Here is a 144,179-nt window from a genome sequence, read left to right as displayed (position 1 = left end):
TGGCAAACTTAATAGATAAATGTGTGTATTCTGACTGCTCCACCAATGGGCTCTTCCGCAATCTCCCTTTCTTAGAGCCTCCCTACTCCCACAGATGCAACAATATTGAAATTAGGTGAATTAATAAACCTACAAGTGTCCAAATGAAAGCAAATGTTGTTCATCTCTAACTTATAATCAAAAGCTAGAAATCATTAAGCTTAGTGAGGAAGCCATGTTGAGACACGTCAAAAGCTTTCACTTTTGCACAAAAGAGTTGGCCAAGGTGTGAACCCAAAGGTAAAGTAAAACAGCCTTATTGCTGGTATAGAGAAAGTCTCAGTGGTCTGGATATAAGATCTAAGCAGCCACAATATACCCTTAAGCAAAAGCCAAATCCAGAGGAAGGTCTTAACTCACTTCAATTCTCTGAAGGTCTAGAGTGGTAAGGAAATTGCAGAAGCAAAGTCAGAAGCTATTAGAGGTTGGTTCATGATATTTAAGGAAAGAAGCCATCTCCATAACAGAAAAGTGTAAGATGAAGTAGAAAGTGCTGATGTAGGAGCTGAAGCAAGTTATACAGAAGATAGAACTAAGATAATTGGTAAAGGTGGTAACATTAAACAATAAATTTTCAATATAGTCTTCTAAGGTAAGAATATGCCACCTAGGATTTTCATAGCTAGAGAGGAGATGTCAATGCCTGATGTAATTTTCAAAGGACAGGCTGCCTGTCTTGTCAAAGGCTAATATAGCTGGTGATTTTTAAGTGGCAGCCAGTCTTCATTTATCATTCCAAAAATCCAAGGGCACTTAAGAATTATGCTCAATCTACTCTCCCTGTGTTCTTTCAAAGTAACAAGAAAGCCTGGATGACAGTACATCTGTTGATGGCATAATTTACTGAATCCTTTAAGCCCACTGTTTTGACCTACTCTTCAAAAAAAGATTCCTTTCAAAATATTACTGCTCAGTGACAATGTATCTGATCACCCAAAAACTCTGGTGGAGATGTATAATGAGATAAATGTTGCTTTCATGCCTGTTAACACATATATCCATACTGTTGCCCATGGATTGATGGAACCATTCAACTTTCAATTTTTATTATTTGAAAAATAAATTTTGTGTGGCTATACCTACCTTAGATAGTGATTCCTCTGATGGATCTAGACAAAGTCAATTTAAAACCTTCTGGAAACTATTCACCATTTTAGATGCCATTAAGAGCATTTGGGATTCATGGGAGGAGTCAAAATATCAATATGAACCAGTATTTGGAAGAAGTTGATTCCACCCTTCATATATGACTTCGAGGAGTTCAAGACTTCTGTGGAGGTAGTAACTGCAGATATGGTGGAAATAACAAGAGAACTAGAATTAGAAGTGGAACCTGAAAATATGACTGAATTGCTGTAATCTCATAATAAAACTTGAATAGATGAGGAATTGCTTCTTGTGGAGGAGCAAAAATAAGTGGTTTCTTATGATGAAATCTACTCCTGGTGAAGATGCTATGAACGTTTTTTGAAATGACAACAAAGGATTTAGAATATTACATAAACTTAGTTGATAAACTCATAACAGGGTTTGAGGGGATTGACTCCAATTTTGACAGAAGATCTATATGTAAAATGTTATCAATCAGGATTGTGTGGTAAAGAGAAATCTTTCATGAAAGAGTAAATTGAAGAGGTAAACCTCATTGTTGTCTTATTTTAAGACATTGCCAAAGTCCCAGCCTTCAACAACCACCACCCTGATAAGTAAGCAGCCACCAACATTGAGGCAAGACCCTCCACCATCAAAAATAACTGGCTGAAAACTCATATGATGGTTAGCAAATTTTTTTAGCAATAAAGTGTTGGGTTTTTTTTTAAGATTTATTTATTTAATCCCCCCCCCCCCCCAGTTGTCTGTTCTCTGTGTCTATTTGCTGCGTCTTGTTTCTTTGTCCGCTTCTGTTGTCATCAGCGGCATGGAAAGTATGGGCGGGGCCATTCCTGAGCAGGCTGCACTTTCTTTCACGCTGGGCAGCTCTCCTTACGGGGGCACTCCTTGTGCGCAGGGCTTCCCTACGCGGGGGACACCCCTGTGGCAGGGCACTCCTCGCGCGCATCAGCACTGCGCATGGGCCAGCTCCACACGGGTCAAGGAGGCCCCGGGTTTGAACCGCGGACCTCCCATGTGGTAGACGGACGCCCTAACCACTGGGCCAAGTCCATTTCCCAATAAAGTGTTTTTAAATTAAGACATGTATATTTTTAGGCATAAGGCTATTGCACACTTAATTTACTACATTATAGTATAAACAACTTCTATATGCACTGGGAAATGAAAAAAATTCTTGTGCCTCACTTCATTGTGATGTTTGTTTTATTTCAGTGGTCTGGAACTGAACCCACAATATCTCCAAGATATGCCTGTATATATCTATATAAACAGATCCCAAAATACATTGTGTATTATTGTTTTATACAGTTGTTTTTTAAATAAGAAAAGTAATAAGAAATAAACAATTATACTGTACTTTATATTTATCCACAAAATTATCATTAACAGCACTCTCTGCTTAGTAATGTAGCTTTGAATTATCTTCTGGTATCACTTGTCTTTAGCCTGAAGGGCTTCCTTTAATATTTCATATGGGGATATGGGAGTGGGTAGTACCTGATGGGAACAAATTTTATTTATCTGGGAATGTCTTTATATTGCCTACATTTTTTAAAGATATCTTTGCTGACTATAAGATCCTTGACTGACATTTTTTTATGTTCAGTCCTTTGAATATGCCTTCTAGCTTCCATTGTTTCTGATAAGAATCAGCTCTCAATCATACAGCTGTTTCCTGTAAGTGACAAGTATTTTTTCTATTAATCCTCTCAGGATTTGCTCTTTGTCTTAGGTTTTCAACCTTTGACTATGATGTATCTTGGTTGGACTGTTGAGATTCATCCTACTTGGAGCTCACTGTATTTTGGGTGTGTAAAATAATGTTCCCTATCAAATTTGAGATGTTCACAGCTATGATTTATCTGAATAATTTTTCTGGCTCTATCTCATTCTCCTTTCTGGTACTACCATTATGTGTATGTTGGTATGCTTGATAGTGTCCCACAGGTCTCTGACACTCTCCTAATTTTTCTTAATTCTTTTTTCTTTCTGTTTTTCAGATAATATGAAATGCATCAATCTTTCTACAACTTTGCTTACTTTTTTCGTCTGCCTCTTCAAATGTTCTCTTATGCCCCTCTAGAGAGTTCTTCATTTCAGTTATTGTACATTTCAACTTCACTATTTTAAGTTGGTTCTTTTTTTCTAATTTCTCTTTATTTATCTTCTATATTTGATAAGACTTTGCTATCATACCTCTTTTTTTACTTTTTAATGCATGGTTTTCTATAGCTCTTTGAACATATTTATAATACCTGTTTTGAAGTCTTTGTCTCCTAAATCCAACATGTATGCCTACTCAAAGGCTGTGTCTGCTGCCTACTTTTTACCCCTATGATCATTTGCATTTTCCTGTCTCTTTGCATGTTTGAATCACATGCAGCTTTAAATTCTGAAGAAACAATGTACTTGTTTTCCAGGAAATTATAACAACTTGTATGTACACAAAGTTTAAGATATCATTTTAGAAGGGCTTTGGTCACCTAATGCACATTTGTGTATCTCTTAGGGATCCATGGATCTGAAGGTATTATAATAATCCAAGATTCAAAAACAATTTAGAAATGTTGCAAACATGAGGGACAGACACAGTGTTAAAATTTTCTTCAACATATGGGCGTGGCTCAGGTGGTGGGGCTTCTACCTGCCATAGTGGAGGACCTGGGTTCAATCCTTGGGACCTCCTGGTGAAAGGGAATAAGACCTTTGTGGTGAGTCTGTGCCCACATGGTAAGCCAGGTGCCTGTACGGTGAGCCGAGTGCCCATACGAGTGCCTTGTGGCAAACAGAGTGCCCATGAGGCAAGCTGAGTGCCCATGTGGTGAGCCAGGAGCCTGGGTGAGTGTCTGCACAGTGAGCCAGTGCCCACACAGGTGAGTCACACACAAGATGATGACTCAACAAGAGAGACAAAGGGGAGAGTCAAGGTGAAGTTCTGCAGAAACCAGGAACTGAGGTGGAACTGCTGACAGGGAACTTCTCTCCATATCAGAGGTCCCCAGGATTGAATCCCAGTGAATCCTAGAGGAGAAAAAATGAGAAGACAAAAAAAGAGAAATAGATACAGATCACACAGTGAATGGACAGACAGCAAAAACAAGCAGGGAGGGGGAAGAGGAGGGCATAGGGGAGGGGAAAGGAGGAAATAAATAGATAAGTAAAACGTTAAAGAAAAATGTTCTTCAGCATATAACACACATTTCAATGCTCCATCATGAATCTAGTTTGATGTAATAGTAAATAAAACATTTTTATTACATAACATAAAGCATTTCTAAGGATTCACATTTTTTTAAATCATTATTGTAAGAGAACCTTGGATTGTGGCACTGGATACTACATCTAAGATCATTTGATTTGAACTGAAATTCTGAATCAGGAAGCATGACCTTGGGTAAAAGTTTTAACAAAGCTAAGCCTCAGCTCTCTCATCTGCAAAATGTGAATAATAATTATTCCAATCTATTCAGTAGCCTTAGGGATTAGGTGACATAATCCATAAACATCACTTAGCCCAAATTTGGCACATATACAGCTCTTAATACATATTTATTATTAATGTCTGGTTGTGTGAAATATGATTTGAAGAATCAAATTCTTGTTTAAATCTCAAGCATAATCTTCCAAAAAAGCTGAATTTCCATAATTTTATTATTTTTTTCTAAGTTGTTGCTTTCTATGACTACCTTCACATTTATGTAACAATGTAATACTATTTTTACTCTGGACTCTAGTATTTGATATTACACACATTCTTTTCCTTACATTATAGAACAAGAGAACTCTGATGATGCACTACCCATACAAAGCTGCCTTGTCTAATATTAAGATAGATCATTTGCCAAAAGAATAACCTCACTTAGAGGCCAAAAGCATGGGACAACAAAAAGTCTTTGTGCAATGATTGGTTCACAGGCATCCTAAGCCTTGAGGCATGATTCAAATTTCCTCATTGGATTAATTCTGCACATCTCTCACGCATATCTATGTCCCTCACAAATCAAGTTCCTTAGTTTCTAGAATTCATTAGGCATCTCATCTTCATTGGATTAATTCTGCACATTTCTCACACATATCCACATCCCTCTCAAATCAAATTCCCTAGTTTCTAAAATTCATTAGGAATCTCATCTTCTTTTTAAATAACTAGAACTCTAACTTATCTCCAGTTTGTTTTCAAAACTAGAGCAAAAAGGCATTGAATAGTTAAGTTCCTAGTTAACAGTAGAAAGGTTAATAAAAAAAAATAGATAAAAGATAAATAGAACAGGAAATTTGGACACTCTTTGCAATAAAGTCATTCGAGTTGTGAATTTAAGTGATTCAAATTCTAAAAAGAATAATAATTAAGATTAAAAAATTAGAATTAGAAAGGGAAACCTGGAAATTATTCCATCAGAGCTTAGATATTAAGTTTTAATTATATTCAGTATTTGAGCTTGAAATGAAAAACACCTTCTTTTAACAATAGTTTGGAGGTTTAAATCAAGCTCAAGAATTTTAGCAGCTCCCCAGTAGCTCTTAATGCCACTTTCTTTCTTCATGTTCTTTCCTATTACCATTGCTTTGCCTTTATTGATTTCCTTCTTTTCATAACAGACAAAGATAAGAGTGATGGTGATTAGAGTTCACAGAAAGTATAGCAGATTAGGTTAATTATTGAAGACTTGAATTGTTCAGAAACAATATTCATGACTTAGTATATAGATTTTACACTTAAAAGTTAAAACATATTCATATACTGGAAAATAAATAACATATATAACTTCTTGTGTCTCAAATAATAAAAAATATATAGTTTACATTGAAATTCCTAAAAGATGAATGTTTTATCTCTATTTATTATATTCGTTGTTGTTGTTTGTGAGTCACTGACTACAATCATTACTTTATTACTTTATTATATGATAGCCACTTTAAAGGAAGTTGGGCCACCGAAATAAACATTTATTAAGGGTATATAAATGTAAAATTGTTTGGTACTAGCCCTTTATTTCAGGAATTTATCTAGAACACCTATTTTTCAACATTCCAAAGAATTCACCTTGCTTTTTATATATTCTAATTCTGTTAATCTTGTCTATATTTTCCCACTGACTCAACTTCCATGTTCAGCCCTCAACAAGTATTATCAATTCTATTCCTTAAATATAGAGATATTTAAGTGCAACTTTCTCCTTTCATTTGAGATTTTACTGTTTCTTGCTTGAATTCTGCTTACCTTATCAGTATTGGCTGACACCACTTCTGACTATCCTAAATTACTGTAGCTCTCAGAATGTGCTATGTTCTTGTTAGCTTATATATCTTTGGCACACTGCTTGATATGATTGAAAACTCTTTTCTATAATTGTTTTATTGGAATAACACTTAATTGTCTTCCAAAATTCTGCTTCTGCTCTTTCAAAATTCTGCCTCTACTATAATTAAAAACAGATATGCAACTTCCAATATTGGTTTAAGTATCACTCACAGGAGACTGAAAACAACTGAAGATCAAAAATTATGCCTTAACAGTCTTTGTATGTGCAGCACTGTATTAGTCAGCCAAAGAGGTACGGATGCAAAATACCAGAAATTGGTTTCTTTTATAAAGGATATTTATTTGGGGTAGGAGCTTACAGATACCAGGCCATACTTCCCTCACTAAGTCTATTTTCACGTGTTGGAGCAAGATGGCTGCCAATGGCTGTGTGGGTTCAGGCTTCCTGGGTTCCTCTATTCCCAGGACTTGCTTCTTTCTGGGCTCAGGGTTCCTCTCTTCCTGGGACTTGCTTCTCTTTCCTCTATGTGGTTACTTCCTGGGGCTCTAGCTTAAGGCTTCAGCATCAAACTCCAACATCAAAACTCCAATATCAAAAACTCTTAACTCTGTCCTTTGCCATGCCTTTTATCTGTGAGTCCCCACCTACCAAGGGGTGGGGACTCAGTTCCTTAATGATGTTACCCAATCAAAGCCCTAATCATAACTTAATCATGTCCAGGTACAGACCAGATTACAAACATAATACAATATCTATTTTTGGAATTCATAACCATACCAAACTGCTACAAGCACCTAGTGCATACTAATTGCTTAATAAATATGTACTAATGAATGAAAGAGAGAAGAGATGCCGTCTTGCTTCTCTTTCTAAATTTTCATTCTCTTCTTAGACCATTGCACCAGCCCCTTCATTTTGGATAGCTCTACCTAGATCTATCTTGCTATTCTTTATCAGACACATTTATCATAGTGCATTCAAGCTGGGGAATGATTTTTGTGTAGTAGTGTAGCAAAAGATGAGTTTAGATTTCATCCTTTAGGTGGCAGGAAACAAATTAAAAATTTTAAGTAGTGTTCAGACTTGCATAGTGTAATCATCACCCTGATAACAATGTGAGCAATAGTGGTGGCAGGATGATCAATTCAGAGGCTATTTTAATGGATGGGAGAGAGATGATGAACACATAGACGATAAAGGAGCAGGAAAGAAAGAAGCATACTGGAAATACTGAGAAGGTAGAATCAACATATTTTTCATTAGTGATGCAGAAAGAGTTAGAGTCAAAGTTCCTAGGTTTCAGACTTTTCCAAATGAGAAAAAGAGAAAGAGATTTTGGCATCAGTACATGTGACAGTGGGGGAAGGAGGGACAAAGGAGATAATCAGTTCATTTCTGAACATATTAAGTTTGAGATGTTTATGGTAAATCCAGCAGTAGGTTTAGAGTAGGTATTTAAATATATGATTCTTTAACTCTGGAAATGACCAGGCCTAAAGAAAAATATTTGAAAATAAGCAGCCTACAATGATATCATAAGTAAATAATGTTTTCAAGGGAGTAAAGAGTTTCCTTTAGGAAGTCCAGTCCACATTTTCTCTGGAGTGTGTAACTTATGTAATAATTCAAATAAAAGTTAGCAAGGTTACTATTTTAAAAATTAAGCAGACTCATTGCATCATTTTATTGGACCGTTAGTTTCATTTTCTGAACTAGTGGTATCACTTCTGTCCAGTGTCCCCTAATAAGTTGCATTATTTTGTATCACATGTTACAAACCATATTTATATAACAATCAAAATAATTCCTTCATCTTTGTCTTTAATACAGAATAATTTCTCATGGTTGGTGCTTCTTTATTTTATCCAAATGCCCTCTGTTGGAATTAGTGTAAAAATTGATAAGGGTCAAATGATGTGTGGGTTGACAGTGGTTTCACGATTCTTGAGAGCTATTAAACTAGGCAAAATTATCACATGCCACAATGAGTTTCTTATGAAAGACTCCTAAATGCAAAAAGGAGAATGGAACATTCCATGGATTTTCCATCTCAAAAAAAAATGCTAAGCAGTACATGGAAAATAGTCACATTACAGTTTCCAAATAATGGCTATAAAACTCTGTTAACATGCCAACATTTTTTCCACTGTTGCCTAGATGCAAGTGCTATATGTTAACTGGTACTCTTGTAATTCTCGTAATCTACTGCCTGACTCCAGTTTATCCCAATATGATTTGATTTTTAAAGTTATTGTTCAATTTTGAATAATTGGAATACTATCTTGACTATTTCTACAGGGCTTTACTATTTAAAAATTTCTTTCATATAGATTATCCCATTAAACATACATACCATAGAACATCCAGTGGCAAAAACTTTTAAATTATGTTTTCATTATTAATTCTTTTGTCCAAAAAAACACACATTTATTTTAAGTGATAATTTTATATAAATTGAATTAATATTTACAGAGTGCTTAAAATGATTTTATCAGATAATAAACACTTATTGAATCAGTTAAATGAATAAAATTAAAATAAAGGTCTTCAACATTTTATTAACCTGTTCATTTTCCTGATCCTCAATTTAAATGCTATATCAAAGGGTCTCAACTCATCTACCAGGTTTATTTTAACCTCTCTTTCATAGTCCCCTTTTTATAATCTACCTAAACTATTGCCCTAAATTCATAACATACTTTCCAATCCTGCAAATTTTCTCTAAAATGTGTATAATTTCCTAACTTTCCAAATCCTTACCATGGATTTCACACTTAGTCACACTTCTACCTAATTATCTATTACCTTTCCCTGAGCAATATATTCTGCTCTCTTGATATGGAATATATAAGAGGTGGAGAAAAAGCATGCTAGTCTGCCCTTTTTTGTGACAAGCCTGTCAGATCTAACTTAAATGCCAACTTTTCCATCGAAAACTTATCTGTTATAGTCAGAAAGCAGATGTTCTTCCTTTCCACTCTTATGAAACTTAGTGATTAAGATTCAAAAGACCTTCATCAACCAATGCAGAGTATAACTGATATGTTGGTGTGATCTGCCCTGCAAGTGAAGTGGTGGCTGATTAAGGACCAGCTAAGATGAAGACCGTAATTTACTCATGCTAAGTTTTCCTGAATGCCTTGAATCGGTAGTATCTGGGTTGGTTTATTGTTTTGTTTTATTTTAACTCTGACCAGCACTGACTTCACCCATCCTTCTGGGGGAGTTTCAAGCTTCTGTCCACTCACCTAACTGTAGCCAGATTTTCTCATAAGCACTGAATTTTGTAGTGATTTTCTCTCTTTTCTGTCTTTCTTCCAACATACACACATTTTGGAATACGGATTATAAAATATTTGCTGAAATAAAAATGAGAGACTAGTCTAAAGACATACAGGGAAAACCTATTTACTAGTTTCCTAAGGATTCAAAAATAAACATGACCTTCAAACATTCTAAGTCATTGCGTAAGTAGTCAAAAGCTAAAATTAGGCAAGAAAAGGTAAAGGGAAATAGTGAAATGATGTTTCCTCTTAAGCAATAATGCAGGCAATTCATATATAAATGATATCTAACCAACGAAAAAGTAGGAGAAGCAATATTATGAAATGGCTTTACATGTTTTCTTTATACATATTGAATTTGGGATCTTCTTAACTATTTGATAAAAATAATGTTCAGGGAGGAGAGAAGGATGATGAAAATACCTGAGAAACAACTCCATTGTATACTTGAATTTGATGATATAATTAATAAATTGGACTCTTCAGGAACCAGCCTGGCATCAAATTGGTACCATTGGTTTCCATATTGAGAATATATTATCATACTGAAATTATTAACATATGTCATAACAATTAAACATTGTTGAAACTTGACTCTAAATATAAGGGTGATATGCAACTAACCAATTTTAATATCTGCTCACCACAAATTCCCCCATTAAGTACAGGTACCACTCATAAATATTCTGATATAGTTGAAAACTATATATTGCTATAACTTTAGCACTATATAGCTATAGTTATGTATTTGTGGCTTTTCCAGAGGCAAAAAATAAAGACAACCAAACAAAATAACCCAAAAATTCCTTTTAGGAATTTTAATTTTGATCTTCATTGAAGTTAATCCCAGGCAACCAGGCAAGGACAATATTTAGAAATCAACAAGTATATGTCAAATGAATGGTTGGGTGGTTAAAAATAAATAGGAAAATGAGCCTCCTGTTTCAAATCACTAATATTGTCCTAATTGATACAAAATGAATCTTACAGTTACTTCTTCAATTATTAACCCCTGCTGCTAATTATTGTTAATGAAAACAGCCACACACAGTTAAGCTTCACACAAAAGTATCCCAGAGGCCCTTTTAGATTCATGAAGCTAACCACAAACATCTATTTCTTCAAATTTGAGGCTATGCTAACTTATCCCCACAGTTGTTTTAGTTTGCTGAAAGCAATACAGAAATGGGTTGGCTTTTACAATGGGGGTTTATTGGCTTGCAAGCTTACAGTTATGGGGCTGAGAAAAGTGTCCCATCAAAGCATGATCAGGCAACACTCTTTCACCAAAGACAGGCTGCCAACGATAAGGCACATGGCAGGATCTGCCAGTCTCTGCCTTGTCCTCTGAACTCTGTTGCTTTCAGATCCTGGCTGCTCAGTCTGTGGTTTTCTCTCTCAGTTTCCTTGGTTTCCTCTCTGAGATTTTGTGTTTCTTTTTCTTTGTCTCTAGGGCTCTGCTTTTTCCATATTCACCCTGTTTATAAAGGACTCCATTAAGAGGAGTAAGACCCACCCTGGGAAATGCCTTACTGAAGTAATCTAATGAAAGGTTCTTAATTGAAGTAATCTAATCAAAAGGTCCCACCTACAATAGATTCAACCCTCAGGAATGGATTAACTCTAAGGACATGATCTTTTCTGGGGCCCATAAAATCCTCAAACTACCACAACAGTCATATAATGAACTTAAACAGAGGTAACAGAGTTAAATATTTCAATTTACTATATTGTATAGCACCACATAATGCCTACTTTTTAGTTCCATCTGTGCAATTTCAAATATAACTTTTCTGATTATGTAATTAAACCAACCTATACATATCTGTGTTGTATATATATATTTAGATTTAGATCCATATTGACAAAGTCTTCAATCCTTAAAAATTTATAGTAATATTCCTACCAATTTTAAAATCACAGAAGACGTAATCACATCGGTTATCTCCAAATTTAGGAAGTGAACCAGAGAAACTTTTGTGCTAGTAGTACAAATAAAAGTATAAATTAGCCAAATTAGTAAAAATGATTCCAATCAAATGGGCTATGTTTATAATTCAAGCAATATAATGAAAAATGTTGGACTGATAGTCAATTGTGTGTGTGCATGCATGTTTAACAATTACGGAGCATTTATATTGTAACAACCATAAAGATGAAAAAGACTGATTATTAATCCTCAAGGAGATCACAAACTTTCAGGATAAACAGTTACATTAATAGATAATTAAGAAACTGTATGATATGTACTTATATAAAATTTTGAGCATTTTATATTAAAAATTCAAGGAGGGTATGATTAACACTTCTTAGAGAGTTAGAAAAGCCCTCGCAGAGTAAGTGATACTTGAGTTAAAACTGACAACCTGGGGAAGGATTCCAGGACAAAGAATAGTGCAATGATCATTGCAGGGTATAGCATAATTATTAAATACTATAAGGCATGCTTACATATGTGCAATTTGTTGGGATGGTAAATAGATGTACAGAGTAAAAAAGGGACCATATCATGAAAAGCCTATATTTTTCTTAGTAGTCAACAGGGTGTTATGAATAGAGGTATAGAATTATTTGCATTTTCATTGATTCAACAATCATCTGTTGGCTGTCTTCTGAATGGCAGACACTGTCCAGAGTCTGATGATACTAGAATGAATTTGACAAGGCTTCATTCCACAAGTGTGGGAAAGTTGGTGGAAGAAACATTCAACAGATCATTCTAATTATCTATTATTCACTTTGTTCAGCTCCTCAGTTTTTAAAATAATATTTAAGATAAGCTGTGAGATTATATGATAACCATATATTTTAAGATTGTGGAAATATACAAAAGAATCTCAAGTGAGGAAAAAGCAACTGGTAATGAAGCTAAAAGTACATGGTATCAAGACACACACCCCTAGAACTTGGCTATAAGTAATGGCTCTAAGCTTTTTAGCAACCAACATGAAAAGGTAAGACTTGGTGGTTACACAGTTCAAAATGTTTTATAAGATTTTTTTCCTAAGGTGCGAAACTACCACTCTGGTACTAAGTTCAAACAGGAATTTCTCATCAGTGACCTCATAAAGAGCACATTGTATGATGTAATATATAATACCTAAAACTATATGAAGTATATAATAAGAAATTTCATAAGACTATTTCATATAAAATCAATCACTCAATATAAGCATATAGCTTGTACCAAAATGTAACTAAACAAAATCACAGGAACCAAGAATTTAATATGTGCCTAGATTAAAATGGCTTCTGTGCATACCTCAAACAAAAGTTTATTTTGTTGACATTGTCATAATCAACAGAAGAAACAGTCTGAGAAGCAAGACAAGCATTTGAAAAATAAAATAAAATCTGTTGTACTATATAGTTAATGAAACTATGCAACTATTATAAAACAAAATAGAGAAATCATTTGAGAGCTGAGGCAGACAGGTGTTGTTACCCATATTATCCAATTTTACATTTCTTTGCTCAGTGAAAAACACCCTCATTGACTTCCAAGACATCAGTTTTATTCACTTTATATATTAAGGTTCTAATCGAGAACTCATGGAAGAAAGTTTATTGTTGTTGATTAAAAAAAATTGCTTAGAAATCACTGCTATAACTCTGCTCTTGGAGTCATCTCAGTAGAACATTGCCAGAGATTTCCTTTCCTTGAACATTCATTCCCACTTCAGCCAGAGATTTCCTTTCCTTGAGTATTCCATCCTTCTTGCTCTGGGGTCAACTATGTTGTCTGTCCTTAAGTGTCTGTTCAGCAGAGTCAAATTAACTGAATTAACATGACATCAACATTACTCATATCTAATTAGGGATCCTGAGGAGTGGGAAGAGACCTGCTCAAAGAGTAGGCGATGGAAGTTTTGGGGAACACATAAAAGGTGAATGTGATGCCAGGAAGAATGCAATTTTAGTTTCTGCATTGTAGACAGACAATATTAGGACAAAGCTCTAATATTAGAAATTTCCCCTCTATGATTTTATATAAGCATTGTTTTAACCTACTCTTAACTGTTGTGGAATCTCATAATGTCAAGAGACAAGACCAGTTTACATATCATGCTAATCATATCACATCAGTCCTTTATTGGATGATGTCATGTTTCTGGTAACTCTTGAACCACACTATGACAGTTTGAATTTGTGAATCAAAAAACACAAAACAAACAAAAAAAAGGTTATGTTTTTTAACTAATCCAGTCCTTTTGGTGTGAGACCATTTGATTGCATTAGATTCACTTCAGGGACAGGGGACCTTGATCAGATCACTTGATTAGATCACTTTTGATTGGACTACTTCAGTGAGGCATTACTCATATTGGTTCTCTGCCCCCTTACTGGAGCCTTTACATAAACGGAGACACAAAGAAAAAAAGACACACAGAAAGGGAGCTTACCATTTTGACTTAGTCATGTGAAAGGAGGACTGCAGGAAAACAGAGAAACTCTGAGAGGCTGAAAAAATCTGGAATCAACAAAGCACAGAGGCACAGAAAGAGGCCTCCAAGTGGCTGGGTCCATGAAGGGTGAAGAAATGAGTCATTTGCCTGATAGCACACAGTTGAGCTCCAGGGAAAAGTAGAGAGAGATTGGAGGGCCTGCCATCTTGTCTTGCCTCATGGCATGACAACAGAATCACCAGCAGCTCTGATGATGCCTTGATTTGGAAATTTCATGGCCTCAGAACTGTAAGATTTTCTGCTACTAAAATTCCAGTATAAAAGCCAACCCATTTCTGATACATTGCATTGGCAGCCCTGTGGCAAACTAAGACACATGTTATAAGAGAAGCCTCTGCAGTTGAACTGTAAGAGTTCTCCTCAGTCATATTCAGCAAGGATATTTTTTAAACCTAGTCTGGGAACACTGTAATAAAACCTGGAAAACAAAGCATGTAATCTCTGATGAAGTTTATCTTCCTTTTCTTCATCACTAAACCTCAAGTAGGAAAGATGAAAAATTATGATTCCACGATGGACCCATTCAATAAAGGAACATCAATTTCAAAATTTTTCTTTAAAGGCAAACTGTGTTCCTTTTATATTATCTTAGAACTTTTCAGAGATGAATTCCATTTTAGATATTAAACGACAATAGCTGGTTAATTCAGGGTTAGGAAAAAGACTTGGAGTAGAATTATTTCATCTATGGCACAAAATTAAATAACTAGATTTTAAATTGACCTTAGTAGAAGACAAAAAAGCTGACAACAAAACAGAAAAAAAAAAGCAAACTGAACAATTAATAATTCATGCATAATTGTCAGAATTCATTGAGCAAAATATGTTCAATAACCCTTATGGCATAGGTACTGTTATTTATAAAGATGATTATGCCTATAGAAGAATATTCCTCTAAAAAAAATCATCATTTTTGTTTAGAACATAACATTTAATAGGTTAAAACAAACTCACCTTTCAACAAGGACAGCTGGATATATTTTGACAGCACCAAGAAATTGGTGAGTCCTCCTGAGTAAAGAATATTTCTCATGTAGCCTTTCCTCCAAATAAATTATTTTTAAAATGATCAAACTGTGCCATATTATTTGTAATGCTATTAAGAATAATATATAAAGTACTTAAACTAATTATGCCTATTTTGTAAGATTAATTATCATTAATAATTTAACATATTTTATCATTTAAGTTAGTATCCGTTCTGATCTTTAACTTTAGAGAGCTCACTGTATATGTACCACATAATTAGGGCTTATGTATCACATAATTAAGGCTAAATACTAGGAAATCAGGCTAATGAGACCAAATCAAACTGAATTATTTAAGCTTTTTTTCTTTAATTTTAGAGGTGGAATATTTAGTAATTAAACACTGATTTCATTTTCTTGAACTTGCATATTTCTCATTTGTTTTTGAGGTTCTTACTACAGAAGCCTTCAAAAATGTTTCCCTGAGATGTAAAGGGGGAGAAAAAAATCTCTTGCTTGTTATAACTGGAGACATAGTAATGAACAGAAGCATTTGGTTTGTAGTGTGCTTGTTCTCCCTCCTCTTTTCTACACTCTTTAGGTGCCTGAGGTCTTCCTTGTTTTTTCCAGGGTTTCACAGACCTGCCCTCAAGCTGGAGCCTACATATCTTCCTGTCATTTTATATCCCATTCTCCCAGGTCTGGCTGCTGGGAAGAGACATTAATGCAATTACAGGAACAATTTCATTTGGGATTTCAAGTTTTGTGAAGAGAGATTTTAGACAAAGGGACTCTTCTTTTTTTTTTTTTCACCACTTCATTCATCCTTTTCACATTTAATCATTCCTTTACAAAATATTTTTAAATTAAAATTTTATAAATATATGTTATTATACAGAAGACCTAGTGAATATTTAGTTCTATGGCCCTCTGAACAATAAAAAATCACATTTTTTATGTTATTCTACAAATAGTCACTGAGTGTCTCCAGTGTTTCTAAGGGCTTGGCTAGGTGCTAAGGACAGAGCAGTGAGCAAAAGTGACAAGAGTTTTGTCCTCTCTGAGCCCATGGTCTCACTGGGAAGATATAAATGCGTAATTATAATAAGATGCATTTGATAGAAGAAGTATAGAGTCAAATGGGAGTCAATGGTTGGAGCACTTAATTTACATTAAGGGTCAAAGAGGGCTACTTGTAGGGGGTGTCATTGAAGCTGAGACCTGAAGGATGATGAGGATTAGCTCTAAGTGTGTATATGTATTTGGCACTATGGGGGAATGTTTCAGCAGAGAAAACAACACATGAAGAATGGAGAGAAGAGAACAACATTACCTGATCCAGAAACAGCAACAAGTTCAGTGTACCTGGAGTATGGCATTAAATGAGGCTGGACAGGTAAGTAAAGAAAGAGATAAATTAGTGATTGGTAGTATTCCCTCAGTGCCAGGGAGGCTCATCCCTAGGAGTCACGTCCAGTGCTAGGGGGAAGGTAATGCATTTACATGCTGAGTTTGGCTTAGAAAGTGGCCACATTTGAACAACATGGAAGTTCTCAGGAGGTAACTCGTAGGCACCCTGCAGCTCTAGACCTAGTTGAAATTTCAGGCACACAAGCATATAAGCATAGTCATCAGCATCAATGGTCATCATTGGACCATCCTTCTTCACTGGTCTTTGCCTTTGTACTTGGGGGATTGTTGCTGTTCCATTGGGGAGTGTGACAGAGCTGCCCTGGCTAGGAATTCAGTACTCCCTCAGTTGTCATTTTTAACTGTAACTACTATGAAAATACCCAACGAATATCCAAACATTTTTATACCCTATATGCATGCCCTAGAGAACCATGTTTAGCCCATCAATAATACCTCACACCAGTGTTCCTCCCCGACATAGTTGAACCCCTCTGTGGTCCAAAACTTCTTCAAAAATGAAGCCTAATATATTGCCAAATTCAATAAGTAGGAACATGAAATAGTAATGATAGGTTTAAAGATTAGAAATAGAATACATACTAATTTAGAAAAATTAAAATAAAGTAAAAAATGAATTGGGGTATTAATATCATAAAGCTTTGTTTTTGATGCTTTGCCTTTCATCATTGTAATATGTGTTGCCCTGTATGTACAGTGGCAAGAAAATTCCTTTCATTCCTTCCCTAATGTCTACACCCTTTTTTTTTAATTTTTAATTTTATCTTCAAAAAAATTTTAGATCACAGTAAAGTCAAATATAAAATATAGGGGACTCCCATATTTCCAATATCAAACCCTTTTCCCTCTTCCCCAGCAATGATCTTTTTACATGTTCATGTTATTTGCTGTAGCTGATGCACAGATATTGAAACATAGCTACCAAACATGGTTTCATTTTGGTTTACATTATGGTTTATATTTTAGACTGTACAATTTTCTAAATTTTTAGTTACATATGGTTTGCATTATGGTTTACATTTTAGTCTATAGACAGTTATACATTTTTGGTGAAACTTAACGTGTCCTACATCCATCATTGCACGATCCTGTGGTGCACTTCCATTGTCCCCCAATTACCCTCCTTTCATCTATTCTATTCCTCTCTCCCCCTCCCCTCGTGGTCCACAGTGACAACCCAGCTTTCACTGCTTGAAGGACTAGATTTACAGATACTTTCAGCAATGCTGAGCACTTGACACATTAGACTGTCCTCCCGCATTAGGAGCCACCTTGAATAAAAGGGGGAAATGGTAAAGACAATGAGTTTATATAGCTAAGAGTCTTCAAAAAAGAGTTAAGAGGTCATCAGAGGAGTCAAATGCACGCCTCAGCAGGATTCCAGAGATAGCCAAAGTAGATACAATCTCAGGTACTGGTGCTCCTAAGGGCTATGGAGACACACAGGTTCTATGGTCATGGCAGATGGCTCTGGAGTTCAGTACCTTGTCAGTGGATCCTACTTTGGAATTTGTTTTCCTGAGTGTGATGGAGTTGGACTCAGATGTGACCTTTCTACACATGTCTTTTCTGTCACTTTTACTGAACCTATGGTTGGTGCTGGGGTTGTTATATACTCAGGAGACTTCAATCTCTGGACGAGTCATGTGCCAGCAGAGCCCTGAGCCTCAAGTGAATTGCAACTCCTACTCTCCAGTTCATTAGACTTACCCAGGTCAGCTAACAGGGAGGTGAAGATGGTCAACCACCACACCACCAGGGAATCGGGAGTGCCTACAACTGCAAGACAGGAGAATCGCCTCCTTCAACCATGTGGGATCTAAGCCCCCTGTCAATTCAGAGGTGGAGTGGATATCACCATCCAATGTCCTCAGGATAGAGGAATAAAATATGGATTAGAGTGGACTTACTGGTATTCTGTTATAGAACTATTGTGACTAGTAAAGGGAGAAATTATAGCATTGATGTGGAGAAAGTGGCCACAGTAGTTGCTGAGCACAGGGAGAGGGAAGAAGAGATGTGATGTGGGGACATTTTCAGGACTTGGAGTTATTCTAAATGATATTGCAGGAATAGGTGCTGGACATTATATATTCTGCCTTAATCCACTGAACTACGGGGGGAGAGTGTAAACTACAATGTAAACTATTATCCATGTGGTTCAGCAGTGCTCCAAAATATATTCACCAAATGCAATGAATGTGCCACAATGATGAAAGAAGTTGTTGTGGGAGGAGTGGGGTTGGTGGGTATGGGGTATATGGGAACCTCTTATATTTTTTAATGTAACATTTTTTGTGATCTATGCATCTTCCAAAAAATACAATAAAAAAAAAAAAGAAAGAGATAAGAATATTTTCTGTGAGCTTGACACAGCAGAAAAGGAACTGAGTTCCTGTAGCTAAATAAGTGCCATAAGTGGACAAGTCTTAAACTCAACTTTTGATTCTGAAGTCTCCATTATACATGCTAATCCTCTGCGCCAAGAAAACATAAAGTAGGTACTTGATTGGGGGGGGAGGGTAGGCATCAAAAGATTCACTTTAAAAAAATGATTTCTACAAAAATTTTTTCCGTGTGTAACAGCACTGAAATATTTATCTGAATGTGATTAAAAGGGAAAATGTTACATTGTATGCATGGGAGCTGAATAAAAAGCCATGGAACTACACTACACAGTGAACCCTAAATTAAACCATGGACACTAGTTAAAATATTCCAATTATAAAAGTGTGCTATCATCAATTGTAACAAATGTTCCACTCCAATGCAAAGGGTTAATAATAGGGTGGTATATGGGAATCCTGAATTTTATGCATGATTCTCCTGTAAATTCACAACTTCTCTGATAAAGAAAAATAAATAAGAAAGATTTCTTAGAAGTCATCTACTCTTTTCAATGTATAAAAAAATGTGTATTCTCAGAAAAGCAATTGATATAGCTTCACACTTTCTAAGCTCTGATTACAGGAGGGGATATAATTTTAAAACATCCAAGGAAACATGAACAGCTCTGAGAGGCTGTACCAAAATTACCTTAAGGCCCTTCGGTGGTTTCTCTGCCATTCTTCCAGGGCGGTGTACACCAGGGGCCTGTGTGCAGAAAATTCCCTACGGTCACAACTGTGCACTGGCTCTTTGTGCACATTTGTGGTACAGATAGTGAAGCGCAAAACAAGCACTTACTAGAAAGACAAATTAGCATCTTTGGCACTTTCCCCTTTCGCTTTATCTCTGACCTTAAACTGGACTCCTCCCTAACAACCTATTTTTTCTAACTGCAAAGCCCAGAGTTCTGGGCCCCCACTTTCCTCTTCCTCCTTCTTATCTGGACCCCAAAGAGCTGTGTCCATGCAACAGGGGCACCCATGCCCAAGGGCTCTGCAGGCAAGACAAGGTGCAATGTGAAGGGTGCCTTTCAGATGGGAATGGAAGCAGCAAGGCATGCTAACAGGCTATTCCTGAAGCAAGTTGCTAAGATTCTGAACTAAGACCGGAGGTATGGGAATAGAAAGAAGGAACTAGGTTTGGGAGATACTTCTGAAGTAGAAGTAATGCATGTGGTAACCCAGCTGGGGAAAAGGCTTGTACCAGAAGAAGGAGTCAACGAAGATTATGATTTTATCACAATTTTATCAATGAATAATGACTTAAGTGCAGGTTTGAGGAACATAGTGATATCAATATTTTAAATTCATTTTATTTTTTTAATTTATTGTACTTTCCCTAATAGCAGGAGCATACACATTTACTGTGCTTTAAAGGTGTGTTAATACATCTATTGTTTTAAATGACCATTTTTATTTTCACACAATTAAATAGTGCTAATAGGTCGATTCTCATGTGCACCAACTACCTGCAAACAAGTAGTTTTTATACTAGATCTTGAAACCTCAACAGGTAGACCTATTAGCTGATGCCTGACATATGTCCTGTGGTTGTCTGGCATTATTCCCTGCTGAGAGAGAATGATTGGCAGCAGCTGCCCTAATCCCCCGTCTACTGAGGTAGCTCTGTCAGCAGTCCAACCCCCTCTGAGACTCTCTGCCTCCCTACTGCTCTTCTCCACCCACTCAGTGATAGTTTTGAGGAAATTAAAAAGTAACCTCTTTTCCCAGAAGAGTTAGAAGCTTTTCTATGGAACAAGACACATATACCACTCTATTGGTAAGTCCTTAGTTAGATACGCTACTGGTTGAAATAGAAAATATTGGAAAGAGTAAAAAAGGTGTCATGTCTCTTTGGTGTCAAGAATGACCTGAATCCAAATTGGCATGCTGCTTTTATTCTATCCATTCATCACAGAAGAAAATTTTAATTAATTTTTGAAAATATATTTTGACATGGTACTTTGGCTATTTCTGGTAGTCCCAATACTGGCCATTACCTGGAATTGTTTTTCTTTTGAACGAGGGAGAGAAAACAAGACAATCATTACCACCATATTCATCTTGGGTAGCACAAAATGACACACACACAATTTGTACCAGGAGACAAATATAATAATGCTTTATAAATGAATCTCTTTTTTTTCCCAAAATAGATTTGGAAGAAATTATAAATAGAAAAGATCTTAAGCCTGAGTCAAGGAAATAGTGTTCTTCATTCATCATGAAACAAATAGTACAATAATAACATAATTTCCCATAATGTTTCTTGATCAAGTCAACCTATCTCACTCATTATATTATATAGGCCCTTCAAATGTTTGAAATCCATCCTATCACCTGTCAATTCATGCTTCATTATCCTGCTTTTCAGTGTCATTCAAGGTTGACTTCCTCTTCAATAGTTATTCTTAACCATACAGTAATCACACATGCCATTTCCATCTAAAATTTTAAACCAAAGTATGGTTTCCCATTATTGTATATTTCAGAAGTCATGGTGGGCTCAATTATCTCATCTAAGGAGTGGAAAGAACTCTAAACCATCTAGGAAAAATGAAGCTTCTGGTAATTTACATTTGCTGGGAGATCATTAAGATATAATGTCTGCCACACCTCATAATTCCAGAGTGCTACCACAAATGTCCCTTATACAATAAGCAACCTTGTCATGCAGTCCTATTAGAGAGCATTGTGGGCAGAACAAGCAAAACAAAAATGTCCATGAATTTCCCAGAGTAGAGCCATTGTTTCAGCTTTTTGCAGTTTCCTCAAAGACTCTCAAGTTTGTTTGTCACTTGAGACAGGCTTCCAAATTTAGCATTTAAATTTTGGATTGCACAATTTGCTATGTTACATGTGGGTCAAAGGTTCCTGTAACAGTCCTCACAAGTAGCTACTACAAGGCCATACATATTTTGCCAGTCACATCATCATTAGCTAGTGACTCAAGTTTTGTCCCTTCTGCCACATCCATGATCAAGTAAAGAAATGGTCATAAAAAATATAACAAACATTTGAGTGCCCGCTATGAACCAAGGACCCTTACCCTTTAATCCTGACCTCAGCTCTGTCTGATGAGTTTATCTCAAATTTATTCTAAATAACAGTGAGAGTGGGAGAGGTTGGATTTTTGCATTGAGTCATGTAGATAATAAAAGGTAGAGTCTAAATATTAACCCACATCTTGTGGTCTCCAAAGCTTGTATTTTGTCTCCTACACAGCACAGTGTCTAATACAGAAGTTTTATTTTCAGAGACAAACAGGTTTAGCGTCCACATTTTACAGATGAAGAAATTTTAGCACATGTTGGTTAAAATGACTTAATCAAGGTTCACACATGTCTGTGTTACAGTGAACACCAAAACCTAGACTCATGATTCCCAGGTCAACATTCTTCTGTATCATATTCAACAAAAAAGACTAATTGCTATTGCAATAACAAGTCATCAGTATTATTATTGCTATTGCTAATTAAAACCATACTTCCAGTTAGCATCCGAACTTCTGTGTGACTACCACATTATTCCCTGTAGCCGCATTACGGCAAGCTTCTTTGAATAACAGCACGTGCTGCATGGACTATACACTGGTTCAGTGAGAGAGTGGTATCATTAGAATCAGAGCTCTGGAAGCCTTTACTTTCAGCATCTTGACTTAACATTTTCCAGATATAATTGTGTGACTAAGGATGACATTATGACCTATGAGATCTTTTCATTTCTTTGAGCTTTGCTAGAACTAGGTTCATTTCTAAGCAAAATAAAATAGAATATTCCATTTGACTGTCTTGATAAAACACTGGTGACTTTGTGCATTTTTTCCCTTTTTTTGTGAGAGAAGGAGAGGATCCATACATCATTCAGTAGATTTTCGAAAGATTAGACCTTACTGTTTGGAGCTATGAATTAGTTTGTTATGTTATGATGTCATCAGCATAAAATGTATGGAACATATAGAAACTATATGGAAACAGGGGCATTCTGCATATGTTTGCTCACTTGGTGCAGTAGGTGTACTGCATATTCACCTAACCTGCTGCACATAGTGCTATGCAAACATTTCATTGAATTGATTTTTTTTAAAAAAAAACAGGCCCTATTCCAACATTGAAATTCCATATGAAAATCAAAATGGCAGCGCAAATTTTCTATTTTTAATTTAACTAACCCCTAATCCAAGTTTGAACTGAAAAAAAAAAAAAAAGGAAACCAGTATATCATCATGTATGTCCTTTCTCACCATAATTGTTGCCTCATAACATCATTTGCAGATCAAGCACAAAGATTAATTTAGGACCCATTAATTGAGAATTTTCAGAGGAACTTGAGCTCAAATTATACCAATCTGTTACTGTTCCAAAATAAACGCATCAGGTGGCATTTAAATGCAGGTGGTTAACCGTTTCATCTGTGCAGATAGTTACACTATTAGAAATATAATTAGAAAAATTAAATTAAACACACTTAATGTAGATTCTAATTCTAGCAACACTGTCCTTAGCATTATACTATTTCTATTGTAAATTATAAAACGTGCCTCAATTTCACAGGTTTGTTTCTGAGTGATAGCTGAACTTAGATAATTAAGTTGTTAAACATGAACTTCAGTGGTCAACATGGTTATATATCTTTGTCTTATGCCTACTCCTCCTTCTTGTTTCCACAAATCTCAAGGGAGGCAGATGAATGGCACTTGACTCTACCCAGCTACACAGTCGACTGATTAGACATAGCCCTATACCACAGGTACACTCAATTATATGCCTTTCAGAGAGTCAAGCCTTTCCTGAAGCTAAAAGTGTTGAATCTGTTGATTTCACACATTTTGTACTAGGAGAAAACTGTGATCAAACATATTTAAACCTTCAATTTTATTTCATAACATGCTTCGTCTGCTTAACGCAGGAGGTACGGAGTTTATTAAGATAAAAGGGATAAATCAATTTTCTTACAAATAGTCATTAAGAAATGGACAATTGCTTCATTTTTAGTAATTAAGTAATCTCTGTTGGAAGATGTGACATGAGATTTAAGGCACAACTTTGTTTCTGTCATCAGACGACCCTATAATTTTAATTTTAAGATGTCAAATAGAACCAATTCTGTAAAAGGGTAATGCCAAAAACAATCATATTTGCTGTCATTATCTCATAATATAAAATCACTTAGTAAGCATTGTTTCTAATGCTGCTTGGATAATAAAATTGCTCAGTGCTTAAAATAAGCCTATAAGCATTAAATGTTAACAACATAAAATAGCCCCTTGTATGGCTCAAGACCCAAATTATGCTTATTTCTAAAATCTTTCTTTTGTGATTGTACCATGAGCTGATATCCCGTTTATTTCTTTAACTACTCTTTTTCTAAATGATCAAGGGCAAAATTTTCATATTAAAACTAAATTACATCTTCTACAATTAGAAATCCAGTAAATTCCCCCACCCCACTCCAATCTTAATACCTTTGTTTTACCCAAAGTTAAAAGAACTCTTGAATATGTTGAACTTTCCAATTTGGAAACATTCTAGAAATGGCAAAATAATAGCTTTCGACCAGATATAACAAGAGGCCTGCAAGAATCAATAAATGTTAAGAAGTCAAAGGATCTGGGCCATAGCTATTTCCTGACCAACTCAATTGGCAATTCCTTTGAATCCTGAACTTTATCATAAGGTAACCACTAAACGTTTTATGCCTATTTTGGCTTTAATGAAGGTAAATGTGATTTCTGAACAGGTTCAGAAAAGTACTTATTTCAAGCAAGGGAACTGCTTGAATTAATTAAGCTAATTAGGTTAATGAATAATTAAGGTAATTCTTTTACTTTTTCTACATAATTCAATATCTTAGTCATAAGCCTGGTGGTATTAGAACTCCTAAATACAATCACAAACAATGCTTTTGTTTAATATTCTATGTCACAACTGAGAACACATTTTTATTTCTCTCTTATTGTATAACTTAAATAAGAAAGGACCATCTCTTAAATATTGGCTATCTTTCTAATTAGTAAATGTTAATACCATACATCAAACATTAATATAGACAAGAGAAGATATTTATATATAAATAATAAATACTTTTAATAATCACTTGCTCCAAATATAATAATAAGTTACTGAGCACCTGGCATTCATTTAAAAATCTCTGAAAAATAGTATTTCATGTGATCCTCCAGCTACCCAAGCAGGTGTATACTAGTCTCATCTCTTCATAGCTGAGAAACTGAAGATTCAAAGATGCTAAGGACTTGCCCAAGGTCATACATCTAGAACACAGTGGAGCTAAATGCTGCCAGATTTTAAAAGAATGATTAAATCATTTTATTGCTTGGCTTACTTTTGCAATGCAAATATGCTAAACATGTATAGCATGTTTCTATAATCCTCATATTTTGAATGAGTTAGTCGAATGGTAAGAAATGGAAATCTGAGCAAATACTTCCGCAAAGAAAGATTCAACTGACGCAGTCAAGTGGTAATTTGTGTCTTTTGTCTCCCAGTCTCCTATCCGCCTGAACACATTGTCAGTAGTCATCCAAGAATGCATTTTAATTTAGAGGTACAGTCATAACAATTGGGTTTTAGAGAACAGAGATATTTTGCTCTTTACTTCTATGATCACAGACATAATCCTGTCTGTCAGTTATCTAACTTCAGCTAACCTCTGTCCTCCCCCTCACCACTAAGGGGCAATACAGCAGCACACATGTCACTATAATTAGCATGCAGCAGCAATTTTCATTAGACCAATGATCTCCAATAAGATTTTCCCAAGGGCTGAATTCAGTTATATGTAATAGTTAGGTGGGCCACACATGTATTAGCATATAATTTGCACCTTATTTGCATATGCATTTAATGATTGCATCATTTTTCTCCGAATGTTTCAAGTAAAAATGTAATTGCTACAACATGAAAAGCTATGATTTTCACCTCATCTGACTCAGGTGGCTTATGGCAAAATAGCTCAGTAAAAAACTAACAAAAGCCAGTAGGGAGGAAACAGTCAGTAGACATGGTTAGGGTCAAGAGAAATCTTTCTGGGGGCACTAATGATGGCTGCTGAAAGCACATTGCATTAGACTATCTGTCCCCTTTATAAGGATAAAGGAATAAATGTATATTGGGCGGACCTTCTAAGAACTGCCCTTCTAGTTACTGCTGGTATTTTGTTGAGCACTTTTTTTTTCAAACCTCATTACAGGCTAAATGGTAAATTATCTGTTATCGCTTGGGAAATCTCAGTTACTTCTTAATTTTAATGGTGTAGTCACATAGCAACTTTAACTGAGTTTTCCTCTAAGTCTAATTACTCCCTGTTTTGAACACTAATTTTAGGTGGAGAGTTCCTTTCTCCCTCTAGTTTTTTATTTATATGGACCAGTCCTATGCAAGTGGAGATCATACCCTCTCCCACTTAAAGAGCTTCCTGTTATGTTAATGTTTGGTTAGGTACAGGAAAAAATTATAAGAAAGTGGATAAGACTTATACAGGATTAAATCTGGAAAAATTAGGAATGGGAGCACATACAAACTTAGAGAAAATTGTTCTTCTTCACGTCTTTTAATGCGTATTTGTCATACTAATTTATGAAAAGGATAATTCTCTCCCTTTCACTCTGAAGCTCTTTCTTTCTGTCTCCCTCTCTCTCACTCATTCCAATCTATTCAAACTCTAGATCCCTTTATCTGGAGAAGATAAACAGGTGATTGAGAGAAAGAAAGATATATAGAGATAGATAATTATTTTAAAAATTGTAGCCAGCGTTGATTGACCTATTACTACATTATGTAATAGTGATAAACTCTATTATGTTTACCAGCAATCTGTTTAGATTTTCCAGCTTCAGCTTGTCAGAATCAAGTATGCACAGAAACGCAGAGTTTTCCCTAACTACCCAGGAGTCCTGTGAAAATTTAGGACCCGACCAGGAATCAGTGGAATATCTCCACCCAATTCTTAGTAATTGACTTGTCCGAGTTGATTCAACTTTTAGCTCATGGGGCCAGGACTTGAACCTATAACTGTATAATTCCCTATTTTATAATTCCCTATTTTGCCTTTATAATTTCTTTTTCATAATCTCATCTATATCTGTGATGAAGAGACATTTTCTGTTTTGTAAACAGAACAAACAAGTAGTTCTTACTTCCTTGGTCTTGCAGTTCAATGATAAAAAAACAGCTCATCCAACACATTTATTGTCTAATTGTTCAGTTAATATCCTCAGCAAGAACTAAATACAGAGGATTTGAAAAGATATATTTTTCCCTGTCTCCTTGTGTTCAGCTAGTTCTTTTGCCCAAATCTTGAAAGTATTCGGTATCATCTTCCATATTTATCATCAACTCCCTGGACAATGAATTGGCCTAAAATACAGTGAATTCTCAGTAGGTATTTTTATTTGATTAATAAGAATTGATTTAATGTAAGAATGTTTATGGGTTCATTTATTAACATAAAAGAACTTCTGCATTAAGTTAAAATGTAGGTTACAAAAGAGTTTGTTCAGAATAATCCCGTCTGAGGTAAAATTTACACACTGTACTGGACTTACATGGAGGGACTCACATTAATGTATTTACAGTTATGCATAGACAGGATTCTTTTCTCTTAAGTTGGTTATTTTATTTTTGAAAAATCCATCTTAGTAACAAAAATGGAATGTTTTTGTCTGGTTTTCTTTTTTTAAATTATTTAGAGAATATTACTCTTTTATTTTAAGAGTGGCTCCTGTCACTAGATCTCAGTAGGGCTTTCTGAAACAAAGTTGGAAAGCACACATTACAACCAATGTTCCAGGTTCCGGTTTGAAACTTGAGCTTAACTTTCTTACTCAACAGGCCCATCTCCTTCCTTTATTTGTCTTTTGTTATCTCTGGACAAAGTCATCTCTCCTTATAAATCAAAGGGTTTTAAAGACAAGGAGTCATATTTTGTTTACCTCTGTGGTCATCCCATCCTTCCACCATTTCAAGTAATAAACTCTGTTAAGTAACAGGTGCCAAAAGGTATTTAATAAATATTTGATGAATCACTTAATTAAAACAAGTGCCACAAAAATATATAACTGTACTAATGAGTATATATGACAAACACCTTTTTTGAAAATGAATTTAAAATTAAAAGGAAATGGGTGGCCTAATTTCTCAATGAACTCTATTACGATTGGTCATGCTGTTTCATAAATGTAAGTCCTTGATCACAAGGGAAACCAGACTAGGGCACCATCAATCATGTCTATGGGGGAAAACAAAACACCTCAGGTAATATGTTTGTGGTTCATTCTGTCCCCAATCACAAATAAATCATTAATTTAGGACTCATGAAAGTAGTAATTATCCTAAATACTAAGATTAGTAAAAATTTATACTGTGAGAAAGTATATGAATAAACCTGAAATTGTGTATGTTGTGTAAGAAGGAAGAAATCTCAAGTTGAAAAAACATGTATGTGTTTAACATTAGGTTGAGAAATATCCCTATTGATTTTGTTTTTCATAAAGAATGCTTCCTTGGGCTCCACTGAAAGAAAATTAGAGTCATACTAACTTTTCACATCATAGCTAATCTCGACATTATTTTATCCTGCCTAAAATTACCCTTTCCACAATTATCCATGGACTCAGATATTCCTATTGCAATTTGTGTTTTTTCCTTCTTTCAGAGTACTTTCTGTCTAACCTATATAAGACAGTAGGCATTCCTAGGCTGATGTGCAGTAACAGTTTAACCTTCCAGGCAACAATTCTGATAATGCCTGAACCCAGAGGAATATCTCTAATTATAGAGATTTCAGGCACCATAGCAGGGAGTGGAAAAAATATTCTAAGTCAGTTGGATCTTAAGTACTGTGGACTATATCTGCTGAATAGATGCTTTTAAGTAGCAAAGGCTCAGTTAATAGTCTTTATGATTCATTCTATGTTTGCTTTAGCCTGTGGGGTTTAGCACCCTGGCACTAAACAAATGTATAATCATAGCAGTAAGTCCAAAATTTTCCTTTAGAGGTGGAGCCTGTTTAATATTCTAAATTCTTAAAATTATAGAGTAGCATAAAAGTGAGTTAGAAGGCTACTTAAACTGGAACTACAGAATAACTATTTCTTAGACAAGGCCAAAAGAAATCGCCATTATTCCTTTTCAGTCAATTTTTATGTGGTATTTGTTATTGTACTTACCTTACCAAGAATAAATAACATGTTAAACAGTTTAGTAAAATAAAGGACATTAGATTATCAGTGAAATTTTTTTAAGGAACAGATTTTTCAATAAATCTATTTAAAAAATTAAGTACAAACTCCAGAGTTCCTATTCTACCTTCAGTAGACTCTGTTTCAATTATCTATATACCTAAGTAATTCACATAAATTTCTCCTCCTTCATTAATGTTGAGTACCTGAGAAAAATCATATAAGGCTCGCAGAATCTGGATTTTCACTAGATAAATAGCAAAGTGAAATGATTATTATTCATGATATCAGTTGGCCTCTTTAGACATATACATATGACTGTGGGTATGTAAATCCACCCATAACCTCCGTACATCAACACGGTAGGTTATCCACAACCCAGAGATAGAAATAATTATGTTAGAGCTCATTTCAGACCATGAAGTTCTGTATTAGTAATTGTATTGGGTTATTGAGACACAATCGTTGGAGAAATAAAAGGGTCATTTTGTATATTAGCAGTGAAAGAAAAAATCATAAACCTTTAAGACTTCATAAAATATGCACCTTTTTACTCACAGTTAAAACATTATTTAAATTGCATACTATGAAAGAGAGCACTAAAAAGTAGGAGGCATCACCAAGGAGTTTGGCTACCAACAACCACCTAAACTTTTCAGAAACATCCAGTCACCTATAAAGTAGCATGTACAGGACTTCAAAACACATATTTCACCAATTCACCTAGAAAACCGAAATGTTTTCCATCAAATTGCTGAATGCTTTGTCTAAAGAGCAACCTGACAGCCAAAGAGTAAACCTGAACTCGAAGAGATGGAGAGCATTGCCTCTATTCTGTGCCTCAAATTCTTCTTGTGGAACGACACAGATTTCTAATTAGCAAGACCACATTACAGTACTTTACATCATAAAGACTTTCATTATTATTCTAAGAAAAGCTAATCTAATTTGACAACTATTTAAAAAATGAACCCTTTGCATCGTTTTACTGTAAAAGTCTCTAAACCTTGGATTGTCATTGCATTGTACTACTGGTTCTAAGAAAACCTAGAAACAGGGAGATGCATCACATACATTAACATATTTAATCCTCACAGCAAAGTGTTTTGAGTATTGCAATTACTCCCATTTAAAGTAGAGAAAACTGCAGCACAGAGAGGCATAAGAATTTGCCCAAGTTCACAGAGCTAGGAAGTAGTAGGTCTGGGATTCAAACGCAGATGTTCTGGCTCCAGGACCCATGTTCTAAACACTATATGCTTACTTTCATCAGTTTCAAAGTTTTCTTAGACAGTATTAGGAAAAACTTACCACTTAATACTTCTAATTATGAAAGTATTCATATTTAAATGTTCTCCCTTGTCCTCAAAAGAAAATGAAGGGATAATGCATGAGGGTCATGATTAGTAGCTTTACAGATCACTTCCCAAACCTCCAAACTTTCTTCTACCAACTACTTAAGTGGTGACTATTTTGTGAATTAATAAAATTGGTCATGATTTTAAAGTAAATGAAAAGAAAACAGAATGCATAACTTATTTAGCTAATCTTTTCTTTTTAAAAAAAAATGTTCTTTCCATTTATCTTCAAAGGGTTAAATGGTGATCCCCGTAAAATTCCTGTAGCAATGACACAAAAAGAAAAAAAAGTAAAATTAATTATAGCATAAGCCTTTAGATGAATTGCTCCTCAATAGTAAGGCCTTAAGCACACAAACTATCTCCACAAACTATAGGAGACATATCCTGGATAATGATCCAAGAGTCGTAATTAAACATAGGAACAGAACACATACCTCAGCAATAATCCCTTTGAAAAGTTGAAATCTAAACAATTTGAAGGTAAACATGACACATGACTCCTAGAAAGTCTTGTACAAGAGCTAAGGGCTCCTGACAACATGTCAACTTTCTACAGTGAGTTCCAGGGATTCTCTACTGTGGAAATAAATAGAAAAGGAGAAGCAATAGTAATAATAATAATAAGTATTATTTTTGTAATAATAATAATACTTATTATTATTATTTTACAGAGACTCAGAAAAGAGATTCATGATCATTTTGGCCCTTCTCAAATGAAGTCATTGACATCACCTGCAGGTTGGTTTATTTGATTTCTGTTCCTGTCCTGACCAGATTTAGAATCAATTAACTTTTATTGAACATCTACTATTTTTAATAAATAGCACTGGGTCAGGAGTTAAGCCAAGTTTTTTTTTCATTATTATCCCCTATTTTGCAAATGAGGAAATTGAGGCTTAGAGAAATTGAGAAACACTGCTATGGCCACCCAGTAAGTGGCAGAGCCAGTATTTAAACTCAGATGCATTGACTTCACAATATAAGAGGGTATGACAAAAAAGTACTAGCATTTGGTGGGGTTGGAAATTAACTGTACTTCCAAGAGACCATCAATCTCCAGTCTGCCCCTAACCCCTTCCAAAATGGCCTTAATTTTACAATATGTCTTTGGTCTTAGTTTGTCTGCTGAGAATTCCCTGTCTTGGAATTCTCCTCAGCCTCACTTAAAGCCCTAAAATAGGTCTAGATTCTGCCAGCCTTATCAAGAGGATACAATTCTAATGTCTCTATCCCTAGATATTGCTCAGGTCCTGTTAATTTTCTCCTAACTTCAAGTACAACCTGTCATTTGAACTAATCCTCTCTAACTCCATTCTCAGAAGATGGGGCAATGGGAGAAATCTTCAAAAGAAGGGGAAAGGAAGAATAGATTTTAACCATTTCATAGCCAAAAGAGACTAGATGTAGACAGGGAATAAAAATACCTGCTATTTGGATAGTTTATAGTTTACATAGCACTTCCATATTCCTTGTAAGAGTTTAGTTTTGCAACAAGAGTCCCTATTTGACAGATATGGAAAATAGCCTCAGAGAGAATGAAAGTTTTTATTTAAGACTGTTTGGTTTGTTAAGACAGAAATTCTGAGTCATTCTGAGCCATTGTCACCCAGTGTGGTCCCTTACATTGTAAGCCTGCTTTGTAAATAGGCTATCTAAATTTTAGTTCATTTCTAAATATTCTTGGGGGCTACTTTCAATTGGCTAAATAATTATATTGCACATTTTAAAAATGATACCTAAAAAGGCAACTTTGTGATGTTCTCAAACTACTACCAGAAGACCACTTCAAGTGGAAAATACTCTGATTTGCTTTTTATATGCAAAGAATATGAGACTCTCAAATAGGTCACATTTGCCATTCTGAAGGAAATTTTCAGAGTCAAGTTCTATTGCATTTTAAAAAGCCGATCTTGTGCTCTCTTCTTCATCACTACAGAGGGCAGCAACAGACAGCAGAGCTCCTCAGCATCACAGAGGAACTGTTAAAAGTCCCTAATAAACAAGAGGGTTAAAGACATAGTCATACTTTAATCACACCGTATTTTCTTTTGCCTTTATGCTGTTTAAAATTAATTCACATTTAGAATCTTTCCTCTAAGTTAGCAGGCAAATGGACATAAGTACCAAGGAATGCTTGTTTTTTTTTTCAAAAGTTTAGTCTAAAATATTTTATGCCAATTATGCCAAAGACAGCATTAAATGATAAATAAAGAATATGTATCATGTAATATTGGGACAAGTGAAATTTAGCCTGCTTTTATTCCTGCTGTTTTCCTACTCATAGTTATTGCTTTCTTTAAATCTGTCATAGCAAGTGAAAGTCCTTATATAAAAGCATTTAATACTATATAATAATATTTAAACTGTGTCCAAATCTGTTTTCAGTAGGTAAGAGCTTTAGAGGCTAGAGTTTTACAATAGGTAGGTACACCTGATAAGTGCTTTCTGGACAAAAATGATAGTGAATAGCAGTTTGCAAGGATGAAGCTTGTACTTGTTTTTTAGGTTAGTTGCATAAGCCTAAGTCTGATTGCACATGCAAAGGAGGGCAGCAGAGGTCTTATGATCAAAAGGGAAGAAATGACTGACAACACAAGGCTAGTTCAAAGGAACTAATGGAATAATTAGTCCCAAAAAGACCAAAAAGACTGAAGAATTCATGATGTCATAAAAAGCAGAGCTACTTAAATTGGATTAGAAAATAAAAATGACATGAACATTGTAAATATTCACAGATCACATCATTGACGTGTAATGTGCCGTTAAATGATGTCAAATTAAAGGGGAAATTACATGTGTTAGAACGAGGATGAATAAAAAGAAGACATTTAAAGATACATGGTCCTTCAAGTGAAAATTCTTAACATATATTACATAGATGATCCTCTCTCAGGCAGTGAAACTGGGTGAATGAAATGTAAAATAAAAAATGGGTGAAAAGATACTGACTAAAAACAACTCAATCTCAAATATCAAAAATGGTAGTTAACTTTAGATTTCAGAGGAGCTATTTTGGGAAAATGTTTTATACAAAATAAATCCAAACTTGGCTTTAGTAAATAACTTATATTGCCATTAAAACCATAAAATTTGTCCTGGCATTAGCTCAAAGTGAATCTGCAAGAAAAGGATAATATCTCTAGGTTTATTTTAATTTGCATATGCTCAGCATTCTCTTGTCAATTGGATATATTGTATGAATCATTTCAGTGATTTTTTAACTTGTATTGGAACTTATAAAAGTGGTAAAAAAGAAAAGAAACAAGAACAATATTTAAGGCAAGTGTAACATTTGTCCTCCTCCTGTGGCCTATTAATAAATCTTGCTGAAAATCATATATATTAACACATAACTATTCTCAATTTAACATAAGATTTTAATACTTCCAAAATGATACAGATACTTGTATCACTTCAGGGCAATACACAAATGTTTAGGAAAGTGACATTTTTGTTTGGCAAATCTCGTTGACAAATACATTAAAAATTTTTATGTAAAAATCATTTACCTTTTAACTTACTCTCTTCCCATGTTTCTGTATTTACTCACTATATGTTTAGTCTTAATATGACCTGAATCTTCTGTCATAAGTAGATAGCGAATATCTTTCTTTTACTGGTATGAGTTGTTCATAATGTTTAGCACTATGGAGTCTGGTATCAGATGACATAAAGTTTTTATCTTTACCATCAACTAGCAGTTTGACCTTGAGCACATCATTTATTCTCTCTGTGTCAATATTTCCCTATTTGTAAAAAGGAAACAATGAAAAAAAAAAACAGTAAATCCTGCATATGATTGTCCTAGAATTAAGCTAATTATACATTAAAAAAACTTTAAACTAGCTTTGCATTTAGTGAGTGCTGCATTAAATCAGTGTATGCTATGTCGGCACACAATTGGCAGAATTAGTATTTTCATTAATGCATCTTAGAAATAGAAAGAAAAAATAATCTAAAGTTGCAACAGAGGTTTGGATGGGATATATTCAAAAGAGTCATTGATAAGAAAAGAGGAGAAAATATGGAGTAAAATATGAAAATGCAAGAGAATATAAATCAAATAGATGAATGGAAGAGCTATAACACATTACTTAGAATTAATCACAGATGCTAAAATATGCATTATATTCCCAGTACTGTAAAGGAAGAGAATAATTGAGATTAAGTTTGTATTTATAAAACTAAAAGCAAATCATAATCCCAATATTATTATTTTCAGAACCAGTTTTGGGGCATATTAATTCTTTGATATTTTTTTAAGGAGGAAGGATTGGGTTCTCCATTCACCATTTACCCCTTGCATTGGAAGAGAAAAGAAAGGAGGAGAAATTCACTGTAGCAATGATCAAAATTTTAAATTGGAAGTGTTCTGAACATTTTAGATAATTATTATAGACTATACTAGTATGGAAGCTTTTGAAGGATTAATAAATCTGTTCTGAAGATTCCTACTGCTAATGTGGCAGATGGGAAGGGTATATATGGCCTAAGGTAAAACCCTTGACAAGACAGAGGGTATCTGGATTCTGAATTGGCCTAGAATATGAAATGTGATTGTAAATTTCCTTTTGCAGTCTATAATCTTGTCAGAAACTAATGCAATTCTCTCTGTTGCAATTTTCATTAATATTTAGACTAACTTTAATGTAGAAAATAGACTTAACACTGGGTATAAGCTATTTTATTGACTCAACCAATAGAGAGCTTTGTCAGTTCACAAACATTTCTAAGCTGGGCACAATGATTTCCTTAGTAACCTCATGCAAGTGACTTTATATGCTTTCTTTTATTTGTACTCTCTGAGAGTTATATTCTTAGTTGTATTAATTCTCAAGGAAAAACAATCTATTAAAGTATTACCACATTTTATTATGTAAATCAATAACTAATAAACCTAAATGGCGATCAATAAAGAAAGTTATCTATGAAGAATAAAATTCTTATAATGTTTAAGTTAATTAACTTTTTTCTAGACTTGGCATGATGAGTATAATGTAGTAACTTAATTAAGGTAAACCCTCATAGTAGAGGAAATGGTCTAAAAAAAATAGGCTTACTATTAACATTGGGAAAATCTTTATAAAGACAGAACACCAACTGTAAACAAGTATTTTTCCCACCTTTGGGATCTTCTTGATCTTCTGGAAAAATGCAGAGGGCAAGAATGCCCACTTACGTTCTGAAGTAATTCAACCCTGTCCCAAACGAGAAATTTACGCATAGGTAATTAACAATCTTTTATTTCATCCCAATATCAATATCTATCATCTCTGCTGGGCAACTGCACAATCCACTCATTTTTACTCTCCTGAAATGTGGAATTTCTCCCATCGTTGAGCCAAAATTCCACATATGAATGTGAGCAAGCAAGCACCCAGCCAACAGTGTCGAAGCAAAATAGAATCTCACTCTGTCATTTGCCACTTTCTTCAAACACATTCTCTTCCTGATATCCTGAACCTGTTTACAACACCACCATTTTCACTATCATTTGTAATAACCTTGAATACCTCATTCTCCCTTACTCCTTCTTCCTTTAGCAGTTTCCATGACCAACCTGTAACAAAGATCAGTAGATTCCATCTTTTATCCTTATAGGGTGATGTTGGAGCATGGAAGGTGAGACAAAAAGTCTGAAGGAGGAAACTATAAGAATTATGATGAAATCTAAAACTACCAAGAGGTATTCAGGTTTAACTGAAATTAGATGGCACCACAGATTGAAGATTCAGTTCTTTCTGTTCCGAAGGAAGTTTGCCATACAAGACTTGGAGGATATGGTGAAAAGAACAATAAAGAAGCCAGACATTACATTATGCTTTGAACAATAAATGCTCTCTAGAAAAATGACAGATGGACTCTAAAGTAATGGATTTCTGCACTTGCTTATGCATCACCTTTCTTAAGAAAAACACAGTTTAGGAATAGAGTCTTCACCTCTACTGTTAATGTCAGTCCCCAAAACTCTACACAAATACTACCAATTATGTTGCAAAATACCACAAAACAAAATATTTGGAATAGGAGGTGAACCTCCAAATTAATCTGGATGTGAAAACTACTGATCAGTCTGGTTGCATGATATTGGAAAGGGTTTTTGTGGTTATTTAACTATGTTTTTGATTTTTAGAAAAAATGGTAAATTAAATTTCTAGCATATATTCAGAGTTAAAGTTCAAGATAACTATATCTTAGTTATAAAATAAAGAAGTCTGTTAACATAAACAAAACATTCTTTTAAACATCTAAATACCTTGAATATTAGTGAGCTTGGTTTATCCCTTTCATTAGTCAGAACCCCTACTTTATGTTGTTACTACAATTTCAGTCTTTTTTTGGTACCTAGTCATAAATTCAAAATTTACACATCACTAAATGTTTAGCAAGAGGAATTAAATAAACATTGTTAATAATGTATATATTCTGTTTAATTTCTCCAATTTTTTATTTTACACTAGTGTCAGTCAAAGGGATGCTGACGCAAAGTACAAGAACTCTGTTGGCTTTAATAAAGGGTATTTATTTAGGGTAGAAGCATACAAGGTCCTAAAGAATACTGCTCAAGGTACCATAAGAGGTACTTTCTCACCCAAAATCATTGGCCATGAGTTGAAGCAGATGGTGGGTGATGTCTGCAAGGGTTCAGCCCTCCTTCTTCCTGAACACAGAGCCTTTTCTGATCTCAACTGTAGGCTGGTGTAAGGCTTGTCTCTCTCCCTGGGGGTCAATTCTTTCTGGGTTCAGCTGCTCTGTTCTCTTCATAAGGTCAGCTATAGACTATCAGGCTCGTCTCTCTCCCTGGGGCCTCTGTCCTGTCTAATGAACTATCTCTCTCCCTCTGTGTTCTTCTCTGTGTATTTACTTCCCTGTCTTTGATTGAGCATCTAGTTTATGCAAAAAGGTGGAAGGTTGGGGACTCAAACTGAGTTGCCCTAATGACGTGGTCAAATAAAAGGCCTAATCTTGATATAATAAAGCAAAAGTGAAACCTCTAAATCTGATACAATCTAATGCACCCAGAGAAACAGATCAGTTTACAAACACAATGCAATATCGATTTTTGAAATTCATAAACAATTCCAAACTGCCACATACTAGGTCCTGGGAATACATTCTCTTAGGATTGTATTCTTACAAACTCCTTGAAAAAGAGATATATAAATATTTTTGAAACAGAACTTAATAATGCAAAATAATACAGAACTGAATCGTAGTATTCCCTCAATATGATTCTTCTAAAACCACTGTTTTATCTAGCTCCATGATTAATATATGCTTAAATTTTCTCCTTTTAGTTACTCTTACCAATAATCTTCCTTTTTATACTCTCCTCTAGCCATCTCTCTCCTGTTTGTTCCTTTCAACCTGCAGAACTCCCTTTAGTATTTCTTGAAGGGCAGAAGTCTTGTTGACAAATTCCTTCAATTTCTCTTTAACTGTGAATATTTTGAACTCTCCCTCATTTTTAAATGACAATTTTGCTGGATAGAGAATTCTTTGCTGGAAGTTTTTTCTTTCTTTCACCACCTTCACTATTGCATATCACTGCCTTCTTACCTCCATGGTTTCACATGAGAAATCAGCATTTAATCTTATTGTGCTTCCCTTATATGTGATAAGATCTCTTTTCTCTTGCTTCTTTCAGGATTCTGTCTTTGTCTTGAGCTTTTGATGATTGGAGAAGTATGTGTTTTGGGGTAGATCTTATTGTGCTTGGATTTATTGTGCTTGGAGTACACTGCACTTCCTGGACATGTATATCCATGTCCCTCATAAAAGTTGGAGATTTTTCAGCCATTTTTCTTCAGACACTCCTACTGCCCCCTTTCTCTTTTCTTCCCTTCCTGGGGTTCCGTAATACATACATTTGTGCATTTTGTGTGCCATTCAATTCCCTGAGTCCCTGCTAATTTTTTTCCCATTTTCTTTCTGTTCTAAATTTGTTTTGATTTTGATGTCCTATCTTCAATATCACTAATTCTTTCCTCTGCCTGTTCAAATCTGCTGTTATATGCTTCTGGGGTAGTTTTAACTTCTTTCATTGTGTATTTCATTGCCATGAGATCTTTTATCTTATTATATAAGTTTACAATTTCTTCTGTATGCTCCCATAGTGTCTTCTTGATATCCTTTATCTCTTCCTTCCTTTCATTGAGTTGATTAAGGATATTTGTTTGGACATCCTCAATTAAGTTGTTCTATGTTGTGCATCTCCTGCTTTTTTAGTGTGTTCATTAGACTGGGCTATGACTTACTCTTTCTTAGTATGGCTTGTAGTTTTTTGCTGCTGTCTAACATCTGTTTATCTTGATGAGCTCCTTCATTGGTTAGCTCCTCTTTCTAGTCTGGGGTTTTATTTTTGTTTGGTTTTGTATTGGGAGTCCTCTTTATCACTTGGTTCCACTTATACTATATCCTTGTAGTTACCCATGTTCAATGAAAAAAGTATTAAATCTACAAAAGGAGAAAAAAGAAAGGAAGAAGAAAAAAGAAAAAGAAATGAATATATAAAAAGAAAGAAGAAAAAAGAACAAAAAAGAGAAGAAAAATAAATAATAAGAGGGAAAAGAGTAAACTAAAAAATTAAAGGGTGAAAAAAGAAACAGAAAAATATAAAATTAAATTAGTAAATTAGAAAATAAAATGCCAGCTAAGTGAGGAGAGAATGAAGAAAGACTAAAGAGGGAAAGACAAAAAGAAAAGAAGGAAAAATGAAAGAAAAGAAAGAGAAAAAAGAGACTAAAATAATAATAGTAAATTAAAGATAAAAAGAGGGGAAAAGAAAAAAGGAAAAAATAGAAGACAAAGGACTTAGGAAGAAAAGAAAGAAAAGAAGAAAAAGAGGAGTAGAGAAATGAAAATAAGAGAAGAAAAAACAAACAAACAAAACAAAATAAAATAAAATGGAAAGAAATAAAAATCTGGGTCTCCCACTCAGACTACTAGGACTAGCTAGGCTTCTCTCCTCAGACTGCCTGTTTTGGCCAATCAATTACCCTAAAACCCCTCTCTCTGCAGGTATCCAGGTGAAGAATGAGAGAGAGACACACACACAAAAAAGAAAAGAAAACAGGCCTCCTTCTGAGGCCACCAAGGACTCACAAGTCTACTCTACTTCAGCTGCTTGCATCTGTCAATCATTCATTCCACAGCCAGGAAAAAAATAAAAAACCTCTGACTATGTTCCTTCCACTTTCCCCAGAGCCAGCATGGCTCTCCCTTACCTTAAGCAGGCTGGGCACAGGCCCTCTGTGAGATCACTCCTCATCAACTCTCTTCTCCACTAGAGCTGGCTGCCTAGCTCTCCCCATCTAAGTGATTTTCCTCTCCTCTTGGGACTACTGGGCAGCTGTTCTTTTCCTAGTTTCCCAGCTGGGACCCTTCCCTCAACAGATGCCCTTTCCCAATTCTCCCTGCAATACCCTGGTTTCCCTTATGTCTGGCAAGCCTACACACCTTCCCACAGTTTCTAGAGGAAGAGTGTGACCTGCTATTTCCATATCTCCCCTTCACTAATTTTCTGAGTAATAAAAAGACATTGACTTAATTAGAAATATTTTCATCTGATATAGACATGAAGTGTATTTAGATTGGATATTATTATTTCCAAAACATTTAAAATTTTGACATGTTTTTAATTCATTTTAGAATCTAAACGAAGAAAAGCTTATTTGCAAAAGAAAATAAAAAGTCATAAAAACATAGTTATTTTTAAGAATAAAATGGGTAAAATGAATTTTACTTGTTATGGTTTCCCCATATTAACATACAGAAAACTGAGAGCATTTGATACTTGTCTTTTGAAGTGTTTAGTTCTATGTAGACAGCTCTTTCAAAAAATCAATTTACTTCCTATTCGATAAAGGTTTGTTTATAGCACAAAATAGATAGAAGGTGAACAATAACCTGGAAATTTAATTACCCTTACAACTAAACTGAATAATTTGGAAGACTGTTGATTTTCTTAACTAGAAGAGTTGTCTAAATTTACCACTTAATGATCTCCACTTCACATTATAGTCTTATTAAATGGAAACTGGGTAAGGGATATACTGGAAATTCTTAAATAGAAACATTGTCAGGGACATATTATTATTTCAGACTTTATGATTGCTTTCCGTCTATCTCCAACAGTTACCTTTGCCTCCATTTGAAGTGAAATTTCTCAATTTCTCTCCTTCATCCAACTCTAATTGACCTTCACAAAACTTCCAGAACTGTCTTCCTAAAAATAAGAAAAAAAAGAATGAAAATATATTAGGACAGATGATGTCACTCTGATGCTCAAACGTGGAAGGCACTTTGAGCTTGGCTTTCATTCATTTTTCATCATCTGTCACAGTCCTCTACCATGTCATGATTCAGCCACACTAGCAAGTCCTCTTCCCAGAAAAGACACACACTTTCACAAGCTAAATCTTTTCTTGTACCATTTATTCATCCAGAATGAAACCCCCTGCCCCCAACTCCCTACTTATCTCTTATTCCATCAAGAACATGATCAAATGTGACTTCTTCCATGAAGCTTTTCCTACTACCCGAGCAGCATTTACTGTCCCTTTCAATGTGTGCTCATTGCAGCAGATCATAAACTCACTGAGGACAGGGATCACATCTTGACTGAGAACAATAAATGCATTAAACTTTAGCCCTATCTCAAATAATACTTTCTGTGAGGCATTTTCTGACACTGCTAAATGTGACCTCTTCTTTAAGTGTCTGCTATAGTTTTTACTTCTTTATATGACACTGTCTTCATTCTTTTATTATAATATGCAAAAATATCATACCCAATATAAACTATAAAGTACTTGATGGTAAGAAGGGTGTGTTTCTCAAAATGCCCTTAGAGTGTATGGCATAATATTGATTCTCAAATATTTATTAAATGGATTTTATGTCTTTCAGAGTTCTTCAAACATTTATTTATATACATCCTACTTTCAAGTCCATATGGTCAAATTAAACATCATCTTAGGAACATTATATGATTTCTCAATAGGATCCTGTATAAAAGCATAAAATACATACCAAGAATGTGAGTGGCTATATTTAGATGTCACTATATGAATTATTTCTTTTTATATGCTTATGTTATCTTTAAAATTGAATTTTTGAATTATGTATTACTTCAAGATTAAAAATACAAATATTTTGAAAGTTAGATGTAGAATCTTTACGAGAGTATTGCTATCAGGTCACTTACATCTCATAAAATCTGTCCTCTAAACTTAGCATATTGATATAATTAAAGCCAGAAAACATAGCTAATTTAATGACTAAGAAAGAAAAATTTACTTACCTAAAAGCCATCTGAACAGCCTTTCTTTCTCAATACAATACTATTCTTCTTACTGAAGAATTAAATCTTTCTTGAATATTTTTGAGGCAAAAAAAAAAGTGAACTGTTTCGGTTTTACAGAGAAATAGTCAATGTGTTATTGTAACCTAATTTGTATCCTACTTGTAAAGCAATGGAAATTATTATTTTAAATTATGATGTTAGGTTCGATTTTCTATAATGTACTATAATTGCTAAATGCAAATGAGATGTTGTACAGCTTCTCCATAGAGTTGTTCATGAAAGCCAGGCATTTTACATATTACAGTGAAGTTCATGTTATTATGAAACAAATTATAATGAAGCTTAATTTAGTAAGAAGACAAGATATCGTCGCTTTGTAATGGGCAACAGTGCAGTAGTGTATGTATACAGCAAATCTGCCACAGGCTGAAAAAACTCCACTCTCAAGACCATTAAGTATGTCTAGAATGATAGCACTATACTTTAAAAGGTTTCCACTTGCTCCCATTACTTCGTTTCAGAGTTACATATGAAAGTCATTTTAGCTTCCAAACATTAACCAATATTTTTTGTCAAATAAAGAAAGGAAGTCATTCGGGGAGATGTGAAGGAGGTAAATATTTAGGCTCAACTCTCAGGGCAAGAAGACCCCATTTCCTTTATCTGTAACTAATGTCAATTGCTAGTTTCTTTTTTACCTGTTAATATCTTGTCTTCTCAACTGTATTTTAAGTGTTTGAGGACAAGAGCCATATCTTGGCACTCCCTTTATCCTAGACCAGAATCTTAAAGCAGAGTAGATTTGAAATTGGCCCAGATCTGTCCATAACTTGCTATACAAACATGCGGAATTAATTTAAATCTCTCTGCAGATAATTTTCCTCCTTTAAAAAGTAGATTGCACTAGCTAATCTCTTAAGTCCCTTAAAAAATCAAAGATTCTAAAACATATGATCTAGTTATAGCTCAGAAAAATATCTGTGAACTGATTAAATTGAGTAACAAAATTGATAGAAACCAAGATTCTGTGGGGGGAAGTGTATAAACACGCAAACAATGGAATCATGAAAATGGCACTATTTAAGATTATAGTATTCTGGGAACTCTCAAAACCACACTTAAAATTGATGAGAATAAGTCATGTAATTGTCATCCAATCACATCAAAGCATTGGGCCTTGTATAACTTGTCTTCATACAGATTTGTTGGGAGATGGCCGTTGGGAGAAGAGAAAGGTGAATCAATAGCAATTAGTACTACAGATAGCAAAAGAGTATTTTTGGCAATAAAGTCATCTACAAATTATAAAACAAAGCTCCTCAAAGACATGTTTTCCACTATTTCTAATCATAGCGATCATTAAATAAAGCACTGCTAAAGAAAAGAAAAGAGCAGGGACATCAATGGGTTTGTTGCAGTGCAGAAGAAACCAGCTCAAAAGCAATTCATTATTAATGCCTGAATATTCTTGCTAAACAGTTCTGATTATTTCACAAGAAAGAGGTCAAGGTAGTGGAGAAAGGGATTTAATCAAATAAACTCTCAATCTCTCTCCAAATAGCATTTTCATCCAGCTGCATGTAAATTCATCAGATGACTAGCCTCCAAAAGCACAGGCAAGGTTAATCTGCTATGACTGTTAAAACTTCTCTGATATGCCTATTGAATAAAGATTTAAAATGGGATGAACCATACAAGTTACCCTGAATTCAGTTTTTCCCACAAACAACATGAAATTTCCACTGTCCAAAAAACAAAACAAAAACAGCACACACACACACACACACACACAACAACCGATCAACACAAATTTCCATTTGAGTTTATTATTAAAATCTGAGTTATTTATTAATTTCTTAGAAAAGCATCTTTGGATGTTGGGTGGTTTTCAGTAATTTCGATTTTTTTGGACTACCTGCACTCAGGTTCCAGGAATTCAAAATATATCTATCCTTTTGGAATTAGCTTAAAAATCTTAAGATTTCAGAAATCCTATGAAAGAATGATAATGACAAACAAAAGTAAAGAAGGTAATTAGTAAGTTTTAAAATAAATTTAAAGCATATGGGTTTACTTGGTTTACTTTTACCAGTAAGCAAGATCATAAAATCTATCGTATTTTTATCCAAAAGTAATATTGCTGGCAACATTGACAAGTGTATTGATGATTTATTAATTAAAAAATAAATGTAATCTCAATTTCCAATTTTTTTAAATGGATGGAGAGAATATAATGAGTATTATTAATGTTCACCTTTGCAGGCAAGGAAAAAATATATATAAGAACAAAATAAGTTCACAGACAAGGTTCAACTGATTATTTTTGTCTGCTTCATTCTCCATGAAGCTTTATAATTGTGTATAAAAATATTTTAAAAGTTATAATCATGTTTTAAAATATAGGAAAGTATTCAAAACACTTCACCTTGGGGATAAATAATTCTGAATTAATTTGTTTAAAATATATAAATAATGATTCTACATAGATATGCTTCTAGAATATAAAAAAAATTGAATTCATAAATGACTGTTGGCAAAAATACATAACTTACCGTCAATAATAAATATTTTAAATATAATTTTCAAATGGACCAGTGTCACAATCATGGTATTTATAAAGGTTTTTAAAGCATCTATGATCTCCTCCACATTTAAATGATCATTATCAGATTTTTTTATTTATAATTTAAAAACCCATAGTAAACATACTACACCATGGTAAAATTTAATTCAGTCTATTGCAAATTCAGTACTCTTTAAAATACCTTTTTTTTCCTGCTAAAATCATAAAATTCCTTTTAAGTTACATATTTTATTGTCATATTAAGAATTCCTGCAGCAGTTAATACATCTTATTCAAAAAAATTACAGTGTTTTTCTGCTGGCAGTCTGCCCTCTTAGCTCTAAGCACCTCTCTTGAATCTTAGGCACCACTTTACATGAGGACAATTTCTAAAAAGCAAAATATAACTGTCTAATTAAGGGCTGTATGATTGGCTAGTTCACGGTCTCAGTGACAGTTGTGACAAATACACATATTGGCACAGCCCTAACCTCACTTCACAGTTTGCAACACAAAGATGATATTTTCAGAAATGTGGAGAACACCCTGATACAAAGCTTCACCTTGTCTTGTGCTATTCCATTTAATTTTTTATTAACTGCCTGAACATATGCCATTCTAGAAGAGGGTAATAGTTACAAAATGTCAGCAGAAACATTTAAACTGCTAAAATGTAAATGATTTTATAAATTTGTAATGAAAGGTAATTGTCATGTGGGAAAAGTAACAGAAAAAACAGATATGTGTAAATGTAAAACTGGTAAAAAAAAAAATACATCTTATTGGTTGAAGGTAGGAAAACCCAAGTATATTTTAATGAGTACTCTAAGTAGTATTTAAATAAAATTAGGTTCATAAGCAGAAAATGTGAATTCTATAATATTTTATTTTCTAACATTAGGAAAGTTCATAATAATGACAAGAACTCATAGAACTTTAATGTGTTAAATTCAATAAACAGCAGGATATTAGGATGCTTTACCGCCTTAAAAAAAAAAAACAAATAAATCAAAGTAGGATAATATCAATAAAAAGTGTCTTTGGAATCAGCACAATAGCTTTAAGAGAACAATATTCAAATAGGATTATTTCGTTTCTTTACTTTCCACTACGACGAAAAACAATTTAGTGATTAATCCCTTCAGCAATATAGTGCTGGGTCACTGCTTTCAGATATGTCAAGAAGGAGAAAACTCCGGCAAGGAATTGAGTATTTCCTCAGCTACCACACGGCACAACCACCTTCCGGTTAGGTTTGCGGGCAACCATCTTTAAATGCTTGAGCTGTTCTGCGTGGCCATGACAAGATTTGCAATTCTCTACGTTTGTTTACACACCATCACCCCAACTAGACATCACATGGAAGTGGCATGGTCACAGCTGACCCCAGGGTAGTCCCTGTCTCTGCCGATCCAATTTCATCGTGCTCTGCAATTGAACTGCAGTCATACCGGAGAGGATGTATGCACAGGACTCCGTGCCACAATAAAATTAGCAGAAGCTTGTCAGGGGGCATTTTCCTGTTTTACAGTGACAGACCCTGGACAAATAGGTCTGCTTTCCAGAAATCCATAGAGGTCTGGCTCTCTTGAAATGTATATGAGCCCAGCATGTTTATGTCACAGTGTTCTATACGCTTAAGCCTGTTAAGTGATAGTTTGAGAACAATGTTAAGCCTTAGCAGTATTTTCCGTTTCCTCTTCACAGTTTTCAGGGCCTTAAAATTGCATGTGAATAGAATGCTTTATTTTTGATTTGTAGAAAAACCGTTCTCTGCTTAGCAGTAGTAGTAACTGAGAAAAATTAATTCTTCCTATGAAGAAAACTACAGCACAGATCTACTATATTTTGAAAGCAAAAGTTCAGAGAGAATTTTTATTTGCAGTGTGAAATGAATATGGAAGGTGTCCTTCTTGAACCCTCATTTTACTTGTAAAAAAAGTTATATCACAGTAAAATCTGCTTAAGAAGAGGCATTTAAAATATATTTACAAATAGTTTAAAAGATCCTTAGTTGATGTTAAAATAATAAAAGAATAATAATGTAAATAATAAATTATACCATTTGTGGGTTGAACATTTTAAAGCATAACGTGTTTTGTAATCCAGTCTAAAGTAATTTTATTAGAAATTCTGCAATGTTCTTACATCAAGCATTCTCAGAAGCCCTGGGATCATTTTATATTCACTGGAAGACAGAAAGAAATCCAAAACCTAGTTAAATAAATTGTTCATTTATTCCTTCCCTTTTATGCACCAAGATCTACATGTGGTCATTAATTATAAAGAGACTATTATAGCACCATATTTTCATTCAATACGATGTCCTGGTATATATCAAAGAAGTCCCATAATTAAAACAGAAGGGCCACAATGACAATTAAAATTACAATCTATATGGGGAAAGAAAGTACAGTTCTGCAATTTTTCACCCTGTCACTGTCAGCGGCATACAATATTCTGGTCACGTCTCCTGTAAAGCAGCCTAAATTCTTCTTCACCAATGCAACCTCAAAAGCATTATCAGCACCTAAGCAAAAGCCTATGCAAGTATAATTTAATATGAAGCCACAGTTTGCAAGTAATAATGTATAAAGTGATATTTAAGTGGTGTTTTAAGCACACTTCTGATGGCTACAGCCGCTTTTCCCTGGTAAATGCGTTTTCCTTTGAGTAGTGATTATGAGTCCTAGGTGAAGAGGTCCTGTGTGCAGGTCTGTCTGTAAGCCTTACTTCCAGCTGCCAATCTTGACTTCACAGCGAAGAAAAAGCCACATAGCACCTTGTTCTTACTCTTGTATGCTGTCATCCCCTGAGCCTGATAACTGCAAAATCATTTCCACATAACACTTTTCTGCTTCTGCCTCTTAAACCCTGAGACCTACACATTGTGCATGCACTTGCACCCTTGGCAACCGGCTCCCTGGATGCCCCTTCCTTTGAACCATCAGAGTCTTCCAGCGGACTATTTTGAACACTTATCTTGGTAAATATCTGCATTAATGGAGTACAAAGCTTTTTGGTAGCAATATGTATTTGCTACAATTTATTGTCTATAAAAGTCACGGACAGTGAATTATTACTCTTAAAATTGTGTTTTTCTTTATAATAACTTTAAACCGAGCACTCATATATGAAGCATGCAATGGAGATTGAGAAGGTTTTGTATAATAAAACTGTGACATGGTCATTTTTTCCAGTTTTGCATTACAGAGACACACTCATGCATGGTGCTTTTTAAATTCTTATTATGTTTGAGGTCAGGGGGTCGAATGTCAGAAAGTACTGTTAATTTCACGGGGTTAGGGGAAAGTAAATTCAGAGGGAATACAGATCACTTAGCACAGAAAACCAGCTCCTCTGAAGTTTGGTTTTACATTTGTTAACCATATCCTTCAGCTGACGAACCATTGAGACCACGGTGACATTCTGGTCCCCGATATAATGGCTTGACATGCTGCAGTGAGAGTGTGATTCCGTCGCCCTGCTCCCTGTGCCAGCCTCAGCCTTCCTCTGAATCAATGAAGCACTAAAACTCCACACAACTGGAACTGAACAAAGCATGTTGCCATTTTGGCTGTGATGTTTAAATTATAGAGAAAGCAGTCAGGATGTCTTAAAGTTCAATCTGACAAGAAATGTAAAATATATTTCTGTCTTCATTCTCTAGGAAAGTAGCATCTTACAGTGCCTAGTATCACTACCCAGAGTCCTTTTAAAGTGGTTCATAATAGAATAGCAAGGACCAAATTCTCACATTTAGGGGCTTTTTCCCAAATCAAAAAGACACCCTAGCATTGGGAAATGTTCTGGGAGAAAATAATATCCTAGATAATTTTGCTTTATTCACTGGTGGTATAGGATGTAGTTGCTTTATTTTGCTATTTATTCTGAAAGACAAAATTAACATGCTGGCACATATACTCAGGTTATACAAATAGCTACCAACAATGATGATATAAAAGAACAGTTCATTTAGATGAGTAATAATCAAAATATGTTTTAATTTGAGATTATGAACACACTGACCTCCAATAAAATGTGCAATTTTGCTTAAATATAGTCTACTGGGCCAATATAGACAGATGCTGATAGGTTAGGTTGGGTGACTTTGTTTTATTATATTTTTAAACAAGGTTTTTCAGATTCAAAACTCAAACTGGGCTCAGCTGCCCCCTTATAATTAAATTTTAATGACTCAGGCTGAGTGTTTGTGTTTTGGCAGCCTGCTTAAGAGTGTTAGCATTTAAATGGTTACAACTAGACTTTTGGGGAGCAGTCCCATTGCAAGTCATAGGAAGTTTCTCCAAAGATGCTTGGTTTACTGTGATGCTTGTGTGTTTTAGTGGGACAGCTAACATGGTTCAGCCAGTTGTAGTAAGTCATTAAAAAATAGATCAAAATAAAATAACCAGTTCTCCAAATTTAATAACCTTAGGGCCAGTTCTTTTTGCTTCAAACTCTTTTTCTCAGGTATAATAGTTCTGTACATTTTTATATACCAAAGGGTCTAGTGGTAAATAAAAGCAGTATGTGGTACTGCTCGTGAAATCACCCTGTCTCACAAAATGGCAATAACAATCCAGGGTACACATTTTAATCAGTTCATTTTTTAAAAAGAATCATTATTAACTTTGCAGTGGTGAATTTCACTGGCTTCCTTTTATAATTAAAAACTTTTCTCCCTCAAATCCCTTTTCCAGCAAGTCGCCTGTTGCCTGAAGTTTTAATCCTTCATTACCAGTTAAAACAAAATCACCAATTAGGCACATGAACACGTCTGTATTAATCTCATTAAGGTGATGGCACCAAATAAATTGGAACTATTTTTGTGCTTTTACTGTGTTCCTATGGCTTTATCAGGCCCTGTGGTCATATACAAAGACCTCGCAGCTTAGTCATTTAGAGTCATTCGGTTGTGGACTGAATGTGGCATTACCATCTATGGCTGAAAATTGCTTTCAGCTTTTAAACTGCACTGACTAGTCTGTAGTTAATCTTAGATCATTCACTCGCAAAATTAAATGAGCCAGAACGATGGTCTTTTTTTTTTTTTATAAAATAATACATCACAAAACACTTATTTGCCCTGCCCAAAAGAGAGATCAAATTCATTTAAAATCCCATAAACCAGAGTTGTGAATTTTTAATTTTATTTAGTAGCAGAGAAATAGAGGGTAAGCTATCTTTCTACAGCACATCATTGCTATAAATTTACATATGGAACATGGTTTGATGCTTAACCAACCTTTAATCTACCTTTGATGTATACTTCTACTTCAATGTGGTCATGTGACACCCTTATTAATGCAAATGTAAAAAAGACTGTTTTGGATCTCTGATGTAATTAGCCATAAACCATGTTTTAGAAAAGGTGCATACTTGAGTCACTGGAGTTGCCTGTAAAGTTCACAGTTATCATTGCAGAAGAATAATCTTAAGAAACTAAGTTAAAAATCTTTACTTCATTCCTTCCTTTATTTTCTGCCCAAGTAATCATCGAAGACCATTTTACTATCAAGCGATAGTCAACCAGGATTTGATTGCTAAATATCTAATTATATATGAATAAAATATTTTAATTTTCCTAGGATTTTTGTCCTGCTTCTTGTGAAACTAAAATCATATTGAGAGAAAAATGCTAAGTAAGACAAAGGGAAACAGAGTATTTCTTAAATTGATTATCATATATTAGAATCATTTCAAAGACATCATCTTTTAAATGAAAACATTGGATTTCTTTAGTTGCTGTTGCTTCCTTCTCTCCCCAGTGCCACCCCATAATGGGGACCAGGTGTCAAGGTTTTGATTTTGGCAGTTGTTAATTTTATGCTCCAAAAAAACTTGAACCACCACAGATGAGGTGGGGTCACCTTAAAATGCCATATGGAGAAAAGAAGTTTGGTTTTGAGGGGCTGACCTAGTGAATCCCATGGTGGGTGACAGTATACCAAGGTCATATATTGGAAAATAAGGTTCATGCTACTCTGTCAGTGGGGCCGGCACAAGCTGCCTGTTTGACAGAAAAGGCAGTGTGTGGTCTGGACCTCAAGAAAAAGAAGGCAGCCACCCAGATCAGAAATTACCCGGCCGGCCATCCAAAAATGATTCTGACATCAGCTTAGGGAGACCGAAATATAATGGCAAAAACACCAATTAAGATTGTGTATTACTCTAGGATAGTCTTGAGAAATTCATAGATCCATCTTTATATTGTGAAAGTTCCCAAATTAAAAACACAATTGCCAAAGCCAAATCAGTGAAATCTCTTTATTTTTATTTTTACCTTATGTAAGTTGTCAGTATATGTGACCCAAGGTGTAAAATTCTAGACGTTAATCATTCATCGTTGAAAAAATATATATGGTGGTATAAATGTAAGTACAGGTGACAAAATAAACCAGTCAGAAACCAGCAGGAAATTGCCTGCCTGCAACTTTGAAAAGCTAGTATATACTATAATAAGCCATTTTTTAAATGTAGTGTTATAAGCATAAGTACAGGTGCCAAAATAAAATGTATTGCTATCTCAAAGTTATTTTTTTAATGTAGACAAAGCAAAATTGACCAAAATTAACAGAAGGCACTCATTGGCAATATGTTTTTCCAAACATGGACATGCCTTTCTATTCCATTTGCAATAATTTGGGGAAAAAAGGATGTTGTGATACAAAATATTACACCCATTTTTATTGAGGCCATCATCCTCTTGTCATTAAAACTTTCTTGAGAGTCCTTGACTTAAAACTGTGCTTCTTCAATCTTATCATATTGCTACTTTAAAACAGATATTAGGACGATATTTTCCAATAAAATTTAATAATTTAAGAAGACATAAATCTATTTGTCCCTTTTCTAAGCATTGGATGAAATGGTAGATCATACATATATTAAAAATATATTAAAAATCAACCAACTATAAGGTGACCATTCTAAATACGGCACAGTATTAGATAGTTTTTCCATCTCAAGAAAAAATATCTGCATATTGTTGTTTATTTTATAAAATATTCCCTTTTTAATAGCCTGAACCAAATAATTTCTCATTTTTACAGGCTTCACTTCACTTTTCTCACAGTGAATAAATTGCAACTTATTTCCATGAAATTCACAGATGACACAGATCTTTATTTTGCATAAAGGCATAAAGAAGTGTCTAATATCTTCAATATTCATCTGCTAAGTGGACATTTGCATTGGGTTAGAACGGAAAAAGAGCCCCAACCCTCCCGCAGTGACAGCTGTACAAAGGGATGACATCTGACAGCTGTGACAGTGCTGAAGGGAAACTCAGATGACTCGCAGCATCCATGATCCAATTACAGCACACATCCCTCTGACAGACCCAGCAGCTTGACTCCAGCGTTTGGAAGGACAGTATTGATCTCTTGTCAGAAACCAGTTGCCTGCCTGCAATTGTGCACTGCTGAACTTTGAAAAGCTATAGTACCCTCTTAAATGATAGGGGCAGTCAGGTTATAGTATTCAGGTACAAAGAGAGGTGCAAAGGGTATCTGCTAAATGCTCTAAACTTGAACAAATCATAACAATATGACAGTCCAATCATACTCAAGGAGCCCAGCTGATCTAGCTGGCTACTGTCTGTGCTAATGGAAAGACAGCTCTTTGTGTTTAGTGGGATGATCTTGCTTGATGAAAAGGCCACTGCAATTAGTGCATGCTGGTTGGCTGTGCTGGGTGACAGCAGCATGGATGGTAAAATGGCAGCTGCCAATAACCCTATCTTCAGGAAAACAGACAATTAGGCCTTTGATCCTAGCACTGTTCGTCCCCTACTCCAGACCTCTATTTGGTTTTTACTGTAAACCTCACAAGGGTAATGTAGTACAACCTCACCAAACAGAACAACTTGAGCAAGAGGTCAATTACCTTTCCCCTCTTGCTTCTGGTCCCACCTTCCCTAAGGCTAGAAAAAGAGAGAGATGAAGAGAGACAGAGACTCAAGCAAAATGTAACAAATAAATATTCCATGTAAGGGCATTTAAAGGAAACTAATATATGAGCATAACTGGTTTCAGATGCAAAGCTTTAAGATGAAGTTTTAAAAATAGAGTAGTAATAAAAATTTAAACGTTAAAATATAGTTTAATGGCAAATGATGCACTGTTTCGGGATACATGTAGTACTGAATGTTGAAAAAATATTATAAAACTCTAGAACAATCAAAGCTTGTCTCCAGTTTATCTTTATCCCTCCAGGATTAAATAAAGAAGGTTGAAATAGCATGAAGATTTAGAACTTACCAAAAACTTACAACACAAATTGTTTCAGTGGTTTTTATCAAGCGTAGCTCCAGGAGAGATAAAGCAATTAGTTAAGAGTAAAACAAGTTAAATTAAATACTGAAGCACACACATGTATGCATGTGCACACACACAAACTATGCTAGTATAAACAAATCTATGATCAGAAAAATTAAGTGCAAAGCAGCCTGGATACTTTACAATGGAATGGGCACAGTGACAGACTGGGAATCTGACACGATATGAAGCATAAATATATATTTTAAACAGTCAAAGTGTTGTAGAACAGTTTGTTATTGTTAAAAGACAAAATAGGATTTTGGAAATTTAACAGAGAATTAGAGATCAACAGCATGAAAAAGTAAACTTTTTGAGAGCTTTAGAGCAAAGGGAAACCGTGATATAACAGCATCTGAGATAGAAGTGGACATAGAACCAATGCGCCTCAGAAATACAAATCGCTTAGCACACATGAAAAGATGATGGTGCTCACTCATATGTAAATGAATGCTAATTAAAACAACATATGAGATCACAAAATATAAATTGGATAATACAAAATTAGTGAGGTTATGAAGAAACTGGCATTCTCTTCTGGATGAGAATATAAATTATAGCAATGTTTCTTTAAGGAATTCAGCAATATCTATCCCAAATCCTTAGTACCTAAACCAAAGTATTCTTCACCGAACAAAGATTTATATACAAGAACATTCATTAGCAACAGTAATGAGACAAAAATAAAAAATAACCCACTTATACATTTAAAGAGGATTAGTTAAATATGACATCATACATGTATACAATACAATAATATACAGTTAATAAAAAGAATGACATGGATTTTTATAAACTGATATGAGAATATCTCCAATATATAAGTATAACATTATACAATCTATATAAAATATATGCAAAAACATATACAGTTCTGTTTGCATATTTGTGGTTTGGTGCATATATGAATACCCAAAAGAATGTATATGATTCGTGTGTATTAACAGTTCTAGAAATATATGCAAGAAACTTGTTTTAGTGGTTATCTGTCATGAGTTGAAGAGAGTAAGGAAACCTTAATTTTAATTTATATTCTCTTTCACAATATGTACCTGTATTATTTATCCCCAGGACCAGGGATTGAAACCCACACCTCATATGTGGGAAGCCGGCGTTCACCCACTGAGCCACATCAGCTCCCCTGAGTTGTTTTTTTTGTTTGTTTGTTTGCTTGTTGTTTGGGTTTAGTTTTTAGGAGGCACTGGGGACCAAACCTGGGACCTTCCATGTGTGAAGCAGGTGCTCAACTACTTGAGCCACATCCACTCCCCAGTACCCGTATTATTTTGATAACAAATTTTTACCAAGTTAATTTTAAAAGGGTTTGTATTAATGACCTCTAGATGCTAGACCTGATAGTTGCTCCTGCAGACTGAAACACCCTGAGCAAAAAAAAAGGGCACATGCTCTGAATGTATATGTTTAGAACTATTAAATAATAAAGGAAGAACCCCAGCAATTGGTAATCTTCATTCATTAAGTAAACATTTATTAGGCATCTAATATAAGTGAGATTTCAAGCTAGCCTGGGGATATGAAGTGTGATAGTTAGTGTCCCTACTGCCAAGAATCTTATGGTCCAATTGGGGGTACCTAAACTAAAAGATAAAAGGACAAGGAAGAGTAATGAGTATTAGAATAGACACAAGGTACAGGTGGTTTGAGGTAAAATAGGTGACAACTTATCTCAGGCACAGGAAGTCAGGGAATCATTCCCAGAGGTTTACACTAGATTTGAGACTCAGAAGTAAATGCAGTCAGCTAAGTGAAGAGAATGCACAGGTCACAGAATTTGAAGCACAGAAGAGCATGGTGTAGGAAGGGGAACATTTAGGCAATTCAACATGGTGAGAAACGCATCTAAAGGGGAAAGTGGATATTTCAAGAGGAAACAGGGTGATTAATGATCAAAAATATCTGCAAATATTCCAAGGTTTTGCATTGATGAAGATAGTGTAGAGATGTACTTTTCTAAATGCTGAAAAATAAGAATTATCCAGACCCCATGTTCCAAACAAACAAACAAAAAAAAACAGATTCTTGAGACCCAACCCAAGTCTACTTAATTGAACTGATGATCTTCAGGACACAAGCACCCTGAGTGATTGTTATTATCAAACAAGCTTAAGAAACACAGGTAGAAGGTTATATGTTAATATTCTTGTTCTTTGGCCAAATTGAATCCAACTGCAAACAAACGAGCAACCTAAATCAAAATCTCCATCTTTGAATTTATTTCTGCAGTAACACATATTAAATGAACTCTATGACACAAAATCTTAATTCCACCAAGCACATTTTATGAGTTAATTGTTTAGTTTCTTAGCAAGTAAAAGAAATGACACTTCTTGAAAGCACCTAGTAGAACAAAGTCCATAACCTCCAGTCATCTGACATTTTAGTACAATTTATTACTAGTCAAAATTATGTGTTAATATGATACAAATTTTTAAACTAAATGATTCTACTATGAAACTGTTTGCTGACTTTTAAATACATTACATTTCTTTAACATTAGTTATTCCTTCTGCATTAAATAGGTGAATAAGTTCACCAATAAAAATTGACTATCTTTTTACAACACCTGTTTAATAGCATTTGTTTCTTATAAGTCTGGAAACACAGTTCTCTTAAGGCTGTACCACAGCATATAAAGAGAAAATATATTTCTAGCTTCATTACAGCCCTCAAGATGGTGAGCTTATTGGTTTGAGCATTATGCTTCTATTCTAGGCATTGATCTCCTTGTGGATCATTTAACTTTGTTCTGCTCCATTTCAAAAGACTGTGCCCTTAAACCTGTCCATCTCTCAAATACCTGTCATTGGTCAGATGGAAAATGAGAGAAGAGTATGGATGATTTCATAGAAAAATACACAATTATTCAATTTAATTCAACTAAATTCAATTCAACTAAAGTTTAAGAAATACACCCTATATACCAGGATACATAAACATGAACTGGAATTCAAAGATATTGCAGTTTATTAAGGTAAACAGATGTATAAAGAAAAAGAACACTGTTTAGTGTGGAAAACCTACTACCAGAAATATATCCAAAGCACATAAAGTAAGTGATTATCTGATGGGAAGGTAGCAAAGATTGGTGAGAGACTGAGAGAGTATAATTCTGAGCAAAAAGTATAGCATGTCTAAATAATGCAAGGAAGTATGCATGTCAGGAAATGGTAAAATTTAAGTATTGATGGAATATATGTTTTGAGGAGGAGAGGCATTCAGTTCTATTGAGCCTCCTCTCACCTTTTGAAATACACTATCACTCTGTGTTCATGTTCCCAAGGAAGCTCAGTCCAGAACCCTCATCTGCACATGTCAACTCAAGTTCTCAGAGGGGATTATGCTGAGGAGCCACACTCAGCAAAACTGCATTATTTTAACTCTACCTTTCCCTGATAAATTATGTGGATTAATAAATATTAACTTAAAACTTATTATGAAAGCAAGCCCTGGTGTAACCCTAACCTTGAATTATAAGCTTTCCCCAGTAAAAAAATAAATCAATTAAAGATTAAATAAAGGTATAAAGAAGTGCAAAGTCCAGAGAAAATCACACAGTATATATATTTTTTCCTTAGGCTTTGAACAGCTTGTCTAAGCTGTCTGGCAGAATTTACAGATTAAAAGATGTGATAAATAGTAACAGATGAAGACTTGCCAATGACAAGAAGTCTAGAAACTAATATAGAAAGTATATTTCAGAGAGAACATTGTATGAATGCATATTAAACAGATAAAGTAATTATTCAAAAACTCAAACATTAAGAAATAAAGGAAATAGAAATAAGGAATTGTGAATTGGACTCATATGGAAATAGGCCCCATTTATAATTTTTGATGGTTTTCCAAAATTTGTTATCAATACCATTCTTATAGTCAACCTGAAAATTCAGAAAGGAGTTCACACCGGGTGATGTTTTGTTACTGTTCACATTCTGCTTTATAGCTAATGCATGAAGCTATGCTAATTTAAATGAATATAACAAATAACTTAGTGCTTTGAAAATTGCTGAAATTAGTTTTACACATTTTTATTCTTTTTTTCAATTTATGAACTGCAACCGATGGCCTCAGAGTATGTGTGCATGATAAAATTATCAGAAAACAAATTATAAATAGTAATCGCTGACCTGTTTCTCAGTCACTGAACTTTTAGCAAGGGCCTGACCCAAGATGCCACACCTGAAGGCCAGCCAACACATACTCTGTCAGTTCATAAGGTGAAGAAATTTAAATACAATCTGCTACATGAAAAACTGCTAATGTCTAGCTTGATGAAGCCCAGATTCATTGACAGCTGTCTGTAGGAGCCATACAGCAAATTTTAATTGTGAAAACGTAATAGTAAAAATACTACAGTGATCTTACACATGATCTTGCTTCTCATTTTCTCCTAAATCAATTTATACCTATAAATACAATTTGATAACTTAAAATTTCCATCTTTAAAATAAGTTCATTTCAGGAAATAGAGATTCATTTTAATACAGGTCTTCCTGTTGATTAATAAACCTAATAGCCATTGGCCTATAATGAATTCTGAAATTTCTCAACTATTACAATTTCATTATTTCAGTATAGTGACTAGAATTTTGAGAAAACACAAAACATTTCCTTGAAATTTTGAAATAAAAGAAAATAGTTACATTTACCTGGAATGTTTGATAAATGCAGCTATTTTACTTTCTTCCTACTCTCTTCCACGCATTTAAGATCTTTACAACAATTTAATGTTACTTAAAAAATATGAAAGAGTTATACATCCAGGACCTCATATACAATGAATATTGAGGAAAAAGAGGATAAGATATGAGGGGCTGAAATGGAGAAAGCAAGAAATGAGAGAGAGATTAAGAGAAAAAAAAAATCTTAAAGTCCTTGAAAACTTCATTTAAGTAAAAACATGAATCTCCTAAATTTGTTCAAAACAAAATAGGGAATAGCAAAGAATTATGCAAGAACTGAAGATTTAGATAGAATACTGTCAGTATTTGGAATGCATATTAAAACCAAAAGGAAAATTTGACTTACATGAAAATCAGAATTTTATGGAACAGGTAATGAAAGATAATCTATTCTGATACAAACATGAAAAGTTAGACAATGTAGAGAGACCTACCTACAGTGTATTTAGAAATATGGTATTGAAATGTCCAGAAATATTGCCTATGAAGTGACATCAACACCAGGGAACACTATTAATAGCAAATTCCAACTTCCATTAGAAAATAAAACTTTTACTAAGAATTTAGGACAATTAACCCATCCAGAAGTCCATAAACCATTCATTTCTCACTTGGTTACATTAGCAACTAAATCCTACTCATTTGGAAAGCCATTAATCCCTCTAGTCAATTGCACTATTTCATTTAAATATACCATATCTTCTTGGAGATTTGGTAATGTTTATACCTATTTAAGTTTTTTATTAGTGTAAAATAGTTTACCTTTTTCCAGACTGAAAGTTTTATTTCTTCAGTTTATTTGACAGATTAAAATATGAATGAGATGGACCCCAAATTAAGGCACTTTGAAACTTCCTTAAGCTTGGCCACATTGTATATTAATAAAAGCATCATGCATTAAAAATCTAAAACTGCCAACCTATCTCTTAACAAGAATATTTTTAAAATGCAAAATGGAGATATGCTTGTTTTGCAAATACAGTAAATCAAAGAAAAGAAAGAAATAAAGTCTACTTGTAGAATTCACTAAATCCAAAACATGAGCAAAAGTCAAGATTTTTCTCAAACCACACCTCAAAAATTTGACTTGAACAACTGACATAATTTGATAGTAATGCCCTTAGTGGTAAATTCTAATTGTTGACAATAAAATGAAAAAAAAGTGCTGAAGTGAGAAAAGTGTGCCATTCTTGCTCCAGTATATACTCCTTCTCTTCTCCAAATTCAGCCATAATTGTCAAAGTGTCACAACAGCCTGTCTTAAGAATCATTTTCATTTCCAAGTGCTATTAGAAAGATTATGAATTTAAATCTTGGCAAATGGGAAAACTTGCCAAGTATAGGCTACCTAAGTAATAGATTTAATCCTTAAGTAACGAAATATTTGGTAATGAACCCAACAATTCAGAGAAGATGATTCTAAATATGTTCACTTCTTACAGGAGACTAGTTTCAAAACTGACCAGAGGGCTATTCCTTAAGATGTATACCTATGGCGGCTGACTTGGTTCAGCGGTTAGGGCATCCGCCTACCACATGGGAGGTCCGCAGTTCAAACCCCGGGCCTCCTTGTCCCATGTGGAGCTGGCCTATGCGCAGGGCTGATGTACTCAAGGAGTGCCCTGCCACGTGGAGGGGAGCCCCATGCGTAAGGAGTGACCCTGTAAGGAGAGCCACCCACCATGATAGAAAGTGCAGCCTGCCCAGGAATGGCGCCACACATGGAGAGCTGACACAACAAGATGATGCAACAAAAACAAACACAGATTCCCGTGCTGCTGACGACAACAGAAGTGGACAAAGAAGGCGCAGCAAATAGACAAAGAGAACAGACAACTGGGGTGGGGGGAGGGAGGGGAGAGAAATAAATAAATAAATAAATCTTAAAAAAAAAAAAAAAAGAATTATACCTCGTAATACTATTCTAAGATATTTCTGTTTTTAAAAATATGGACAGATATTTTACTATAATCTTATCTCATTATTCAGTAATAATATTAAAATAATAATAATAATATTAAAATAACAATATTGAACCTAAATATAACAATAATACCAATAAATCTATAAATCCAAATTATTGAGATTAATTTCTAAAGATATTTTCCTGATTTAAAGTATAGGCTTTCCCTACCCCTAAGAGCTTTCATAAACCATAGAAAAATTAGACCACAGTCTAAGAAAGGCTATGATAACTTTGAGAAGTCTTTAAACTGAAGGTAGGACATGATCTCTAATGGGACTAAGACCAGAATACCCCATATAAAGGAGCACAGAGCAAAAATCTTTGCTTGAAAAGCAAAAAAGTCAATATGCCTATATTGACCCTTATTCCTCCTGAAGGGGAAATAGAAATAGTTATTTTATCAGCAGAAAATATATACAAAGAGTTGGACAAGTACTGCTAATTATAATTCAATCATTAATAATTTGCATCACTTAACTGAGAACCAACAATAAAATTAGCACTGTCAGAGTTTTGTTTTAGCATCCAAAAGGTTTTACATTAGTCAGAATGTCATCAAAACTAGAAACAGGGAGGGAAAAATCATTAGGATACCTCTAAGGTGTGGCCTACTCCTTAAAAATCCTATCAGTTTATCTTTTGCTGTGTAATGAAATACTTCAAAAGAGAGTGGCTTGAAACAATAACAATTTACTATTCCTCATGATTCTATGGCTTAGCTAATTCCTCTACTGTTTTTGCTGCCACTGTAGGAAAAACTGGGATAAAATGTTCAAGATAACCTCAGAAACCGATCCGCAAGTTGATTCTGGCTCTGTTTGACTCCTCATGCCTCTCATTTTCCTCTGGAAGGGCTTTCATATTTGGTGGCCATAAGGCAGCTTTTCCAAAGAGCAAAGAAAGAGCAACAAGGCCTCTTGAGAACTAGGTAGGACCTCACACAATGTCTTTTCCAACATAGGAAATTGGTCAAAGGTCAGACCAGACTCCAAATACTAGAGAACTGACCACCTCTTTTGACAGGAGGTGGCAAAATATCATGACCATGTTTTTCAATCTACTACAGAAATGAAAGAAGTCTTTTGATGGGTACATATTGGGTAATGAAACCTTGGTGCACTGAAAAGTTGAGTACGATATGGTCTAGGAGAACAATGTGATTATTACATTTTCAAATTTTTCTTGTTTCTTCTAAAAAATTCATTAATATGTGGTGCCTTTGAAAATTCCTTCATATTCTCATTAGATTGAGAGGAAGGAAAAAAGAGAGAGAGAATAGTATGTTACTTAAAACATAATAAAACTAAAAGCAATGTAAAGGAATTTATAAAAAATGACTATATCTACAAATAAAAATAAAACTTTATATATTGCTTCACAGTTTCTGAAAATTCTCTCAACTATAATACTATCTGATTTTATTTTCACAATAACTCTGTGAGGAAAAGAGAAAAGGTATCGTTATGCCTATTTTACAGATTAGGTCCAAATATTTAAGTGAAAGCACTGAGAACACATTTCTGGTAAATAGCAGTGGCATAGCTAGAATTCAAGTTTCCTAAGTTTAATGATCATTCCATTACTTTTCAGTACTAAGTAAAGTTTATCAGTACTAAGTAAGGTTTAGAATATTATTTGTAATTTTCTAAGTATTTCCTATTTTTTCTTTTTTTAAAATTTTTTAAAAATTTATTGAAATATATCACTCATACATAAGCATACATAAACAATAAATATATAATAGTTGTGAACTTATAAAACAAACATATATAATATCAAACTAACATATATAACATAAAACAAACATATATAACATCTCACTCTACCACCAATAACTTGCATTTTTTAAACCTTTTTAACTAATGATTAAAGAGTATTGTCACAATATTACTACTAAACATAGTATTTTTCCTCTAACCAATTCAATTATTATTATCTTTATATCATGCTGTCTATGAACACACTGTGTTTTGTTTTCAAAATTCTTTTTATGAGGATGCAGATTCTGTTTAATTTTTGTTTAATTAACCATTAGACTAAAGCATAGTGGTGCATTCTGTGTGGCCTGTCATAAATGTTCTATAATTATAATAATGTTGAATACCAGATACCTATGGAAAAAACAAATCCAAATATTTTAATCAATCCCCAAATCTCCTATATCATCCATTTGTTATTTTTTGTTTACTATATTTACAGACTTTTAAAAATATTTGATCCTTATCTAAGTAACAAGTAGAAACAAATACAAAAATCTTAAAATACACTTCATTTATTTTTAAAAATTTGATGTCAGTTTATTAAAATTTATCCAAAAATTTTAAAGAATAGTACCTGTATTAGTCAGCCAAGGGGGTGCTGATGCAAAATACCAGAAATCTGTTGGCTTTTATAAAGGGTATTTATTTGGGGTAGAGCTTACAGTTACCAAGCCATAAAGTATAAGTCACTTTCCTCACCAAAGTCTCTTGCCACATATTGAAGCAAGATGACTGCTGATGTTCGGCCTTCCTCTTAAGGCTCCATGATTGCAGCTTCTTCCAATTTCAGTGGTAGGCTGGGATAAGTCTCATCTCTCTCCTGGGACTCATTTCCTCTGGGCTCAGCTGCTCTCCCCCGTGTGTTTACTTCCCAGGCTCCAGCTCAAATCTCTAACCTCCCTTCTCTGTGATACGGTTTCTCTGTGAGTCCCCACACACCAAGGGAGTAGTGACTCAATATCCTTCTGTTGTGGCCCAAGCAAGCCCTAATTGTATTTTATTCACACACAGGGAAACAGGCAAGTTTACAAACATAATCCAATATCTATATTTGGAATTCAAAAACAATACCAAACTGCTAAAATACCCTAACTAAATATAGAAAATTATGTATTGTGAGTATAAATTTGGTGTTATCTGTTCAATATTTCATAACTTTATAATCTATAATGATTTTAATAATTTGATTTGTCACTGAATATTATGAATTGTTTGGGGAAAATGCATCAAAGAATGTTAAATTATTATATATTTAATGAAGCTATCATAAATTGCATCAGGAACATCTTCTTTACAATTTGTGAATCCAACTTTGAATTCTGTTTTTTAAGTTAACTTGTTTATGTCTAAAATATGTTAAATGAAGTGAAGAAAATCTTTACTCTTGATTTAGAAAATTATTGAGTTAGAAACTGACTTAGAAACAGTCAGAAGCATCTGAATCCCTGCTTGTTGTTTTCCTTAATATCTTATTAAACAAAATGTCCTAGAGAACTAGAATATGTATCAACATATGAAACAAACTAAATAGAATGTGCATCAACATATGAAACAAACTCAATAATTCCTCATATAAAGTGTTTTATTAAAACATGAAGTACTGTAATAGAGTAATTATATTCATGAACTTGTTAGAAGAAGTGTAGAGAAAATATTATAAATTGACTTCACTCAAGCACAATTTAAAATTAAAGACAACTAATTATTTTGACATACTGAAATATTTCAAGCAAATAATTCGCATTACTATCTTTTATGCAAAACTGCTCTCTTGTAGTTAACCAATATATCATCGCAATCATCCGATCCTCATAAGTTTAGAAAATGGGAACTTGTGTACCAAATTGTTACAAAGAAGTTTGTCAAGAGAGAATACATTCTCAAAAATGATAAGTAAAAAGAATGAGCAATAGTAAACCATTAAAAGGCAAATTAAAAGAAGAAATATAGTAGTATAAAAATACAAAAAATGTATAAAAGCAGAAAGAATAGAATTTATGTTACATGTAAACAGTTATAACAACTTATTCACTAAATAATACAGCATTAAATTGTATAAGGTAAAAAGTAAAAGGAGGGAGGAAGAGCAGAAGAAAAAAAATTGAAAATACAAAAGAAGTGTAGAAAAACACAATGAGAATAGAATATATAAAAATCTCTTAATTCATAAGAAAAAGTAGAGGAGATTGTTGGAAGATGGCAAAGTAGGAAGTTCCAGGAATCAGTCCCTCCACCAGAACACTTATTAATCAGTCAGGACTTGTTTGAATCAACTAGTACAAAACTCCAGGGTCCAATAGATAATTGTATAGCACCCAAAGAAGAGTGGGAAGAAGAGGATGGTAAATTACAGTAAATACCAGTAAACTCCTCTCTCCACACAGAAGTTACCCTCTGGGTTCCAAGGCCTTGCACAGCTTACCAGTGCCAGAAACAGACATAAAAACTCCAGTTCCCTAAGATCCATGGGAAGCAAGTTCTGATTGCAGACAACTGCTTTAGTTTAGCTACTTCAGAACACTGGAGGGTTCAGCTCTGAGGACTGTCATTGTTCTGATTTGACTGAGACAAATATGCTAGAGGATACTTAGTGATGGTACATTTCATCAGAGCTACAAAAAAGTTAAATGGCTGCATTTTCTGGGCAGGTATCAAGTCAAGAAAATGCATCTTTGGGGATCCCTAGAAGCTTTGGGTGAGTATCCTGGTCCCTCCATCATCCCTTGCCCAGGACAGTTTAGAGTAAGCCAGTGCTCTCATTATGGATCCCTGATCTCGTTCTGGCTAGGAAAGATTGACTTGGGAAACTCCTCTTGGTGTGCTCCCCTCCCAGAAGTTGCCCTCCAGCCAAAAGCACCTTAAAACAATGAAAGTAGTGAAAGAAACAATTGAGGCAGATAGTTGGGGCAAAGGCTTACCTGCTCTAAGTCAATCAGTGGCACACCCAGGGGAGGAAAAAGGTCTATTTTCTGGGAAGGAGAGGGGGCATTCAAAATCCTGTAATCTTCCAAGTCCACCAGCAAGCACAAGCCTAATACAATACACAGGCCAAGAAAAGACAGGGAGGACCCTGCACTTTGCATTTGCCTTGGACTGACCTTCCTGATAAGAGGGCTGAAATCCGAAAGAAAGCACCAGCCAACATAAGGCCAATTTGAAACAAGGCTAAAGGTGTTCTTTGTTCAGGTTTGCTTGGTTTTGTTAAATCCCAACTCTCAAGAAAATATCTGTCAACTAAATAAAAACTCAGAAACAGACATATGAGGGAGTAAATTCCAGAGTTAACATCTTAAAATATTAAAATGTGTAGTATGCAACGAAAGATTACAAGGTAAAAAATGAAACAGGAAATGATGGCCTAGCCAAAGGAAGATGATAAAAATCCAGAAAATATCAATGAGGAACACCAGATTATAGACATACTGGATAAAGACTTTTTAAAAAATTATCTTCATTATGTGCAAGGAGATTAAGAAATATATGTAGAAAGAGCTAAAGGACATCAGGAAAATAGTATGTTCAAGAATATGAAGGAAATACAAAGAAAAAAATAATGGATATAAGGAAAACAATGAATGAACAATATGGGGGTCTCAATAAAGGATAAATTTTTTATAAAGGAACCAAACAGAACTGCTATAGTTAAAGACCACAATAACTGAAATGAAAAACTCCCAGGTAGGTTTTGGCAACAAATTGGAGCAGGCAAAAGAAAGAATCAAAGAAGTAGAACACACAAAAATTGAAATGTGTCAGGCCTAGGAGCAGAAAAACAAAAGAATCATAAAAAGTGAAAATGCCTAAAAGACCTCTAGGACAACATCAAGCATATCAATATATGCATTATGGGAGTCCCAGAAGAAGAAGAAAGAAAGGCATTAAGAATGTTCAGAGAAATAATGACAGAAAATTTCCCAATCTTAGCAAAAGGTGTAAATATGCGTATCCAAGAAGATGACAGAAAGACAAAAAGGATAAACTTGAAGAAAATACACTCTGCTGAATACTGATGAAATTGCAAAATACAAAAAACAAGAAGAAACTTCTGAAAGCTGAGAGAAGCAACATATTATGCACAAGAGAGTCCCAAGTGGATGAAGTGCCAAATTCTCATCAGAAACCATTTTGTAAAAAGGCATTGTGTTGAAATACTTAAAGTGTTGGGGAAAAAAACACAAAAACTGCCAACCAAGATTTTATATCAAGTGAGAATTTCTTTCAGAAATAAGGAAGGGTAAGATATTCCAAGATAAACAAAAATAGATGGAGTTCATCATCACTAGAAATAATCTACCAGCAATTCTAAAGAGAGTACTTCAGTCTGAAAGGAAAGGACATTAAATAGGGGTTTGTAGTGGCATAAAGAAGACTTCCCATGAAGATAACTATTTGAATAATTTAAAAGGCCAGTATTGAGACTGGGGAGTTGCCGGGCAAGATGGCGGCTGAGTGAACATCCCTGTTAGAGTCTTCTGCAGGGAATCGGCTGGGCGGCGTTGGAGACTCTTTGGGACCGGATTGTTTCGGGATTTTTGCTGGTCTGGAGGTGTCTGGACATCGATTTGGAGGGAAGGTGCTACAGGGAACACCTCACATTTGCTGGGTTTTCCCATCCTCCACTGCCTCATTTCTGTGTGAACTGATTTAGGCTACCTACACTATCCCCCTTCCCCTGCATCTTGGTATCCACTATCATCTACTGTCTCTCCTATATTCCACCCCCCACCTCCCGTTCTTTGATCCACAAAGTGTCTAACTCTTAATTTCTAATACCTTTGTTCTGTTTTCTGTCTATTATCCACTCTTGAAACTATTACCTTTCTTTTCTTTTTCCCTCTCTCATGAAAACAATAGCTGTGTAGTTCATACCATATTCCTCCCAAATTCAGTCATCAACTTCATAAAAGGTACTCTACCTACAGCTATAACTCTATACAATCTACATGAATCTAACCTCCATCCTTCCAGATCTCATATTCCTGCTTTATTAACATACATCACCAATACAACTTTACACTTTTCCCTTGCTTACACAATTGCCTTTCCCCAACACTAATACTTTCCTCTAAAGTGAACTTAACCAACAACAAGTAACTAGAATAAGAAGAAAAAAGTGACAAAGAGAAGATATAACACCTGTGCAAAAATAACAACTAATTAACCTCCAAGAGCAGACAAAGAAGCTAAGGAACTGATTAAATTCGTCAAAATAAAGAGATGACCAGAAAGCAACAAAAATCTACGAACCAAACCAATAATCAGGAAAACATGGCTGAATCCAATCAACAAACCAATAATCACGAAGGGGAGCAAAACTTGGCACAAGCAATGAAAGATCTCAGAACATTTATCACCGACAAATTTGATGCAGTAATGAAAGAGGTTAACAACATGAAGACATCACTTGGAGGGGAAATTGCAGACATACGCAAAAACATAACAGATATGATGGGAATGAACACCACAGTTCAAGAAATCAAAAATACACTTGCAGCAAATATCAGCAGACTAGAAGAGACAGAGCAGAGAATTAGTGATGTGGAAGACAGTACATCAGAAATCAAACAGATAGTAGAAGGGGTCAATAAGAAGATAGAAAAAATCCAATTAGGATTTAGGGACCTGAATGACAATGCAAAACGCTCAAACATACGTATTATAGGCATTCCAGAAGGTGAAGAGAAGGGAAAGGGGTCAGAAAGAGTGTTGCAGGAAATAATGGCTGAAAACTTCCCAAATCTACTGAAAGAGACAGATGTACATATCCAAGAAGCACAGCGCACTCCACAAGTCATAAACCCCAACAGGCCCACCCCAAGACATATACTTGTCAAATTATCCAATGCTCAAGACAAAGAGAAAATCCTAAAAGCAGCAAGAGAAAAGAAAACCATCACATACAAGGGAAGCTCAATTAGATTAAGTGCTGATTTCTCTTCTGAAACCATGGAGGCAAGAAGACAGTGGTATGATATAGTCAAGGTACTAAAGGAAAAAAATTTCCAACCAAGAATACTCTATCCAGCTAAACTAGCATTCAAACATGATGGAGAGTTCAAAATATTCGCAGACAAACAGAAACTGAAAGAGTATACCAACAAGAAACCTCCCCTTCAAGAAATTCTAAAGGGAGTTCTGCAGGAAGAAAGGAAAAAACAGGAAAGGCAAAGTTGGAGGAGAGTATAAGACCAACAACAACAACAAAAAAGACAAAAAAAAAATATACAAACAAAATATGACAAACACAAATCCAATCAAAATATGGCTAACACAAATAAATCCTTGATAGTAATAACACTGAATGTCAATGGATTAAACTCACCTATCAAAAGATTCAGACTGGGACACTGGATAAGGAAATATGACCCATCCATATGCTGTCTACAAGAGACACATCTTAGACCCAGAGACGCATGGAGATTGAAAGTGAAAGGCTGGAAAACAATCATACAAGCTAACAATAACCAAAAAAAGGCAGGAGTAGCTATATTAATATCAGACAAAATAGACTTTAAATGTGAAACAATTGTGAGAGACAAAGAAGGATACTACATTTTAGTCAAAGGGAAAATCTGTCAAGAAGATCGAACAATCATAAATATCTATGCCCCTAACAAGGGTGCCTCTAAATACGTCAGGCAAACGCTGGAAAAACTAAGTGAAAGAATAGATACATCTACAATTATAGTGGGGGATTTTAATACACCACTATCAACTCTGGACAGAACATCTCAAAAGAGAATCACCAAAGAAACAAAACATCTGAATAGTATAATAGAGGAGCTCGATCTAATAGACATATATAGATCGCTACACCCAAACACAGCAGGATATACATTTTTCTCAAGCGCACATGGATCATTCTCCAAGATAGATCATATGCTAGGCCACAAAGAAAGGCTGAACGAATTCAGAAAGATTGAAATCATACAAAACATTATCTCTGACCACAGTGGAGTCAAGCTGGAGATTTGCAAGGGAAAGAAGCCCAGATTTCACACCACGATTTGGAAATTAAACAACACACTCTTAGAAAAACAGTGGGTCAAAGAGGAAATCTCAAAAGAAATCAATGACTACCTTGAAACAAATGATAATGATAACACAACATACCAAAATTTATGGGATGCAGCAAAAGCAGTACTGAGAGGGAAGTTTATAGCCATAAATTCATATATCAAAAAAGAAGAAAGAGCAAAAATTGAAGAACTGCACATTTGAAGGAATTAGAAAAACAACAACAAAGTAACCCAACAGGAAGAAGAAGGAAGGAAATAACAAAGATAAGAGCAGAACTAAATGAAATAGAAAATAAGAAAGCACTTGAACAGATAAACAAGACCAAGAGCTGGTTTTTTGAGAAGATTAACAAAATTGACAAACCTTTAGCAACACTAACAAAGAAAAAAAGAGAGAAGATGCAAATACACAAAATAAGAAATGAGAAAGGCGATATCACCACTGACCCCACAGAAATAAAGACTATCATAAGAGGATATTTTGAAAAACTATATTCCAACAAAAATGACAATCTAGAGGAAATGGACAAATTCCTAGAAACACATAAACAGCCCATATTGACAAAAGAAGAAATTGATGATCTTAACAAACCAATCACAAGCAGAGAGATAGAATCAGTTATTAAAAATCTCCCAACTAAGAAGAGCCCAGGGCCAGATGGCTTCACAGGTGAATTCTATAAAACATTCCGGAAAGAACTGACACCAATCCTGCTGAAACTATTCCAAACCATCGAAACAGAAAGAACATTACCCAACTCCTTCTATGATGCCAACATTACCCTAGTACCAAAGCCAAACAAAGACATCACAAGAAAGGAAAATTACAGACCAATTTCTCTAATGAACCTAGACGCAAAAATACTTAACAAAATACTTGCTAATCGTATTCAACAACACATTAAACGAATTATACACCACGACCAAGTGGGATTCATCCCAGGTATGCAAGGATGGTTCAACATAAGAAAATCAATCAACGTAATACACCATATAAACAGATTGAAGGAAAAAAATCACATGATTATATCTATTGATGCAGAAAAAGCATTTGACAAAATACAGCACCCTTTCTTGATAAAAACACTCCAAATGATTGGAATACAAGGAAATTTTTTGAACATGATAAAGAGTATATATGAAAAACCTAAAGCCAATATTGTTTACAATGGAGAAATCCTAGACTCCTTCCCTCTAAACTCAGGAACAAGACAAGGATGCCCACTGTCGCCGCTCCTATTTAACATTGTCTTAGAAGTACTTGCTCGAGCACTGAGGCAAGAACCAGAAATAAAAGGCATTCAAATTGGAAAGGAAGAAGTCAAAATTTCATTATTTGCAGATGACATGATCCTATACATAGAAAACCCTGAGAGATCTACAACGAAGATTCTAGAACTCATAAATGAGTTTAGTAAAGTTGCAGGTTATAAGATCAATGCGCAAAAATCAGTAGCATTTCTGTACACCAATAATGAGCAAGATCAGGAGGAAATCAAGAAACAAATACCATTCACAATAGTAAATAAAAAAATCAAATACTTAGGAATAAATTTAACTAAAGAGGTAAAGAACTTATACACTGAGAACTATACAAGATTGTTCAAGGAAATCAAAGAAGACCTAAATAAATGGAAGACTATTCCTTGTTCATGGATAGGAAGACTGAACATTATTAAGATGTCTATCCTACCAAAATTGATCTACACATTCAATGCAATCCCAATAAAAATCAATGCAGCCTTCTTTAAGGAACTAGAAAAACTAACTATGAAATTTATTTGGAAAGGAAAGAGACCCCGAATAGCCAAAGACATACTGAAAAAGAAAAACGAAATTGGAGGAATCACACTACCTGACTTCAAAACATACTATAAAGCTACGGTGGTGAAAACAGCATGGTATTGGCATAAGGAGAGACATATAGACCAATGGAATCGAATTGAAAGCTCTGATATAGAACCTCACATATACAACCACATAATATTCGATAAAGCCACCAAACCCTCTCAACTGGGAGAGAGTGGCCTATTCAACAAATGGTGTCTGGAGAACTGGATAGCCATATGTAGAAAAATGAAAGAGGATTACCATCTCACACCTTATACAAAGATCAACTCAAGATGGATCAAAGACCTAAATATAAGAGCCAAGACCATAAAAACCTTAGAAAGCAGTGTAGGGAAACATCTACAGGACCTTGTAATAGGTAATGGATTTATGAATATCTCACCAAAAGCACGAGCAGCAAAAGAACTAATAGATAAATGGGACTTCCTCAAAATTAAAGCCTTCTGCACCTCAAAGGAGTTTGTCAAGAAAGTAAAAAGGGAGCCCACACAGTGGGAGAAAATATTTGGCAATCATATATCTGATAAGAAACTTATAACTTGCATATATAAAGAACTCCTACATCTTGAAAATAAAAAGACAAACAATCCATTTAAAAAATGGGAAAAAGACTTAAACAGACACTTCTCCGAAGAAGAAATACAAATGGCAAGAAAGCACATGAAAAAATGTTCCAAATCTCTAGCTATCAGGGAAATGCAAATCAAAACCACAATGAGATACCATCTTACACCCATAAGATTGGCAGCTATGAAAAAAACAGAAGAATACAAGTGCTGGAGAGGATGTGAAGGAAGGGGAACACTCATCCACTGCTGGTGGGAATGCAGAAGGATCCAACCATTCTGGAGAACAGTATGGCGATTTCTCAAAAAACTAGCCATAGATTTGCCATATGACCCAGCAATACCACTGCTGGGAATATACCCAGCAGAACTGAAAACAAGAACACAAACCAATATATGTACACCAATGTTCATAGCAGCATTGTTCACTATTGCCAAAAGTTGGAATCAACCCAAATGCCCATCAACAGACGAGTGGATCAATAAAATGTGGTATATACACACAATGGAATACTACTCGGCTGTAAGAACAAACACACTACAAACACATGTGATAACATGGATGAATCTTGAGAACCTTATGTTGAGTGAAGCAACCCAGACATTGAAGGACAAATACTACATGACCTCAATGATATGAAATAAACAAGCTGCCCTAGATAGCAAGAGACTGAACGATAGGCTTGCAGGAAATCGGAGGGTGGAGGAAGGATATGAGCCGATGTCTGCAGGGGTGGAATTTAAGACGAGATGGTGGTAAGTATGAACACAAAGAAGAGATAAAAGGGGGGCAAGGGGTTGCCTTTGCTTGGGGCTTTGCGGGTTTGAGGGTGGCTGGGGAGGGACGGGTGGGTAACGTTGCCCAAAAGTGGGGGGAGGGAGGGGTAGCATACGAACCAGGAGAGGGTCAGGTGTTGGTGGAGAGTAAAATGCAGAGAAAATCATATCAAAATATAATAAAGAGGGTTACCTGTTTAGAATGCTCGGAGGGGAGGGTCTGATGCAGGACGGGCTCCTGGGGAATGTCTAAATGCTCATTCTGCCAGAGTGGGTGACACCATGGGGTAGAAACCCAAGTAGTGAGAGTGGGGGTGGACCCACATCCTGGGGAGGACTAATGCCATCCAATAGAGGGAACTGTATCCCTCGAGAGAAAGGGTGGCTCCCAGGGCATTGGGGCAGTTGAGCAAGTTAGGCCCTGAACACTATTCCATCTATCTCTGGAAGTGGCTCCTCAGGAAACGGAGGTTGGCTATCACTGAGGGCACCAAGGTGGAAGGGAAAATGGACGTTAAATGTGTGAAACCAAAGTAAATGGGGGGTAAGAGAGGAGTTTCTTGAGAGTACACAAGGATGGATATAAAACATGTAATATTACACCATAACATATAGGAGATGACAGACTGATAATGTAAACCATAATGTAAAACATAGGATAACTAAAAATGTAAAGAACTGTGTATCCTAAAGTATGCACCATAATGTAAACACAGATGTCACCTTGTTAGAAAGCTAATGTCTCAGACTCTGTACATCACTTTAAGTAAATATGATATGAATAGGGCGTAAGAGTATCACTGTGGAAGGGAAAAGGTTTTCTGGTGGTTGTGTGGGAGTGCTGTATATTATATATATACATTGCTGTGGTCTAGGACTCCTGTGAAGAAAAGCTGAATAATTAGGGGGGGGGGGGAAAGAAAAAAAAAGAAAAAAATAGGATGTGGAATTTTTTCAAGTCAACATTCTTTATCTAAGTTCTTTATCTAACTTTATCCAAGTTCTTTATCTATCCTTTAAACTCATCGCTATATGCCATTCCCTAGTAAGGGACCATGACATTATATTGGGCTTCAAATTTCGGGGAGTTCTGGATCACAGAGTGTTTCAACAATGGCAATGGAGGGATACTGGTATGGGATACCAATGACAGGTGATATATGACTGACAGGGAGCGGTACAGAACATATGTCCAGGGTGCATGGCAATGTTTGGATATACTCATAGTGGCAACAATTAAAAACCACAGTAGGGGGGGTACTGGGTTCCTGGCCAGTGGTGCTCTGTCGTGGTCCCTAGGGGAGCAGCGACAGTCTCCCAGGTACAGTGGTGGGGACCGGGAGGGAGTGAGGGTTCAACAGTGAGCCCCTGATACTAATGACTATGCTTGTGAGCTGATAAACCCAAAATAATAACAAGGCCTAGAGCAACTTTGTGCCTGGGAATTTCCTTCTGTCAGCCTTCATGTTACTCAAATGTGGCCAGTCTCGAAGCCAAACTCAGCATGTAAATGCAATGCCTTCCCCCCAGCGTGGGACATGACACCCGGGGATGAGCCTCCCTGGCAACGAGGGACCACTATCAACTACCAACTGATGATGCAACTGGAAAATGACCTTATACGGAAGGTTCAATGCGGATCAGCAGAATATCCATGTCTACATAAAATACCATGACTTTAAAATGCTGTTTGACCTAAAGTAAGGGGGAAATGGAAAGGAGAAATGAGTTTATATGGCTACGAGTTTCTAAAAAAGAGTCTGGAGGCTGGCAAAAGGTTTGCCCTCATGCACAACTGAGCAGAGTCAGAGAGACAGATAAAGCAGATACAACCCCCAGATATTGGTTCCTTTGAGGGCTAAAGAGACCCATGGGAGTTATGGTCATGGCCGATGGGGTTAACTACCAGGGCAGATGGCCCCTCTTTGGAAATGGTGTTTATGTGTGATGAATCTGGACTCAGATGGGATCTCCCTTCATAAGACTTTCATGCTAATGTGCTGGAGGTGCAGTTAATGTTGGGGTTTAAGATATATTTAGGGGATTTGAATCTCTGGACTGACAATGTGATAGCCAGATCCTGAGCCTCAACAGACTCCAGCACCTACAATCTGATTTATTGGACATACCACACTCAGCTAAGATGGAGGTGAAGAAGGACAACCACCACACCATGGAGCCTAGAGTGATTACAACTGAAAATGGGAGGATTGCATCCAGCATCCAGGTGGAATCTGAGCCTCCTCTTGACATAAAGGTGCAATGGACACAACCAATCCAGTGTCCACATAGAAGAGGTGGCATTGGATTGGGAAAAGTGGACATAATGGACAAAGGGTATGGGGAAAGGCTGGAAGAGATGAGAGGTGGAGGCGTCTTCGGGACATGGAGCTGCCCTGGATGGTGCTTCAGAGATAATCACCGGACATTGTAAATCCTCACAGGGCCTACATGATGGAATAGAGGAGAGTATGGGCCATGATGTGAACCAATGTATATGAGGTGCAGAGGTGCCCAAAGATGTACTTACCAAATCCAATGGATGTGTCATGATGATGGGAACGAGTGTTGTTGGGGGGGGGGGAGAGGGGGGGTGGGGGGGTGGGGTTGAATGGGACCTCACATATATATTTTTAATGTAATATTATTACAAAGTCAATAAAAAATAAAAAAATTAAAAAAAAAAAAAAAAGAATAGACTGGGGCAAGGCAGAAGCAGGGAGATCAACTAGGGGACCTTCAAAGTAATCCAGCCGAGAGGTGGCACGGACAGTCAATTCTGACTGGGGAAATTTTGTTCCTTCTTAGCTTAGGAGATCTCTATTTCCTTTTTCTAATCTGCAATCCATTCCAGGGTTGAAGAGCTCTATTGGGAAATCCTTCCACCTATATCACCATACTCACCTGTTAAGTTGCCAGCCCCCTGTTCTCTTCCTTCTACAATAAAGCTCTTATGTAAATTGGGAAAAATAAATAAATAAATAAAAGGCCAGTATTATTGTAATTGTATTTTTTGGTATGCAACCCCACTACTTACTACAGGTCCTAATATGCAAATGCATAAAATGTAATGATAAATCTATGATCAAATAAAGAACAAAGACATAATTTGTAACAAAAAAGATGGAGGGATGGAGAGATATAGGAACAATGTATGTGAATATTGTTGAAGTCAAGTTGGTGTCAAATCAAACATGATTTTTATATATTTAGGATATCAAATTTTAACTAAATTTTAACCTCAAGGAAAATATATGAAAAATATACCCATATGGAAGTAAGAAAGGACTCAAAATGGAACAATACAAAAAATAACATAAATAAAAATTAGGTATTAACAAAAAAATTGAAGGACACTTATGGCATAAGACTTACGAAGACTAAATAGCAAAATGGCAGAAGAGCATCCTGCATTATTTGTAGTGGCTTCAAATGTAAAAGGATTAAATTCTCCATCAAAAGGCAGAGAATGGCAGAATGAATAAAAAAGCATGACCCTGGTATAGGCAGCTTACAAGAGATTCATCTTACATTTAAAAACATATATAGATTGAACACGAAAGGATGGAAAAACATACCATGCAATTAGTAACCAAAAGGCAGCCATGGAATCTATAGCTAATATCAGATAAAATAGGCTTGAAGTCAAAAACTGTTCCAAGGGACAATGATGGCCATTACATACTGATAAATGGATCAAATCAAAAAGAAGATACAACAATCATAAATATATATGCACATAACAGCAGAGCCCCAAAAATATATGAAAGAAATACTAATAGATTTGAAAGGAGAAATAGACTGTTCTACATTAATACACCATTTTCAATAATAAATAGAACATCTAGGGAGAAGATCAATGAAGATATTTTAATAGAAGACATGAATGATACTCTAAGTCAACTAGACCTAACAGACATAATAGAACATCTCACCCAACAACATAATATATATTCTTCTTGAGTGCACATGGATAATTCTCCAGGATACATCATATCTTAGGTCATGAATCAAGTCTCAATAAATTCAAAAATATTGAAATCACAATATATTTTCTCTGACCCAATGGAATAAGCTAGAAATCAATAACAGCCAGATAAATGAAAAATTCACAAAATTTTGGGAATTAACCAATATACTCAACAACAAATGTTTAAGGAAGAAATCACAAGGAAAATTAGGAAATATCTTAAGATGAATGAGGATGAAAATACAACATAATGAAAGTTATGGGATGCAACAAAGCTGTGCTGAGAGGGAAAATTTTAAAGCCCTAAATGCTTACATTAAAAAAAAAAAGAAAATATTTCAAATCAGGTACCTAACCTCAAAACCAAAGGAACTAGAATGTAAGAACAACTTAAACACAAAACAAGCAAAATGAAGGAAATAAAAAGATTAGAATGAAGACAAATGAAATAGAGAATAAAAGAGAGAATGAACAAAACCACAAGTTGGTTCTTTGATAAGATCAATAAAATTGACAAAACTTTAGCTACACTTTCAAAGAAAAAAAATAGAGAGCAGATAAATAACTAAAATAAGAAATGAAAATGGGTCATTACTACTATTGATCCCATAGAAATAAGAAAAAAAAACTATAAGAGGTACTATGAACAATTATACACCAACAAGCTAGAAAACCTAGATATAATATAAAAAAATCCTAGAAACACACAGTGCCTATATTGACTCAAGAAGCAATAGAACCAGTACAGTGATTGAATCAATAATTAAAAACCTCCCAAAAACAAAATCCAAGACCTGATGGCTTCACATTTTATCAAGCATTCCAAGAAGAATTAATACAATCTTGCTCAAATTCTTACAAAAAATTGAAGAAGAGGAAACATTCTCTAATTCATTCTACAAAGCCAACATCACCCTCATCCTAAAGCCAGGTAAAGATACCACAAGAAAATTACAAATCAATATATCTTATAAATGTGATGCAAAAGCCTCAACAGGCACTAGCAAACTGAATCCATTGGCACATTAAAAGAATTATCCACCATGATCAAGTGATCATGGTATGCAAGGTTGGTTTGAGGTTAAAAAAATTAAGTGATATTTTACACCACATTAACAGAATGAAATTTTTTAAAAAAATGATGAACTCAATTTAGGCAGAAAAAGCAATTGACAAAATCCAGCATGCCTCTTGAAAAAAACACTTAGAAAACTAGAAATAGATGCAAACTTCCTCAGTATGAAAAAGGATATATATGAAAAACCCATAACTAACATATTTAATTATGAAGACTGAAAGTTTTCCCATTAAGATCATGAACAAGAGAAAGATGTCCACTAATACCACTGTTATTCAAGATAATACAGGGAGTTCTAGCCAGAACAATTAAGCAAGAAATAAAAGGCACCCAAACATGAAAAGAATAAATAAAACACCCCTATTTGCAGATGGCATGATCTAATATATATAAAATCCTAAGAAAAATTTTACAACAAAGTTCCTAGAGCTAATAAATGAATTCAGCACACTGGCAGCATGCAGCAGCAATACTCAAAAATCAGTAGTGTTTCTATACAATAATAATGAACTATCAAAAGAATAAATCAAGAAAATAATTCCATTTACAATACCAAGTAAATGAATCAAATATCTAGGAATAAGTCTAACCAAAGATATAAAGGACTTTTACAGAGATAACTATAAAACATTGCAATGGAAATCAAAGAAGACATAAATAAATGGAAGGATATTCCACATTCCTAAATAGTCTTAAGATGTCAGTTCTACCCAAAGCAATTTACAATTCAATGCAGTCCCAATCAAAAACCCAACAAGCATATTTCCAAAAATGGAAAACCCAATTATCAAATTTATATAGAAGGGTAAGTGGACTCAAAGAGCCAGGGCAGTCCTGAAAAAGAAAAATGAAGTTAGAAGACTCACACTTCCTATTTTTAAAGCTTATTAAAAAGCCACAGTAATCAAAATGGCATGGTACTGGCACAAGGACAGACATATTTATTGTTCAGAAATAAGCCCTCACATTTATGGCCCACTAATTTTTCAGAAGGGAGAAAAGAATTAGGGGGAAGAAAATTCTCTTCAACAAATAATGCTGGGAAAACTTGGATATCCAAATGCAAAGGAATGAAGGTGAATTCCTACCTCACACCATACATAAGAATCAAAACAGAATGGACCAAAGACCTAAATGTAAGAGTCAGAACTAAAAATCTCATAGAAGAAAATGTAGGGAAGCATCTTTAAGACCTTGTTGTAGGTAAAGGTTTCTTTACACACAAAGCACAAGTAACAAAATGAAAAATAGATAAATGGGACCTCATCAAAAATAACAGTATTTGTGCCTCATAGGACTTTATCATGACCATTTGCAAAGGGGAGAAAATATTTGGAAACCACATATTCAGTAAAGAAATTCATCAACTCAACAACAAAAGGACAAACAACCCAATTTAAAAATAGCAAAATAAACTGAATAGATATTTCTTCAAAAAAAGATATATAAATGGTCAAAAAATACATGAACAGATGCTCAACATAATTTGCTATTGGGAAAATGCAAATCAAAACCACAATGAGATGGCGGAGGACTTGGCCCAGTGGTTAGGGCGTCCATCTACTACATGGGAGATCCGCGGTTCAAACCCCGGGCCTCCTTGACCTGTGTGCAGCTGGCCCATGCACAGTGATGATGCATGCAAGGAGTGCCCTGCCACGCAGGGTGTCCCCTGCATAGGGGAGCCCCATGCGCAAGGAGTGCATCCTGTAAGGAGAGTCACCCAGTGCAAAAGAAAGTGCAGCCTGCCCAGGAATGAATGGTTCCACACACACACAGAGCTGACACAAGATGACACAACAAAAAGAAACACAGATTCCTGTGCCGCTGACAACAACAGAAGTGGACAAAGAAGAAGACACAGTGAATAGACACAGAGACCAGACAACCGGAGTGGGGGGAGGAGGGAAGGGGAGAGAAATGAATAAATAAATAAATCTTTAAAAAAAAAAAAAAACCACAATGAGATACCATTTCACTACTACAATGACTACAATTAAAAATGGAAAATTACAAGTGTTGGAGAGGATGTGGAGAAATAGGAAAATGCATTCCTTGTCTGTGGCAATGTAAAATGCTGTAACCACTATGGAAGTCACTTCAGTGATTCCTAAGATAACTAAGTATATATTTACCTTATGACTCAGAAATCCTACTTTAGGTATTTACCCAAAAGTATTGAAAGCAGGGACTCAAATACAAATTTGCACACCAATGTTCCCAGTGGCATTATTCACATTTGCCAAAAGGTGGAATCAACCCAGGTTCATCACATGATGAATGGATAAACACAAAGTGGTATATACTGTACTCACAATTGGATATTATTCAGTCATAAAAAGGAATGAAATTATGATACATGCAAAACATGGATTAAGCTTAAAGACATCATGTTGAATGCAATAAGCCAGACATAAGAGAACAAATATTGTATGATCTCACTGATATGAAATAACTAGAATAAGCAGAAAACTCATGGAGTCACAATTTAGAATATAGGTTATCAGGGTATGGGGTGGGGTTAGGGAATAGGGAGTTAAGGGTTAAAACATACAGAGTTTCTATTTGGAATGATGGAAACTTATTGGTAATGGATGAAGGTGATGGTAGCACAACATTGTGAGCATAATTAACAGCACTTAATTATACACTTGAATGTGGTTTAAAGGGGAAATTTTAGGTTGTATATATGTTACCAGAAAAAAATAAAAAAGAAAATCCATGGAACTGCACAATACAAACAGTGAATGCTAAGTTAAACCATGGACTATAGTTGATAGTACAGTTATTAAAAAGTTCTTTCAACAATTATAACAAATGTACCACACCAATTCAAGGGGTTTTGATAAGGTGGTATATAGGAATTCTGCATTTTATTTGTGATTTTTCTTGAAACCCACAACTTCTCTAATTAAAAGAAAACAAAAGAAAAAGGGGCAAAAATTAAAATAAGTCCATAATAAAATTAAGTAGTATGAATATTATTGGATACATTTTTTAAAATCTCTTACTTCACAGTATATATACAATCTCTTCAAATATTCATGGAGTTAGTATTGATCTAGAATGTCAGAGTCTCTGCTTTTACACTAAGCTTTCTCAGAAAACAATTATAAGCTCTGGACATTTAAAGAAATAGTTAAAGATGCTAAAAGAGTGACCAAATGCAGGCAGATATAAAAGAGGAGCCAACCCTTATAAGAAGGGTACTCAGCTGGGTAGGATTCACATTTATACAGTATTTCTGCTAAGGATATTCTCCAGTCCCTGCACCACAGAGCAGCTAAAACCTAAGCAGAAAATTATAGTCCTTGTGTCTTAAGAAACAGAGGACATAACTTAGGGCTTCTTAAATGGAAAGGAAAATGAGGGGAGAAATCTCAGGAGATAGACACAGAAGAAGGATTAAAAGCTGCATTTAAATGCCACCTAAATCCTTGGCTGACCTGTGCATTTTGAGGGGAAATACCATAGCTGGAAAGGTGAAATAACTGCAGAGGTTTCAGGTTCTTCCAAGTAGATAAGTGATGGCTTTATGCCAATAAACACCACAATTTGATGTTTTAGAGTTCAGGCAACTTAACAGCTAACAGATAACAAATCAATACACTTCAAAAAAAGATAACAAACTTCTGAGCTTCTACAACATAGTATCTAAAATACCTGTTAATCACACAAAAATTACTAGACATGGAAATAAACAAGGGAATTTGAACAAAATAAAAGGTCAATAGAAACCAAAAATTGAGATGACCCAGATGTAAAAATTAACAATGATTTTCAAGCAGCTATTATAAATCTGTTCAAGAACATAAATAAAAACATGTAACAAATACAAAGATGACAATATTGCAATAATGAATGAAAATACTTATTTTTAACAACTATGATAACATAGAGAGAAATGATCAAATATGTCTGAAATAAACAATATGCACCTGACTAAACCATGGGTCAAAAAAAAAATCACAAAGAAAAATATTTTGAAATGAATAATATTGAAATACACCACATCAAAATTTGAGGACTGCATAAAGCAGTATTTGTGCAATAACAAAATTAAGAGAACACTTTGAAAGAAAAAATAGTCAAGAAAATTAACTAAGCCAAAAGTTCGTTCTTTGAAAATATTCTAAAAATTAATTAAAAATCTTAGTGATAAGGTTCAATAAAAAAAGAAAACGTATGCATTACCAGATCTGGAATAAAAGTAGGTCTATCAATATATACCTGTGTTGGCTTTGTGGTGTGTCAATTTGACTGTGCTAAACAATATTCACCAGAATTCCCTTTTCAGTGTTGTTTTTTTCTGATTAGTTTGGACTAGGAGAGATATTCTTTAGCAATAGTTAGAGAACAAAAGGGAACCAGCTTCCATCCTGTAGTGTAAACACACATTTTCAAGTTATTCAATGGAACACTAATCTAGGTGCTGCTTTGAAGGACTTTTGCAGATGTAATTAGAGTCTTTAATCTGCTGATTTTAAATTAGGGAGATTATCTTTGGTAGGGCCTGATTTAATCAGTCTGAAGTCTAAAGGCGTATTGGCCTTGCTGGGAAAGAAAAATAGCCCCGTCTGAGCTAACCTTTAGCTCAGGCCTGTGAAGTTCCAGCCAGTTCATGATCTTCCCTTCCTGACTGCTTTTCCTCCAGATTTCAGACTGTCTTATCCAACATCCACAGTTGTCTAAATATATCTCTAAATATTACTGTCTCTAGGGTTGAATCCTAACTCAAACAACATACAATATCCTACAGATATGTGGAAATATAATGACCAATGTTATATCAATAAATCCTTCAACTTACATGACATAGACAAATTTCTAAGGCAAAAAATTACAAAAACCAAAGTAAGATGAAATAGTCTATTAATATATCCAATAGAAATTTTTAATCATAAAAAGAAAACTTTTCACAAAGAAATCTTTAAGTCTGGATATACAATGCTGGCCAAGGTAGAGTAAGCCTATTATAGCCTATTCTCTCACAGATAATCAAAAATTCTGGGTTGAATACAAAATGCAACTACCAGAGGGCTCTGAAAAATTAACAGGACCGAGGTAGAATGGGGAGATCTCTTAGTCTGCCATGGTTGCCATGACAAATACCATACAATGGGTTGGCTTAAACGACAGGAATTTATCCTCTCATGGTTTTGGTGGCTAAAAGCCTAGTATCAGGTATTGGTAGGGCTCACTTTCTCCCAGAGTTTGTAGCGTTCTGGCAAAGCTTCATCATATGGCTCTCTTTCTTTCCTTTTGTCTGCTCCTCTGTTTTCTGTTGGTTTGTGAAGACTGACTGCATTCAAATTCCTCATTTATAAGGACTCAAATCATATGAATTAAGACCCACTCTAATTCAGTTTGGCCATACCTTAACTAATAAAATATCTTCAAAGATCCTATTTACAAATGGTATGGGCAGCAAAACTATGACAAAAACCATGCCTTTCTGAACAAAGAACTGGAAAAATGGACCTCCACATGCTGAAAAGTGTAGGATAATTACCTTTTTTCATATTTTTTTCTCCTACAACCCTGTCCTGAGAGCAGCCTGAGATATAGAGGAGCACAGCAGTATGGCAGTGATAGGTAAGACACACCTAATGTCTTGAGAGGAGGCCCCTCTTTCTGGTCTGAGAAACTAGGAAACAAGGAAAAAGAGGTCTTATGGAATAAGTCCTGGGTGGGGAGGACTGCTGTTAATTTTTTTCTTTTGCTTCTTTTTCCAAAGGGTTTTCACCATTGGGGAAAACTAAACTGCAGTAGGAAACTAAATCTCTAAGAGAAGCCCAATTTTTCTATCCAGAGAATCAAAGAAAGGGGTCCTGGAAGCTTGAATGTTTCTTGAGGAGAGAGTTGGAGAAAGGGAATCTCTAATACTGTGTATAAACTGATAAAAGTTTGGCACATGAACAGGACAAAACCAAAGTAGTACAGAAAATGCTTTGAGAATTAAACTATAATATAAACTATAATGCAAATACCAGATTAATTCCTGAGGGTAACATGGGCAAGATAGAGCTGAGACAGTATGGAAAGCCTTTAAAAGGTGAATAGGTGATAAAACCCTTGCTCACAGAAAGTGATATAGTCTTGAGGTCTAAATCTAACAATTTGATTAATAGAAGAAAGAATTTCAGAACATCATCTTGTTATTGTCCAGAATAAATCTAAAATTATTCAACATACAAAGTAATGGGAAAATGTGACAAATTCCAAAGAGAAAGAGTAAACAATTCATATTAACTTAGAAATTACACAGATTTGGATTAACAGTAAATGACTAAAAACAACTATTATAATCATGCTTTCATAGGCAAAAGTAAACAATTTTGAAATAAATGGAAAGAGCATTATTAAGCATTTTTCTTAAAAGATGGAAATTTTAGAGAAGAAAAATGCAATATCTGAATTTAAAATATACTCACTGGATGGGATCAAAAACAGAGTGAAAATGATGGAGGAAAAGGCCCATGAACTTGCAATAAATTGCCAATGAAATAATGCAATTTAAAAAGAAAAAGAAAAAGAGATTAGGGGGAAAAACAGAGACTTAGGAACTTGTAATAAAACATCAAAAGATGTAGCATTTGTAATTGGAATCTCAGAAGGAAAGGAAAAAGATCAGTGCAGAAACATACTTGATATTTTGACAAAAACTTTCCAAACTTGGTGAAAGATATAAATTTACTGATTTAACAAATACAGTGAATCCCAAAACAGAATAAACTTAAAAAAAAAATCAAGACACATTGCTGAAAAAAATTAAAGAAAAAGTCCTGAAAGTAACAGAGAAAAATGACATCTTAAAGAACTTTAATCTTTTGAATAACTACAGATTTTTTATAAAATGCATAGAGTCCTGAATATATTGAATGCCATTATTAAAGCGCTGAAAGAAAAGAATGGTCAATCCATAATCTTACATTCAGGAAAGTATCCTTCAGTAATGGCAAATGAAATCATTCTATGATAAAGGAAAATTTGTAGAATTTCTTGTCAAATACATTCGTGAAAATAAATAAACATTTTAAGGCTGAAAGAAAATGATACCAGATGGAAATTTAGCACCTCAAGAGTGGAGGAAGGACAATAGAAATGGTAAATACCTGGGTAAATTTTCTTTTTTTAAAGTTTTATCAGAAAATCATGACTGCTCAAGTGAAACATATAATGCTTGTTGTAGGAGTTTTCAGTATTTGTAATGCATATGACAACTGACACATAAAGGGGAAAGACCTATATGACTCTAAGTTTTCTAAACTCTGTGAAGTGGCAAAATATTAAATCTAAATAGACTATGAAAAGTGAGGTAATAACTAGAGCAGCCACTAAGAATGTACAAAGGGATATAACCAATCAGCCAATAACTTTAAGTGCAACACTGAGAAATATTTAGATAATCCAAAATAAAGCAGAAGGGGGAAAACAGAAGAAAAAAATGGAGGTAACAAACTAACAATAAAAAATAAATTGTAGACAAAAAAATACAAACATAATATGTTTTGTGCATAATTACATACACAAAATTAAACACCATTTCAAAGACAGAATTGATTTTAAGAAAAAGATCCAGCTATATGCTGCCTACAAGAAACCCACTTTAAATATAAAGATATAAATAGATTAAATATAAAAGAATGGAAAAAAAGATAAGGCATGCAAGGGCTAACCAAAGAAAGCTGGAGTGCCTATTTTAATACCAGATAAAGTAGAACTCAGAAAAAAGAATATTAACAAGATAAATAGAGACATCACTTAAGGATGAAAAAGTGAATTAACCAAGAAAACAACCATTCTTAATGTGCATGGATTTAACAAAAGAGCTTCAAATCATGAGAAACCAACCAGATATAACTGATAGGAGAAATATATAAATCCACAATTACATTTAGACACTTCAACTCTTCCCTCTTGATAATCAATAGAATGAGTAGACAGAGAATCAGAAAAGAAATAGATAAGTTAAAACATACTATCAACCATACTGACCCATTTGACATTAATAACCTCTCCACTCAACAACAGGAAAATCTACTTATTCAAGTGCACATGGAACAGTCACCAAAATGGAGCACAGATAACCCAGAATATGAACCATAATACATCTAAAGGAATAGAAATCATAGTAAGTATGTTCTCCGGCTATGACAGAACTGAACTAGAAGTCAATATCAGAAAGATAGCTGGAAAATTCCCAAATATTAATAAATTAACATTACAACTTCTAAGTAGCCCATGGGTCAAAATGAAGTATCAAGAAAAATTAGGAAATATTTAGGACTTAATTAAAGGAAAAAATATCATATGGAAATTGGGATATGCAGCTCATCATACTGAGGGGAATTTAAAACATTCAATGCTTATAATAGAAAAGATGTAATCTAAGATTTTGCCTTAAGAAAATAGAAAAATAAATTGAACTTGTACTAAATTTTACTAAAAGTTTAAACTTTTACTGAAGAATTAAAGAAGTAGGCACAGAAATCAATGAATTTAAAGCAATAGAAAATATCAATGAAACCAGAAGCTGGTGTTTTTAAAAGAATAATAAAATTAACATATCTCTAGCTAGACTAACAAAGGAAAAAGATATGAATTACCCTTATCAGAAATGACAAAGAAAGCCTTATTATAAACCCATATAGAAATTAAAAGGTAATAAGTGAATATGATAAAGAATGCCTCAAAATTTAACAATTTATATGAAAGAGACCAATCCCTTGAACAGCATAGATAACCAAATCTCATTTAAAGATATATAAAACTATAATACATCACAACCAAGTGGTTTAGCCCCAGAATGCAAGACTGGTTCCACCTTCAGAAATCACTCACCATATTACAAGGCTAAAGATACATCTGAAAACACACATACACACAAATATGGTCAACTGATTTTTTACAAAGGTGCAAAGACAATTCTATGGATAAGTAATAGCTTTAAAACAAATGGCCTATGCAAAAATATGAACCTCAACACATATCTCTTAACTTAAAAAAATGAACTAAAAATGGGTCTTAGAGGAAAATGTAAAATTCCAAAAATTCTAGAATAAACTTCAGAGAAAACCTTTGTGGTTTTGGGTTAGGCAGAGAGTTCCTATATGTTCCACCATACCAGGAATTATATTCACAAAAGAAAAAAAAAGATAAATTGGACTACATCAAAAAATGAAAACTTTTGCTCTTTAAAAGATATTAAATAGAATTTAGAGACAATCCACAAACTGAAAGAAAATATTTCCAGTCATATACCTGATAAAGAACTTATATTGGGAAGAGAATATGGCTCAAGTGATTGGGCTCCCATCTTCCATATGGGAGGTCCAGTGTTCCATTCCCAGGGCCTCCTGGTGAAGGCAATCTGGCCCAATGGCAAGCTGGCCTGAGTGGAGTGCTAGCCCATATGGCAAGCTGGCCTGAGCAGAGAGCTGGTGCAGAAAGGTGACACAACAAAAAGAGACACAGAGGAGAGACAATAGGAGATGCAGTAGACTAAGGAGCTGAGGTGGTGCAAGAGGTTGAACACCTCTCTCCCACTCTGGAAGGTCACAGGATCTGTTCCCAGTGCTGCCTAAAGAGAAGACAAGTAGACATAGAAGAACACACAGCGAATGGACAGAGAGTGGACAACGAGGAGTGGGGAGGGGGAGAAATAAATAAATAAATCTTCTTAAAAAGAGGAACTTGTACCTAAAATATATGAAGCACTCTCAGAATTTAATAAAAGAAAACAACTGTATTAGGATTGGGCAAATTATTCGAACAGATACCAAAGAAAATAAACAGATGGCAAATAAGCATTTATAAGATATTTTAAATCAATAGTCAATAAGAAAATGAATTTTTAGTTAGAAATAGCCAAGCTAATTCCCATAACTGGAAATCATAGAAACTAAAATAATAAAAACATTATTAATAAAGCTATAATAATCAAGAAAATGTGGTCTTAGCATAAGGATAGAAAAATAGATCAAAATTTCAGAGTGGGGAATCCAGAAATAGTCCCACATTTAAACAGTCAATTGTTTTTTTTATAAAGGTGCCAAAGAATTTCAATGGAGAAAATAAAGAATTTTTACCAAATACTGCTGAAAAAACTGGATACCTATACAGAATCAACTCCTAACTAAATGAATACCTGAAAATTAATTTGAGGTCATTTAAATTTAGCCTAAACAAAAAAGCTTTTGAAAGAAAGCATAGGAGAATTTCTTTTTCACTGAGGTTTAGGAAAAGATTTTTTAGGTAGGACACAGAAATGATATTTATGAAATTAAAAATGCATAAATTAGAATGCATTAAATTTTAAAACTTCTCTTTATTAAAAGATACCATTAAAATATGAGGGAAAATTTATCAAATCTTCTGTCTGATAAAAGATACATTTCCAGAATATATATATTAAATATTTATTAATTTATATTAAAACCCTGTATCTCAATACTAAATTGGTAAACTATTCAATAAAATAAATAAAATACAGTCAAAAGACTTGACTAGACCTTCCTAAAGAAGACATATGACTGGACAGTGAGCACAGGAAAAAGTAATTAGCATAATTAATAAGTCAAAGAAAAAAATTACAAACAAAATGAGATTCCATTTCTTACAACTAGAAGGGGTTAAATTAAAAAGATTGACAAAATCAAATATAGACAAGGATATGGGGTAATTTGAATGTTCACACCTTTCTGATGGGAATGTAAATTGGAAAAAGAGTTTGTCAGTTTCTTTTATAATTAAACATGTACTTATTGCAGAATCCAAATAATTCCTATACATTCTTAGATATTTATGCAAGAGAAATGAAATCATATTCACAAAAAGTTTTCTACAAGAATAGTCATAGCAACTTTGTTCATAATAACCCCAAATTTGAAATCATTAAAATGCTCATTAACAGGAGAATAGATAAACAGATTGCAGTATATTCACATCTAAAGTGAAAACAAAAATCATGAAAGTAGAACAACTGGAAAGGGTATGAAGGAACTTTTTGAAGCAATAAAATCTTCTATACCTTGATATGAGTTACATGAGATTTTGCTTGTGTTCAAAACTCATTGAACTGAATATTTCAGATCTGTGCATTTCTCAGTTTGTAAATTTTACCTAAGGACAAAGAAAGCGAGAACAGTAAGTAAATAGTGAATTTTTTTTTGTAGTCTTAAAACTTAGCAATATTGAAACGACTTTATATGTATTGTTGGTTTGAGCAAATGAGCAAATATATTGAGAAAAATGAGAATCTGGTTTCTCACTTTTAAGAATTGGAAATACCAGTATGAACTCATGGTTTTTAATACACAGAGAGAAAGAGATGCTAAAATAATATTATACATGTCATATTATATTACATTCCTATCTCTGTCCACTAAGAGGCCTTAGAAGCAATGACACAAGTAGCAATGAGTACACCTAACACGTTGATCTTGGTTTTCACATACCATTTTCCACAAAATGTTGTCAGAGCTTTTTGGAGAAAAAAACTGATTCTAGGTTTAGTTATGGTTATTACTAAATAAGCTTGAAACATCTACTGTCTTCAAGTAAGTAAGTATTCAAAGAATAAGAATGAATCAAAAGACACAATAACCAGATTTCAGAGGGTCCCTATGGTCAAATATGATACAAATTGAGCATCAAGAATAAATAATGATAGTAATAGAATACCTTCCATTGCATAGAATTAAAAATTCATGAGCCATCTAAATGAGGAGGGAGGTAAGGAAGGAAGGAAGGAAGGAAAGAAAGAAGGATGGAAGGGAGGGAGGGAGGGAGGAAACTTATTATAATATATCAAGCATTTGTCATTTTTTTAGTGGGGAGTAGCTCTTCCTTCTGTTGAAAATGGAATTTCTTATATGTTATATAATGTCTGTTTCTAGTTGCATGGGAAAACATATATAGTGCAATGGGCTTATGCATGGTATTACACTTAATATTTGTGAAGTCAATGGATGAAATTTAGTAAGAAAAACAACAAGATTAAATTCATTCACTAGACTTATTTTCAACATAACACACTATTATAAATTTTTTAGTAAATATTGAAAGAAAGTATCCAAACTACACATTTTTATCACCTTTTAAGTAAGTTTACCCAGTCAACTACATTAAAAAAAAAACTACCCCTGCAAGCAGCATCCTTTGCTTCCCAATGTTTTTTTTTTCTTCCATGACAGAGTTCACATTTATTTCACAAGGGAATCCCACACAGAGAAAATGAGACACACACACACTGCCAGAAATGGGACACCCGGGAGCTTACTAGGATATTAATACATGTAAGTTACAGTAAATTAAACTAAATGAAGAGCTGTCACATAAGGCATCGTGCCTACTGATTGCATATGAACGATTCTGGACAAAGTGCCAGCTATCACCTAGTCACTTGGCATGAAACCAGGAAACAGTAATGTCTGTTTCTACTTGCAGTGGAAAAGAGAACAATATTTGAGTGTTTCAGGTTTTTAAAATTTGCTCCTCTTTTATTCTCAAACACTAAGTGTGCATTACTTTGTTGTTGAACATGTTCCTTTTAAAGATCAGATCTCCCAAAGATTATCATAGCCTGACAATTTTGTTAACTTGGGGTACTTAATTTTTTTTCTTGTTTGAGTTTGTTAAAATTCTCTTTTCTTTATATTTCTTTTATTTTTTCTGGTTCTCATATGTTTAAAAAGTAATCACACTTTTTCGCTTAGTTAAAATATACTGGATTTTTAATATGGACTTTCAGAAAAATAAATGGCAAGAGGCAGCCATTAAAGCAAGTTTGTTAACTTGATATATTAGTCAGTCAAAGGAGTGCTAATGCAAAGTACCAGAAATCTGTTGGTTTTATAAAGGGTATTTATTTGGGGTAGAAGCATACAGTCACAAGGCCCTAAAGAGTCCAACTCAAGGTACCGTAAGAGGTACTCTCTCACCAAATGTCTGTAGCCACGTGTTGAAGCAAGATGGTTGCAAATATCTGCTAATGTTCAGCCTTCCTCTTTCCTCTTAAGGCTTCGTGGGCCCAGCTTCTTCTGATCTCAGTTGTATGCTGGAAGGCTCACTTCTTTCTGGGCTCATCTGGTCTAGTCTCTTCACAAGGTAGCTGTAAATATCAGCTGAATGACTCATCTCTCTTCCCTGGGGCCACAGAATCAAGCTAATAAGTTTTCTCCTCTTCTATGTCTATGGAATTCTCTCTACTTCTCTGTGTATCTGCTTCTGTCTTCTTGATTAAGTGTCCATTTATATAGCCCACCGAGGGGGCAGGAACTCAACTCTGCATGCCCTGACGTGGTCGAATCAAAGCACTAATCTTAACATAATCAAGTAAACTTAAAACCTTTGAATTTAATACAATCAAAGGGTAACACACCCATAGAAACAAACCAGCTTACAAACATCATCAATATCTCTTTTGGAATTCATAAATAATTTCAAACTGTTACACCTGGTTATCCATTGTCAGATAAAACATAGCTACACTAAATCTAAGCCTCCTCTCTGATAACGGGTGTTTTATAATTCAGTGCAAGAACTGACTGGTTTCATCCACAAACTTTCAATTCAACATCACAGCTTTACCTTTTCCTACCAGACAACTTATTCTGTTCAAGTCCTATTGTATTAGACACCAGACTTGGGAAATAAGACTAAATAGCTTAATTTATGTGCCATGTGAACTCTCAAAGCTTCTCACATCACACACACTGTTATCTTTTATTAATGTATCCTTATAGAACATGAGCATGAAATAATTTGAAGTTCCTTGGAATTTAGGATGAGTTAAGGACCAAATTCTAAGACTAAGCAAGATAGGGTAAATCAAACTCATTTAGCATCAACAAATCAAGTAAGATTTTACCTCTATAACCCTGAGTTTTCCTACCTTCAAAATAAAAGAACAAAAACTAGATAATCCCAAAAGCTCCCCTTACATACTAATATGAAATATTTGAATTTAATTAGAAAGAAAGTGAAGATAAAAGAAATAAAAATAAAGTGTCTATTTATCTGACCTCCAGTTAAGATGGCCCTGTGAGTTCAGCTATTAATTTTCCCCCTCCCCATTTGTATAGGCATCTCTCTTAGACCCCACTTCAGATTCACAATATGACTGATTCACATCCTCTACCACAACGCCATGTCCGGGGACTAAATAGTCTCTTTTCTGGGGAATGATGGCCCATTTTGGTCACCTGCATATTCCAGCCAACCGGGTACACACAATACCTGGAGTTTCTGCTCTTATGACACTTCAAAATTTGAGTGAAATGCCATACAAAGGAATATGGGGTATAATATCCTGAGTGGCTGTCCAAGGGATGATGTAATCTTTAATCTTCAAAGCCTGGTAGGATTGACTTTAACTTACACATCAAAGAAACAGGAAGAGCCTGGAATATAACCACTACTCCCCTTCCTTACTCTCTCTAATAGACTACCCTACAGCATGTTTTCTCCAGAAGAATCCTGTGGTACTGATTGTACTGAGCCGACATACTTATTGGCCATCTGCTGTTTCTCTTTGAGGCTTCTCATGAAGCAGTATCCACCTTGATAACATCAATTAATATTTCTTACCTTAGTTTCCTTTTTCCTCACCCTTTCCCTTTACTCTTCCTCTGAGACTATTACTATATATAAAGAAACCAGGTTAAGAAACCCACCATAGCATTGATAGATAAATTATATATATATATTTCTCAGAATTTCATTATGTTTACATTAAGCAAAAATTAATAAGGCTGTAGCAGATTTGAATAACAAGGTTAACATGAGTTGAACTGAAGGTTAACATGAGTTGAGTTCTTCATAACTAAGAAACAGAAAATAAACAGGCTTCTTAAGGTAATGTAAAACCTTCACAAAAATTGAAAATAAAATAGGTTACAGAGCATTTTTGAATTAAAATTTAAAAATCAAAATCATACAGATCCCACTAATTTTACAAAAATAAAATTGGAAATAAAAAATAAAAATATAAAATAAATTTACCAAAATATAAGCTTCATAAAATCATGGAAGTTTGTCTAAGTTTTTCACTGATATATCCCAAGTGCCTAGAATACATGGCACAAAGTAAGTGCTCAGTATTTTTAAATGTATTAATGAACAATCAGTTATTGTTTAATAACTTATATCTGCAAAATTAACACCTACTCAAAATAGTCATGAGGTAAGTAGAATACAACTATTCAGAACTAAAGAAAATATGATCATTGAATCAAATCTTGTGGGATACAACTAGATGGTTTCTCCAAAAACAAAGCTTGAGGCATAGTTTGCTTGCTCACATTTTTTTGTGGAGGGAGAGGTGGAAAAAATTTGCAATCCCAGGACCATAAGCATAAGGAAAAAAAGAGAGTAATGCAGAGAAAGAGGAAAAGCTAAGCCAAGGTAATACTTTCCCAAGTCAGCCATGGATTTACAAGGAAATAGCCCACTGCTCAGTAGCATGAGATGTCACTGGAATCATTCTGCCTCAGAACAGTTAGTGATGGTTGCTTCTTGTCTCCAATCTCTCGTTGTTCAATATATCCTGCTGTTTTAGGTTGGTTACCCTGTCCTGTTGGGTAGTCCCTAGGAAAGCCATATCCCACAGTACAAGGCTGTGTCAGAGTCCATCACTGGGGAAGGGCTGGACCACACGGTGTGACTGGGTTGGGCCTGTGAGCCAGAGCTGCTGCTCATTTCTCTGTGGCAGGCATAATGCAGGCCTTGTTGGACATCTAGTCTTAAACTACCTTTGGAGAATACTTCCAGAAACCACAGTGTACTTTCTTCTAATAGGATGAAGATTCCACAAATGATTTTTGGAGTGGCAGAAAATATGCATAAAGAGAATTCTGTAACAAGATAACTGGGGGGTGAGGAGAATCAAGAAGTTCTTTTCCTTCCTTCTCTAAGTCATTTATTTTCTTCTGCTTCATTTTTGTTTTTCTTTTCTATTAACACACATTCACATTCACTTCTTCACCTGAATATTTGCTTTTAACCCACTCTTTAAATTTGTAGATTTCTTTATTTAGTGAAAAATGCAATTCATTAAATAACCTCTGGTGAGGAAGATATACATACATGTTTGTTCCATTTGTTCATTTGAGGTTAATTATACTTTTTCCTTCTTCTCATTCCTTTCCTTGGGTAGTATGGAAGACGATCCTCATTTCTGAGAAAACAGCTAAATGTCCTGCATCTTCAGTCACTGCCTATATCTGTGAGGAAGACTAAATCTAGCTGAGTACACACTATGTGTTAGATTCTGGCCTGGGGATTACATTAAACTCATAACTACATAAGATGAGTGTTATTAAGCTCTTGGTACAGATGGGAAGACCATATCTCATAGAGATTAAGTGGCTTGGTGTAGGTCACATCAACAGTTAAGTGGAAGATGGAGTCTTATCTCAGAACTACTACAAACTCAAAACCTTCGATAATCATCATATCTAGTTGTTTATGAGCAGCCACCAAAGTTTAATGGAAACTACAGCAATGAGATCATTAAAAAAAGTTTCCTGGGTCTCGTTGGGGACATGTTGTTAATTTTAAGAGGTTCTCAATAACACATTTGCAGGCTATCATCTGCTCTGAGATGAACTGGCTTAAGCAAAAAAGAGTTGAGTTCTGAAGTTCCTTGGCATTTTACATACAGTGGAAAGGGAGAAACTGGAGTCATAGTTTCCTAGTTCTTTCTACCTCTCTCTCCTCTGAGCAGGACCAGGCCGTAGCATATCCTACAGAGCAACTTGTTTTTGGAATTCAGGTGGCATTGCTACTCCCCAAATTGCTCTAAAATTAAGACACTTTAATGCATTTTCTAAGACTGTGCTATATTTTACAACATTGCTTTTGACGTATTGAGACATTCAGAAACTATACAAACTCTCTGAGACTGAATTTTCTGGTAAAAATGTGCAATGACTATTATTTAAATGATCTAAACTTTTATATGTAAATAAAATTTATTATTAAATTGATCTTTCTCATTATATTTGCCTGCTTTTCTCATGTCATTAGTTTAATACATTGTTTTCTATATTGTAAACTCCTATAAAAAAATTCAAGCTGTTTAGGATAATTAGATTATAAAATGTAATTATTCTTTTGTCATTATTTATTCATTTTCCTTAATTCAGAAGAAGTATTTGCCTAAGAGGAAGAGGAACTGGAACACTGAATCATCAACTTTATAACACGATTTTCTCTAACAGTCCTATTCCAGTGGTAATAAACACTGGTATCTTCTCAAACTGTCTTGAACATTAGCCCATCTCTTTACACATAAATGAAACTTTGTTTTTTCAACTTTTGTTTTACTGTACACCTACTTTACGCAGACCCTCCTTCATATCCATTGCTCCTACTACCTCCTACTCCCTCCTACTCCCTCCTACATCAGAAATGTAGAGTCTATATGCTGAACATTGCCAAATCTGTATCTCCAGCAGACAAAGCAGAGAACTCAGGGGATGAGTTATTTTAAGTGTGATTTCCTTTCATTTTCTTTGGCTTGTTTCAAGATTTCCCTTCCTCTTCATTAATTCTCTCTGCCTGCCTTACCTCTCAGAGGATGCTACACTATAACTTTCATTGGTATTCCTTACACATATTCAGTTGATCCCTTCCTGTCCCAGTTCTCCCAGGGACTTATCTCGTACACTTGTTTCCTTACCTCAGCCTAAAACAAAACAAAATAAAAACAACCAAACAAAATCTCAAGTAATCCCTCTGAATTTGGCACAAGAGTCAAACTTGTTTCCATACTGAGACAAGATCCCATCTTTCAATTTGCATATACTCTTTCCTCAATGGTTGCCTCTTTCTCTAAAACTCCAAATTTTCTTCTCAAAGATCATCCTATCTAAAGGCTTCTTCCCATTCCATGTGACACGTCTTTATGGCATTAGACTCTAACATTCACCTGTGCAAGAGTCCCTTTTGATCTAGGAAGCCTCTCTTCTTCATTGGAGAATCCAGCACTGGGAAGGATGTTAGTCAAACAGTGACATCAGCCTTAGCAACCCAATTCTTGAATCCATTGTGTAGCAATTGTCACCCCTACTTCCTATTTAGTAATTCCTCTTCAGTGACTCTTTCTCTTTTACTTGGTTTGAATAATATTCTAACATATTGGTTTGCCTTGCACCTTTCTAATTGGTCTCTCTTTTTTCACTCACTATATGTTAAGAAATCCTCAAGGTTTTAAATTCCATTACTTCCTTTTCTTGAGCTATATTCTTTCTGGGCAAAATTGTCCACTTATTTAGCTTCTAAAACTCCTCCATCCAACTTTATGTCTCTAAGCCTGACTTTTTCTCTCAGCTTTCACTCTGACTTTTCAAATGCCTGTTGGACATGCTGATATAGACACCTTGATATCTTCCAAATGCTTGCTTTTGCTGGATTCCTCCTTTGCTCCCTACCTCCATCATATCTATAGTCAACTGATTTAGAAATACTTGAGATTTTTCCTCTTGTATCTGTCTCTTATTTTCCATCAATTGATTCCACCTTACCTTGTTCAATTCATCTTTTGAAGTGCCTTAAATTTGTTTTTTTAAAATTATATGAATCATTATACTTAACATCAAATGCTCTTCATTAGCTGAGAAACAATGTCTGGATCCCTTAGCATGATCTTCAAAGTCCTGTATACCATAATCTAATTTTTTTTTTTGGAGGTACCAGGGGCCAGGGATTAAACCTGGGACCTCACATGAATGGGAAGCCCGCGCTCACCCACTGAGCCGCATTGGCAGTCTTGAGGTGGTTTTCATTTGTTTTTCATTCTTTTTTTTCTCTTTTCAGGAGGCACTGGAAACTGAACCTCTTGGGAGGTGGGTGCTCAACCACTTGAGCCATTTCTGCTCCCCTTAATCTGACTTTAACATTCATTTTCACCTCCTTCATCAATCCTCTTCCAGGTACCAGGGATTGCTTATCGTTTCCCATTTCTAGCCTCTCCTCTATGTGCATGATGTTTCCTCATGTCCTTAACTGAAGTTAATCTCATTCTTTCTTTGATACCCAGATCAATTCCTCCCAAGCCCTTTTTATTTAGCATCACAAATAAGAATGAATCATTTCCTCTTCTGTTTATTATGTTTCTCCGCCATTTGTAAAGATAGTTCTTTCAGTGCATATCTTCTTCACCAAATAGCATTCCTTTATTTTCCATTTTATTAAAAAATGTATTTATGCCATCCACTTGACTATAAATCTTTCTTATTACTCATATATAGATATATAAATTCCTCAAACCTATTCCTCCTCTTATATCTGTTTTTCAATTGCATAAGACAAAAACATCTGTAAGTTCTCAATGATTCTCCTCACTTTTTGACTATTTTTCTCACATTGACTCCTTTAGTCAGAAAGACATGCAGATTTTACCTATTCAATGTCTCTTCAATCCATATCATTCCCTCTGTTTCTATTTCCTATATGTAAGTTCAAGCTTTCAACACTTTTCACCTGGTTTGTTTTAATAGCATCTTGACTGGTCTACCAAGTAAGAATTCTCTCTTGCCAAATCCTCCTTTAAAGAGACAAGCCTTGTATTATAATTATTTTTCTTACTTTAAACTTGCATTATACATTACATGTAAATATGTATTTTTTTCAAAATTACCTTCAAATATGTTTCCTTTAGTGCTTTTTAATGTTTAGGTACATGTCATATCAATTTATATTGCCATTTAGATAGTAAATGATGATGATACCCTGCCTATAGTTGGCACAAGAGCAAGTACTCTATCATTATGTCCTAAGTAACATGTCAGATATGTCAAAATCATCTTTTATGATCTGCTTGAACTTTTGCCAAGTAGCTGATACAGTGCAAGTGTATTTCACAGAAAAATGAAGCCCAACGTATTTGCTACACCTCTTATTGAAAAATAATTCTGATTTTTATGGAATTGGTTTGCCAAAGTCAGCATTTACATATCCATATTCAACATATGCATTTGTGTGATTTTTACAATTTTTCTTTAAATAAAAGTGAATTTTGGAAAAATTTAAAATACATCAATTTATGGAGGGATTTTTTTTATCACAAAAGCTCATTTTTCAATTTCCTTTAAGTAATATTGCATTTTTTACTCTCACTCATTTTATAACTCATTTACAAAAATTAAGACTTTATATAGCTATAAGTACAGAAAAAACATCTTAATTTTATAAATCTGAGTGTTCAACCCTTATATATAGGCTATCAGTGGATTAGCCCAAAAGTTTATGATTAACAAATCTCCTAGGTATTTTTCTCCTTAAAAAAAAAAAAAAAAGTCAAAATTGTATTCATAGTCAAGGAATAGCAGGGGAAATAAAAGGTGAATGACTTCCCTAAAATCCTTATCAATTTCATGAAATCTAAGGAAAAACAATGTTCTTATTACAAGCCATATTTTCAAGGAAAATATATTGTCTCTTTCCCTCTTAGTGATTTTGCTCCCCTTAAGCTAGCATGACACTTGCACCATATATATTTAATAATTTAAAAGTTTGTACCTCAGAAATGAGAAGATTAAAGTCTCATATTTATGAAGGTAAATACACTACTTAAAATTAAGATATAACTTTTTATATGCTTGATGATATTTCAGTTTTTGTTGTTATCAAATGCATTTTAAGCTGCAATATATAATGGAGACATATTTAGTTTTTTTATATGCTTTTACTTTTTAATTAATTAACTAACAAATGCCTTATACTGAGAAATCTGCTACTTGAGCTACCCTTTTGCATTTTAAATTGTTTAGATCTTTTCGTATATTAAAATACTACAGTAAATGCTAACATACTATGATGACAGGAGACTGCAAAAGAAAAAGTTACATTTATTTCAGATGCTCTTATTTTTTCCTATGACCTCAATTTGTGTAGTTATATATATCTTAATAAATCTTGTTCTCAAGGGATCTAATTCCTTATTTCATAATCACTTTTAAAAATTTATTTAAAAAAATGTTTAAGTTTAGAAATAATTGTTAATATTTATTTAATACTTATTATTTTATTTTAAAAATTACATTGCTCTTGATATATGTTATATGCATTAACCCATTTTATAGATGAGAAAATTGAACCACAAAAAGTTAAGTAATTTGCACAAGGTCAACAAAATAGAAAGTGCAGAATATGATCGCAGGTTATTTGATTCCTGATTCTGTGCTCTATACTGCTACATTATTCTGCCTTTCTATTGTAAATTTGAAATACATTTTTAAGGACTGTTGTGATTTTTACAATATGCCACAAAAATTAAGTACAGTATTGGGGAAAACGCATGGGTTTTGGAATTGAAAAATATCCTGTACCCAAATACCAGTTTTATTCCATACTAGCAGTGTGCTCTTGAACAATCTCTTAACCTCAGTTTGGGAGATGTGGAAGCAAACAGTGAGGATAGTAGGGTAGCAATACTGTCCCCAAGATGTGAAAATTGCATATGAAGTGTTTTATTTGAAATTTCTTAGGCTACTAATGGCAAGTAGGTGGTAGATATTCCATTAATGTCGATTATTTCCTTCCCTTTCCTCTCTTCCTTCTCTCTTTCTTCCCTTCCTTCCCTTCTTTTCTCTCTTTTATTATTTTCCTTAATTCTTTATCTTTCTAGTTTTTTCAATTTTTTTTAAGTAGCTTTGAGGAAAAGCAAAAAAATTGAGATAATTTGTCTTTACTTCAATTCTCAATTAACAAACATTTATAGGTTTTGTGTTTCACTTGTGACTTTTTCCTTTTATATCTAGATTTCTAGAAACTGTTGTAAAAAATTACTAAGAAAGTTACAAGTTTAATTCTAGCACAAGTTAAATCCAAGGATGAGATATTTTGGGAAGAAATGGTTGAAGGAGACCTCTAGCTAGCATTAGCAGAGCATGATGATTCTCTCTGCCTTTGTGCTCAGAAATAAGAATTGATAAATAAAAAGTGAATACACAAGGTAATGTTACACAATTGAAGGACTTAAGTTATTCTTTAAGATATAAATCATTTTCCAGAGGAGGGGAGAATTCCCAGCTTTTAACATTTGAAGTTGCTTCTCTTTGGATTTTTGTAGGGATTCAGTTATAGAAGTTGAGAAAAGGCCACAACAGAGCTGTTAGAGAGGAGGCCACGTGCTTCCAAGTCAACTCCCCTCTATCATGAAGGATCCCACATTCCAAGCTTTCTCAGGTGTCACACTGAGCACCAGCTGTAGTTCTTTTCCACTATATAATGAGGACTATAAAAACCACTTCACAGACGTGGGAAGGGTGGTCAGGTACACTGTGACTCCTAGCAAAAGAAAACCCTCCAAACCCACCAAGTAAACATTGGCCTCATTCTGTGATGCATTCCCGTTGCCTGGCACAGTGCCGGCACTAAGCCTTCTCATTAGCAGCCACCACTTTCCTCAGTGCCACAGCTCCATTGCCTAGCTTCCAGATTCTGTGGCCTGGCCATATGAAACTCTTATCTACAACAGGTCTGTGGCAGGTGAGATCCTGCTCTCTTCCCTGACTGTTTTTGGTAACTTATACACCAGAGTGAGCCCTGTCTCAGACTCAACACTGACACGACCTCCACACCCTGAAGGATCTCTCTGCTATCCTTGTCCCTCACCCTCACTCAGTTCTTATCTTAATTTGATTCTTGTGCTCGATCCACAGCTCCCTGCCTGGGCATAGCCAGGGCTGACTGTGAAAATAAAATAAAGGAATGTTAAAAAGGCAGTCTTAACAGAGATAAATGAACACTCTTGAGATCACAGAAGAAAGGAAAAATAAGGATAAATTATGAGAGTACTTGAAAGCAAGGAAGAATGCTCCAGTAGGCTAGAAGAACTGATATATTTCAGGAAGGTATAAAACAGATAAAATTATGTTGCCAGTAAAATTTAGCAAGGCTGAATGAGATAACTACAAGTTCACACAGGCAAGGGAGGACTGATGAAAAAAAGAATTTTTCCTACCACCAAAAACAAACAAAACTAAACAAACAAGGCCGAGATATTAAAAGGAAATTACTGTGCTTACTACGAATGTGATGTGTTAGCAGAGTAGTAGACTGGCATATGCCTTGGGCTAAAATCAGGAGAATAACTCTTAATCATTCTTAAAACTTTAAACATTTAATTTGTCCAGAAATGTAATAGGCATTGGAGATAAAACATTAAGTTTTCCAACTTTCACTGTTACAGTTACAGCTATGGAGGGGGCAAGACATTCATCAAATAATCACACCAATATATGGAAATTGAAGTTGCTAAGAGGCCTATGAATGAAAGAATTGAAAATGAATGTATATAAGAAAGAAAACTCACTAAATCTCACATGCTTGGTAATGTGAAGGATTCAAAGAAAGCGTTTTAGGGTCCAGAAGTATGACAGAAACTGTACTAGGGAACTGCTTACTGCTTGCTAAAATAGACTCACAGAGTTTCCATAGTGAGAAGGAAAATGGACTTCAGTCCAGTTATTATTGGTGTAACTAGGGCAAAATTTACTGACCTGTCTTAAACAGCTAAAAAAAATAAAAAGCAGACAAAATTTATAAAATAATGATTTTCCAATATTGGACAACAAGTATTTCAGGCCTATGACCCAAAGAGAGGGGAAGTAAAGTGAGCCCATGACTGCCCCAGATTACCGTGAGAGTTTGTGGGCCCCGGCACAAAACTGAACCATCTCCCTAAGAGTTAAGGAGACAGAGCTAAGAATTCAGGGAGGTCAAATTAACTAGAAATCACAAGAAAGAGTCTCGAAGAGAAGAGAATATAAAAGAGAGAGCCAAAAAGAGAGTTCCAGAGATTTGCAGAGGGCCCTTCACAATCTCCAGCTCAGCACTGATCTCCAGAACCATAGACAAGGGATAGAAGGAACAATCTCTGGGACTCACATAGGGCCAGTGATATTTCATGCTCTTCATAACCAATAACGACTATATATGAAGCGAGAACTGTTATAATTGAGAGGAGAAAGACAAATACAAGAAAGAAAGTAACCCATAGCCTGAAAGGGAGGAGCATTTGTCCATTTGTCTCCGCAAACTTGAAGGCAGGAATCATAAAACAAAGGATCTTGTAATTCCTTTACGAGAAAGCAAAGATTATTATCTGTGTTCAGGAAACACATTTCTTTACTAGCCCTTAGAATTCCAGGTGACCATTTATAAATGAGGTCAAGCAGTGGACAATGAGCAAGCATTTGAGAGGGACAAAACTGAAATATTAAAGGGAATGGGAGAATAAGTCCAAATGATACTAAATTAATAGGAAAAGAAAAGAAAACATAAATTTTTCATTATGTATTTGAGAAGAGCTTTAATAGGAAATTATATCAATAAAACAAGAACAGATTACTACAAATAGTTTTTGGAAATTAAAATCATGATTGAAAAAGTAAAAGTAATGAATAAGATGAAACAGCATAATGCATACTCTAAATTAGAGAACCTGATAATAAAGGAGTCATTCTAGATGCACATTGTAAAATTATAAAACCTGAAAGCAAATAGTAAAGGAATTGATAAAGCAGAAACAGCATTGTTAGAGATGACAGACAGGAGTTAAATCTCTCTGAATAAAGACATTTAAAAGAAACAAGAAACAAAGAAAAAAAATCACTCCACGCTTAAGAAGAAACTTTGGGATGGAGTGTGGTGTTCGTTACAAAGCACTTCTTGAAATTTTAGAATACCAGCAATGTAGAAGAAAAATTCTGTACACTTCCACAAAATAAAAGAGAGACAATCTACAAAATAAGTAGGATCATATTTCCATCTACCTGCACATCTGAGTCAAGGGAGTAAATGGCCAGGAACGTGTAAAGAAAAGGATTTTAAAGCCATTCATTTATAATCAACAGACCTACCTTTAAATGTGGGTACAAAAATTTTCAAATATTTTGTGGAATGTGACCACAATGCTACTAAGAAAGAATATGCTTACCCTTAAATTATTTTCCAGGTATATCATCCACATATACTTAGAAAACAATTCCAAACAAAATAATTACATTAGTGTATGCCAAGAAAATAAAAAGTAATACCAAAAAAGGAAGGTCTTAGAATACAAGGAAAATTGATGAACACTTACTATTAATTAAAAAATTTATACTTAAGGTAAAATAATTGTTACTATAAAGACTAGATAATTTCATCTTAAATGGAGATTTCTAAAATGGAAGAAGTAGAAGGTAAAATATTTAACAATGTGAAAATAAAATTGTGCAATATTTAAAGGAAGGGATGGGCAATTGACAAGTTAAAGAAGAAGGTCTTTATTGAAAGAAAGCTATATTTACTGATCATAATTTATGTTTAGAATTTTGATATAACCACTTGAAGTAAAAGAGCAAAAATTTAAAAAATAACGGGAAGAAAAACAGGAAAAATTAGTAAAATAAAAATAAAACAATGAGAAAATAGAAACATAAACATTGAATATAATTGCAAGCATAAAACTAAGCTTATTAATGACGAAGTATAATAGTAACATTGGGTAAAACATGTCTATTAGTATAATAAAGGAAGATGTTTACAATTTCCCCCCCAACCCCAATATATTCAGAATGGATTTTGTGTGATGTATCACATATTTATTTTACATGTGGGTTGCTTTATTCACTTAAGTTAATGTTATTTCTTCACCCTTGTAGGTCCTGATTTTTTCAGCACTAATGTGTGGAATGTGACCAAAATGCTACTAAGAAAAATATGTTTACCTTTAAATTATTTAATATTTAAGAAGCATGATTGTTAAAAAATGAAGAAACAAATTAAAAAGAACTAAATATTTAGTGTAAGAAGTTAGAAAAGCAGGGGAAAAACAAGAATGGATAAATTAAGATATAAACAGAGATTAGTCAAATACAATTTAAAAAAGAAAAGCTGAACATAAAACCAACAGACTAGAAAAAGAAAAAACTAGAGAAATTCTTTTAAAACAATTAGATGTTGCTGATCTGGCAAATCTGATCAAGAAAATAAGGGAGGGAAGAGAACAAAGTTTAGAAATAAGTGAAGTGTGTATGGACTTTGATGTTGATTGATTAAAATATTACTGGAAACTACAGTCATTAGTGGGTTTTGGCATTGGTATATGAGTAGATAAATCCATCAGTGGAACAGAATAATGTCCAGCAGAAACTGATCCACATATCAAAAAATTAATTTATGACAAAAAATGATACTGCAAGCATCTGGGTCCGCTTGTCTCCCTTTGTTGCATCATCTTGCTGCACCAGCTCTCTGCTGGTACAGGCCACCAATTCTCCATGGGTGCAGGGCACTCGCCTCCACAAGAAGGCCTTGGGACACGAATCCAGGGCCTCCCATAAGATAGATGGGAGTCCAATGGATTGAGCTACAGCCGCTTCCCCCAAAGATTTTTAATAATTATCATTAGCAATAAAAACAACAGTCAAAATTGGCACAATTTCCCATGTAAGAGAATGGAAGTGGTGGGCGAAAGGAGAAATGCCCTGTACAGGAAGCAGTTTATTTTGCCCCTGGATGGCGGAAGCTCTATGCTTACCTGCAGAGACAACTCAAGTCTGGTTCTGAGCTTTGGTCAAAATATAAGACTGAGATGTGCTATCTAGTAATGTATAACAAAGAGTTTAAAGTCTAAAACTCCCTCCTTTGTCTATGTTCTTTCAAGATATATAGATGGATGGATGCGACTGGTCACTTAGCATTATGCTAAGTGAAATAAGCCAGACACCAAAGGACAAATATTGCATACTCTCACTAATATAAACTAAATAGGAAGAGTAAAACCTAGAGTATAGGTTATTAGGAGGTAAGAAGAGGGCTGCAAAGGAATACTGGTGCTCAATGTATATAGAAGTTTTAGTTAACTTGGCTGTAAAAGTGTAGAAATGAATAGAGTGAATGGCAACACATTATTATAAGTAGCAGCTGGTTTATAAATGGGATTATGGCTGAAAAGGGTAGCCTAGAGATGTAAATGTCAGTTGAAAGAAAGCTAGAAAATAATCTAGGAACAGAATAACACAATGAACTCAGAGGTGGATGAGAATTGTGGTTAACCGTACAAATGCAAAAATGTCCTTCTATGAACTAGAACAGATGTACATTACTATTGCAGCTTGATGGGAATGTGAAGAAGCATGGGGAAAATACAATTAATGTAACCTATGGACTATAGTTAACAGCAATATTGTAGTATTCTTGCCTCAATGTCAAAAACCTACCATGTTAATAAAAGGAAGGTATGGAAAAGTATGACAAATGTACGCTAGAACCATAGTTTGTGGTAATAGTCTGATGATATTATTTCATAATCTGTAACAAATATTCTGCAACAGTGTGGTGTATTGGTAAAGGCTTGTTGTGTGTGAATTCCACACACTTCACAATTCGTGCAATAAAAATATATTTTTTAAAAATCAACAGATCTAGAATGGAATCATCACCCTGCTGTATTTATTACTTACTATTTGAGAAACCAATTAAAATGTATATAATTGTTTTTCTTATGCAGCTAAATATGCGTAGTTTATAGAAAACTATTGAGAAAGAACCATCATATATTTATTATATTCTCTATGTATTTTCATTATAAGTAATGTTGCAAAGAACATTTGCAAAATCACATTTGCCTACTTGTCTATTGTCTTAAGATGAAATATGAAGAATTATACTGCTTTGTTAAAGTGTAGGCACATTCATTTTTAATACATTTTTAATTATTTTAATATGTTACAAAAAACACTGAAAAATATTTGTTCAAAAAAACATTATTATTGTCTTGCTCAAAATAGAAACATGATGAAGTGTAAATTGAACACAGATCACTTTACATTTTCTCAAAAAAAGAATGGTGCTCATACAAGTTGGGGACAAGGTCAAAGAAACTCAATTTTTTTTGAGTGGGGGGGGGGATTGGAGGGAGGCGGAAAGGATTTCCCACTTCTCCCCATGCCCTCCCTCACATCATTGTGGGGTGGGTAACAAGTTTTTCTTATCTTGGGAGGGGGAACAGGGACAGGTAGGCTTTTGTCTCCATGAATTCCTCTCCTCCAGAGCTGCCTGCTGCCAGTTGTTCTCTCTCTAGGTGCCTCTCGCCTACATTTGGGTCCCTTGCCAGAGTCCCCTGTGGAAGGCAGGGATGGTGCTGTAAGGGAGGCAACAGGACAAGTCAACCTTCAGAGACAGTGAGCTGCAGTGATGGTGGTAGGGTAAAATGATGAGAGGGGGTGGGCAAGCCATAAGGAAGTGGGGAGGAGAGAAAAGAAAGGAAAAGGCAAGAGGGAAGAAAGTCATAGAAAATGGGGCAGCACCACAGTGCAGGAGTGATGGAGAGTTGAGAGATGATCTCCACTTCCTGGGTCTCCATCAGCCTGTCAGTTTTGACAAATGCATAATGTCCTGTATTCACCATTACAGCTCATACTGAATAAGGAAACAGCTTTTTAAAACTTATTTTGTTTTTATGTCAGAAGCCCAAATTTGAAAATATTCAGTAGATTTTATAACATTCTTGTCCACTCTTTCTAATTTGGTCATTTTGTCTTACATCAGCTACTACACCCCTTGGGAAATTGTAAAATTTAAAGAGACATTAAACTCAAATAACTTTATTGCCTATCAGAGAAAATGACAGGGAAATATTGTTACACTTCATGTCATTTTATGACACTTGTGATTAAGAGCATATATATGTTGAATGCTAAAGAACTGGCAAAGTATATATTCTCAAATTATTAGAGGGAGAAAGAAGGATATTTAAAATAAATTGTATGGCAAAATAAAGTTACAGGTGATATCAACTTTAAAATGTGATTGTGTTTCAGAGAACTCTACAAAACTTTAGAAAGTGCTTTACATAGAATAATTGCATAAATGTAGATAAGTTACCGGATAGCCTATATAGTTAATCATTTCCACCAAAATGGGTCTAAATTATAAATCACGTAGCCCTGTTTTGGAATGTGGGCATCAATACAGAGGACAAATGGGAAATAAAAGAACTTTAATTGCCTGGATATCATTCTAAGAAAAAATCTGAAATGTGTGAAACAATTTTTTGTACATATCTTTGGTCTATTATACACATTTTCCTTTTCAAAGTAGCTTTGCTTTATGTTCTCCAGTATACAGTGTTTTCAAGTTGCCCTAAATGCTTGCCAATGCTTCAGTCTGGTCCCATGTGACATAAAATTATCTACCTTACTCTTCCTCCAGGTCTGGAAACTTATTCTACCTAAACAGCTGGTATCAGTTATATACAAAGTTTAAGAGGCAAGTTAATTTTGTCAAACTATTTGAGTGTTTTCCAAAATTGATCTTAGGAATTGTCTGAATTGCAGGTTAAATCCAGAAACTTTAGAAACTCCCAGATTCCAACCCAGACAATTTAATGGATATGTTTGAAATAATACATGTCGATCAGTGTGTGTAAGTAGGTGTATACATATACATATAATGCATAGCATATATATATTTAGTTATGCTACACTAATATATAGTTATATAGAGCATATTTTTGTCAAGACAAAATACACGTATTACTCAAATGCAGGGCATTTATATTGCTTAATTTTAAAAATATTACATACAAGATAATGATAAATGTCTTTATGGGTAAATAGCACTTTGCATCTCTGACTTTTGTTTTAGCATGTTTTTCTGCATAGAACAATAGGAAAAGTATACTATTAAATACTTTTTAAAAACCTGGCAGTGCATCTGCTTTTCATATTTAAAATTTATATCAAAGCAGTCTGAATTTATATTAATTAGGTTGGCTTTTGGGAGACAAAATTCCCTGGCAAATTGAATGTTAAAAGATAAAGTTCTTGAAGGAGAAGGAAGGGATTAAAAAAGGAGGGCTGAATGGTTCTGCATTAAACATCCAGAGGAATTAAGAGATTTTACCCAATAGTTTGGATATAGACGCTGAGGGAAAAGTTGGAGAAAGAATGGAGGGAAAATTGGAGGAGATATTCATCTGGGAGAGAAGAGGAGGGAGAGAGCACAGCAGAAAAGCAAGGAAGAAAAGATCAGTGAAGAATCCTCCATGGTATGAATGGCAAAGGAACTCTTCCATGCAGGAGTGGGTGTGTATGTATAGTACATACAAATCTTCTGATTTTACTATCTCGGAGATAGCATCTGTATTACTATTTTTTGGTCCTGTAACAATATATTGTGAACATTTCCCAAGACTTTTTAAAAAGTTTCTTACACTACATTACATTTAAATTTTGCATCGGCTCCCGTTACATAAATTTCACAATATATTTGACATAATATTGTTCGAGCATAGAAATATATTTTTGACTCTCATAAATTATGCCTTGGTGAACATTTTCATACATGAATGCTTTCACACATTTGTTCATCTCCTTAAGGATAAATTCCTAAAATTGAAATTACTTTAACATATGTTGCATTTTTTCCTTCATTCAGATTGGTCAATGAATTAAAGAATACTTCATGGACTTAAGTATGCACAGTAAATTTTCCCCTGGTATAGTGATGCTGTATTACTTCCTATTCCATTCAGAGTGCCTGGGTTTACCTAATTTACTCAAATTTCCCCAGGTATTAGAATGTTTTGTTTTTTCTTAAAATTAGATGATTTAAAATGAAAAAGCACATTTCAATGTGAGTTTGGGAAGTATTCCTTCGACTGCTTTTTGTAGACTTGTAGTCTGTATCTCTGTATTCATTATTTTATGAATTGCCTGCAAACAGAAATTTTTTTCCTTTTAGTGGTGGTATAAAAGCTATTTAAAATATTAAGATTATTAATAATTTATGTGTGATATATGTTGCAATGTCCCCTTCCCTTATCATTTTTCTTTTAATTTAAGTATGAAGATTATGCCCTGTTTTATGTTTATGCTATCAAATATGTTAATATTCTCGCTTAGTCTTTTTTCCTCTGCTTATATATTTAAGAACATTTTATGTACATCTTTATAACAGTCATTTTTATCCATGATTCCTCAGAATGATGCTATGATTTAATTTTTTATTTTATTTATGGATCTTTAATTTATCTGGGATTTATTTTGATAAAAGGTGTGGCATAGCAATGCAAGTATATAATCTTCCAAATTGCTAAATAAATTGTCCCAATGATGTTTATTAGAAACCCATCCCTCTTCTTACTGATTTTAAAGACCTCTGATTCATAATACCAGTATTTGCCTATTCTTACACCAATATTAAACTGTTTAAATGGTTTTAACTCTCCTTTAGCCAAAATTACTAGAAGATAAACTCTGTTGGAGAATTTAACGAAAATCTTCTACACATATATAGATCTGGAGGAATATTTGTATATAAATCTTCCATGACTTCAAGATAATCATCAGTTTTTATGTTCAGGTTTCCTAGGTCTTCTTGCAGTAATTTTAATTATTGTTTTTCCCATGAATTTAGGTTTCAGCTCCGAGATAACTGTGGTAGTCTCCATATTTTAAATTTCATTCTTCATATAATTTTGTCTGTCTTGTTTATAAGAATACCATTAGAACCTAATGGACTGTCCAAAAGAGTACAAATGTAATAAATAGTGCTTTAGGAGTAAGGAATCTGTTTGCATTTTTAGATCCCCTTTTCTCACACCTGATTTTGCTTTACTTTCTGTCCCTTTTTAGTTTATCCAGTCATCTATTGATGGACACTTGCATTGCTTCCATCTTTTTTCAATTATAAATTATGCTGCTACAAACATCGGCATGAAACTATTTCCTTGAATTCCTGCTTTCAGTTCTTCAGGGTATATACCTAGATGTGGAATTCCTAAGTTATATGGGTATTCTATACTTAACTTTTTGACAAACTGCAAAACTGTCTTCCACAACGGCTACACCATTTTACATTCTCACCAGCAGTGAATGAGTGTTCTATTTCCCCACATCCTCTTTAACAGTTGTAATTTCTGTTTTTAAAATAACAGTAGCCATTCTAGTGGGTGTAAAATGGCATCGCATTGTGGATATGATTTGCATTTACTTCCTTCCTATTGATTTTCTTATGGTTGATTTATTCCTCCTAAAATCTTTAGCAGACTGTTTAGTTCTGACTATTGATTAGAATCTGGATACAATTTTGACAATATTATTATTTTATTTCTATTGTTTAATATATAGTGATCTCATTGTCATTTTTTCTATATACTCATAACTGTAGTTTTAGTTTAATCATTAATCTTGTAGTTATTTATAAGATTAAAAAATTCTAATTGTGTGTATATTCATTTTAAAATGTATTCTGTATTAACTCCTAAAATATGATGAAGAAAATATCCTTTATCTGTAATTAATACCACTGAATTGTGCACTTGAAAGGGGTTAAAAAGTGAAAATTTGAGTTGTATATATGTTACTACAATAAAAAGTTAAAAATTAAAAGTGTAAAATAATCCTGAATTCATATCTTAGTATAGATATTTTCTTTGTCAACAATCTGCAATAGATATTTGTGAAAATAGGTTAGACCATCGAAAAGAGTGCATCAATAATTTTTGTGTATGTGTTTCAACCTTTTATTGAAATGTAACCTTGGAACTCATTTTAAAATGCTTAGCCAATCTTCCCATTCTCACCCTCAAAATTCCTTCCAAAAATTTGTAACCAACGTCTGTAATTTTTCCAATTATTATGTGTAGATTTCCTCAGAGACTTTTACCATGGTTTCTCCACCTGTTTCAGAGAGACCTTTAAATTATTTCCCAGATGCAGATATTAAACATGAAGGATCATTCCAGTTTGCATTCTGATATTTCCCCTTTCTCTGCAGTTAAATCACTTTATATCCAAGTCATCCTCCCTCACCCAGAAATAGCTAAAGTAACCCCTTCTTTCTAGTCTCATCTTTGATAGCACTCAAAAGACTTTAAGCTCCCCTGTGAGCTAGATGATGGTGATATCTTTCCTCTAGTCACCTTGACATAGGGAAAAAAACCTCTATTTTAAAATGCAAAACTGCATTTTTGAAATTCATGGAAGAAAAGCAAATATTCTGGAAAAAATTTAAATCTTAACCTACACTTCAAGAGTATTTAGAATCTGAAATTTCAAATATTTTTTAGGAAAACCAAACTAATAAATTAACCTGAATAATACTGTCTTGAGAATGAAAAGTCACTATAACTTAGGAGAAATCTTTCAGCAACCAACTCTATGTTATTCTGGAACTTGGAATGAGAGAGAGTAGGGTAGAGGTAGTATTTAAGATGAACTCACAATGAATTTTTAAAATTACTATTTTAAAACATAAAAAGAAATATTTTGGCTTGAATAAGAGTGAACAAATTTTTTTAAAAGTTTATCTTATTCCATCTTCTTCCCAAAATTTCAGAGAACAGAGAAACAGTAAGTAATGGAAATGAAACAAATTGTATGCTAAAATGAGAGTTCCATAGAGGTCTCTCTTTGGCTCATTGCTCTGTTCCCATAATTTTCACAGATTGTTAAATTAACAGTCTATTGAAATAATTAGAGATAAAAAAAGGTATAGAACCCTTCTGAAAATTAAGGAACAGCATTAAAATAACAGAAGAATTATTTTTTGTAAGCATCACATAGAATTTTTAGAAATAAATATATGGAGAAAGAAATTAAAAACTCGTTGCATATGTTAGAATCAGACACTGCTAAAGAGATAATTCATTAATAAGAATATATACCTGAAAAATTATTCAGCATAAAGAAAAAGCAATAAAGAATTTAAAATATGGAAGAAAAGTTGTCATAGAATGACAGAAAAAGGTCTAAATGTATGTACAACAGATACCCAAAATATGTTCAATAATGTAAAGAGAAAATACAGAGAACGTTGAGGAGGAAAATCATTTAAGACAGCAGCTGAAATCTTCCAAAACACTGAAAGAGTTGAAACCTTAGATTCAAAAAGTACAATGTGTTTTAACTAGTCCCTCTATTTCTTCTTTGCTTTCCACTGTTTATAAAGTTCAAAGTGAATCATGGTTTCCACTTTGTTTAAAATATCTTAGAGTCACTCAGATGAACAAGTATAATATACTTGTAGCAAATTAATTTCAAGCATTTGCTTTTCTTAGTATTAGCACTTTTATTTCGGCATCATATTTTGCTTCCATATTGGTCATAAATGAAGATATGTTTTCCCTTTTGATGGTGGGTCTGTACCATCTTATCTGTTGATTAATAAAATTTTATTCCATACTGTGACAGCTTGAAATTATTTTATGAATCCCAAAAAGAGAAAGATTATGTCTGTGAGTTAATCCATTCCTCTGGGTATGAGACCTTTTCAATTAGACTATGTCACTGAGATGAGACTCAGGTTGAGTCTCCACCCTTTAGTTAGGTCCTATAAAAATGGAGGCACAAAGAAAGACACACGCACACAGAAAGGGAGCTACCGTATTTCATCCTGCCATGCCAGATAAAGGAGAGGCTCAAAGAACAGAAGCCCAGGGGAAAATGAGCTATATGCCTGATACCTTGCAGTTTAACTTGGAAATAAAGCAGAGCAGCTGAGCCCAGTAAGAGAAAAACCCTATGCCTAGACGCCCACAGTTGAGCTCCAGGAGACACAGTAGATTCTGGAGGGGAAGGCAGAGACCCGGTCAGATATTGGCAGCCATCTTGCTTCATCATGTAGCAGCTGACTTTGGTGAGAAAGCACTCTTCGTGGTTCCTTGAATTGGACTTTTCACAGCCTTGGAACTGTAAACTTTTCCGCAAGTAAGTCCCTTTTGTAAAAGCCAACCTGATAACTTTGCATTGGCAAACTAAAACACACAGTTTTTCTTCTCATTTTGGAAATCTTGCTTAATCTGCATCAAATAAGCAACCCAAAATGAAATTGAAAGCACGGTTTAGGGTCTAAGAAAAACTGATGATATTCAGAGAGAAACCCTAAAGGAAATCTTTGACTCTTGGTACAGTTCAAAATAAGATACAATGAAATAGAATTCTGGTTGTCAATCTAATATCCAAGACTGACTCCAGCAATTATCCAGGCAAAATTTCACACTTTTACAAAATGGCAATTTAAGGTTTGCTCCCCCAGGATATATAGAAAAGACTATAGCTTATAAGACTATCTTGTAGCTGAGCGTGAGGGTTTCGTCCTCACTCAGGCCCAAGAGTCAGGGGGGTCAGCTCCTACCGGACCGCCGGCGGGGGGTGCTCCAGGGAGAGAGCACCGGGGCTCTCCAGGCGTGGGGGACGCGCGGTTAGGAAAGAACCACGGAGACTGCCTGAGCGCAGGAACAGGTCTGCTTTATTACGGAAGTACACTTAGCTATATAGGGTTGGGTAGAGGGAGGGGCGTGATGAAGGGAGGGCTGGCTAAGGGGCGGCTGTGGACAGGCTGAAGCTGATGGATAGACCTGAGGTAAGCAGTTACTGGGGAAGAGGGCAGATTGTGGGTTGGCAATATGGGCGGGACTGGTGGGAAGGACGGCGGGAGCTGGAAGGGGAGGAGGGGTGGAGAAAGGCGGCAACAATTGCTCCTTTTGTTTTTAAAAGGAAATAGAGGCAACAAGTTTTGGTGCGCACTGTGGGTGTGAATAACTCGGTGTGCGCAGCAACAAAAGACAAGGATTATGAGGAGGAGGAGGAAAAGGAGGTTATAAGGACGGGTACTGGAATAGGACGAGGGGTGGGGGGAGACCACGAGGACCGGCTGGCCGTGAGCGGACGATATAGCATCTGGCCAGGATGCATGTGCCCGCCATTAGGGTCGGCGCACGCCGGCGCCTGGCGCGCGCCGAGCCTTGCCAGGGAAACGGGCTCGTGATGTCCCCGGACCCCCCGCCCGAGGGGGAGGAACAGTTGGGGAGAAGTGAGGGGAGGAAGACAAGAAGCTATAGGCATGCGGTCTGGAGTAGGTGGTGCGGGCGGAAGGGGCGAGGTGGACGGCTGGGGGGGGACTCAGCGGTGGCGAGGCGTTGGTAGTGGACTTGTACAAAGGAGCTGAACACTGCATTGGCTTGATCTTTGGCAAGGCGGACAATTTTTCTTATGGCCCAAGGTCCTACAGTGAGGGCTAAGATGATGATGATGAGTGGGCCTAGGAATGGAAGGAGGTATGGGAGGAGGGTATGGAAAACACTGGAAAAATAGTTTGCATTTTCTTGCTCTTGGCGGCGTCTATCTAGTCCCTCTTGGACTTTCTTCAGGTTGTCCTCGACCAGGCCGGTGGAGTTGGCGTATATGCAGCATTCTTCTCCAAGGGCGGCACATAGACCCCCCTCTTTAAGAAGGAGGAGGTCGAGGCCGCCGCGGTTCTGGAGAACTACTTCAGAGAGAGAGTTGAAAGAGTCTTTTAGGTATTTTACAGCATTACGAAGATAGGTGATATCCTCGTCAACGGCCTGCCTGAGAGAGGAGAGGGCAGAGGACTGTGTGGCGAGGGCGGCGATCCCTGTGCCTGCTCCCACAATACCCAGAAGGGAAGCAACTGTTAGGACTGCAGTGATTGGCTCCCTCCTCTGTAATTGGAGAGAGGTTTGTTTGCGCAGCAAGCGGCGGAAGAAATCGGTGTCAGAGTGGTAAAGGACTTGAGGGGCGAGAAGGATGAGCAGACAAGTTTCATTGGTGGCATTGAGGGTGGCGGCATTGAGGCAGGGGGTTAATCCCGTGGAGGTACAAAGCCACTGGGAGGTGTTAAGGGGGATTAAGAATTTGGCGGAAGCGCTAGGAGAGGAGTAGTTAGAGCAGGCGTGCACAAGAGGATGAGAACCTTGGCGGGAATGAATGCAGTGCCCTGTGGAGGAAACAGATTGGAAGGTTAGGGGAACAAAGGAAGTGTTCCAGTTGCACTTGTCTGGGTTGTCTGCAGTGGATTCATTGAACGTGAAGTTAACGGCAACAGGCTCATAGATAGGAAGGGAGGGGGAGAGGCAGAGCCAACAGCTCCGGGTGAGGTTGGGGTGGGAGGAGTTTAGGGAAAATTCCTCGCTCTCCACGCATGGCGAGCGGGCAGCGTAAAGGGGCAAGGAGAACGGGGTAAGGGCTTGAAAACGTTTTAAGAGGGGGCGTTCTTGGATGATGGCTGGTGCTGGATCCGGGTGAACGGGACGATATCTGGGCCATACCCACTGTCGATATTATCTCTCACTGAAGGCATAAGGTGCTGATCGTTCAGTGGAACTAGTGGGTCAGTGGCAGGCCGGATGCAGCACCCAGGAACCCAGAGCGGCTGTGGCTCTGAGTCAGGAAAAATACAAGCAAAACCTCTCCCTTGGGCTAGGAGAGGAGCCGGATCTTGCCAGCGATTTGTGGCAGGGTCCTTCCAATGGGCAAGGGGGACTTGTGAGGGGTGCCACATGGGTCCCCAGTGCTTATGGGTGGGGGAGAGTCCACGGTCATCAAAGGTTAAGAGATTGTGGTGAATGAGGCAGGCAGTCACAACGTCGGCTGGGGCCTTTTGGGGAGAGGAGGCCCTTTCTTTTTGAATGAGTAGCTTGAGCTGTTGGTGAGTGCGCTTGACGATTCCTTGCCCTTGTGGATTGTATGGAATGCCAAAATGATGCGTGATGTGATACATCTGCACGAAGCTGGCGAAGGCGGCACTGCGATAGGCAGGTCCGTTGTCTGTTTTGAGATCCCATGGAATTCCCATGAACAGAATAGCTTGGCGAAGCACCTTGATGCAATGTTTGGCGCTCTCCCCCGCAAGAGGAACTGCATAGCACAGATGCGAAAAGGTGTCAATTGCCACATGAAGATATTTGAGGCAGCTGAAGGTGCTGACATGAGTGACATCTAATTGCCATCTCGAGTTTGGGCGGAGGCCGCAGGGGTTGAAGCCCTGAGGCTGTAAAGGTCCAAGTGGCAGCAAGGGCGCGCAAGTTCGGCACGCACGCACAAGGTGCTTGCAAGTTTCAATGGGTATGTCTGGAAAGAGCTTTTGGATGGACCGTGCAGAGAAGTGAAATTGGGAATGCAAGAGCTTGGCTTGATTGACAAAGTCTCCAAGCCATGGTCCATCGGTAGAGTCTTCATGAAGAGTGACTGGGTTTATTCGATGGGTGGACACTGAAGCGTCAGCAAGGTCATTTCCCTGAGCCAGAGGCCCTGGTAGGCCAGAATGGCTTCTAATGTGAGCGATGAACCAGGGCTGCTGCCTTTCTTCAAGCAGCCGCTGCACGAAGGCGAGCGCCCGATCGATGTTTGAGTCACCTGGTAGGAAAGTGGCAAGCGGGAGGCTGCGACACACCTGAAGAGTGTACAGGCTGTCAGTAAAGATGTTGAAAGGCTGGTCTGGGTGGAGATTGAGGACTGCAGCGACAGCTAGAAGCTCGCCCACTTGAACAGAAGAGTCATTTGCGAACAGCAGTTGCCGTGGCTCAGGATTCTCAGGAGTGTATATGATGGCAGCAAACGCCGTTTTTGAGGCATCTGTGAAGGCAGTGATGGCTGAAGGGATCGGGTTCCGTGCGGGCAATGGACGGAATGGGTTGGAAAACACCAATTGAGACATTCCCTGCAGCAATCGGTGATGAGGATAGTGGTTGTCAAAGGAACCACGAAAGAGTTCTACTAGGCTTTGCATTTGGGCATTGTTCATGATGAGGGAGGTAACTTCCTTGGCATCTAAAGGCCAAACAATGGTGTGTGGCGGGATGCCGTATGTTTGTATGGAGAGAAGTACTAAGTCAGTGGCCAACGCGATCCAGGCCCTTAGAAAAGGGCAGATTTTCGGGAGTTTGCTCTTTGATGTATGCAGAAAAAGGAGAGGGCCATCTTGCCACAAGAGACCTGTGGGAGTGATTGGCATTGGCAGAACTAAAGCCAAGATTGGAAGGGTGGGGGAGAACCGCTCTAGGCGACACTGTTGCAGGGCGGCGCTGACTTGTTGGACAGCTTCTCGAGCCTCAGGAGTGATGATGATGCTGCGAGTGGTCGCCATTGGAGGGCTGTCCCTTGTCTGCAAAAGCTCGAAGAGAGGCTGCATTTGCGCTGTTGTGATGGGAAGCGCCGAGCGAAGCCAATTGATTTGCCCGCAGAGCTGTTGGAGCTCAGTTAATGTCATCTTCGGAGAGAGGTGGGTTTTTGGGCTTGTGGGCTGGATAAGCCGATGAAAATGAAAGCCTAAAAATTGGAAAGGAGGCTGGAGGTTTATTTTGTCAGACTGCACAGTAAGCCCGAGGCTGGAGAGGTTTGTTATTATTGCCAAGAGCAGATCATTGAGGAGCACACTGGAGCTCGCTGCTAAAAGGAGGTCGTCCATGTAGTGGAGGATGTATGTGTGCTCCGGATTGAACTTGGAGCGCAGCGGCTCAACAGCATGGTTGACATACAGTTGGCACATAGTCGGGCTGTTGCGCATGCCTTGAGGCAATACTCGCCATTGAAATCGCTGAGCTGCGCCTTGGTTGTTGATGCGTGGAACCGTGAACACGAATCTCAGACAGTCCCGGGGGTGAAGAGGAATAGAGAAAAAGCAGTCCTTGATGTCGATGGTTGCCGCATGAAAATGCTGGGGGACTGCGGTGGGATGCGGGCATCCTGGTTGAGGTGATCCCATTGGCTTAATATGTTTGTTGATCTCATGGAGGTCGTGGAGAAGGCGGTATTTGCCGGTGTTCTTTTTGCTAATGACAAAGACCGGTGAATTGTAGGGGCTAGTGGACGGCTCTATATGCCCTGCTTGTAGCTGCTCTTTGACGAGGGCAGAGAAAGCCTGCAATTTGTGAGCTGGCAAGGGCCACTGCTCGACCCAGATGGGCTCCTCTGTGTCCCATTCCAGAGGGATAGGGTCAGGTTTTGAGATGGGAGCAGTGGCCCCTAGAAGGGGGGGGCAGCGCAGCTGAGAAGGCTTCTGTGGTAATTCGGGCCTTTAACTGGCTGAGGACATCTCTCCCCCATAAGATGGTCTGGACTGACGAGAGGATGAGTGGACGAATTTGGCCTTCGTGGCCTTCTCGGTTGCTCCAATGCAGAGGCTGGGATGTTTTCCAGGAGGCAGCGGCTCCTGTGGCGCCGATGACTTGAGGGCCGGTTTCGAGGGGCCAGTGATTGAATGCGGCAATCTCGAAGGGAACACAGGAGACTTCAGCGCCAGAATCCAGAAGCCCATCAAGCCATTGCCCATTAATCTTAAGCTCTAATGAGGGTTTCTGGCGGCATGTGATGGGCATTGTCCACATTATGGCTTGGGAATTTTTCTGGGGGCCTCTTGGGGGTGGGACTGAGGCCTGCCCCGATGGAAGTTTGAAGGCTGCTGGGAACCTTGGGCGGAACGGCAGTCGCGGGCCCAGTGATAACCTTTCCCACAACGCGGACATGGCGTAGAAGGGCCCCTTGGCCGTCGCATCAGCAGGTCTGAGTGAGGCACTGGGCCTGGCTGGGAGCACTCGCGGATGAAGTGGCCGGGCTGGCCGCACCAAAAGCAGACGGAAGTGGGGCTGGATGAAACAGCCATGGCAGAGGCAAAGGCAGCGGTGAGTGTTTTGACTTGTGGGTCGACGTCACGGCAAGCAAGGACCCATTCGTGCAGAGCTTTGTCGCGTATGGGAAGGATTATGGCCCGGAATGGAGCAAGGCACCCGTCAATGACTAACTCTTTGGCTAACGCAAATTGGGCATCCTCGCTGGAAATTTTCCGCTGACAAGCTTCCAGGACGTGGGCGACAAATGCTGGGAAGGTCTCATTGGAGTCCTGAAGCAGCTGCGCGAGCTTGGTGGGCTGCTTGGTGGAAACTAGAGAGAATGACCGCTGGACGAGGACTTTTACCCGGTGCCAAAACCCTGGGTCAATTTCGAGATAAGAACGAGGGTTTGTATAATTGTTGGTGCCCGTGTATGCATCGGAGGGATCGAGGACGCCAGCCTGGGCATTCTCCACGATTTGCCGGTCAACAGCCGCTTGATAATGGGTGCGCCATTCAATAAATTGACCCGGCGTCAGGATGGCACGGGCTAGTGCAATCCAGTCATATGGGAGAACGAGTTGGGTCCCTAACTCCTCAAGTAGTTGCTGCGCATAAGGGCTGCCAATCCCGTCTTCCTTTACAGCTTTGCGGAGGGTTCTGACCTCTTCCGCTGTAAAGGGTAGCCAAGTTTGGGGTCACTGCGGCATGGGCTGCGGATTTAGCGGATACAGCTGAGGGGTTTGAGGAGGCGTGGCACTGGGGGCCGATGGAGCAGCCAAGGCAGGTGAAGGGCTATTGCCGTACGGCGGCGGCAAGGGATAAGCAGAACACGGGTGAGAAAATGGCGGCTTAGCAGCTTCCGGGCGACAACAAAATGGCGGCAGGACCCTTCCGGGCGCCGGCCAAGATGGCGGAGCAGCTACATCCGGCAGCAGACAAAATGGTGCGGGGGCCGCTTCCGGTTTAGCGGAAGATGGCGACCCTGCAGTTTCCGGGCCCGAACCGGATGCTGACTGGGCAGGAAGAGGCGGGTAGAGGTGGGAGGAGGAGGATACTGGCGGAGAAGAAGCCGGATGCGCGCCATCTTGGGCAGAAGTGGGGGAGGAAGGCGGAAGTCCGCCATCTTGGGGAGTGGCAGGAGTGGTTTCTGTCTGCTGCGGGGAGCTCGGGCGGGGAGGTTCGCGCTCGAGAGCAGCAGCAAGTTGGTTAGACAGAGAGTCAGTGTCGGCGGACTCATCGGGATCACAGTCTAGAGGCCGTTTGGGAGAAGCTTCATAAACGGCCTCGGTCGGGGTGCCAAGGAGACAAGCGCGAATGGCAACGAGAACGGGTATGAGGCCTGTTGGGAAGGTGCGCTTCTCGTGCTCCATGGCGGAGGTGACTCGATCTATGAGTCGCGAATAGGTGTCTGGGCTCCAGAGTTGGCAGGTGGCGAGCCACGGATTAAAAGGGAGCAAGAGATCCCAGTACTTTTGGAGCTGCCGCAAGGAGATGCGGACTCCATTGGCATCGAGCAGGGCAGCGAGGGCCCTGACTTGCGGCGCCTGACGCAATGACAAAGAGGCGCCCATGACGGGATAGGAACGGGACGACGGCGAGGGGTCCCTACCTGGAGAGGAGGATGATCACAGCAGCAGCAGCAGCAGAGAGGGGCCGGGGGAGGAGCCGCCACGTTGGGCGCCAGTTGTAGCTGAGCGTGAGGGTTTCGTCCTCACTCAGGCCCAAGAGTCAGGGGGGTCAGCTCCTACCGGACCGCCGGCGGGGGGTGCTCCAGGGAGAGAGCACCGGCGCTCTCCAGGCGTGGGGGACGCGCGGTTAGGAAAGAACCACGGAGACTGCCTGAGCGCAGGAACAGGTCTGCTTTATTACGGAAGTACACTTAGCTATATAGGGTCGGGTAGAGGAAGGGGCGTGATGAAGGGAGGGTTGGCTAAGGGGCGGCTGTGGACAGGCTGAAGCTGATGGACAGACCTGAGGTAAGCAGTTACTGGGGAAGAGGGCAGATTGTGGGTTGGCAATATGGGTGGGACTGGTGGGAAGGACGGCGGGAGCTGGAAGGGGAGGAGGGGTGGAGAAAGGCGGCAACACTATCTGGTTTATGGTGATTTTTCACTCTTTTTAGATTGGAAAACTTAATTAGATGCAGAAATCCTATACATTTTTCCAAAAGTAGAACTATTTATATTATTATCTAAGTAAATTTAGTTACAAAGGAAGACTGAAGGCACCTGAATTTTTATGATTGCCCTTTTTCCTCTTTCAATAGGTATGTATAATTTTTTTATTTAAATACAAGATATTAAAGAACTATGTCTATGCAGACTGTGTTTATATTGATTTTACCTGGAATAATATCAGCTTTTCCTATCTCCAAACTAAGGTCTTTATTCATACTTTAAAGTATATTTTATTACTTTGTTTTTAAATATTTCTTACACATAATTCATGCATAACAAAGGTATATAATGTTTATATGAAATATAAGAATGGTATTTAACTGAGTAGTCATGTGACAACCACAATACATTGGAAGACCACAGTATGTACTTCAACAAGGTCATTTCCCTCCTACCTCTCACAGAGATAATCACTAGACTGAATTTAGTATTTACAATTAACTTGTTTTCTTTATATTTTATCTATATATGAATGCATCCATAAATAAGAATGGTTTATTTCAGCATAGCTTGAACTTTATATGCGTATAGTCATTATGAATGCAATCTGCTGAGATCTACAGTTTTTACTAAGCTTTATCTTTGTAGAAGTCATCCATAAAGAGGCACATAAAGAGCTGTCCCTGTATGGTATCCTTCTTCTGTAAACAGATTTATTTATTTCTTCATTTATTTCTTCATTCCATTTTTTGATGGCCATTCTTATTTGTCAGGTATAAACAATACTGTTATGGATATTCTTCTATATATCTCCTACTGCAATGTGCAAGGTTTCGCTAAAGGAGGTGCCTAGAATATGAGAATCTATTCATATGTTTATTAGCTTTTCATGCTTCTTTTGTGAAATGCCTGTTCATGTCTTTTTCCTTCATGGTTGCATTTTTTTTCTTTTTCTAATTGATTCTTAAAAACACTGCTTAGGGAACAGATGTGAATCAAGTGGTTGAGCACCTGGTTCCCACATAGGAGGTCCCAGTTTCAGTTCCCAGAGCCTCCTGAAAAAACAAAAACAAACAACAAGTAAAACAAATGAAAAAAAAAAACAAAAACAACTCAGGGAAGTTGATGTAGGTCAGTGTTTAAGTACTAGCTTCCCATATAAGAGGCCCTGGGTTTAATCTCCAGCTTCTGGTACCTCAAACAAAACAAAATGAAACAAACAAACAAACAAAACACACACTACATAATACTTTTTGCCTAAGTCTACTCTGACTGATATAAATATATCTACACTAGTTTTCTTTTGCATATTATTAGATCTATTTATATTTATATATAATATGTATCTATAGATATATATGCTTACAAAATATTTTAATAATTCTACTGTTTTCAGTAGTCTATATAGACAATATCTAAACATTGACAACTTTGTATTTTCAAAATGAAACTATGCTACTTTTTTTCTTGCTTTACTCTGCTGATTTTGAAATGCAAAAAATAGAGACTAGATAACAGTGAATAAAAGCATTCTTGTCTTATTCCTGATTTTAAAGGGAATCAGTTTAATATTTCACCATTGGTAGACCATTTGAAATAGGGTTTGGGTAGATTCGTTCATCAGATTAAGGAATTACCATTCAATGCCAAGTTTTCTAATAGGTAATTTGAGTTTTGTCTGCATATTTATCATAATTTATATTTATTTATTCCAAATGTTTTTTCCTACATCTTTTTAAAAAAGATTTATTTATTTATTTCTCTTCCCTCCCCCCCCTTTTGTCTGCTCTCTGTTTCCATTCTCTGTGTTTCCTCTGTGACTACCTCTATCCTTATCAGTGGCACAAGGAATCTGTTTTTCTTTTTGTTGTTTCATCTTGTTGTGTCAGCTCTCTGTGTGTGGGGCACCATTCTTGGGCAGGCTGCACTTTCTCTCGCGCTCAGTGGCTCTCCTTATGGGGTGCACTCCTTGCACGTAGGGCTCCCCTATGCGGGGTACATCCCTACGCGGGGGACACCCCTGCATGGCAGGGCACTCCTTGGGTGCATCAGCATTACACGTGGGCCAGCTCCACATGGGTCAAGGAGGCCCAGGGTTTGAACTGTGGACCTCCGATGTGGTAGGCGGAGGCCCTATCCATTGGGCCAAGTCCGCTTCCCCCTACATCTTTTATAGTGACTGAGTTCTATTTTTTATCTTTTAAATGGTTAAAATGCAGAAATTAAATTAATAGTTTTTTTTAATGTTAAATCCAACTTGCATTTTCAGGATAAACCTGATTTGGTTTATATTTTATACATTGATGAATTTCATTTGTTAATACTTTATGATTTTTCATCTATGATCATGATAAAATTTTTCTTTCTTATATGATTTTTGTTTGATTTTGGTTTCAATGTTATACCAGCCACAAACATTTTTAGTTCTTTTTCTGGGGAAATGTCTTCTCTTTATTGTCTTTGGAATTTTTTATTTAAATTTTGCATTACTTACTTAGTTAATATTTGGTTGATTCACTCTAACACATCTTCTGGAGTTGGTGTTCCTTTATTCAACTATTTTTTAATTACTGTTTTAATGTCTTTAGTATTGAAGGGCTATTCCAATTTTCTATTTATTCTTCAGTTTTTGGTAAGTTACATTTTACTCAGAATTTGACAACTAGCCTGAATTTTCACATTTCTAGCATTGGCATAAATGTTGTTCATAATATTTTCTAATTATCTTCTTAATCTCTTCTGTGTTTATTCCTGCTTTCTTATTCTGAATTTTGTTTACTTCAGTCTTTCTGCTTATTTCAATCAGGCTTGCTGGAGATTTGATTGTTTTTATTAGCTTAGTCAAATAATAAGTTTTTTTATTTTTTTTATTTTTTTGGTTTTCCTTCTTATATAATTTCTGTTTTATTTCTGATCTCTATTTTTTTAATTCTTCTATTTATTTGGGATTTTTGTTTGTATCTTTTCTATTATCTGAATATGATTGTTCAACCCATTTTGTTTCTCCTTTTTAAGGTTGAAAATTTTCCACTGTGAACAACTTTAGCTAAATCCCCTAAGTATTGAAATATAGTTTCTTCATTCATTCTTAGTATTGCATATTTCTTTGTAAACATTTACTTTGAGATCGTTTTATTTTTCCTGCACTATATATTTTAGATTGTTTAACTATATTTGCAAATGATTAAAATATTTTTTAGACAGAAAGACAAGGAAATGCACAACCCTGGCAGAGGTTAAGAATCCTGGAGGAACATCCTGGGGAGGACTAATGCCATCCAATAGAGGGAACTGTATCCCTCGAAAGAAAGGGTGGCTCCCAGGGCATTGGGGCAGTTGAGCAAGTTAGACCCTGAACACTATTCCATCTATATCTGGAAGGGGCTCCTCAGGAAATGGAGGTTGGCTGTCACTGTGGGCACCAAGGTGGAAGGGAAAATGGATGTTAAATGTGTGTAACCAAGGTAAATGGGGGGTAAGAGAGGAGTTTCGTGAGAGTACACAAGGATGGATATAAAACATGTAATATTACACCATAACATATAGGAGATGACAGACTGATAATGTAAACCATAATGTAAAACATAGGATAACTAAGAATGTAAAAAACTGTATCCTAAAGTATGCACCACAATGTAAGCACAGATGTCACCTTGTTTGAAAGCTATTGTCTCAGACTCTGTACATTACGTTAAGTAAATATGATGTGAATAGGGTGTAAGAGTATCGCTGTGGAAGGGAAAGGTTTTGTGGTAGATGTATGGGAGTGCTGTATATTATATATATGCATCGCTGTGGTCTAGGGCTCCTGTGAAGAGAAGCTCAATAATTGGGGGGGAGGGGGAAGATAGGATGTAGAATTTTTTCCAAGTCAACACGTATTCTTTATATAACCTTTAAACCCATCGCTATATGCCATTTCCTAGTAAGGGACCCTGACATTATATTGGGCTTCAAATTTCAGGGAGTTCTGGATCACAGAGTGGTTCAACAAAGGCAATGGAGGAATACTGGTATGGGATACCATTGACAGGGGATATATGGCTGACAGGGAGCTGTACAGAACATATGTCCAGGGTGCATGGCAATGTTTGGATATACTCATAGTGGCAACAATTAAAAACCACAGCAGGGGGGGTACTGGGTTCCTGGCCAGTGGTGCTCTGTCGTGGTCCCTAGGGGAGCAGCGACAGTCTCCCAGGTGCAGTGGCGGGGACCGGGAGGGAGTGAGGGTTCAACAGTGAGCCCCTGACGCTAACGACTATGCTTGTGAGCTGATAAGCCTAAAATAAGAACAAGGCCTAGAGCAGCATTGTGCCTGGGAATTTCCTCCTGTCAGCCTTCATGTTACTCAAATGTGGCCAGTCTCAAAGCCAAACTCAGCATGTAAATGCAATGCCTTCCCCCCAGCGTGGGACATGACACCCGGGGATGAGCCTCCCTGGCACCGAGGGACCACTATCAACTACCAACTGATGATGCAACTGGAAAATGACCTCATACGGAAGGTTCAACGTGGATCAGTGGAATATCCCTGTCTACATAAAATAACATGACTTTAAAATGCTGTTTGACCTAATGTAAGGGGGAAATGGAAAGGAGAAATGAGTTTATATGGCTATGAGTCTCTAAAAAGGAGTCTGGAGGCTGTCAGAAGGATTGCCCTTATGCACAACTGAGCAGAGTCTGAGAGACAGATAAAGCAGATACAACCCCCAGATATCGGTTCCTTCGAGGGCTAAAGAGACCCATGGGAGTTATGGTCATGGCCGATGGGGTTAACTACCAGGTCAGATGGCCCCTCTTTGGAACTGGTGTTTATGTGTGATGTATCTGGACTCAGATGGGATCTCTCTTCATAAGACTTTCATGCTAATGTGCTGGAGGTGCAGTTAGTGTCGGGGTTTAAGATATATTTAGGGGATTTGAATCTCTGGACTGACAATGTGATAGCCAGGTCCTGAGCCTCAACAGACACCAGCACCTACAATCTGACTTATTGGGCTCACCACACTCAGCTAAGATGTAGTTGAAGAAGGACAACCACCACACCATGGAGCCTAGAGTGATTACAACTGAAAGTGGGAGGATTGCATCCAGCATCCATGTGGAATCTGAGCCTCCTCTTGACATAGAGGTGCAATGGACACAATCAATCCAATGTCCACATAGAAAAGGTGGCATTGGATTGAGAAAAGTGGACATGATGGCTGATGGGTATGGGGAAAGGCAGGAAGAGATGAGAGGTGGAGGCGTCTTTGGGACATGGAGCTGCCCTGGATGGTGCTTCAGGGGCAATCACCGGACGTTGTAGATCCTCACAGGGCCCACTGGATGGAATGGGGGAGAGTGTGGGCCATGATGTGGACCATTGACCATGAGGTGCAGAGGTGCCCAAAGATGTACTTGCCAAATGCAATGGATATGTCATGATGATGGGAAGGAGTGTTGCTGGGGGGGGAGAGGTGTGGTGGGGGTGGTGGGGTTCAAAGGGACCTCATATATATATATTTTTAATGTAATATTATTACAAAGTCAATAAAAAAAAATAGAATCCTGGAGGAACAGCATGTTTGCAAGAGTGTAAGTTCAGAATCAGATGTGATGACTTTGAATGGTATACAAGTAAAAAATGTAAAATAGGCCGATGGAACTCCAAGGGAAATACAGGCCAAAGAGGTAAATTTAAGAATTGTTAGCATAGAAATCTATTTGAAACCATTGGAATCAAAGCGATTCTCCACAGAGAGGCTGAAGAATTTGAGCCTAAAAGGGCCAAGGACCAAGAGGTAAGGAGCCCAATATCTAGAAGTCCAGAAACTGGAAGTGATGAAACAGAGGAAACTTACTTAAAAAGCAGAGAAACAGTTTTTAGGAAGAGTAGATAATTAGTTTGGTGGCTGGAGGGGGTTATTTGGTCAACATTTTTATTTTGTTTTGCTTTGTTTCACAAGGAGGAAAATAGTTGAGCATGTTTGAAGTTTGATAAAAAAAAGTTAAAAAGAAGATTCCTTGAGAAAGAAATGATTAATGACACCAAAGAGATAAGGAAGAGAAAAATTAGGAAAGTAAATACACAAGGTCAGCAAAAATAAAAAGACTGGTAACACCAAATGTTGGTAAGGATATAAAACAACCAGGACTTTTATTTATTACTGATGGAACTATAAATGGCACAATGTTTTAGAACTTGTGTCAATTCCTTTTAACAACCACTAACCACCATACACCTACCTACTTCATGATACAGCAATTCTATTCAGACGTATTTATCCTAAAGAATAAAAACATACAACCATAAAAAGAATGCTCTTAGTAGCTTTATTCCTAATACCCATAAATTAGAAGTAGTCCAGCTGTCCATCAATTAGAGAATGTATAAGCCAAGTACAGTGTATTCAAACAATGTGATACTACTCAGCAATAAAAAGAAACAAACCACTGATACATATAACAACATGGATGGATCTCAAAAAAATGTTTTTCTGAGTGAGAGAAGCCAGACACAAAATAAAGCATACCATATGATTTCATTTTATACAAAATTTTAAAACAGCCAAAACTAATCTATGTTGGGGGGAAAAAAATAAAAATGTTTTCCTGTGTTGGGGTACAGGTAAGGTATCAATTAGGAAGGAGATGAGAGTATTTTCTGGGATGACGGTAAAGTTCTATATATCTTGATAAGAGTTTAGGTTATGCAGGTAAACGCATTTATTGACAACAAAAATCTGTATTTCATTGTATATAAAATTTCCTTCAAGAGAGAAATAAACATTAACCTCTAGTCAATGAGAGACATGGTGAAGTATTTGGGGAAAGTACACTGATGTCTGCAACTTACTCTAGAAATACATTAGAGTTATAAGATGGACTGCTGGATGAGTGGTTAGATACATGATAAAATTAGTAGGGAAAATAATAATAGTGAAATCTAGGTCGTATTGATATGGATGTCCACTTATTATATGTTTGAAAATTTTCACAATAAAATATTTGGGAAATAGGCAGTGGAGTGATTGTGTCTGGAGCTGTACGGTTAGATTGTCTTTTTATTTATTTATTCAGCTGTCAAATGATCATTTATTGAAATATTTCCCTTTGTAGTTCTTCACTAGCTGGGCATTCCACTGCACCACTGTTGATGTCATCTGTGATATCGTGAGGGTGGCAGTCATCTACACTGCAGCCCACAGACTGGGCAGTCCCCAGAATCTCTTTAATTGTTCCAGAGAGTTCTCTGGGTAAAGATCAGTGCCACATCTGTCAGGCAATGCTGGCCATCTTCAAAAGTGATATTTCCACTGTGCTTAATGTGTTTCTGCTTCTTCCCGTCTCGGTGGTTCCTGAAAGGCTTTGATGATCAGAGCAGAGGCAGAAGGGACCACCTTCATCTGTGCCTGTGTTCTGAATGTTCAGTTTCACCGTCATCCTTAAGCCTTTCCAGTCACCAGTTGGCCTTGGCAATGTCATCACCAACAATTTTTGGAGACAGACCGAGGGGGCTGATATTTGGGGCCAGGGCAGACATGGCACCAACCTCCCCATGCATGCACCTTAGGTTGATCTTGCTGGGGTCGAACTTGAGCAGCATGGTGGAGGCAGCTGGTGGCAGATGAACCCGGATGCAGGACGACAAAAGACAGTGTCACCCTGACCTCCTCCAAGCCAAGAAAAAAGCCAGATTGTCTTTTAATGAGAAGAAAGTCCCTGAAAGGCTTTGAAGAGAAAACATGCTGCTCCTGGTATGAACCAAGCCTGATATAAAGAGAAAAAATGAACAAAATTAAGTCATTGCAGTATGATAAAACTCCTTATAAATCTCAGTTTGTAGAATTATAAGAAATGCCTGGACATTTTCCATAGCACAACTGCACATCAGTTTGTAAGATTCTGAAGGGCATAAACAGCATAGTTTTCTTCCTTGATACCCTAGGCATACAGTGACCACTCCTTGATGTTGCAATTAATTAAATATTCCTCTTCCTCCTCCATCATATACCTGAATCATACAAAAGGCTCAAAAAATATAGTCTTGTAAATGCATAAGGCATCTCCTTTCCCATGCTTTTATGTAAATTTAAAACTATTCTTCACTATTCTGCTGAGGAATCTTTTATTTTGTTCCCTTAATGCTTTGGAGGTGAATGCATCTTCAATTCATTTTTGCAATGCCAATTGACAACTGATCCAAACCTGGCAGGGAATGAAAGGTGTTTAGAGGGTGGCAGTGGGACTCAGTTCACATCAAGCAGTCGTTTTCTCTTCTGATACACTCTTGATCGCTATGATCTGTTCTAGGTAAAGCACTTGCAGTCTTTCCATCACACCTCATGCAGGATTTGAATTTTGCAGAGGGGCATGCCCTCATTTTTTGTATGTTCATGTGTTTTGTGGCAAGCAAGAATAAGAAAAGTGAGAGTTAGAGTTGAGGCTCAACTCTAATGGAAACACGCTGGAGCAGAATGACCAGCAATGCCCAAGAGGGGCACTGCGGAAACCTAAGTTCCCTAAACTCAGTATGCCATAAAGAGTCTAGACCTTGAAAGAAAAGGTGAGGTAATTGTTTTTTCTTTATTTCTTCTTTCTTTAATGACTGAAAGGATCGGTGAATTTTATCACCCAAGTTGGAATAGAAAAGAAAAAGCAAAATGATTTTAAAAGTAGTATGTACACTCAAAATTTAAATGTCTTGCCAGTTCAACAATGTAAGATGCCACGGGTGACATAGAGAATACTTATTTAAATTTTTCATGTACTCTCAGCATGAAGTGAGACTAAATGATATAAAAGAGAAAAAGGAACAAGATTCCAAGCTTTCTTCCAGGTGAAAGATCAGTCATTTCGGGCTTTCCCATCTTTTAAAAAGCAAAATAGCAACTGGCATTTGTTTGCTTTGAAATAAGCTAGTTAAAAATACTTCTCTGGACATTTCTACTCTTAATATTTAGCATGCATTATTTAAAAAACAAACCCTGTACCTAAATTCTTATTTAAAAAAAAAGGAACTTTGTAATAGCAAGTACATTTGAGCTAGATATTTCTACCTGATTAAACGAGATTAGAGATATAAACTCAGGCTTAAGTTGCCTGACACATACAGACATTTAAAAATGTGCTTAGATTTTTCAGTGCACCTCATTTTTTTTCCTTTTGGCATTTTACATAATTAGCAAAACGTAAAAATAAACTTGAGAAAAATTCCGATTTTTCTTCCACAATCCGGTTGCTGGTATTAGACACAGTGACATATAGACAGAGACACGACATGACATAGATAAAGCAAACAAAAATTGAACAAAATGCAGGAAGTCGACATTTACAATCTAGCTGACAAAGCCAGTCACTTCACTTTAAATAATGTGGCAGACTGCAAAACTATAGTAATTACTAGAATTTCATTTTCATTAACTAATAAACCAAGGAAAACAATTTAAGTATCTGAATGTCATTTTTCAAATGAAAATAAACTGTAAACATTTGAATAACATCACAGCAGGGATAATATACCTAAGGAAATCTATTGAAATATGCCAGTGGATTCATCCTCTTCTATCACATTAAAACTGCAATTGACTGTAAACCTCCTACCACTCTCCACTGAGACTTTAATTGTAAAGATTCCTGTTACATATCATATTAGAATTTAGTTAAAATTGTAGAACACATTATTTCCAATCAGACAGCCAACCATCACTCACAAAGATTTTTAAAAAGGTGATTAATAATTCATCTCAGATAAGGAAAAGATCTATATTTATACCATCTTCTCAGCCACCATAAACTACCTGACAATTGTTCAGTAATGATGCCCAGTAAATTCTTTAAAATGGTAATTTGTCATTCTGTCACTTCATTTGTGACCTAAAATTCCTCACTTGAGGCATCATCAAATAAATTAATCACTTTCCAGGATCCATTTCTCTGTTCTGCACGTTATTATGCCTGGGCTCTCTTGTGTTTCTCTTCATTTACATATATTTAATGGCTGAGCCGTGGTTCACGATGGCACATAACGCACACATCTCATTACAGGTGAAATATTCTAACTGCCACTATCACTGGGAAAGAAAATAACTCTCCCAATTTAATTTTCCTGATGTAACAAAACCATGATTCTTCACTATGAAATGTTGATGCCATCCATCAGTCACAATCAATAAAATCATCATAGAAGTACGCCTTCTTCAGCATCTTTCCTTCATACTGGTGTTATTTGAGGAAGGTAATTAAACTCATAATATGTAATGAATGTAAATGAAGTAAAAATCCTCATGTTAGCTAATAACTCATGTTATTTTGTGGCTTTGATTTGAAATATTTTCCCCACAACTTACCAAATATTTAAAGCCTGAATAGAAAGGTATCAGCTGCAAAGATGATATTGATCAAGAATTAGAAGTGATTTGTAAAATAGCACTTTTAAATGCAAAACTACCAAATATTACTATTCATAGGTTTTTCACTTAAAAAGTTATATTCCCTCTGTGTTTACGTATTTTCAGACTTTTTTGCTAACATAGTTAATATTTGCTTGTAGGCGCTCTCATGTGACAAAATGTGTGAATTCCTCAGTAACCTGATCTACTTGGTTCGTGCCATTCAAGGACTGTCGGCATCGCCTGCTCTCAAGTAAGAAATCATCTTGTTGAGCTTACAATCTTACCCATGTCTGCCTGAAGATGCCTATGAAAATGTAGATCAAAGTAGGGACATTTTGCAAGCAGTGGTTTGGGAATTAACACTTCAGAACTATTTCTACTTACTGTAAATATTCACCTCAAATTGCTATCATATTATTTTTGTAAAGGTCAAGAGGGAGTATTTTAAAGTAAACTAGTGTCACATAAACATCACCCATGTCTCTAAGTATGTTACAATTTAATTTAACATTCATTAACTGGTTCTCCCCACATACTTAGGAACATTAGTTTCAGGAGAATGACACCTTATAGAAGTTCATTTGGAATGAGGATTCCCTTCATTATGAACTCATCATCAAAGAATGGTGACTTTCTTTATCTTGGAAGTGGTCCCTGTTTGCCTGTTTAAAATAATGCTTGAGAGAGTATCTAAAATAAGAAGTGAAATATTAACTCTACAGCTTTGAAACAAAGGAGAAAGTAGGTGAATATCACTGCTCCACAGATGAATGACCTAACTACAATATTGACAAACCATCTACACTGCACTACCTTCCTTCCTCATTAATTATCATATAGTTATTTTTAATGGGCACTTATTTAAGAGAAAAAAGACTGTGTGTGCAATTTTGCATGTGTTTTCATTAGCTCTGCAGCAGTCTGTTAACCTAAAATAAATCCTCCAGCACACAAACTCTGTAAACTGAGCTGGAAAATAATGCCTGACCACTTTGTGGCGCTCACTGGGGATAGTCTGAGGTATATCTGGATTTTAAGAGAGTCAGCCGCTCAGATAGAGGCAAGACCTTGGAGCCGTGATGCATCTTCCCATGTAAAACTAGATTAGAGCCTAGAAAATGTTGTGGTATGGGATATAGTTTACTGAATCTTCAGGTAGGCACTGAGGCGACATGGAATGTCTCATTGTGGGGATTATGGCAAGGCGAAGGAAAGGAATGTTTACCACAATTAAATGCAACAGACCCATTCAAGTCCTATAGAAAATAGGGGCAGGATGCAGCCATGCAGATTTGAGAAGAGTTTGTCCTGGAAAGCTATCAGAAAATCTCACAAAGACCAGAGTCAAGTAACGCTAAATATTTTTATTAAAACAAAAACATTTAGGCAAAATAAAACTATTTTAGATAAAGGGAAAAAGAAATAGAGAAAAGTTATTAATTATAATGCTTGGAGCTCCATATATTTTAGCAAATTAGATGCTCTGAATATTTAATGAACTGAAGTGTATTATGGAGCAGATGCTTTTCACCAGCTCAGAGGTCTGAAGGTGAGTAAAGGTTCCTGTCATGAAAAAAGAGGAAAGAGAAAAGATCTTTGCAAATACAAATGTCCACGTTCATCACATTAAATGTACCACAAAAACTAATGATTGTCCACATTGTGGGACCAACAGTGCAATTAACAAGACCAAGCATTTTATTAGGAGAGGGAGGATTTCTTTATTATTTAAACCATTTCCTCTTTTGCAGAGGAAGAATTCATTCCCCAGACATATTTATAATTCTACTAGCTAAACCTGAGATCCATGTATATTCTACACATAAAAATCTGGTCATTAACATATTTACCATAATAATGTCACTAGAAAATATCATTGCTAAGACAGATTGTCTCTAATTTTGTTTTCCAAGGCCTCAGAAATTTGGGAACACAGTTCAACCCTAAACTGTGGTTGGTGACCGCTGACATATATGCTCCATGGGAATCTCCGATTAAATTCAAGTTTCCACGGGTCAAATTATAGTAAACCCAAGGTAGCAAGCTTAGTTCAGACATCCTTCTGTGGCCAAAGGCCAATATTTATGGGCTTAAATAACCAATTTTCCCTAAGTAAGTAAGCACTATTCTACAGCTCAGACAGACCGGGTTTGGTTCACTAGTTAACTATGTAATTGTGCATAAGTTGTTTTACCTCTTAAGAGGTAATTAAAAAATTAATTAAGAGGGAATTAAAAAATAAAAATTAAAATTCTCAGGGTAGCTATCAAAATCAGTAAGCAAACAGGTGAAAGTGTGTTGTAAAGCTTTAAATATTAGGTTAATTACATTTATTGTTTGTTTGTTTAGTGTATACATAATTCATCAAAATCTTGAGTAATGTTTCTTAGTATATCTGTCATAGAAATGAAAAATGCTCACTCCTAGCTAGTTCATTTTCCTTTCAGGCATTTGGGATAATTATCTTTCCCCCATCCCCTTGCAGTTAGGTGGGATGCCTAGTATGAGCCAGTTAGTTATGATTGCAAGTGATCATTTTAATTGCTGATTTTAAAGACTCTTTTCCCTTGCCACAATGATCATGACCTTGTTTTGAGTTAAAGTATCACATGGCTCAGACAGCTTGGATGGCTGAGTCTCCACATGGGAGAAAAACTGCCCTGAGTAGTTACCCAAAACTACATCAGACTTTATATGCACAAGAAATAAGCCCTTATTTTCTTAAACACTATGGCAGGCACAGGCTAAAGTGACCTCCTATGAGTCACACCCTTGTATAATTCTTTCCCCTTGAGTTTGGGCAGAACCTGGGCCTTGCTTCTTACTAGTAGATTATGGCAAAGGGGATGGGATAGTCAAGCCCTTGAATAGATGGTTATATAGCAAAGCTGATGGAATGTCATACCCATGATGACATTACATTATATAATAGGGTCTTAGCAACCTGAAGAGAACAGTCTCTCCTGCTGGCCTTGTTGAAGAAAGACGCCATGATATGCACTGCCTATGGGAAGGACCAGGTGGCAAGCAAGTGTGGTTAGCCTCTCCATCTTGAGCAGCCCATGGTCAGCAGACAGGAAAAAAGATGTCAAGGAATTGAATTCTGCTGACAACCACATGAGCTTGAAAGAGAACCTCAAGCTCCAGAAAGGAACACAGCCTAGTTTTTAGCCTTGTAAGACCCTGAACAGGAGACCCTGCTAAGATGTGCCCAGATCTCCGATCCATGGGAACTGTGAGGTAATAAAAGCATGTAGTTTTAAGCTGCTAAACTGGTAGTAATTTGTTAAGCAGAGTAGACAATAATCCAATTCCAAAGATTTAGGAGTTTGTTATCAAAGCCATTCCGACTGACTGTGTAATAAGTATTGCTTAAGATAGGGAAAAAAGGGGAAGAGGATTTTTGCCCAGTTTGGTGGGTAATTGATGCACTCAGAAGAAAGGGCGTATATCATTCAGAAGGGTGTTACAAACAACTGGAGGAAGCTGTGATACTGTACTAATCTCTTTCACACATTTTTTTGTTCATTCAGTGAGGAGAAGGAGACATCTTAAATTTGAAGATTTAACCAAATTCAGAGCACATTTCAGAAATAGGATCCCAGGATACCTGGAAAGATGAATCTAACAAATATTAATTAAACAGAAATAAAAGGCAGGGTATTTGTAACAATTTCAGACCTAACCTACACCAATTAAAACTACTCAACTTTCATGCCATGATCTCAACTTTTGCTTCTTTCATCTAACATAGGAGGAGTAGATGCTAATGCAAGCCTTTTTAATTTTTAGAATATTTAATCTAATATCTTCTTCCTCTTCATCATCATCAAAAACATTTAAAAAGGGCTGTTCTGGCTTCTGTATAGAATAAATCCTACTTAATTCCTACATTTGAGAAACTTCACATTTAAGATACTCTACTAATTTAAAAAGATAATATAAATATAGTTGAAATAGCTAAATATACAACCTTATACATGTGAAGAACTAAGTGCTCTATTATTTTTTAAATGTTTAGCAATGAATCAGAAAGGAATTTTAAAGCATGGCAAATTCAAAGATGATTCTCTAACAAGAATCTTTCTTTTAGGTTTTGAGCACTGAATAATAAAGCAAAGATGGCAATTGTTACTTTCAAAAGGAGCATTCCATTAGAAATTATAAAGTAACATACTCTCTCTACAATATGTAGAGCTCTGGGAACATCAAGAAATACATTAAGTAAATAATATCTTGCTTTTATGCCTTGCCACTGGAGTTCATGACTGGAAAGTTTGTGGTATCTTATGGGTTATAGGTTTGATAATTGGGCTATACAGTAGAATATAAACACAGACCTAACAGAAATCATGTGACTGTCTCTTCTCATCTTTTATTCTACTGGAGAAATTTTATTTTGTTTTCTGATGGATTTTCTAACATCTTATTCTAAAATTTAGCGTGGCCTTCTTTTTTTCTCCTTTGACATTTGGCTGCAACAGTATATTGAGTTCTATACCACAGGTTGTGTTATCATTATGGAAATGTTCAAATGTCCACTGTGAATAATGTTATTGTAGTTCAGATGGGCGTTGGGTATGTGGACTTCAGCATTTTCAATAGAGAAGTGTCCAGTAAATGTATGAGCCTTGTAACACCTCTGTATATTTCACAGAGGGCAATGGAATGGAACTGACAAAGACAACTAACTCATTCCAAAGTTTCTCCTCATTTAGTATTGGGGGAAGAAAACTTAAACTCTGAACCATCTTTCCTCTGCTTTTGTTATTGCACAAAAAAGTGAGGTTTGGGTTTTTTTAATAGTTGAAATTATTTGATTATCCATGGTACTCAGTTTCAATGACAACAATTAGTAATAGATGTGCATTTGCTCCTCAATGCTGGGAATTAGATTTATTTTTTCCTAGGAACATCCTGTTTTCAATAATTGGATGTACCACCAAGGAGTAAAACAAAAGATGAAATATCCTTCAAAGGAAAATGAGTGGAATTAATATTCCAATAGGCTAATTGCAATCCACTAACCTAAAAAACCTCTTCTTTCCTTTTCAATCTTAGGTTATTGTGCAACATGTCTCTGTTGTGCTTAATGCCTATTTTCTTATACTACAAGAATGCTTTTCAAGTTTGGGCTAAAATAATTTCTTCTATTGTTTAGAGTTGCCGACTGTGTGACTTCTTCAGCATTTTTTAAAACACAATACAGCAAATGAACTGATTTTTCCCTGTGTTTTGCTTCCCCTCCCAATTTAAGGTTCAGATAATATGAATCAGTTACATGACAAAGGCAATAGAAGTTAGATTTCTTTTTCTGAAAAAAAACATATAGAATTAATGTTAATATGGACTCAGGAGTCAGTGTGCTTTGTTTAAATCTTGAGGCAGTCAGTTATTACTTACATCCTTGAGAAATTTACTTAAACTTTCAGTGCCTCAGTTTTTTTCCTCCTGTGTACAATAGTAATAGCACACTCTTTCTTGCTTATAATAATAGAAGCAGATACGAGCATTTAGTATGTTCTAAGCACACTTCTAAATACATTATACATATATTGACTCAACACATGTCTGAGGCACCTGGAACACTTTTCAGCATAAACTGAGCACTCAATGTTAGCAATAATAGTGATAGTCATAGTAGTAGGAGAAGTAATAGAGACAGAGGTTGCAGAGTTCTTACCCACTTATTATTCAAATTCCATTTGTTCTTATGTATTTCAAATCAGGCTCTTCACTTAAAGTGCATTTCAAAAGTCCCGTTTCAGTTACAGTAAGAAATTATGAGAATATAATGTATTATGAGCTCCAGCAACGCTAACCAAAGAAGTGCATATTCAACCTGTACTATTTTCTTTTTTTTTTTTTTTTTAATTTCTCTACCCATTTCCCCCAGTTGTCTGCTCTCTGTGTCCATTCACTGTGTGTTCTTCTGTGACCACCTCTATCCTTATCAGCAGCACTGGGAATCTGTGTTTATTTTGTTGTTGTTGTTGCGTCATCTTGTTGTGTCAGCTCTCCTTGTGTGTGGTGCCGTTCTTGGGCAGGCTGAACTTTCTTTCGCACTGGGCGACTCTCCTTACGGGGCACACTCCTTGAGCGTGGGGCTCCCCTACGCGGGGGACACCCCTGCGTGGCACAGCGCTCCTTGCGCGCATCAGCACTGCGCATGGGCCAGCTCCACATGGGTCAAGGAGGCCCAGGGTTTGAACAGTGGACCTCCCATGTGGTAGGCAGATGCCCTATCCATTTGGCCAAGTCCGCTTCCCAACCTGTACCATTTTAAAATCATTTTAAAAATACACTAGGTATTTGCACAAAATAAGTTTCATCTGGATAATAATAATAACAAGATGGAGAAACACATGGATATAGGATATACTCCCAATTCCCTATATTGATGGAACCTTCCTGAAATAATGAATATATGTCTTTTTTCACCTGGGAGGGTCAATGTGGAGTAAAAAAAAGGGTGTTCTCTACCCTTATGTATCACCACTTCTCTGCCTTGCCTACAAAATGCCCCCCACCTTTTTGGTGGGAAAAGAATGGGAAGAAGCACTGAAGCACACATGTACAATTGTACACGCACATACATGCCCTCACTGCACCATGTGTTTGTGCTCTTTCATTCACTCATTTTCTAGAGAGAAAATTTAGTGGAATAAAATTATCATCCCACAGAAAAATTTATACAAATCCAATCTGAAATTGTTTAAGTGTGTCAGCAATTAAAAGGTTTGCCATCTATTTAAAAGTCTGCCAACATTTTGTTGTTCTTGGAGTTTTTAGTGTCAAACACATGCTCCTTGTTTTAAAAAAATATATGCAAACTATTCAGTGTGGTAAAGTAAAAGGCTAAGTCCCCCATTCCACTCCTCTGAATGAACCATTGTTAATAAATTGGTTTACATTCATGCAGATACCTTCTACACAAAAACAAAAAAATATTTAGACATAGATTTTTCTAAAATTATGAATGTAATCATAAAAGTCTAGGGTTTGCATTTTTCTTGACAACACATTATGACTATCCTTTCATTATAGTACAAATAGTTTTATTTTAAGAAATATTTGAGTGCTTCTTAACATTGGTAAACAAAACAAAATCTGGAGCACACGTTAGATAGGTTGATCCAGGAAGGAAGGGATGTTTGAATAGAGGTGTGAGTAAAACTACAGTCATGCTGGGTATGGATTTATCATTAGGATATAGGCTGTTCCCATGTCTCCACTATTTCTCATAATGGATTGTGTCATATAAATGCTGTACATGCATACCTCATGGTATTGTTCTTTGCTGTATTGAGCATTGCAGATATTGTGTTTTTTACATATGGAAGGTTTGTGATAACCCTGTGTCAAGTAAGTCTATTGGTGCCATTTTTCCAACACCATGTGGTCACTTCATGTCTCTGTCATATTTTGGTAATTCTCATAATATTTTAAACTTTTTCATTATTATTCTATCTGTTATGGTGATCTGTGATCACTGATATTTGATGTTACTATTGTTTTGGGACTTCAAGAAATGTACCCATATAAGACAGTAAACTTAATTGATAAAGGTTGTGTATGTGCTGACTACTCTACTGACCAATTGTTTCCCCATCTATCTCTTCTCCCTATTCCCTGATACACAATAATATTGAAATTAAGGCAATTAATAACCTTACAGTGGCTTTTTAAGTGTTAAAGTGAAAGGAAGAATAGCATGTTTTTCACTTTAAGTCAAATGCTAGAAAATATTAAGCTTAGTGAGGAAGGCATGTCAGAAGCCAAGATAGGCCAAAAGCTAGTGCCAAGCAGTTAGCCAAGCTGTGAATGCAAAGAAAAATTCCTGCAGGAAAGTAAAAGTGCTACTCCAGTGAACACACAAATGAAAAGAAAATGAAAGTCTTTTTATTGATATGGAAAAAGTTTTAGTCATCTGGATAGATGTTCAGACCAGCAACTACATTCCCTTAAGCCAAAACCTAATCCAGAGCAAGATCCTAACGCTCTTCAATTCTATGAAAGCTAAGGAAGGTGAAGAAACTGCAGAAGAAAAGTTTGAAGCTGGCAGAGATTGATTCATGGGGTTTAAGGAAATAAACCATCTCCATAACATCAAAATACTAATGCTGATGCAGAAGCTGCAGTAAATTAAGATAATTGATGATGGTAGTTACCACAGATATTCAGTATAATCAAAACAGACTATTATTGGAAGAAGATGCATTCTAGGACTTTCATAGCTACAGAGGAGATGTCAACGCCTGGTTTCAAAGTTTCAAAGGGCTAATTATAGGAGCTAATGTTGCTGGTGATTCTAAGTTTTAGTCAATGCTCATTTACCATTCCAAAAATCTTAGGGCCCTTAAGAATTATGCTAAATCTACTCTGCCTGTGATATGTCAATGGAACAACAAAGCCTGGATTACAGCACATCTGTTGATGGCATGATTTATTGAATATTTTAAGCTCACTATTGAGAGCTACTCTTCAGGAAAAAAAGATTTCTCTCAAAATATTACTGCTCATTGATAATGTACCTGGCCACCCAAGAGCTCTGATGGAGAAGTACAATGAAATAATATTTCCTTGCCTGCTAATACAACATCCATTCTGCAGTCCATGGATCAAGGAGTTGTTTTGATTTCAAAGTATTTTTATTTAAGAAACACATTTTGTAGGGCTATAGCTGCCATTGATAATGATTCCTTTGATGAATCTGTCCAAAGTCAATTGAAAACTTTCTGTAAAGTGTCCACCATTCTAGATGCCATAAGGACATTCTTGAATCATGGGAGGAAGTCAGAATATCAGCATTAACAGGAGTTTGGGGCTCAAGACTTCAGTGGAAGAAGTAACTGCAGATGGGAGGGTAAGAGAAAGAGAACTAAAATTAGAAGTGGAACCTGATCATAAGACTAAATTACTGCAATCTCATGACAACTTGAACAGATTAGGAGTTGCCTCTTATGGATGAGCAAAGAAAGTGGTTTCTTGAGAGGGAATCTTCTCTGGGTGAAGATGCTGTGAACACTGTTGAAATGACAACAAAGGACTTAAAATATTACACAAAACGTAATTGGGAAGGTAGTGTCAGGGTTTCAAGGAATTGACTCCAATTTTAAAAGAAGTTTTACATGGGTAAAATGCTATCAATCAGCATCACATGCTACAGAGAAATTTTCCATGAAAAGAAAAGTCTGTTAATGCAGCAAACTTCATTTCTTCTTTTAAGAAATTTCCATAGCCACCCTAAACTTCAGCTACCACATGATCAGCCATCAATATCGAGGCATGACCCTCCAGCAGCAAAAAGATTATGGCCCACTGAAAGCTCAGATGGTTAACATTTTTTAGCAATAAAGTATTTTTAATTAAGGTATGTGCACTGTTTTTTTTACAGTATAGTATCAACAAAACTTTTATGTGTACCAGGAAACCAAAAAATTCATGTTACTCATTTTACTGCAGTGGTCTGGTCTTGAATATGCAGCATCTCCAAAGTATGCCTGAATATTTGTGAGATTTTCATTCGTAGAGCTTTCCAGTCATAGAGATTTCTAAAAGTACAATAAACATTCAAAATGCTAATGTCTTCAAATTTCCTTCCAATCTAGTTTTACCAATTTACCCTGACATCAAGAATGTGTGAGTTTTCCCATTCCCCCATCCTTGCCATGACAGACTATCAAACTTCTTTAATAATGTTCTCTAATCTCATTGGTAAGAAATGGCATTTCTTTCCATTTCTATGTATATCTCTGATTACTTGTATTAGGATCTCATCCTTTTTTTTCTTTTTTTGGCAATAATCATTGCTTTTTTTCTAGCTGCCTATTTTTATATATATATTATTGATCTTCTCCTTAGTGATGTGTGGGAGCTCTTTGTGTATTAAAATATCTTTTTCTAAATGGAGGTTGAAAATAGTTTCCCCAGTTTAATGTTGGTCTTTTGACTTCAATTATGTTGCTTTTCTTAAATTTTTATCATATATAGTAAAAAAAATTATCATTTTCTCTTATTTTTTCATCATTGAGCACTCATGTTTTATTGTGTGTCTTAGTTTCCCAGCTGTTATGATAAATACCATACTGAGTCTTGGCTTAAACAACTATTATCTCATGACCTCAGAGACTGGAAGGCTTGGTCACTTGTGTGTCTTCTTTGGAAAAATGTGCAGTAATTTTCATTGCCCAATTTCTAACTGGATTACTTTTTCTTTTTGAGTTGCAAGAGCTCTTTATAAATTATTGACGAAAGTCCTTTATCAGTTATAAGATTTGCAAAATTTTCTCCCATTCTGTGGGTTGTCTTTCACTTTACTGATAGTGTCCTTTGAAGTTTTTAAAGTCGATGAAATCTGATTTATCTTTTTTTTTTTTTTTGGTGTTTTTTGTGTCATATATGAAAATCTATTGCCAAATTCAAGGTCATGAAGATTTACCCCTTTGTTTTCTTCTGAGATTTCTTGTTTTTAAGTTAATTTTATACACGGTATGCTGTAATGATTCAATCTCATTCTTTCACATGTGGCTATCCATTTGTCCCTCCACCATGTGTAGAAAATTCTATTCTTTCCCCTCATTGAATTATCTCATGCCCTTGTCAAAAATCAGTTGAAAATAGACTAGTGGGTTTATTTTTTGCTTTTCAATTCTACTCCATTGATCTACATATATTTCTATCCTTTGCCACTACCATACATTGTTGACTATGATTACTTTGTAGGGAGTTTTAAATTGGGAAATAAAGTCCTCCAACTTTATTCTTCTTTTTCAACATTGTTTTGACCTTTCTAAATCCCTTGAATTCCATATGAATTTTAGGATCTGCTTGTGAATTTCTACAAAGCAGCTAGCTAGGATTATGATAAAAATTGCATTAATCTCAAATCTATTGGAGAAGTAGTGTTACCTTAATAATATTAAGTATTCCAGTCCATGAACATGGGTGTTTTCTATTTATTTAGATCTTTTTAATTTCTTTCAACAATGCTTTGTATATTGATCTTGTATCCTGCAAATTTGATGAACTTGTTTATTAATTTCTTAGGGTAATTTCTTGGGGTTTCCTATATACAAGACCATGTCATCTGCAGAAAGAGAGAATTTTACACCTTCCTTTCAAATCCTGATGTCTTTTATTTATTTTTCTTGCTTAATTGCTCTGACTATAAACTACAGTACACTGTCAAATAGATTTGGCAAGTGTGGACATTCTTGTCTTGTTGCTGATCTTAGGAGTAAAATAAGGTAGTCTTTCACCATTAAGTATGAGGTTAGTTGCCCATGTGAGGAAGTTCCCTTCTATTGCTAGTTTGTTGAATGTTTTTATCATGAAAGTTGTTTGATATGAGCAAATACTTTTTCTGTGTCTATTGGGGGATAATGTGGGTTTGCTTTCTATTCTCTTGATATGGTATATTACATTAAATGATTTTTAGACATTTATCCCTGCAATAAATGCTATTTGGAAATAGTGTATAATTCTTTTTGTGTGTTTTTGGATTTTATTTGCTTGTATTTTGTTGAGGATGTTTGTGCCCATATTCATGAGAAATATTTGTAGTTAAGTATTTGTCTAATTTTGGTATTAGGATTCCACCAACTTCATAGAGTGAGTGGAATCATGCCTCTATGTGTGGGAAGAGTGTGAAAAATTGCTATTAATTTTTCTTTAACTGTTTGGTGGAATTCTCCAATGAAGCCATTTGGACATGGGCTTTTCTTTGTGGGTAATTTTTGATTATTGATTCAAGTCTTTTATTTGTTACAAGTCTATTAAAATCATTGGTTTCTCCTTGGGTCAGTTTCAGTACTTTTTCTAAGAATTTGCATTTTAATATAGTTAACTAATTTATTGGCATATAATTTATCATAGTACTCCTCTGAAATCCTTATTTCCATAAAAATAATGTTCCCTATTTCATTTCTGATGCTAATAAATTGTGTCCTTTTTTTCTTGATTAATCTAGCAAAGGTCAGTTACTTTTTGTTTATTTTTTCAAAGAACCACCTCTTTGTACCATTTATTTTCTCTTTTGTTTTTCATCCTATATATCATTAATTTCTATTCTCATCTTTCTTATTTCTTTACTTCTGCTACTTACAGTGTCTTAGATAGAAGATTAGATTTTCTTGATTTGAGGTCTTTCTTATTTTAAATATATTCATATATGCAATAACTTCCCTTCTGTGCAGTTTTAATTGCATTCCATATGTTTAGGCATGTTATTTCTTGATTTTTCATTCATCTCAAACTATTTTCTAATTTCCCCTTTGATTTCTTATTTGACACATTGGTAATTTAGGAGTGTGTTCTTTAATTTCCACATTTGTCACATTTCAAAAAAACTTTTTTCTGTTATTGATTTTTTATTTCATTCCCTATGGTTGGTGAGCATACTTCACATGATTTCTATTCCCTTAAATGTATTGAGGTTTGTTTTATGGCTTAGCATATCGTCTATCCTAGAGAAGGTGCTATTTGCACGTGAGAAAAATATATAATTTACTTTTGTTGGATGGAATGTTAGGAATAATTGCTTTAAACTATTGTTCAAATCTTCCCTTTCCTTGATTTTCTGTCTAGTTATTCTGTCTTATTGAAAGTGGGTGTTGAGTTGCCAACTTTTTTTTTTTTTTTCGAGGTACCAGGGCCAGGGATTGAAACCAGGACTTCATATGTGGGAACCTGGTGCTCAACCACTGAGCCACATTGGCTCCCCTATTATTTTTAAAATGTCTATTTCTCCCTGCATTTTTGTCAGTCTTTGTTTTATGTATTTTTGTGCTCTTTTATTAGTTGCATATTTATCTATATTGTTATATTTTCCTAATGGATTTACCCCTTTTATCATCATAAACCCTCCTTGCCTGTAGTAACACTTTTTGTTCCAAAATTTGTTTTGTCTATTATTAGTATAGCCACTCCAGCTATCTTGTGCTTGCTGTTCGCATGATATATCTCTTGCTATCTATCATTTTACTTTCAATCTATTGTTATCTTTGAATCTACAGTTCTCCTGTGGATAACACATAGTTGGATCATGGTTTTTTGTTTTATTTTATTTATTTAGTATATTTGCCTTATGATTGGATTGCTTAATCCATTCACATTTATGTTTTTATTGATAAAGTTGGATTTACATCTTCTATTTTCCTTTTTGTTTCCTATGTGACTCGTGTCTTTTTTGTTCCTCTGTCCTTTTGTGTTAAATAGATATTTTCTGTTACACCATTTTAATTTTCAAAGAACCACCTCTTGGTTCTATTGATATAACATACTTTTTAGATATTTGCTGAATTGTCATCTGGTCTCATTTCCTTAGTTGGAAATACTGTCTAGGATCATTTGCTTTCAGTTTGAAGAACTTACTTTAGTACTTCCTGAAAGGTGTTTCTCCTAGCAAGTTTCTCTGTTTTTATCTCGGAATACTTTTATAAAATCTTCATTTTTTAAATGCTTTGCTAAACATAGGATTTTTTGTTGACAAATTTTATTCTTTTATCACTTTGAATATGTTATTCCACTGCTTTCTGAGCTCCATTATTTTTGATGAGAAATTCTGTTAATCTTATTGGGGTTTCTCATAATTGGTGCATCATTTTTCTATTGTTGCCTTTAAAATTATCCCCTTGTATTTGTATTTCAGCATTTTTACTATGTTTTGTCTATTTCATTTAACCTATTTGGTGTTCAATGATTTCCTGTATATCTAAGTTAATATTTTTCAATAAATTCAGAGATTTTTCAGCTAATATTTTAAAATACATTTTTCTGTTGTTCTCTATTTTCTTCTTCTTCTCCCATTATTTGTATGTTGGTGCCCTCAGTAGTGTCCCACATTTACTAAGACCCTGCTTATTTTTCTTCATTGTCTTCCCTTCTGATCCACAGACTGCATAATTGCTATAGAGCCATCTTCAAGTTCACTAATTCTTCTACCAGCTCAAAACTACTGTAGAGGCCCTTTAGTGGATTTTTATTTCAGTTAGTACGCTTTTCAATGCCAGCATTCCAATATAGTTGATTTTTATGGTTTCTATATCTTTACTGATTTTTCTATTTAATGTGACATTTGCACCATACCATTCTTTACTTTTTTAACCATAGTTTAGCTCTTTAAACATTATAATTTATAATGACTGCTTTGAAGTCTTTCTCTTAAATCCAACATGTTTTCTCTCACAAGCAGTTTCTACTGTCTATTCTTTTTTACCAATATATAGCCCTTACTTTCCCATTTCTTTGCATCTCTCTCAATATTTTGTTGCAAACTAGACATTTTAGATAATATATTACAGCAGCTCTGGATACTGATCTCCTCTCCTCCAGGTCTTGTTATTGTTATTGCTTATCTTTGTAGTGACTGGCTGGATTATTTTAGTTGTCTATTTCCCTCAGCAATGTGAAACCTCTGATATTGCTTCTCAGAGAGTACAGTCTTGGGTATGCCCTTACACCCAGCTGTTAAGCTCCACTAATTCCTGGATACTTATTCTAGTGTTTTCAACAATGACCTTTTATAAATTGCTTTATAGACTAATCCAAAAAAATTCCAGCTCCTTTGAAGGGCTACTTCCCAAGGTCAGAGTTAGAGATGTGTTCTAGTCTGAGGAGGGCTCTTCCTAGCTCTCTGTTTCCCCTTTATCTCTCCAGCAAATACTCCAGTTTAGACTTTAGGCTATATCTCCAGTCTTTCAGTCTCCAACCAATTTCATTTCCCCACAGCTAACATGGTTTTTGAGACCATCCTTAGTCTTGAACTTCTCCATACTTAGTTTCAAATGAAGTTAGCTCCTTCAGGGAGTGATTCGAAGCTGTCTGTTTTTCTCCCTGGGGCAAAATCTTTGGGTCATGGCTCAGTTGCTGGGGAACAATGGTGTGGTTCTCTTTAAGTGAAACTCTCACTTTAAGATGCTGAACACTCAGTG

This window comes from Dasypus novemcinctus, chromosome 7 (genome assembly GCF_030445035.2).
Source record: "Dasypus novemcinctus isolate mDasNov1 chromosome 7, mDasNov1.1.hap2, whole genome shotgun sequence".
Taxonomy (NCBI): Eukaryota; Metazoa; Chordata; class Mammalia; order Cingulata; family Dasypodidae; genus Dasypus; species Dasypus novemcinctus.
Note: the sequence above shows the minus strand (reverse complement) of the source record.